The sequence below is a fragment of the Panulirus ornatus genome, chromosome 43, assembly GCF_036320965.1.
Source record: "Panulirus ornatus isolate Po-2019 chromosome 43, ASM3632096v1, whole genome shotgun sequence".
In the NCBI taxonomy this organism is placed as follows: domain Eukaryota; kingdom Metazoa; phylum Arthropoda; class Malacostraca; order Decapoda; family Palinuridae; genus Panulirus; species Panulirus ornatus.
The window spans coordinates 4,340,048-4,478,839 of NC_092266.1; positions in this window are offsets into that span (position 1 = coordinate 4,340,048).

Consider the following 138,792-nt stretch of genomic DNA (forward strand, 5'->3'; position numbering starts at 1 on the left):
GACGAGAGTCAGGCAGGACAGGTCAGAGAGGAGAGAGAGGCTTGGGACGAGAGTCAGGCTGGACAGGAGAGAGGGGCTTGCGACGAGAGTAAGGCAGAACAGGAGAAAGTGGCTTGGGACAAGAGTCAGGCATGACAGGAGAGAGGGGCTTGCGACGAGAGTAAGGCAGAAAAGGAGAGAGAGGCTTGGAACGAGAGTCAGGCCAGAGTGGACACAGACAGATTGGACAAGAGTCAGGCAGACGAGAATGAAGGTTGGGACGAGAGTCAAACAGGACAGGAGATGGAGGCTTTGGACGAGAGTCAGGCAAGACTGGAGAAAGAGGTTTAGGACGAGTCAGGCAGGATAGGAGAGAGAGGCTTGGGACGAGAGTCAGGCAAGACAATAGAGAGAGGCTTAGGACGATTCAATCATGACAGGAGATAGAGGCTTTGGTAGAGAGTCATGTAGGACAGGAGAGAGAGGATTGGGACGAGAGTCAGGCAAGACAGGAGAGAGATGCTTGGGACGAGAGTCACGCAGGACAGGAAAGAGAGCCTTGGGACGAGAGTCAGGCAGTAGAGGAGAGAGAGCCTTGGGGTTATATTCAGGCAGGACAGGAGAGAAAGGCTTCGGACGAAAGTCGGACAGGACAGGAGAGAGAGGCTTTGGACGAGAGTCAGGCAGGACACGAGAGAGAGGGTTGAAAAGAGAGTGAGGGAGGACAGGAGAGAGAGGCTTTGGACGAGAGTCAGGCAGGACAGGACAGAGAGGCGTAGGATGAGAGTTAGGTCGGACAGGAAAGAGAGGCTTAGCACGAGTGTCAGGTAAGACAGGAGAAAGAGAATTGGGACGAGAGTCAGGCAGGACAGGAGAGAGAGGCTTGGGATGAGAGTCAGGCAGGACAGAAAAGAGAGCCTTGAGACGAGAGTCAGGCAGTACAGGAGAGAGAGGCTTGCGTCGAGAAACAGGTAGGACAGGAGAGAGAGGCTTAGGACGAGAGTCATGCAGGACAGGAGAGAGAGCCTTGGGACGAGAGTCAGGCAGTAGAGGAGAGAGAGGCTTAGGGTGATAATCAGGCAGGACAGGAGAGACAGGCTTTGGGCGAGAGTCGGACAGGACTGGAGAAAGAGGCTTGGGACGAGAGTCAGGCAGGACAGGAGAGAGAGGCTTGTGATGAAAGTTAGGTCAGAGAGGAGAGAGACGCTTGGGACGAGAAACCGCCAGGACAGGAGAGAGAGTCTTGTGATGAAAGTTAGGTCAGAGAGTAGAGAGAGGCTTCGGACGAGAGTGAGGCAGGACAGGAGAGAGAGGCTTTGGACGAGAGTCAGGCAGGACAGGAGAGAGAGGCTTGTGATGAGAGTCAGGCAGGAGAGGAAAGAGAGCCTTGAGACCAGAGTCAAGCAGGACAGGAGAGACAGGCTTGCGTCGAGAAACAGGTAGGACAGGAGATAGAGGCTTAGGACGAGAGTCATGCAGGACAGGAGAGAGAGGCTTGGGACGAGAGTAAGGGAGAAGAGGAGAGAGAGACTTGGGGCGTTAATCAGGCAGGACAGGAGAGAGAGGTTTTTTACGAGAGTCGGACGGGACAGGAGAGAGAGGCTTGGGACGAGAGTCAGGCAGGACGGGAGAGAGAAGCTTGTGATGAAAGTTAGGTCAGAGAGGATAGAGAGGCTTGGGACGAGAGTCAGGCAGGACAGAAGAGAGGGGCTTGCGACGAGATTAAGGCAGAACAGGAGAGAGTGGCGTGGGACGAGAGTCAGGCAGAACAGGAGAAAGGGGCTTGCGACGAGAGTAAGGCAGAACAGGAGAGAGAGGCTTGGTACGAGAGTCAGGCCAGAGTGGACACAGGGAGATGGGACAAGAGTCAGGCAGGAGAAGAAACAGAAGGTTGGGACGAGAGTCAAACAGGACAGGAGATAGAGGCTTTGGACGAGACTCAGGCAAGACTGGAGATAGAGGCTTAGGACGAGTCAGGCAGGACAGGAGAGAAAGGCTTGGGACGAGAGTCAGGCAAGACAATAGAGAGAGGCTTAGGACGATTCAGGCAGGACAGGAGAGAGAGGCTTGGGACGAGAGTCAGGCAAGACAGGAGAGAGAGGCTTGGGATAAAAGTTAGGTCAGAGAGGAGAGAGAGGCTTGGGACGAGCGTCAATCCTCTCTCTCCTGTCCTGCCTGACTCTCGTCCCAAGCCTCTTTCTCTTGTCCTGCCTGACACTCGTGCCAAGTCTCTCTCTCCTGTCCGAACTAACACTCATCCCAAGCCTCTCTCTCCTGTCCTGCCTGACTCTCGTCCCAAGGATCTCTCTCCTGTACTGCCTGATTCTCGCACCAAGCCTCTCTCTCCTGTCCTTCCTGACTCTCCTCCTAAGCCTCTCTATCCTCTCTGACCTAACTTTCATCACAAGCCTCTCTCTCCTGTCCTTCCTGACTCTCGTCACAAGCTTCTCCCTCCTGTCCTGTCCGACTCTCGTCCAAAGACTCTCTCTCCTGTCCTGCCTGATTATCGCCCCAAGCCTCTATCTCCTCTCCTGCCTGACTCTCGTACTAAGCCTCTCTCTCCTGTCCTGCCTATCTCTCGACTCAAGGCTCTATTTCCTGCCATGCCTGACTCTCATCACAAGCCTATCACTCCTGTCCTGCCTGACTCTCGTCCGAAGCCTCTCTCTCCTGTCCTGCCTGACACTCGTGCCAGGCCTCTCTCTCCTGTCCGACCTAACTCTCATCTCAAGCCTCTCTCTCCTGTCCTGCCTGACTCTCGTCCAAAGCCTCTCTCTCCTGTCCTACCTGACTCTTGTTTCAATCCTCTCTCTCGTGTCTTGCCTGACTCTCATCCAAAACCTCTCTCTCCTGTCCTGTCCGACTCTCGTCCAAAGCTTCTCTCTCCTATCCTGCCTGATTATCGCACCAAGCCTCTCTCTCATGTTCTGCCTAACTCTCTTACCAAGCCTTTCACTCCTGTCCTATCCGACTCTCGTCCCAAGACTCTCTCTCCTGTTCCGCCTGTTTCTCACCCCAAGCTTCTCTCTCCATTCCTGCCTGAATCTCGTCCCAAACCTCTCTCTCATGTCCGACATAACTCTCATACCAATCCTCTCTCTCCTGTCCTGAATGAATCTCGTCTAAACCCTCTCTCTCCTGTCCTGCCTGACTCTCGCTTCAATTCTCTCTCGCGTGTCCTACCTGACTCTCGTCCAAAGCCTTTCTCTCCTGTCCTGTCCGACTCTCGTGCAAAGCCTTTCTCTCCTGTCCTGCCTGATTATCGCACCAAGCCTCTCTCTCCTGTTCTGCCTGACTCTCGTACCAAGCCTCTCTCTCCTGTCCTATCTGACTCTAGTCCCAAGCATCTCTCTCCTGTCCTGACTGACTGTCGTCGCAACGTTCTCTTTCCTGTCCTGGCTGACTCTCGTCGCAAGCCTCTCTATCCTCTCTGACCTAACTTTCATCCGAAGCCTCTCTCTCCTGTCCTGCCTGACTCTCGTCCAAAGTCTCTCTCTCCTGTCCTGCCTGATTATCGCCCCAAGCCTCTCTCTCCTCTCCTGCCTGACTCTCGTCCCAAGCCTCTCTCTCCTGTACTGCGTAACTCTCGTCGCAACGCTCTCTTTCCTCTCCTGCCTGACTTTCATCCAAACCTAAGTCTCCAGTCCTATCTAACTCTCATACCAAGCCTCCCTCTCCTGTCCTGCCTGACTCACATACCAAGCGTCTCTCTCTTGTCGTGCCTTACTCTCTTCCCAGGCCCCTATCTCCTGTCCTGCTTGTCATTCGCCCTAAGCCTCACTCTCTCTCCTGACCGACTCTCGTCCTCAGCCTCTCTCTCCTGTCCTGCTTGACTCTCGTCCAAAACCCCTCTCTTCTCTCCGACATAACTCTCGTCCCAAGCCCTCTCTCCAGTCCTGCATTACTCTCGTCCAAAGCATCTCTCTCCTGTCTTGCATGACTCTCGTCCCAATCCTCTCTATCCAGTCCAGCATGACTCTCGTCCTAAGCCTCTCTCTCCTTTCCTGCCTGACTCGTCCTAAGCCTCTCTCTCCAGTCTTGCCTGACTCTCGTCCCAAGACTCTATCTCCTGTCCTCTTTGACTCTCGTCCCAACCTTCTGTCTCTTCTCCTGCCTGACTCTTGTCCCATCTCCCTGTGTCCACTCTGGCCTGACTCTCGTACCAAGCCTCTCCCTCCTGTTCTGCCTTACTCTCGTCGCAAGCCCCTCTCTCCTGTCCTGCCTGACTCTCGTCCCAAGGCACTCTCTCCTGTCCTGCCCGACTCTCATCCAAAACCTCTTTTTCCTGTCCTGCCTTACTCTCGTCACAAGCCTTTCTCTCGTGTCCGGCCTGACTATCGTCCCTAGCCTCTCCCTCCTGTCCTGCATGACTCTCGTCCCAAGCCTCTCTCTCCTGTCCTGCCTGTTTCTCGTCCCAAGCCTCTCTCCCCTCTCTGACCTAACTTTCATCCCAATCCTTTCTCTCCTCTCCTGTCCGACTCTCGTCCAAAGCCTCTCTCTCCTGTCCTGCCTTATTATCGCCCCAAGCCTCTCTCTCCTCTCCTGCCTGACTCTCGTCCCAATCCTCTCTCTCCTGTCCAGAATGACTCTCGTCTCAAGCCTCTCTTTCCTGTCCTACCTAACTCTCATCCCAAGGTTCTCTCTCCTCTACTGCCTGACTCTCGTCCTAGGGGTCTCTCTCCTGTCCTGCCTGACTCTCGTCTCATGCCTCTCTTTCCTGTCCTGCCTGACTCTCATCCCAAGCCTCTCTCTCCTGTCCATCCTGACTCTCACCCCAAGCCTCTTTTTCCTATCCCACCTGACTCTCGTCCAAAGCCTCTTTTTCCTATCCTGCCTGACTCTCGTCCAAAGCCTCTCTCTTTTTTTTTTTTCCTGCCCTCTCCTTCCTAGCATCTCTCTCCTGTCTGCCTGACTCTCGTCCAAACCTCTCTCTCCGCCAGCATACTCTCGTCCAAGCCTCTCTCCTGTCCTGCGTACTCTCGTCCAAGCTCTCTCTCCTGTCTGCCGACTTCTCCCAACCTCTTTTCCGTCCTCTGACTCTCTCCAAGCCTCTCTTCCTTCCTGCCTGACTCTGTCCAAGCTCTCTCTCTCCAGTCTGCCTGACTCCGTCCAAGCTTTCCTCCTGTCTCCTCTCTCCGCCCTCTCTCTCCTCCTGATTGTCCCTGACTCTGTCCAACCCCCTCTCTCTCCAAACCTCTCCCGCCTCTCCTGTCCTCTTCTCGTCCAAGCTCTCTTCCGTCTAGACTCTCTCCAAGCTCTCTCCGTCCTGCTGACTCTCTCCAAGCCTCTCTTCCTTCCTGCCTGTATCTCTCTAAGCCTTCTCCTCTTGCCTGACTTCGTCCCAAGACTCTCTCCTTCCTCTGACTCTCGTCCCAACTCTCTCTTCCTCCTGCCTTTTCCTTCCGTCCCCTGCTCCTCCACCTCTCCTCTCTTTCTCCTACCTTCTCTCGCTAGCCCTCCGCTCTCCAGCCTCTCTCCGTCCAGCCTACTCTCTCCCCAGGCCTCTCTCCATGCCTTTTCCTGCTCCTTACTCTCGTCCACTCTTCTCTCATCCCTCTTCCTGTCCTCCTATCTCAGTCTCTCTCTCCCTCTCCGTCCTCAGCTCTCTCCACCTCTTCTGCCTGCGTTCTCCTCTATCTTCTCCCTTCTACCAAAGCCTTCTCCATTCTTCCTCTCCTCCACCTTCACTCTCTCTGTCCTGCCTACTATCCCCAAGCCTCTCTTCCTTCCTGCCTGACTCTCGTCCAACCTCTCTCTCCTGTCCATGATCTGTCCAAGCCTCTTTCTGTCCTACCAATCTCATCCGTTCTCCCTTCCTGCCGACTCTGTCCTAGGCTCTCTCCTGCCTGCTGACTCTCGTCTCAGCCTCTCTTCCTGTCCTCTGACTCTCTCCAAGCCTCTCTCTCCTGTCCTGCCTGACTCCCCCAAGCCTCTTTTCCTTCCCCTGACTTCTCCAAAGCCTCTTTTTCCTTCCTGCTGACTCTCCAAGCCTCTCTCCGTCTCGACTCTTGTCCAAAGTTCTCTCTGTCCTACTTTCGCAACTCTTCTCTCTTCGTCTGCTGACTTACGCAACCTCTCCCTTCCCTGACTCCGCCGTCCATCTCTCTTCCTCTTCTGCCCAACTCTGTCTCCTCCTCCTACTCTCTCAAGCCTCTCTTCCTGTCAGCCTCTCTCTCCAAGCCCTCTCTCCTCTCTTCTCTAGCTCTCTTCTGCCTGCTCTTCTCCCACTTCTCTGCTCTGTCAGCCTCTCCTACCTTCTCCCTGCCTATACCCCCTCTATCTCCTTCCTGCCTGACTTCTCCAAAGCCTCCTCCGTCGCTGCCTCCTTCTCTCTCTCTTCCACTAACATCCCTCTCTTCCTGCCTGACCCATCCAAGCTCTCTCTCTCTGCCTCCTCTGACCTGTTCATCCTCTCCTGCTTCATTCCCAACCTCCTCTCTTCCTGCCGCTCCATTTCCTACGCTCTTCTCCTCCTGTCCTGCCTGACTCTCGTCCAAAACCCCTCTCTTCTCTCCGACATGACTCTCGTCCCAAGCCCTCTCTCCTGTCCTGCATTACTTTCGTCCAAAGCATCTCTCTCCTGTCTTGCCTGACTCTCGTCCCAATCCTCTCTATCCAGTCCAGCATGACTCTCGTCCTAAGCCTCTCTCTCCTTTCCTGCCTGACTCGTCCTAAGCCTCTCTCTCCAGTCTTGCCTGACTCTCGTCCCAAGACTCTATCTCCTGTCCTGTTTGACTCTCGTCCCAACCTTCTGTCTCTTCTCCTGCTTGACTCTTGTCCCATCTCCCTGTGTCCACTCTGGCCTGACTCTCGTACCAAGCCTCTCCCTCCTGTTCTGCCTTACTCTCGTCGCAAGCCCCTCTCTCCAGTCCTGCGTGACTCTCGTCCCAAGCCACTCTCTCCTGTCCTGCCCGACTCTTATCCAAAGCCTCTTTTTTCTGTCCTGCCTTACTCTCGTTATAAGCCTTTCTCTCATGTCCGGCCTGACTATCGTCCCTAAGCCTCTCTCTCCTGTCTTGCATGACTCTCGTCCCAAGCCTCTCTCTTCTGTCCTGCCTGTTTCTCGTCCCAAGCCTCTCTCTCCTGTTCTGCCTGACTCTCGTGTCAAGCCTTTCTTTCCTGTCCTTCCTGACTTTCATCCCAAACCTCTCTCTATTGTCCTGGCTTGCTCTCGTCCAAATCCTCTCTCCCCTGTCCTGCCTGACACTCGTGCCAAGCCTCTCTCTACTCTCCGACCTAACTCTCATCCAAAGCCTCTCTCGCCTGTCCTGCCTGACTCTCGTCCCAAGCCTCTCTCTCCTCTCTGACCTAACTTTCATCCCAATCCTTTCTCTCCTCTCCTGTCCGACTCTCGTCCAAAGCCTCTCTCTCCTGTCCTGCCTTATTATCGCCCCAAGCCTTTCTTTCCTCTCCTGCCTGACTCTCGTCCCAAGCCTCTCTCTCCTGTCCAGAATGACTCTCGTCTCAAGCCTCTCTTTCCTGTCCTACCTAACGCTCATCCCAAGGTTCTCTCTCCTGTCCTGACTGACTCTCGTCCTAGGGGTCTCTCTCCTGTCCTGCCTGACTCTCGTCTCATGCCTCTCTTTCCTGTCCTGCCTGATTCTCATCCCAAGCCTCTCTCTCCTGTCCATCCTGACTTTCACCCCAAGCCTCTTTTTCCTATCCTGCCTGAATCTCGTCCAAAGCCTCTCTCTCCTGTCCTGTCCGACTCTTGTCCAAATGATCTCTCTCTTGTCCTACCTGATTATCGCAACAATCTTCTCTCTTCTGTTCTGCCTGACTCTCGTACCAAGCCTCTCTCTCCTGTCCTGCAGAACTCTCGTCCTAAGCCTCATTCTCCGGTCCTGCCTGTTTCTCGTCCCAAGCTTTTGTCCCCTGTCCTGCCTGACTCTCGTCTCAAGCCTCTCTTTCCTGTCCTGCCTGACTCTCATCCAAAGCCTCTCTCTCCTCTCCTGCCTGTTTCTCGTCCCAAGCTTCTCTCTCCTGTCATGCCTGACTCTCGTCGCAACGATCTCTTTCCTGTCATGCCTGAATCTCATCCCGAGCGTCTCTTTCCTGTTCTGTCTGACTCTCGTACCAAGCCTCCCTCTCCTGTTTTGCCTGACTCACATACCAAGAGTCTCTCTGTTGTCCTTCCTTACTCTCATCCCAACCCTCTCTCTCCTGTCCTCCCTGACTCATATCCCAAGCCTCTCTCTCCTCTCCTGCCTGACTCTCGTCCCAATCCTCCCTCTCCTGTCCTGCCTGATTTTCTTCCCAAGCCTCTCTCTCCTGTCCTGGCTGACTCTCGTCCCAAGCCTCTCTCTCCTCTCTGACCTAACTTTCATCCGAAGCCTCTCTCTCCTATCCTCACTAACTCTCGTCCAAAGCCTCTCTCTCCTGTCCTGCGTGATTATCGCCACAAGCCTCTCTCTCCTCTCCTGCCTGACTATCGTCCCAAGCCTCTCTCTTCTGTCCTGTCCGACTCTCGTCCAAAGTCTCTCTCTCCTGTTATGACTAATTATCGCTCCAAGACTCTCTATCCTATCCTGCTTGACTCTCGTCCAAAGCCTCTCTCTCCTGTCCTGCCTGACTGTCATCCCAAGCCTCTTTTTCATATCCAGACTTACTCTCGTCCCAGTCCTCTCTCTCGTGTCCGGATTCACTCTTATCCCTAGCCTCTATCTCCTGTCCTGCATGACTCTCGTCCCAAAGCCTCTCTCTCCCGTCCTGCCTGTTTCTTATCCCAAGCCTCTCTCTCCTGTCCTTCCTTACTCTCATCCCAACCCTCTCTCTCCTGTCCTCCCTGACTCATATCCCAAGCCTCTCTCTCCTCTCCTGCCTGACTCTCGTCCCAATCCTCCCTCTCCTGTCCTGCCTGATTTTCTTCCCAAGCCTCTCTCTCCTGTCCTGGCTGACTCTCGTCCCAAGCCTCTCTCTCCTCTCTGACCTAACTTTCATCCGAAGCCTCTCTCTCCTATCCTCACTAACTCTCGTCCAAAGCCTCTCTCTCCTGTCCTGCGTGATTATCGCCACAAGCCTCTCTCTCCTCTCCTGCCTGACTATCGTCCCAAGCCTCTCTCTTCTGTCCTGTCCGACTCTCGTCCAAAGTCTCTCTCTCCTGTTATGACTAATTATCGCTCCAAGACTCTCTATCCTATCCTGCTTGACTCTCGTCCAAAGCCTCTCTCTCCTGTCCTGCCTGACTGTCATCCCAAGCCTCTTTTTCATATCCAGACTTACTCTCGTCCCAGTCCTCTCTCTCGTGTCCGGATTCACTCTTATCCCTAGCCTCTATCTCCTGTCCTGCATGACTCTCGTCCCAAAGCCTCTCTCTCCCGTCCTGCCTGTTTCTTATCCCAAGCCTCTCTCTCCCGTCCTGCCTGTTTCTTATCCCAAGCCTCTCTCTCCTGTCCTTCCTGACTCTTGTCCCAAGCCTCTTTCTCCTGTCTTTCCTGATTCTCGTCCCAAGACTCTCTCTCCTGTCCTGCCTGACTCTCGTCCCAAGCCTCTCTCTCCACTCTGACCTAACTTTCATCCCAATTCTCTCTCTCCTGTCCTGTCCGACTCTCTTCCAAAGCCTCTCTCTCCTATCCTGCCTTATTATCGCCCCAAGCCTCTCTCTCTCCTCTTCTGCCTAACTCTAGTCCCAAGCCTCTCTCTCCTGTCCTGTCCGACTCTAGTCCAAACCCTCTCTCTCCTGTCCTGCCTAATTATCGCTCCAAGACTCTCTCTCCTATCCTGCCTGACTCTCGTCCCAAGCTTCTCTCTCCTGTCCTGCGTGACTCTCGCCCTAAGGCTCTTTTTCCTATCCAACCTTACTCTCGTCCCAATCCTCTCTCTCGTGTCCGGCTTGACTCTCGTCCCTAACCTCGCTCTCCTGTCCTGCATGACTCTTTTCTCGAGCATCTCTTTCCTGTCCTGCCTGACTCTCATCCCAAGCCACTCTCTCCTGTCCTGCCTGGGTCTCGTCCCAAGTCTTTTTCCTCTGTTATGCCTGCTACTCGTGCCAAGCCTCTCTCTCCTCTCCGACCTAAATCTCATCCCAAGCCTCCCTCTCCTGTCCTGCCTGACTCTCGTCCCAATCCTCTCTCTCCTGTCCTTCCTGATTCTCGTCCCAAGCCTCTCTCTCCTGTCCTTCCTGATTCTCGTCCCAAGCCTCTCCTATCCTGCCTGACTCTCATCACAAGCCTATTTTTCCTATCGTCCCTTACTCTCGTCCCAAGCCTCTCTCTCGTGTCCGGCTTGACTCTCGTCCCTCGCCTTTCTCTCCTGTCCTGCCTGACTCCCGTCCCAAGCCTCTATCTACTGTCCTTCCTGATTCCTTTCATCACAATCCTCTCTCTCCTAATCTGCCTTACTCTCGTCGCAAGCCCCTCTCTCCTGTCCTGCCCGACTTTCATCCAAAGCCTCTTTTTCCTGTCCTGCCTTACTCTTGTTTCAGTCCTTTCTCTCGTGTCCGTACTGACTGTCGTCCCTAGCCTCGCTCTCCTGTCCTGCATGACTTTCGTCCCAAGCCTCTCTCTCCTGTCCTGCCTGTTTCTCGTCCCAAGCCTCTCTCTCCTGTCCTGCCTGACTCTCGTGTCAAGCCTTTCTTTCTTGTCCGGCCTGACTCTCATCCCAAGCGTCTTTCTCCTGTCCTGCCTTCCTCTCGTCCAAAGCCTCTCTCCCATGTCCTGCCTGACACTCGTGCCAAGCCTCTATCTCCTCTCCGACCTAACTCTCATCTAAAGCATCTCTCTCCTGTCCTGTCCGACTCTCGTCCAAAGTCTCTCTCTCCTGTCCTGCCTTATTATCGCCCCAAGCCTCTCTCTCCTCTCCTGCCTGACTCTCGTCCCAAGAATCTCTCTCCTGTCCTGAATGACTCTCGTCTTAAGCCTCTGTTTCCTGTCCTGCGTGACTCTCATCCCAAGGTTCTCTCTCCTGTCCTGCCTGACTCTCGTCCTAAGGCTCTCTCTCCTGTCCTGCCTGACACTCATGCCAAGCCTCTCTCTCCTGTCCAACCTAACTCTCATCCCAAGCCTCTCCCTCCTGTCCTGCCTCACTCTCGTCTCAAGGGTCTCTCTCCTTTCCTGTCTGATTCTCGCCACAAGCTTCTCTCTCCTGTCTTGCCTGACTCTCGTGTAATTACTCTCTCTCTTGTCCTACCTGACTCTCGTCCAAAGCCTCTCTCTCATGTCCTGTCCGACTCTCGTCCAAAGGATCTCTCTCCTGTCCTACCTGATTATCGCAACAAGCTTCTCTCTCCTGTTCTGCCTGACTCTCGTACCAAGCTTCTCTCTCCTGTCCTGCATGACTCTCGTCCCAAGCCTCACTCTCCTGTCCTGCCTGTTTCTCGTCCCAAGCTCATGTGTCATGTCCTGCCTGACTCTCGTCTCAAGACTCTCTTTCCTGTCATGGCTTACTCTCATCCCAAGACTCTCTCTCCTCTCTTGCCTGTTTCTCGTCCCAAGCCTCTCTCTCCTGTCCTCCCTGACTCTCGTCGCAACGATCTCTTTCCTGTACTGCCTGAATCTCATCCCAAGAGTCTCTTTCCTGTCCTGTCTGACTCTCCTACCAAGCCTCCCTCTCCTGTTTTGCCTGACTCACATACCAAGCATCTCTCTCATGTCCTTAATTACTCTCGTCCCAAGCCTCTCTCTCCTGTCCTGCATGACTCTCGTCCCAAGCTTCTCTCTCCTGTCCTGCCTGACTCTCGTCCCAAGCCTCTCTCTCCTGTCCTGCCTGATTCTCGTCCCAAGCCTCTCTCTCCTGTCCTGGCTGACTCTCGTCCCAAGCCTCTCTCTCCTCTCTGACCTAACTTTCATCCGAAGCCTCTCTCTCTTATCCTCGCTGACTCTCGTCCAAAGCCTCTCTCTCCTGTCCTGCTTGATTATTGCCCCAAGCCTCTCTCTCCTCGCCTGTCTGACTCTCGTCCCAAGCCTCTCTCTTCCGTCCTGTCCGACTCTCGTCCAAAGCCTATCTCTCCTGTCCTGCCTAATTATCGCTCCAAGACTCTCTCTCCTATCATGCATGACTCTCGTCCCAAGCTTCTCTCTCCTGTCCTGTCTGACTCTCATCACAAGCCTCTTTATCCTATCCTTCCTTACTCGTCCCAATCCTCTCTCTAGTGTCCTGCTTGACTCTCGTCTCTATCCTCTATCTCCTGTCCTGCATGACTCTCGTCCAAAGCCTCTCTCTCCCGTCCTGCCTGTTTCTCATCCCAAGCCTCTCTCTCCTGTCCTTCCTGACTCTTGTCTCAAGCCTCTCTTTCCTGTCCTGCCAGACTCTCATCCCAAGCTTCTCTCTCCTGTCCTGCTTGGGTCTCGTCCCAAGCCTTTCTCCTCTGTCCTGCCTGCCACTCGTGCCAAGCCTCTCTCTCCTCTCCGACCTAACTCTCATCCCAAGCCTCCCTCTCCTGTCGTGCCTGTCTCTCGTCCCAAGCCTCTCTCTCCTGTCTTTCCTGATTCTTGTCCCAAGCCTCTCTCTCCTGTCCTGCCTGACTCTCGTCCCAAGCCTCTCTCTCCTCTCTGACCTAACTTTCATCCCAATCCTCTATCTCCTGTCCTTTCCGACTCTCGTCCAAAGCCTCTCTCTCCTGTCCTACCTTATTATCGCCCCAAGCCTCTCTCTCTTCTGCCTGACTCTCGTCCCAAGCCTCTCTCTCCTGTCCTGTCCGACTCTTCTCCAAAGCCTCTCTCTCCTGTCCTGCCTAATTATCGCTCCAAGCCTCTCTCTCCTATCCTGCCTGACTCTCGTCCCAAGCATCTCTCTCCTGTCCTGCCTGACTCTCATCCCAAGCCTACTTTTCCTATCCTGCCTTACTCTTGTCCCAATACTCTCTCTCGTGTCCGGCTTGACTCTCGTCCCTAGCCTCTCTCTCCTGTCCTGCATTACTCTCGTCCCAAGCCTCTCTCTCCTGTCTTCCTGATTCTTGTCCCAAGCCTCTCTCTCCTGTCATGTCTGACTCTTGTCTCCAGCCTCTCTTTCCTGTCCTGCCTGACTCATCCGAAGCCACTTTCTCCTGTCCTACCTGGGTCTCGTCCCAAGCCTTTCTCCTCTGTTATGCCTGCCACTCGTGCGAAGCCTTTCTCTCCTCTCCGACCTAACTCCCATCCCAAGCCTCCCTATCCTGTCCTGCCTGACTCTCGTCGCAAGCCCCTCTCTCTTGTCCTCCCTGACTCTCGTCCCAAGCCACTCTCCCCTGTCCTGCCCGACTCTCATCCAAAGCGTGTTTTTCCTGTCCTGCCTTACTCTCGTCCCAAGATTTCTCTCGTGTCCGGCCTAACTGTCGTCCCTAGCCTCTGTCTTCTGTCCTTCATGACTCTCGTCCCAAGCCTCTCTCTCCTATCCTGCCTGTTTCTCGTCCCAAGCCTCTCTCTCCTGTCCTGCCTGACTCTCGTCTCAAGCCTTTCTTTCCTGTCCTGACTGACTTTTATCCCAAGCCTCTCTCTCCTGTCCTGCCTTGCTCTCGTCCAAAGCCTCTCTCCCCTGTCCTGCCTGACACTCGTGCCAAGCCTCTCTCTCCTCTCCGACCTAACTCTCGTCCAAAGCCTTTCTCTCCTGTCCTGCCTGACCCTCGTTCGAAGCCACTCTCTCCTGTCCTGCCTGATTCTCGTCCCAAGCCACTCTCTCCTGTCCCGCCTGACTCTCGTCCCAAGCCTCTCTCTCCTCTCTGACCTAACTTTCATCCCAATCCTCTCTCTCTTGTCCTGTCCGACTCTCGTCCAAAATCTCTCTCTCCTGTCCTGCCTTATTATCGCCCCAACCCTCTCTCTCCTCTCCTGCCTGACTCTCGTCCCAAGAATCTCTCTCCTGTCCTGAATGACTCTCGTCTCAAGCCTCTCTTTCCTGTCCTGAATGACTCTCATCCCAAGGTTCTCTCTCATATCCTGCCTGACTCTCGTCCTAAGGCTCTCTCTCCTGTCCTGCTTGACACTCAGGACAAGCCTCTCTCTCCTGTCCTACCTAACTCTCATTCCAAGCCTCTCCCTCCTGTCCTGCCTCAATCTCGTCCCAAGGGTCTCTCTCCTTTCCTGTCTGATTCTCGCAACAAGCTTCTCTCTCCTGTCTTGCCTGACTCTCGTGTAATTCCTCTCTCTCGTGTCCTACCTGACTCTCGTCCAAAGCCTCTCTCTCCTGTCCTGTCCGACTCTAGTCCAAAGGATCTCTCTCCTGTCCTACTTGATTATCGCACCAAGCTTCTCTCTCATGTTCTGCTTCACTCTCGAATCAAGCCTCTCTCTCTCCTGTCCTGCATGTCCCTCGTCCCAAGCCTCACTCTCCTGTCCTGCCTGTTTCTCGCCCCAAGCTTCTCTCTCCTGTCCTGCCTGAATCTCGTCTCAAGGCTCTCTTTCCTGTCCTGGCTGACTCTTATCCCAAGCCTCTCTCTCCTATCTTGCCTGTTTCTCGTCCAAAGCCTCTCTCTCCTGTCATGCCTGACTCTCGTCGCAACGATCTCTTTCCTGTCCTGCCTGAATCTCATCCCAAGCGTCTCTTTCCTGTCCTGTCTCACTCTCCTACCAAGCCTCCCTCTCCTGTTTTGCCTGAATCACATACCAAGCGTCTCTCTCTTGTCCTTCCTTACTCTCGTCACCAAGCCTCTCTCTCCTGTCCTGCCTGACTCTCGTCCCATGCCTCTCTCTCCTGTCCTGCCTGACTCTCGTCCCAAGCCTCTCTCTCCTGTCCTGCCTGACTCTCTTCCCAAGCTTCTCTCTCTCCTGTCCTGGCTGACTCTCGTCCCAGGCCTCTCTCTCCTCTCTGACCTAACTTTCATCCGAAGCCTCTCTCTCTCCTATCCTCCCTGAATCTCATCCAAAGTCTCTGTCTCCTGTCCTGCCTGATTATCGCCCCAAGCCTCTCTCCTCTCCTGCCTGACTCTCGACCCAAGCCTCTATCTTCCGTCCTGTCCGACTCTCGTCCAAAGCCTCTCTCTCCTGTCCTGCCTAATTATCGCCCCAAGACTCTCTCTCCTATCATGCCTGACTCTCGTCCCAAGCCTCTCTCTCCTTTCCTGCCTGACTCTCATCCCAAGCCTCTTTTTCCTATCCTGCCTGTTTCTCATCCCAAGCCTCTCTCCCCTGTCCTTCCTGACTCTTGTCTCAAGCCTCTCTTTCCTGTCCTGCCTGACTCTTATCCAAAGCCTCTCTCTCCAGTCCTGCATGGGTCTCGTCCCAAGTATTTCTCCTCTGTCCTGCCTGCCACTCGTGCCAAGCCTCTCTCTCCTGTCTTTCCTGATTCTCGTCCCAAATCTCTCTCCTGTCCTGCCTGACTCTCGTCACAAGCCTATCTCTCCTCTCTGACCTAACTTTCATCCCAATCCACTCTCTCCTGTCCTTTAAGACTCTCGTCCAAAGCCTCTCTCCTGTCCTACCTTATTATCGCCCCAAGCCTCTCTCTCTTCTCCTGCCTGACTCTCGTCCCAAGCTTCTCTCTCCTGTCCTGAATGACTCTCGTCTCAAGCCTCTCTTTCCTGTCCTGCCTGACTCTCATCCCAAGGTTCTCTCTCCTGTCCTGCCTGACTCTCGTCCTAAGGCTCTCTCTCCTGTCCTGCCTGAAACTCATGCCAAGCCTCTCTCATCGGTCCGACCTAACTCTCATTCCAAGCCTCTCCCTCCTGTCCTGCCTCACTCTCGTCCCAAGGGTCTCTCTCCTTTCTTGTCTGATTCTCGCCACAAGCGTCTTTCTCCTGTCTTGCCTGACTCTCGTGTAATTCCTCTCTCTCGCGTCCTGCCTGACTCTAGTACAAAGCCTCTCTCTCCTGTCCTGTCCAACTCTCGTCCAAAGGATCTCTCTCCTGTCCTACCTGAATATCGCAGCAAGCTTCTCTCTCCTGTTCTGCCTGACTCTCGTACAAAGCCTCTTTCTCCTGTCCTGCGTGACTCTCGTCCCAAGCCTCACTCTCTTGTCCTGTCTGTTTCTCGTCCCAAGCTTCTCTCTCCTGTCCTGCCTGACTCTCGTCTCAAGCCTCTCTTTCTTGACCAGCCTGACTCTCATCGCAAGCCTCTCTCTCCTCTCCTGCCTGTTTCTCGTACCAAGCCTCTCTCTCCTGTCCTGCCTGACTCTCGTCGCAACGATCTCTTTCCTGTCCTGCCTGCATCTCATCTCAAGCGTCTCTTTCCTGTCCTGTCTGACTCTCGTACCAAGCCTCCCTCTCCTGATTTGCCTGACTCACATACCAAGCGTCTCTCTGTTGACCTTCCTTACTCTCGTCCCAAACCTCTCTCTCCTGTCCTGCCTGCCTCTCGTCCCAAACCTCTCCCTCCTGTCCTGCCTGATTCTCTTCCCAAGGCTCTCTCTCCTATCCTGGCTGACTCTCGTCCCAAGTCTCTCTCTCCTCTCTGACCTAACTTTCATCCGAAGCCTCTCTCTCCTATCCTCCCTGACTCTCGTCAAAAGCCTCTCTCTCCTGTCCTGCCTAATTATCATTCCAAGACTCTCTCTCCTATCCTGCCTGACTCTCGTCCCAAGCCTCTCTCTCTTGTCCTGCCTGACTCTCATCCCAAGCCTCTTTTTCCTATCCTGGCTTACTCTCGTCCCAGTCCTCTCTCTCGTGTCCGGCTAGACTATCGTTCCTAGCCTCTATCTCCTGTCCTGCATGACTCTCGTCCCAAGCCTCTCTCTCCCGTTCTGCCTGTTTCTCATCCCGAGCATCTCTCTCCTGTCCTGCCTTAATCTTGTTTCAAGCCTCTCTTTCCTGTCCTGCATGACTCTCATCCCAAGCCTCTCTCTCCTGTCCCAAGCCTTTCTCCTCTGATCTGCCTGCTACTCGTGCCAAGCCTCTCTCTCCTCTCCGACCTAACTCTCATCCCAATCCTCCCTATCCTGTCATGCCTGACTCTCGTCCCAAGCCTCTCTCTCCTGTCTTTCCTGATTCTCGTCCCAAGCCTCTCTCTCCTGTCGTGCCTGACTCTCGTCCCAAGCATCTCTCTCCTCTCTGACATAACTTTCATCCCAATCCTCTCTCTCCTGTCCTGTCCGACTCTCGTCCCAAGCCTCTTTCTCCTGTCCTGCCTTATTATCGCCACAAGCCTCTCTCTCTTCTCCTGCCTGACTCTCGTCCCAAGCCTCTCTCTCCTGTCCTGTCCGACTCTCGTCCAAAGCCTCTCTCTCTTGTCCTGCCTAATTATCGCTCCAAGACTCTCTCTCCTATCCTGCCTGACTCTCGTCCCAAGCCTCTCTCTCCTGTCCTGCCTGACTCTCATCCCAAGCCTCTTTTTCCTATCCTGCCTTACTCTTGTCCCAATCCTGTCTCTCGTGTCCGGCTTGACTTTCGTCCCTCGCCTCTCTCTCCTGTCCTGTCTCACTCTCGTCCCAAGGGTCTCTCTCCTTTCCTGTCTGATTCTCGCCACAAGCGTCTTTCTCCTGTCTTGCCTGACTCTCGTGTAATTCCTCTCTCTCGTGTCCTGCCTGACTCTCGTCCAAAGCCTCTCTCTCCTGTCCTGTCCAACTCTCGTCCAAAGGATCTCTCTCCTGTCCTACCTGATTATCGCACAAAGCTTCTCTCTCCTGTTTTGCCTGACCCTCGTACTAAGCCTCTGTCTCCTGTCCTGCATGACTCTCGTCCCAAGCCTCACTCTCCTGTCCTGCCTGTTTCTCGTCCCAAGCTTCTCTCTCCTGTCCTGCCTGACTCTCATCCCAAGCCTCTCTCTCATCTCCTGCCTGTTTCTCGTCCCAAGCCTCTCTCTCCTCTCCTGCCTGACTCTTGTCGCAACGATCTCTTTCCTGTCCTGCCTCAATCTAATCCCAAGCGTCTCTTTCCTGTCCTGTCTGACTCTCCTAACAAGCCTCCCTCTCCTGTTTTGCCTGACTCACATACCAAGCGTCTCTCTGTTGTCCTTCCTTACTCTCGTCACCAAGCCTCTCTCTCCTGTCCTGCCTGACTCTCGTCCCAGGCCTCTCTCTCCTGTCCTGCCTGACTCTCTTCCCAAGCCTCTCTCTCCTGTCCTGCCTGATTCTCTTCCCAAGCCTCTCTCTCCTGTACTGGCTGACTCTCGTCCCAAGCCTCTCTCTCCTCTCCTCTCTGACCTAACTTTCATCCGAAGCCTCTCTCTCCTATCCTCCCTGACACTCGTCCAAAGACTATCTCTCCTGTCCTGCCTGATCATCGCCCTAAGCTTCTCTCTCCTCTCCTGCCTGACTCTCATCCCAAGCCTCTCTCTTCCGTCCTCTCCGACATCGTCCTAAGCCTCTCTCTCCTGTCCTGCCTAATTATCGCTCCAAGACTCTCTCTCCTATCCTGCCTGACTCTCGTCCCAAGCCTCTCTCTCCTGTACTGCCTGACTCTAATCCCAAGCCTCTTTTTCCTATGCTACCTTACTCTCGTCCCAGTCCTCTCTCTCGTGTCCGGCTTGACTATCGTCCCAAGCCTCTCTCTCCTGTCCTTCCTGACTCTCGTCCCAAGCCTCTCTCTCTTCTCTGACCAAACTTTCATCCCAATCCTCTCTCTCCTGTCCTGTCCGACTCTCGTCCAATGCCTCTCTCTCCTGTCCTGCCTTATCATCGCCCCAAGCCTCTCTCGCTTCTCCTGCCTGACTCTCGTCCCAAGCCTCTCTCTCCTGTCCTGTCCGACTCTCGTCCAAAGCCTCTCTCTCCTGTCCTGCCTAATTATCGCTCCAAGACTCTCTCTCCTATCCTGCCTGACTCTCGTCCCAAGCCTCTCTCTCCTGTCCTGCCTGACTCTCATCCCAAGCCTCTTTTTCCTATCCTCCCTTATTCTTGTCCAAATCCTCTCTCTAGTGTCCGGCTTGACTCTCGTCCCTCGCCTCTCTTTCTTGTCCTGTATGACTCCCGTCCCAAGCCTCTCTCTCCCGTCCGGCCTGTTTCTCGTCCCAAGCCTCTCTCTCCTGTCCTGTCCGACTCTCGTCCGAAGCCTCTCTCTCCTGTCCTGCCTAATTATCGCTCCAAGCCTCTCTCTCCTATCCTGTGTGACTCTCGTCCAAAGGATCTCTCTCCTGTCCTGCCTGACTCTCAGGCCAAGCCTCCTTTTCCTATCCTGCCTTAGTCTTGTCCCAATACTCTCTCTCGTGTCCGGCTTGATTCTCGTCCCTACCCTCTCTCTCCTGTCCTGCATGACTCTCGTCCCAAGCCTCTCTCTCTCATTCTACCTGTTTCTCGACCCAAGCCTCTCTCTCCTCTCCTGCCTGACTCTTGTCTCCATACTCTCATTCCGGTCCTGCCTGACTCTCATACGAAGCCACTCTCTCCTGCCCTGCCTGGGTCTCGTCCCAAGCCTTTCTCCTCTGGTATGCCTGCCACTCGTGCCAAGCTTCTCTCTCCTCTCCGACCTAACTCCCATCCCAAGCCTCCCTATCCTGTCCTGCCTGACTCTCGTCGCAAGCCCCTCTCTCCTGTCCTTCCTGACTTTCGTCCCAAGCCACTCTCTCCCGTCCTGCCCGACACTCATCCAAAGCGTCTTTTTCCTGTCCTGCCTTACTCTCGTCCCAAGCCTTTCTCTCGTGTCCGGCCTAACTGTCGTCCCTAGCCTCTGTCTCCTGTCCTGCATGACTCTCGTCCCAAGCCTCTCTCTCCTGTCCTGACTGTTTCTCGTCCCAAGCCTCTCTCTCCTGTCCTGCCTGATTCTCGTCTCAAGCCTTTCTTTCCTGCCCTGACTGACTTTTATCCCAAACCTCTCTCTCCTTGTCCTGCCTTCCTCTCGTCCAAAGCCTCTCTCCCATGTCCTGCCTGACTCTCGTTCGAAGCCTCTCTCTCCTGTCCTGCCTGATTCTCTTCCCAAGCCACTCTCTCCTGTCCTGCCTGACTCTCGTCCCAAGCCTCTCTCTCCTCTCTGACCTCACTTTCATCCCAATCCTCTCTCTCCTGTCCTGTCCGACTCTCGTCCAAAGTCTCTCTCTCCTGTCCTGCCTTATTATCGCCCCAAGCCTCTCTCTCCTCTCCTGCCTGACTCTCGTCCCAAGAATCTCTCTCCTGTCCTGAATGACTCTCGTCTCAAGCCTCTCTTTCCTGTCCTGCCTGACTCTCATCCCAAGGTTCTCTCTCATATCCTGCCTGACTCTCGTCCTAAGGCTCTCTCTCCTGTCCTGCCTCACACTCATGACAAGCCTCTCTCTCCTGTCTTACCTAACTCTCATCCCAAGCCTCTACCTCCTGTCCTGCCTCATTCTCGTCCCAAGGGTCTCTCTCCTTTCCTGTCTGATTCTCGCAACAAGCTTCTCTCTCCTGTCTTGCCTGACTCTCGTGTAATTCCTCTCTCTCGTGTCCTGCCTGACTCTCGTCCAAAGCCTCTCTCTCCTGTCCTGTCCGACTCTCGTCCAAAGGATCTCTCTCCTGTCCTACCTGATTATCGCACCAAGCTTCTCTCTCCTGTTCTGCTTGACTCTCGTACCAAGTACCCTCTCTCTCCTGTCCTGCATGACTCTCGTCCCAAGCCTCTCTCTCTCATTCTACCTGTTTCTCGACCCAAGCCTCTCTCTCCTCTCCTGCCTGACTCTTGTCTCCATACTCTCATTCCCATTCCGGTCCTGCCTGACTCTCATACGAAGCCACTCTCTCCTGCCCTGCCTGGGTCTCGTCCCAAGCCTTTCTCCTCTGGTATGCCTGCCACTCGTGCCAAGCTTCTCTCTCCTCTCCGACCTAACTCCCATCCCAAGCCTCCCTATCCTGTCCTGCCTGACTCTCGTCGCAAGCCCCTCTCTCCTGTCCTTCCTGACTTTCGTCCCAAGCCACTCTCTCCCGTCCTGCCCGACACTCATCCAAAGCGTCTTTTTCCTGTCCTGCCTTACTCTCGTCCCAAGCCTTTCTCTCGTGTCCGGCCTAACTGTCGTCCCTAGCCTCTGTCTCCTGTCCTGCATGACTCTCGTCCCAAGCCTCTCTCTCCTGTCCTGACTGTTTCTCGTCCCAAGCCTCTCTCTCCTGTCCTGCCTGATTCTCGTCTCAAGCCTTTCTTTCCTGTCCTGACTGACTTTTATCCCAAACCTCTCTCTCTTGTCCTGCCTTCCTCTCGTCCAAAGCCTCTCTCCCATGTCCTGCCTGACTCTCGTTCGAAGCCTCTCTCTCCTGTCCTGCCTGATTCTCTTCCCAAGCCACTCTCTCCTGTCCTGCCTGACTCTCGTCCCAAGCCTCTCTCTCCTCTCTGACCTCACTTTCATCCCAATCCTCTCTCTCCTGTCCTGTCCGACTCTCGTCCAAAGTCTCTCTCTCCTGTCCTGCTTTATTATCGCCCCAAGCCTCTCTCTCCTCTCCTGCCTGACTCTCGTCCCAAGAATCTCTCTCCTGTCCTGAATGACTCTCGTCTCAAGCCTCTCTTTCCTGTCCTGCCTGACTCTCATCCCAAGGTTCTCTCTCATATCCTGCCTGACTCTCGTCCTAAGGCTCTCTCTCCTGTCCTGCCTCAAACTCATGACAAGCCTCTCTCTCCTGTCTTACCTAACTCTCATCTCAAGCCTCTACCTCCTGTCCTGCCTCATTCTCGTCCCAAGGGTCTCTCTCCTTTCCTGTCTGATTCTCGCAACAAGCTTCTCTCTCCTGTCTTGCCTGACTCTCGTGTAATTCCTTTCTCTCGTGTCCTGCCTGACTCTCGTCCAAAACCTCTCTCTCCTGTCCTGTCCGACTCTCGTCCAAAGGATCTCTCTCCTGTCCTACCTGATTATCGCACCAAGCTTCTCTCTCCTGTTCTGCTTGACTCTCGTACCAAGCCTGTCCTGCATGACTCTCGTCCTAAGCCTCACTCTCTTGTCCTGCCTGTTTCTCGTCCCAAGCTTCTGTCTCCTGTCCTGCCTGACTCTCGTCTCAAGGCTATCTTTCCTGTCCTGGCTGACTCTTATCCCAAGCCTCTCTCTCCTCTCTTGCCTGTTTCTCGTCCCAAGCCTCTCTCTCCTGTCATGCCTGACTCTCGTCGCAAAGATCTCTTTCCTGTCCTGCCTGAATCTCAGACCAAGCGTCACTTTCCTGTCCTGTCTCACTCTCCTACCAAGCCTCCCTCTCCTGTTTTGCCTGAATCACATACCAAGCGTCTCTCTCTTGTCCTTCCTTACGTCACCAAGCCTCTCTCTCCTGTCCTGCCTGACTCTCGTCCCAAGCCTCTCTCTCCTGTCCTGCCTGACTCTCGTCCCAAGCCTCTCTCTCCTGTCCTGCCTGACTCTCGTCCCAAGCCTCTCTCTCCTGTCCTGCCTGATTCTCTTCCCAAGCCTCTCTCTCCTGTCCTGGCTGACTCTCGTCCCAAGCCTCTCTCTCCTCTCTGACCTAACTTTCATCCGAAGCCTCTCTCTCCTATCCTCCCTGACTTTCGTCCAAAGCCTCTCTCTCCTGTCCTGCCTGATTATCGCCCCAAGCCTCTCTCTCCTCTCCTGCCTGACTCTCATCCTAAGCCTCTCTCTTCCGTCCTGTCCGACTCTCGTCCAAAGCCTCTCTCTCCTGTCCTGCCTAATTATCGCCCCAAGACTCTCTCTCCTATCATGCCTGACTCTCGTCCCAAGCCACTCTCTCCTTTCCTGCCTGATTCGCATCCCAAGCCTCTTTTTCCTATCCTGCCTGTTTCTAATCCCAAGCCTCTCTCTCCTGTCCTTCCTGACTCTTGTCTCAAGCCTCTCTTTCCTGTCCTTCCTGACTCTCATCCCAAGCCTCTCTCTCCTGTCCTGTCTGGGTCTCGTCCCAAGTATTTCTCCTCTGTCCTGCTTGCCAATCTTGCCAAGCCTCTCTCTCCTCTCCGACCTAACTCTCATCCCAAGCCTCCCTCTCCTGTTCTGCCTGACTCTCGTCCCAAGACTCTCTCTCCTGTCTTTCCTGATTCTCGTCCCAAATCTCTCTCCTGTCCTGCCTGACTCTCGTCAGAAGCCGATCTCTCCTCTCTGACTTAACTCATCCCAATCCTCTCTCTCCTGTCCTTTCCGACTCTCGTCCAAAGCCTCTCTCTCGTGTCCTACCTTATTATTGCCCCAAGCGTCTCTCTCTTCTCCTGCCTGACTCTCGTCCTAAGGTTCTCTCTCCTGTCCTGAATGACTCTCGTCTCAAGCCTCTCTATCCTGTCCTGCCTGACTTGACGAGAGTCATGTAGGAGAGGAGAGAGAGGCTTGGGCGATAATCAGACAGGACAGGAGAGAGAGGCTTTGGACGAGAGTCAGGCAGGACAGGAGAGAGAGGCTTGGGATAAAAGTTAGGTCAGAGAGGAGAGAGAGGCTTGGGACGAGAATCAGGCAGGACAGGAGAGGCTTGTGACGAGAGTCTGGCAGGACACGAGAGGGAGGCTTGGGATGAGAGTTAGGTCGGAGAGGAGAGAGAAGCTTGGCACGAGTGTCAGGCAGGACAGGGGAGAGAGGCTTGGGACGAGAGCCACGCCGGACAAGAGAGAGAGGCTTGGGATGAGAGTCAGGCAGGACAGGAAAGAGAGGCTTGAGACGAGAGTCAGGCAGGACAGGAGAGAGAGGCTTGGGACGAGAAACAGGCAGGACGGGAGAGAGAGGCTTGTGACGAAAATCATGCAGGACAGGAGAGAGGCTAGTGACGAGAGTCTAGCCGGGCACGAGAGAGAGGCTTGGGACGAGAGTCAGGCAGGACAGGAGAGAGAGGCTTGTGATGAAAGTTAGGTCAGAGAGGAGAGAGAGGCTTGGGAAGAGAGTCAGGCAGGACAGGAGAGAGGGGCTTGGGGCGAGAATCAGGCAGGACAGGAGAGAGTGGCTTGGGACGAGAGTCAGGCAGAACAGGAGAGAGAGACTTGGGATGAGAGTTAGGTCGGACAGGAGAGAGAGGCTTGGCACGAGTGTCAGGCAGGACAGGTGATAGATGCTTGGGACGAGAGTCAGGCAGGACTGGAGAGAGATCCTTGGGATGAGAGTCAGGCAAGAGAGGAAAGAGAGCCTTGAGACGAGAGTCAGGCAGGACAGGAGGGACATGCTTGCGTCGAGAAACAGGTAGGACAGGAGATAGAGGCTTAGGCCGAGAGTCATTCAGGACAGGAGAGAGAGGCTTGGGACGGGAGTTAGGCAGAAGAGGAGAGAGAGACTTGAGGCGATAATCAGGCAGGACAGGAGAGAGAGGTTTTTTACGAGAGTCGGACGGGACAGGAGAGAGAGGCTTGGGACGAGAGTCAGGAAGGACAGAAGAGAGGGGCTTGCGACGAGAGTAAGGCAGAACGGGAGAGAGTGGCCTGGGACGAGAGTCAGGCAGGACAGGAGAGAGGAGCTTGCGACGAAAGGCAGAACAGAAGAGAGAGGTTTGGTACGAGAGTCAGGCCAGAGTGGACACAGGGAGATTGGACAAGAGTCAGGCAGGAGAAGAGACAGAGGGTTGTGACGAGAGTCAAACAGGACAGTAGATGGAGGCTTTGTACGAGACTCGGGCAATACTGGAGAGAGAGGCTTACGACGAGTCAGGCAGGACAGGAGAGAGAGGCTTGGGACGAGAGTCAGGCAAGACAATAGAGAGAGGCTTAGGACGATTCAGGCAGGACAGGAGAGAGAGGCTTGGGACGAGAATCAGGTAGGACAGGAGAGGCTTGTGACGAGAGTTAGGCAGGACACGATAGGGAGGCTTGGGATGAGAGTTAGGTCAGAGAGGAGAAAGAGGCTTCGCACGAGTGTCAGGTAGGACAGGGGAGAGAAGCTTGGGACGAGAGCCACGCGGGAGAGGAGAGAGAGGCTTGGGATGAGAGTCATGCAGGACAGGAAAGAGAGGCTTGAGACGAGAGTCAGGCAGGACAGGAGAGAGAGGCTTGGGACGAGAAACAGGCAGGACGGGAGAGAGAGGCTAGTGACGAGAGTCTAGCCGGACACGAGAGAGAGGATTGGGACGAGAGTAAGGACTGATAGGAAACAGAGGTTTGGGATGAGAGTCAGGCAGGACAGGAGAGAGAGGCTTCGGGCGATAATCGGGCAGGACAGGAGAGAGAGGCTTTGGACGAGAGTCGGACAGGACAGGAGAGTCTTGGGACGAGAGTCAGCCAGGAGAGGAGAGAGATATTTGGGGCAATAATCAGAAGAGACAGGAGAGAGTGGCTTTGGACGAGATTCAGGCAGGACAGGAGAGAGAGGCTTGGGATAAAAGTTAGGTCAGAGAGGAGAGAGAGGCTTGGGACGAGCGTCAGGCAGGACAGGAGAGAGAGGCTTTGGACGAGAGTCAGGCAGGACAGGAGAGAGAGCCTTGGGATAAAAGTTAGGTCAGAGAGGAGAGAGAGGCTTGGGACGAGCGTCAGGCAGGACAGGAGAGAGAGAGGTTTTTTACGATAGTCGGACGAGACAGGAGAGAGAGGCTCGGGACGAGAGTCAGGCAGGACAGAAGAGAGGGGCTTGCGACGAGAGTAAGTCAGAACAGGGGAGAGTGGCTTGGGACGAGAGTCAGGCAGGACAGGAGAGAGGGGCTTGCTACGAGAGTAAGGCAGAACATGAGAGAGAGAGAGAGAGGCTTTGTACGAGTCAGGCCAGAGTGGACACAGGGAGATGGGACAAGAGTCAGGCAGGAGAAGAGACAGAAGGTTGGGACGAGAGTCAAACAGGACAGGAGATGGAGGCTTTGGACGAGAGTCAGGCAAGACTGGAGAGAGAGGCTTAGGACGAGTAAGGCAGGACAGGAGAGAGAGGCTTTGGACGAGAGTCAGGCAGGACAGGAGAGAGAGGCTTGGGATAAAAGTTAGGTCAGAGAGGAGAGAGAGGCTTGGGACGAGCGTCAGTCAGGACAGGAGAGAGAGGCTTGGGACGAGAATCAGGCAGGACAGGAGAGGCCTGGGACGAGAGTCAGGCAGGACACGAGAGGGAGGCTTGGGATGAGAGTTAGGTCGGAGAGGAGAGAGAGTCTTGGCACGAGTGTCAGGCGGGGACACGGGAAGAGGCTTGGGACGAAGCCAGGGCAGGACAGGAGGGAGAGGCTTGGATGAGAGTCATGCAGGACAGGAAAGAGAGGCTTGAGACGAGAGTCAGGCAGGACAGGAGAGAGGGGCTTGGGGACGAGAAACCGGCAGGACGGGAGAAAAAGGGCTTGTGACGAGAATCATCCCAAGGCAAAACTGGAGAGAGAGGCCTAGGACGAGTCAAGCAGGACAGGAGAGAGAGCCTTGGGACGAGAGTCATACAAGACAATAGAGAGAGGCTTAGGACGATTCAGGCAGGACAGGAGAGAGAGAGGCTTGGCACGAGAGTCATGTAGGACAGGAGAGAGAGGATTGGGACGAAAGTCAGGCTAGACAGGAGAGAGATGCTTGGGACGAGAGTCATGCAGGACAGGAGAGAGAGCCTTGGGACGAGAGTAAGGCAGTAGAGGAGACATAGGCTTGGGGTTATATTCAGACAGGACAGGAGAGAAAGGCTTCGGAGGAAAGTCGGACAGGACAGGAGAGAGAGGCTTTGGACGAGAGTCAGGCAGGACACGAGTGAGGATTGAAACGAGAGTCAGGGAGGACAGGAGAGAGAGGCTTTGGACGCGAGTCAGGCAGGACAGGAGAGAGAGGTTTGTGATGAGAGTTAGGCAGGACAGGAGAGAGAGGCTTGCGTCGAGAAACAGGTAGGACAGGAGAGAGAGGCTTAGGACGAGAGTCATGCAGGACAGGAGTGAGAGGCTTGGGATGAGAGTCAGGCAGGACAGGAAAGAGAGCCTTGAGACGAGAGTCAGGCAGGACAGGAGAGAGAGGATTGCGTCGAGAAACAGGTAGGACAGGAGAGAGAGGCTTAGGACGAGAGTCATGCAGGACAGGAGAGAGAGCCTTGGGACGAGAGTCAGGCAGCAGAGGAGAGAGGCTTTGGGCGATAATCAGGCAGGACAGGAGAGAGAGGATTTGGATGAGAGTATGGCAGGATAGGAAAAAGAGGCTTGGGATGAGAGTCAGGCAGAACAGGAGAGAGTGGCTTGGGACGAGAGTCAGGTAGGACAGGAGAGAGAGGCTTGGGGCGATTATCAGGCAGAACAGGAGAGAGAGGCTTTGGACGAGAGTCGGAGAGGACAGGAGAGAGAGTCTTGGTACGAGAGTCAGGCAGGAGAGGAGAGAGATGCTTGGGGCGATAATCAGGAGAAACAGGAGAGAGTGGCTTTGGACGAGATTCAGGCAGGACAGGAGAGAGAGGCTTGGGACGAGAAACAGGCAGGACTGGAGAGAGAGGCTTCCGACGAGAATCATGCAGAACAGGAAAGAGAGGCTAGTGACGAGAGTCTAGCCGGACACGAGAGAGAGGATTGGGACGAGAGTAAGGAAGGATAGGAAAAAGAGGTTTGGGATGAGAGTCAGGCAGGACAGGAGAGAGAGGCTGGGGACGGGAGTCGGTCAGGACATGAGATTGAGGCTTAGGACGAGAGTCAGGCAGGACGTGAGAGAGGGGCTTAGGACGAGAGTAAGGGAGGACAGGAGAGAGACGCTTGGGATGTGAGTCAGTCAGGACAGGACAGAGAGGCTTAGTACAAGAGTCAGGCAGGACAAAAGAGAGGGGCTAGGGACGATATTCATGACGGACAGAAGAGAGGGGCTTCGGGCGAGAGTGAAGCAGGACAGGCGAGAGGGGCTTGGTACGGGAGCTAGGCAGGAGAGGAGAGAGAGGCTTGGGACGAAAGTCAGGCAAGACAGGAGAGAGATACTTGGGACGAGAGTTAAGTCGGAGAGGAGAGAGAGGCTTGGGATGAGAGTTATGTCGGACAGGAGTGAGACACTTCAGACTGAAGTCAGGTATGAAAGAGAGAGAGGTTTGGCACGAGAGTCAAGCCGGACAAGAAATAGGGGCTTGGGAAGGGAGTAGGCAGGACAGGAGGAAGAGACTTAGGATGAGAGTCATCATGACAGGAGAGAGAGGCTTGGGACAGGAGTCAGGCAGGACAGGAAAGAGAGGCTTGGGATGAGAGTTAAGTCGGAGAGGAGAGAGAGGCTTGGGAGAGAATCAGGCAGGACAGGAGAGAGAGGCTTTGGACGAGAGTCAGGCAGGACAAGAGAGAGAGACATGGGATGAGAGTTTGGTCGGACAGGAGTGAGACGCTTGCGACGTGAGTCAAGCAGGACAGGAGAGAGAAGCTTCGGACGAGATTCAGAGAGGACAAGAGAGAGAGGCTTAGGAAGAGAGTGAGGCAGGATAGGAAAGAGAGGCTTGAGACGAGAAACAGGCAGTACAGGAGAGAGAGGCTTGTGACGAGAGTCAGGCAGGACAGGAGAGAGAGACTTGGGACGAAACTTAGGCAGGACAGGAGAGAGAGGCTTGGGACGAGATTAAGGCAGGACAGGAGAGAGAGGCTTGGGATGAGAGTCAGGCAGGGCAGGAGAGATATGCTTGGTACGAGAGTCAGTCTGGACAGGAGAGAGAGGCTTGGGACGAGAGTAAGGCAGAACAGGAGAGAGAGGCTTGGTACGAGAGTCAGGCAAGAGTGGAGAAAGGAGGTTGGGACGACAGTCACACAGGACAGGAGAGAGAAGCATGGAACGAGAGTCAAAAAGGACTGGAGAGAGAGGCCTGAGACGAGAGTTAAGCAGGACAGGAGAAAGAGGCTTGGGATGAGGAACAGGCAGGACAGAAAAGCGAGACTTGGGACGAAAGTTAGACAGTGCAGGAGAGAGGATTGGGTCGAGAGTCAGGTAAAACATGAGAGAGAGTCTTCGGACGAGAGTCAGACAGGACAGGAGAAAGAGGATTGGGACGAGAGTCAGTCAGGATAGGAGGGAGGAGCTTTGGACGAGAGTCAGGCAGTACAGGAGAGAGATGCTTGGAATGACAGTAAGGCTGAACCGGAGAGAGAGGCTTGGGACGAGAGTTAGGCAGGACAGGAGAGAGAGGCTAGGGGCGAGAGCCAGGAAGGACAGGAGAGACACGCTTAGGACGAGAGTCAGGTAGGACAGGAGAGAGGGGTTTGGGACGAGAGTCAGGCAGGGCAGGAGATAGAAGCTTGTTATGAGAGTCAGGCAGAACAGGAGAGACAGGCTTAGGACGAGAGTCAGGCAGGACAGGAGAGAGAGGCTTTGGACGACATTCAGGCAGGACACGAGAAAGAGGCTTAGGACGAGAGTCAGGCTGGACAGGAGAGAGAGGATTGAGACGAGAGTCATGAAGGAAAGGAGAGAGAGGATTGGGACGAGAGCCATGGAGGATAGGAGAGAGAGGGTTTGGACGAGAGTCAGGCAGTACAGGATAGAGAGGCTTGGAATGAGAGTAAGACTGGACCGGAGAGAGAGGCTTTCGACGAAAGTCAGGGAGGACAGGAGAAAGAGGCTTGGGACGAGAGTCAGGCAGGAGAGGAGAGAGAGGCTTATGATGAAAGTTAGGTCTGAGAGGAGATACAGGCTTGGGTCAAGAATCAGGGAGGACAGGAGAGAGAGCCTTTGGACGAGAGTCAGGCAAGACAGGAGAGAGAGGCTAGGGATAAGAGTTAGCTCGGATAGGAGAAACAGGCGTGCGACGAGAGTCAGGCAGGACAGGAGAAAGAGGTTTGGAACGATAGTCAGGCAGGACAGGAAAGAGAGGCTTTTGATGAGAGTCATGCAGGACAGGAAAGAGAGGCTTGAGACGAGAGGCAAGCCGAACAGGAGAGAGAAGCTGTGGACGAGAAACAGGCAGGACAGGAGAGAGAGGCTTGGGACGAGAGTCAGGAAGGACAGGAGGGAGAGACTTGCGACGAGAGTCAGGCAGGAGAGGGGAGAGAGGCTTAGGATGAGAGTCAGGCAGGATAGGAGAGAGACTCTTGTGTTGAGAATCATGCAGGACAGCAGAGAGAGGCTTGAGACGAGAGTCAGGCAGGACAGGAGAGAGAGGCTTGGGACGAGAGTCATGGAGGACTGGAGAGAGGGGTTTGGGATGACAGTCATGTCGGAGAGGAGAGAGAGGCTTGGGATGGGAGTCAGTCAGGACAGGAGAGAGAGGCTTGAGACGAGAGTTAGGCAGAACAGGAGAAAGAGGCTTGGGAGGAGAGTCAGGTCAGGACAGGAGAGAGAGGCTTGGGAAGAGAGTCATGTAGGACAGGAGAGGGAGGCTTTGGGCCGGAGTCAGGCATGATAGGAGAGAGAGGTTTGGCACGAGAGTCAGGCCGGACAATAGATAGGGGCTTGGGACGGGAGTCAGGCAGTACAGGAGAGAGAGGCTTAGGATAAGAGTCAGGCAGGACAGGAGAGAGAGGCTTTGGACGAGAGTCATGTAGGACAGGAGAGAGAGGCTTGGGACGAGAGTCAGGCATGAAAGGAGAGAGAGGCTTGGGACTAGAATCATGCAGGACAGAAGAAAGAATCTTGGGACGAGAGTCAGGCTAAAAAGAAGAGAGAGACTTGGGACAAGAGTCAGGCAGGACAGGAGAGAGAGGCTGGGGACGAGAGTCGGTCAGGACAGGAGAGTGAGGCTTAGGATGAGAGTCAGGCAGGACGAGAGAGAGGGGCTTAGGACGAGAGTAAGGCAGGACAGGAGAGAGACGCTTGACATGTGAGTCAGTCAGGACAGAGCAGAGAGGCTTAGTACAAGAGTCAGGCAGGACAAAAGAGAGGAGCTAGGGACGAGAGTCGGATGGACAGAAGAGAGGGGCTTGGGGCGAGAGTGAAGCAGGACAGGAGAGAGGGGCTTGGTAAGGGAGTTAGGCAGGAAAGGAGAGAGAGGCTTGGGACGAGAGTCAGGCAAGACAGGAGAGAGATACTTGGGACGAGAGTTAAGTCGGAGAGGAGAGAGAGGCTTGGAATGAGATATATGTCGGACAGGATTGAGACGCTTGGGACTGAAGTCAGGTATGACAGGAGAGAGAGGTTTGGCACGAGAGTCAGGCCGGACAATAGATAGGAACTTTGGAAGGGAGTCAGGAAGGACAGGAGGGAGATACTTAGGATGAGAGTCAGCAAGACAGGAGGGAGAAGCTTGGGACGAGAGAAAGGCAGGACAGGAGAGAGAGGCTTGGGATGAGAGTTAGGTCGGAGAGGAGAGAGGCTTGAGACGAGAGTAATGAAGAAGAGGAGAGAGAGGACTGGGACGAGAGTCATGCAGGATAGGAGAGAGAGGCTTGGGACGAAAGTCAGGCAGTACAGGAGAGAGAGGCTTGGAATGAGAGTAAGACTGGACCGGAGAGAGAGGCTTGGGACGAGAGTCAGGTAGGACAGGAGAGAGAGGCTTAGGACGAGAGCCATGGAGGACAGGAGAGAGAGGCTTGGGACCAGAGTCAGGCAGGACAGGAAGGAGGGGTTTGGGACAAGAGTCAGGCAGGACAGGAGACAGATGCTTGGGATCAAAGTCAGGCAGAACAGGAGAGACAGGCTTAGGACGAGAGTCAGGCAGGACAGAAGAGAGAGGCTTTGGACGAGAGTCCAGGCAGGAAATAGACAGAGGCTTGAGACGAGAGTTAGGCAGGACAGGAGAAAGAGGCTTCTGACGAGGATCAGGCAGGACAGGAGAGAGAGGCTTGGGATGAGAGTCATGTCGGAGAGGAGAGAGAGGCTTCAGACGGGAGTCAGGTAGGACAGGATAGAGAGGCTTCTGACGAGACTCAGGCAGCACAGGAGAAAGAGGTTTGGGACGAGAGTCAGGCAGGACAGGAGAGAGAGGCTTGTGACGAGAGTCATGTAGGACAGGAGAGACAGGCTTGGGACGAGAGTCAGGAATGACAGGAGAGAGAGGCTTGGGACGAGTATCATGCAGGACTGGAGAAAGGGGCTTGGGACGAAAGTCTGGCAGGAGTGGAGAGAGACGCTTAGGACTAGAGTCAAGCAGGATAGAAGAGAGACCCTTGGGATGAGAATCATGCAGGACAGCAGAGAAAGGCTTGGGACGAGAGTCAGGCAGGACAGGAGAAAGAGGCTTTGGACGAGAGTCATGCAGGACTGGAGAGTTGGTCTTGGGATGAGAGTCATGTCGGAGAGGAGAGAAGAGAGAGGCTTGGGACGGGAGTCAGGCCGGACAAGAGATAGGGGCTTGGGAAGGGAGTCAGGCAGGACAGGAGAGAGAGACTTAAGATGAGAGTTAGGCAGGACAGGAGAGAGAGGCTTGGGACGAGAATCAGGCAAGACAGGAGAGAGAGGCATGGGATGAGAGTCATGTCGGAGAGGAGAGAGATGCTTCAGACGGGAGTCAGGCAGGACAGGATAGAGAGGCTTCTAACGAGACTGAGGCAGCACAGGAGAAAGAGGCTTGGGACTAGAGTCAGGCAGGACAGGAGAGAGAGGCTTGTGACGAGAGTCATGTAGGACAGGAAAGACAGGCTTGGGACGAGAGTCAGGAATGAAAAGAGAGAGAGGCTTGGGACGAGTATCATGCAGGACTAGAGAGAGGGGCTTGGGACGAGAGTCAGGTCGGAGAGGAGAGAGAGGCTTGGGACGAGAGTCAGGCAGGACAGGAGAGTGAGGCTTAGGACGAGAGTCAGGCAGGACGTGAGAGAAGGGCTTAGGACAAGAGTAAGGCAGTACAGGAGAGAGACGCTTGGGATGTGAGTCAGTCAGGACAGCACAGAGAGGCTTAGTACAAGAGTCAGGCAGGACAAAAGAGAGGGGTTAGGGTCGAGAGTCAGGACGGATAGGAGAGATGGGTTTGGGGCGAGAGTGAAGCAGGACAGGAGAGAAGGACTTGGTACGGGAGTTAGGCAGGAGAGGAGAGAGAGGCTTGGGACGAGAGTCAGGCGAGACAGGAGAGAGAGGCTTGGGACGAGAGTTAGGTCGGAGAGGAGAGAGAGGCTTGTGATGAGAGTTATGTCGGACAGGAGTGAGACGCTTGGGACGGAAATCAGGCATGACAGGAGAGAGAGGTTTGGCACGAGAGTCAGGCCGGACAAGAGATAGGGGCTTGGGAAGGGAGTCAGGCAGGACAGGAGAGAGAGACTTAGGATGAGAATCAGCAAGACAGGAGAGATAGGCTTGGGACGAGAGTCAGGCAGGACAGGAGATAGACTCATGGGATGAGAGTCAGGCAGGACAGGAAAGAGTGGCTTGAGACGAGAGTCAGGCAGGAAAGGAGAGAGAGGCTGGGGACGAGAAACAGGTAGGAGAAGAGAGAGAGGCTTTGAACGAAAGTCATGAAGGACTGGAGAGAGGGGCTTGGGATGAGAGTCACGTCGGAGAGGAGAGGAGAGAGAGGTTTGGGACGGGTGTCAGGCAGGACAGGAGAGAGAGGCTTGGGAGGAGAGTCAGTCAGGACAGGAGAGAGAGGCTTGGGACGAGAGTCATGTACGACAGGAGAGAGAGGCTTGGGACGAGAGTCAGGCATGATAGGAGAGAAAGGCTTGGGACGAGAATAATGCAGGACTGGAGAGAGGGGCTTGGGATGAGAGTCATGTCGGAGAGTAGAAGAGAGAGAGAGAGAGAGAGAGAGAGAGAGAGAGAGAGAGAGAGAGAGAGAGAGAGAGAGAGAGAGAGAGAGAGAGAGAGAGAGAGAGAGAGAGAGAGAGAGAGAGAGAGGCTTGGGACGGGAGTCAGGCAGGACAGGAGAGAGAGGCTTGGGACGAGAGTCAGGCAGTACAGGAGAGAGAGGATTCAGACGAGAGTCATGCAGGACAGAGAGAGAGGATTGGGACGAGAGTCAGACAGGATAGAAGAGAGAAGTTTGGGACGAGAGTTAGGCAGGATAGGAGAGAGACCCTTGGGATGCGAATCATGCAGGCCAGCAGAGAGAGGCTTGGGACGAGAGTCAGGCAGGACAGGAGAGAGAGGCTTTGGACGAGAGTCATGCAGGACTGGAGAGAAGGGCTTGGGATGAGAGTCATGTCGGAGAGGAGAGGAAATAGAGGCTTCGGACGAGAGTCAGGCAGGACAGGAGAGAGAGGCTTTGTACGAGAGTGAGGCAGGACAGGAGAAAGTGCCTTGGGACGAGAGTCAAGCAGGACATTAGAGAGAGGCTTGGGACTAGAGTCATGTAGGACAGGAGAGAGAGGCTTGGGGCGAGAGTCAGGCATGATAGGACAGAGTGGGTTTGGACGAGAATGATGCACGACTGGAGAGAGGGGCTTGGGACGAAAGTCAGGCAGGAGAGGAGAGAGAGGCTCAGGACTAGAGTCAGGCAGGATAGGCGAGACAACCTTGTGACGAGAATCATGCAGGACAGCAGAGAGTCAGGCAGGACAGGAGAAAGAGGCTTTGGACGAGAGTCATGCAGGATTCGGGATTGGGGCTTGGGATGAGAGTCATGTCGGAGAGGAGAGGAGAGAGAGGCTTGGGACGGGAGTCAGCCCGGACAAGAGATAGGGGCTTGGGAAGGGAGTCAGGCAGGACTTTGATCCCAAGCATCTGTCTCCTCTCCTGCCTGACTCTTGTCCCAAACCCCTCCTTCCTGTCCTGCCTGACTCTGGTCCCAAGCCTCTCTCTCCTGTCCTCCATGGCTCTTGTCCCAAGCCTCTCTCTACTGTCCTACCTGACTCTCGTCCCAAGCCTCTCTCTCCGGTCCAGTCTTACTCTCATTCCAAGCCTCTCTCTCCTGTACTGCCTGACTTTCGTCCCAAGCCTCTCTCTCCTATCCTGCATGACTCTCGTCCTAATCCTCTCTCTCCTTTCCTTCATGACTCTCGTCCCAAGCCTCTTTCTCCTCTCCGACCTAACTCTCATCCCAAGTCTCTCTCTCCTGTCCTGCCTTTCTCTCGTGCCAAGCTTCTCTCTTCTGTCTTGCTGACTCTCATCCTAAGTCTCTCCCTCCTGTCCTGCCTGACTCCCTTCCAAAGCTCCTATCTCTTGTCCGACCTGACTCTCGTGCCAAACCTCTCTCTCCTGTCATACCTGACTTCAGTCCCAAGCGTCTCACTCCTGTCCGACATCTCATCCCAAGCCTCTCTCTCCTCTCCGACTTAACTCTCGTCCCAAGGTTCTCTCTCCTGTCTTCCCTGACTCTCGTCCCAAGCCTCTCTCTCCTCTCCTGCCTAACTCCCTTACCAAGCCCCTCTCTCCTGTCCTGCTTCACTCTCGCCCCAAGCCCCTCTCTTCTGTCCGTCCTGACTCTCGTCCCTAGCCCCTCTCTTTTGTAATGCCTGACTCTTGTACTAAGCCTCTCTGTTCTGTCCTGACTGACTCACATGTCAAGCGTCTCTCTCCTGTCCTGCCTTACTCTCGTCCTAAGCCCCTCTCTCACGTCCTGCCTGACTCTCGTCCTAAGCCTCACTCTCCTGTCCTGACCGACTCTCGTCCCCAGCCTCTCTCTCCTGTCCTGCCTGACTCTCGTCCCAAGTCTCTCTCTTCTTTTTAGCCTGACTCTCGTCCCAAGCTTCTTTCTTCTGTCCTGCATGATTCTCGTCCCAAGCCCCTATCTATTGTCCGGCCTGACTCTCGTGCCAAATCTCTCTCTCCTATCATGCCTGACTCCGGCCGTAAGCCTCCCTCTCCTGTCCTATATGACTCTCGTCCCAAGCCTCTCTCTCCTGTCCTGACCTGACTCTCCTCCCAAGCCTCTTTCTCCTGTTCTGCCTAACTCTCGTCTCAAGCCTCTCTCTCCTGTCCTGCCTGACTCCCGTCCCAAGCGTCTCTCTCCTCTCCGACATGACTGTCATCCCAAACCCCTCTCTCCAGTCCTCCATGACTCACGTCCGAAGCCTCTCTCTCCTGTCCTGCCTGACTCTCGTCTCAAGCCTCTCTTTGCTGTCCTGCATGAATCTCAACACAAGAGTCTCTCTCCTATCCTGCCTGACTCTCATCCTAAGACTCTCTCTCCTCTCCTGCCTGACTCTCGTCGCAAGTCTCTCCCTCCTGTCCTTCCTGACTCTCGTCCCAAGCCTCTCTCTCCTGTCCTGCCTGTTTCTCGTCCACAGCTTCTCTCTCCTGTTGGCTTGCCTCTCGTCTCAAGCCTCTCTTTCCTGTCCTGCATGACTATCATCAAAAGCCTCTCTTTCCTGTCCTGCCTGACTATCGTTCCAAACCTCTTTCTCCTGTCCTGCCTGACTCTCGTCGCACGCCTGTTTCTCCTATCCGAGCTAACTCTTATCCCTAGCCTCTCTCTCCTGTCCTGCCTGACTCGTCCAAAGGCTATCTCTCCTGTCCTCCCTGATTCGTGACCCAAGCCTGTATCTCCTCTCAGACCTAACTTTCATCATAAGTCTCTCTCTCCTCTCCTGCCTGACTCTCGTCCCAAGCCTCTCTCTCCTGTCCTCCCTGACTTTCGTCGAAAGCCTCTCTCTCCGGTCCAGTCTTACTCTCATTCCAAGCCTCTCTATCCTGTACTGCCTGACTCTCGTCCAAACCCTCTCTCTCCTATCCTCCATGGCTCTCGTCCCAATCCTCTCTCTCCTTTCCTTCATGACTCTCGTCTCAGTCCTCTCTCTCCTGTCCAGCCTGACTCTCGTCCTAAGCCTCTTTCTCGTGTCCTGCCTGACTCTCGTCCAAAGCCTCTCTCTCCTGTCCTGCCTGACTCTCGTCCTAAGCCTGTCTCTCCTGTTCTGCCTGACTCTCATAACAAGCTTCTATCTCCTGCCCTGCCTGACTCTCGTCCCAAACCCCTCTCTCCTGTCCTACCTGACTCTCGTCCTAAGCGTGTCTCTCCTGTCCTTCCTGGCTCTCACCCCTGGCCTCTCTCTCCTGTCCTGCCTAACTCTCGTCCCAAGCCTCTCTCTCCGGTCCAGCCGTACTCTCATTCCAAGCATCTCTCTCCTGTACTGCCTGACTCTCGTCCCAAGCTTTTCTCTCCTATCCTGACTGACTCTCCTCCCAATCCTCTTTCTCCTGCCCTGCCTGACTCTCGTCCGAAGCCTCTCTCTCATGTTTTACCTGACTCTCGTCCCAATCCTCTCTCCTGTACTGTCTAACATTAGTCCCAAGTCTCTCTTTTCTGTCCAGCCTGTTCCTCGTCCCAAGCCTCTTTGTCCTGTCCTGCTTAACTCTCGTCTCAGGCCTCTCTCTCCTGTCCTTTTTGACTCTCGTTCCATGCTTCTCTCTCCTGTCCTGTGTGACTGTCGTCCCAACCTCCTGTCTCCAATCTTGCCTGACTCTCGTACCAAGCCTCTCTCTCCTGTTCTGCCTTACTCTCGTCCCAAGCCTCTCTCTTCTGTCCAGACTGACTCTCGTACCAAGCATCTATCTCCTGCCCTGCCTAACTCTCATCCCAAGCCTCTCTCTCCTGTCCTGCCTTACTCTCGTCCCAAGCCTCTCTCTCCTGTCCTGCCTAAGTTTCGTCCCAAGTCTCTCTCTCCTGTCCTGCCTGACTCTCGTCACAAGCCTCTCTCTCCTGTACTGCCTGTTTCTCGTCTCAAGCCTCTCTTTCCTATCCTGCCTCACTCTCATCCCAAGCCTCTCTCTCTTGTCCTCTCTGAATCTCGTCCGAAACCTCTCTCTCCTGTCCTGCTTGACTCACGTCGCAAGCGTCTCAATCCTGTCCGACCTAACTCTCATCCCATGTCTCTCTCTCCTGTCCTGCCTGACTCTCGTCCAAAGCCTCTCTCTCCTGTCCTGCCTGATTCTCGCTCCAAGCCTCTCTCTCCTCTCCGACTTAACACTCATCCCAAGCCTCTCTCTCCTGTCCTGCCTGACTCTCGTCCCAAGCCTCTCTCTCCTGTCATTCTGACTCTCATCCTAAGTCTCTCCCTCCTGTCCTGCCTACTCCCTTCCCAAGCCCCTATTTCTTGTCCGGCCTGACTCTCGTACCAAACCTCTCTCTCTTTCATACCTGACTTCAGTCTGAAGCGTCTCACTCCTGTCCGACATAACTCTCATCCCAAGCCTCTCTCTCCTCTCCGACTAAACTCTCGTCCCAAGTATCTCTCTCCTGTCTTGCCTGACTCTCGTCCCAAGCCTCTCTCTCCTCTCCTGCCTAGCTTCCGTACCAAGCCCCTCTCGCCTGTCCTGCTTCACTCTCGCCCGAAACCCCTCTCTTCTGTCCGTCATGAATCTCGTCCCTAGCCACTCTCTTTTGTCCTGCCTGACTCTTGTACTAAGCCTCTCTGTCCTGTCCTGACTGACTCACATCTCAAGCGTCTCTCTCCTGTCCTCCCTTACTCTCGTCCTAAGCCCCTCTCTCACGTCCTGCCTGACTCTCGTCCTAAGCCTCAATCTCATGTCCTGACCGACTCTCGTCCCCACCCTCTCTCCCCTGTCCTGCCTGACTCTCGTCCCAAGTCTTTCTCTTCTTTCAAGCCTGACTCTCGTCCCAAGCTTCTTTCTTCTCTCCTGCAAGATTCTCGTCCCAAGCCTCTCTCTCCTGTCATGCCTGACTCTTGTCCCAAGCCTTTCTCTCATGTCCTACATGACTCTCGTCCCAAGCCCCTCTCTCCAGTCCTGCATGATACTCGTCCCAAGCCTCTCGCTCCTCTCATTCATGACTCTCGTCCCAAGCCTCTCTCTCCTGTACTACATGAATCTCGTCCCAAGCCTCTCTCTCCTGTCCTGCCCAACTCTCGTCCCAAGCCACTTTCTCCTGTCCTGCCTAACTCTCGTCCCAAGCCTCTCTCAAGTCCTGCCTGACTCCCGTCGCAAGCCTCTCTCTCTAGTCCGACATGACTCTCATCCCAAGCCTCTCTCTTCAGTACTCCATGACTCTCGTCCTAAGCCTCTTTCTCCTGTCCTGCCTGACTCTCGTCTCAAGCCTCTCTCTGCTGTCCTGCATGATTCTCAACCCAAGCGTCTCTCTCCTATCCTGCCTGACTCTCTTCCTAAGCCTCTCTCTCCTCTCATGCCTGACTCTCGTAACAAGTTTCTCCCTCCTGTCCTTCCTGAGTCTCGTCCAAAGCCACTCTCTCCTGTCCTGCCTGATTCTCGCCCCAAGACCCTCTCTCATCTCCGACCTAACTCTCATTCCAAGACTCTCTCTCCTGTCCTGCCTGACTCTCGTCCCAAGCCTCTCTCTCCTTTCTTGCTGACTCTCATCCTAAGTCTCTCCCTCCTGTCCTGCCTGACTCCCTTCCCAAGCACCTATCTCTTGTCTGTTCTGACTCGTGCCAAACCTCTTTCTAATGTTATGCCTGACTCCAGTCCGAAGCGTCTCACTCCTGTCCGACATAACTCTCATCCCAAGCCTCTCTCTCCTCTCCGACATGACTCTCGTCGCAAGCCTCTTTCTCTTGTCTTGCCTGACTCTCGTCCCAAGCCTTTCTCTCCTCTCCTGCCTAACTCCCGTACCGAGTCCCTCTCTCCTGTCCTGCTTCACTCTCGCCCCAAGCCCCTCTCTTCTGTGTGTCCTGACTCTCGTCCCTAGCCCCTCTCTTTTGTCCTGCCTGACTCCTGTACTAAGCCTCTCTGTCATGCCCTGACTGACTCACATCCCAAGCGTCTCTCTCCTGTCCTGGGGGACAGTCTTGGGGAGGCACGTAGTGGTAGATGACGCGGCCGTTGTCACATCGACACAGACGACAAGGATTTTCCAGCCATTCCGAGCCATCGGCCCGGATGATGCCCAAGTGATCCACATAGTAGTCGTTCTTGAAGTAGTCACAGTGATGACCGAAAGGTGGATGTTTGTAGTGTGGGATAACGACAGGACTTGAGGTAGGGAGGAGAGGTGACGAGTTTGGCTCCACACAGCAGTTCCACGCAGCAGTCTGGGAAGGTGGTTATCACGGTGCCCCACGAGTGGAACCCACCGTTGTAGCAACAACCGTTTGTGAGTAACCCACAGTCGGAACAACAGCCGTGGTTGAAACAGCATTCGTGGAATGCTTCCGACAGGAAGGGGTGGAGGCAACATTCAATGGCGTCGTAACAGAGGTGGCGTACGTCATATGAGCCATGTCCTTCGTAATGGTAGACATCGTCACAATTAGGACAGCATCCGCATTTGTCACAACATTCTTGGTACGACTCGGTCTCCGGAGGGTGTCTGCAATATTCACTGGCTTGTAGGCAGTTCGTATTGTGGTAACCAGGTGATGATGAAGCAGCGGCTAGGCCAAAACCTAACACCAGCATAGTCAGAATCATTCGCCCAGTCATCTTCCTTGGTCTGAAACAATGTTAAGCCCTGAAGACCGTCCTGCCTGTGGCTGGACCAACAACTCTCGTCCTAAGCCCCTCTCTCACGTCCTGCCTGACTCTAGTCCTAAGCCTCACTCTCCTGTCCTGACCGACTCTCGTCCCCAGCCTCTCTCTCCTGTCCTGCCTGACTCTCCTCCCAAGTCTCTCTCGTCTTTCTAGCCTCACTCTCATCCCAAGCTTCTTTTTTCTGTCCTGCATGATTCTCGTCACAAGCCTCTCTCTCTTGTCATGCCTGACTCGTCCCAAGCCTCTCTCTCTTGTCATACCTGACTCTCGTCCCAAGCCTCTCTCTCTTGTCCTACATGACTCTCGTCCCAAGCCTCTCTCTCGTGCCCTGCCTGACTCTTATCCTAAGCCTCTCTCTCCTGTCATGCCTGACTCACGTCCCAAGCCCCTATCTATTGTCCGGCGTGACTCTCGTGCCAAAACTCTTTCTCCTGTCATGCCTGACTCCGGTCCTAAGCCTCTATCTCCTCTCCGACATTACTCTCGTCCCAAACCCCTCTCTCCAGTCCTGCATGATACTCGTTCCAAGCCTCTCTCTCCTGTCTTTCCTGACTCTCGTCCCAAGCCTCTCTCTCCTGTCCTACATGACTCTCGTCCTAAGCCTCTCTCTCCTGTCCTAACTGACTCTCGTCCCAAGCCTCTTTCTCCTGTCCTGCCTAACTTTCGTCCCAAGCCTCTCTCTCATGGCCTGCCTGACTCCCGTCCCAAGCCTCCTCTCCGACATGACTCTCATCCCAAGCCCCTCTAACCTAACCTAACCTAACCTACCCTAACTCTTGTCTAAAGCCCCTCTCTTCTGTCCGTCCTGACTCTCGTACCTAGCCCCTCTCTTTTTGTCCTGCCTGACTTTTGTACTAAGCCTCTTTGTCCTGTCCTGACTGACTCACCTCCCAAGAGTCTCTCTCCTGTCCAGCTTTACTCTCGTACTAAGCCCCTCTCTCACTTCCTGCCTGACTCTCGTCCTAAGCCTCACTCTCCTGTCCTGACCGACCCTCGTCCCCAGCCTCTCTCTCCTGTCCTGCCTGACTCTCGTCCCAAGTCTCTCTCTTCTTTCTAGCCTGACTCTCGTCCCAAGCTTCTTTCTTCTCTCGTGTATGATTCTCGTCCCAAGCCTCTCTCTCCTGTCATTCCTGACACTCGTCCCAAGCCTTTCTGTCCTGTCCTACATGACTCTCGTCCCAAGCCCCTCACTCCAGTCCTGCATGATACTCGTCCCAAGCCTTCCTCTCCTGTCATTCCTGACTCTCGTCCCAAGCCTCTCTCTCCTGTTATATATGACTCTCGTCCCAAGCCTTTGTCTCCTGTCCTGCCTGACTCTCGTCCCAAGCCTCTTTCTCCTATCCTGCCTAACTCTCGTCCCAAGCCTCTGTCTCCTGCCCTGCTTAACTCCCGTCCCAAGCCTCACTCTCCTCTCCAACATGACTCTCATCCCAGTCCCCTCTCTCCAGTCCTCCATGACTCTCGTTACAATCCTCTCAATCTTGTCCTGCTTGACACTCGTCTCAAGCCTCTCTCTGCTGTTGTACATGATTCTCATCCAAAGGTTCTCTCTCCTATCCTGCCTGACTCTCGTCCTTAGCCTCTCTCTACTCCCCTGCCTGACTCTAGTCCCAAGCCCATCTCTCCAGTCCTCCATGATTCTCGTCCCAAGCCTCTCTCTCCTATCATGCCTGACTCTCGTCCCAAGCCTCTCTCTCCTGTCCTACATAACTCTCGTCCCAAGCCTCTGTGTCCTGTCCTTCCTGACTCTCGTCCCAAACCTCTCTCTCCTGTCCTGCCTGACTCCCGTCACAAACCTCTCTCTCCTCTCATCTCAGACATGACTCTCATCCCAAGCCCCTCTCTCCAGTCCTGCTTGACTTTCGTCGAAAGCCTCTCTCTCTTGTCCTGCCTGTTTCTCGTCGCCAGCCTCTATCTCCTGTCCTGCCTGACTCTCGTCTTAAGCCTCTCTTCCCTGTCCTGCCTGACTCTCATCCCATGCCTCTCTCTCCTGTTTTGCCTGACTCTCGTCACAAGCCTCTCTCTCCTGTAGTGCCTGACTCTCATCTTAAGTCTCTCTCTCCTGTCCTGCCTGACTCCCTTTCCAAGCCCCTATCTCTTGTCCAGCCTAACTCCCGTCCCAAGCCTCTCTCTCCTCTCCTCTAAGATATGACTCTCATCACAATCCCCTCTCTCCACTCCTGCATGACTCTCGTCCAAAGTCTCCCTCTCCAGTCCTGCCTGACTCACGTCCCAAGCCTCTCTCTGCTGGCCTGCATGGTTCTAATCCCAAGGTTCTCTCTCCTATCCTGCTTCACTCTCGTCCTAAGTCTCTCTCTCCTCTCCTTCCTGACTCTCGTCCCAGGCCTCTCTCTCATGTCCTACATGACTCTCTTCCCAAGCCTCTCTCTCCTCTCCGACATGACTCGTCGCAAGCCTCTTTCTCTTGTCTTACTTGACTCTCGTCCCAATCCTTTCTCTCCTGTCCTTCCTGACTCCCGTCCCAAGCCTCTCTCCTCTCCTCTCCGACATGACTCTCATCCCAACCCCACTCTCCAGTCCTGCAAGACTCTCGTCCAAAGCCTCTCTCTCCTGTCCTGCCCGACTCTCGTTCCAAACCTTTCTCTGCTGTCCTGCATGATTCTCATCCAAAAGGTCTCTCTCCTATCCTGCCTGACTCTCGTCCTAAGCCTCTCTCTCCTCTCCTGCCTGACTCTCGTCCAAAGCCCCTCTCTCCAGTCCTGCATGATTCTCGTCCCAAGCCTCTTTCTCCTATCATGCCTTACTCTCGTCCCAAGTCGCTCTCTCCCATCCTACATGACTCTCGTCCAAAGCCTCACTCTCCTGTCCTGCCTGACTCTCGTCCCAAACCTTTCTCTCCTGTCCTGCCTGACTCCCGTTCCAGACTTCTCTCTCCCCTCCTCTCCGACATGACTCTCATCCCAAGCCCCTCTCTCCAGTCCTGCATGACTTTCGTCCAATGACTCTCTCTCTTGTCCTACCTGTTTCTCTTCGCCAGCCACTATCTCCTGTCCTGCCTGACTCTCGTCGCAAGCCTCTCTTTCCTATTCTGCCTGACTCTCATCCCATGCCTCTCTTTCCTGTCTTGCCTGACTCTCGTCCCAAGCCTATCTCTCCTTTCCTGCCTGACTCTCATCTTAAGTCTCTCTCTCCTGTCCTGCCTGACTCCCTTCCCAAGCCCCTATCTCTTGTCCGGCCTGACTCCCGTCCCAAGCCTCTCTCTCCTCTCCTCTCCGACATGACTCTCATCCCAAACCCCACTCCCCAGTCCTGCATGACTCTCGTCCAAAGCCTCTTTCTACTGTCCTGCCTGACTCTCGCCCCAAGCCTTTCTCTGCTGTCCTGCATGATTCTCATCCCAAGGTTCTCTCCCCAATCCTGCCTGACTCTAGTCCTAAGCCTCTCTCTCCTCTCCTGCCTGACTCTCGTCCCAAGCCCCTCTCTCCAGTCCTCCATGATTATCGTCCCAAGCCATTCTGTCCTATCATTCCTGACTCTCGTCCCAAGCCTTTCTCTCCTGTCCTACATGACTCTCGTCCCAAGCCTCTCTCTAATGTCCTGCCTGACTCTCGTCCCAAGGCACTTTCTCCTGTCGTCCCTCACTCTCGTCCAATGCCTCTCTCTCCTGTCCTGCCGAACTCTCGTCCGAAGCCTCTATTTCCTCTCCTCTCCAAAATGACTCTCATCCCAATCCCCTCTCTCCAGTCCTGCATGACTCTCGTCCAAAGCGTCTCTCTCCTGTCCTACATGATTCTCGTCCCAAGCCTCTTTCTCCTGTCCTGACCGACTCTCGTCCCAAGCCGCTCTCTCCTGTCCTGCCTGACACATGTCCCAAACCTCTCTCTCCTCTCCTCTCCGACGTGACTCTCATCCCAAGCCCCTCTCTCCAGTCCTGCATGACTTTCGTTCAAAGCCTCTCTCTCTTGTCCTGCCTGTTTCTCGTCCCCAGCCTCTCTCTTCTTTCCTGCCTGAATCTCGTCTCAAGCCTCTCTTTCCTGTCCTGCCTAACTCTCATCCCATGAGTCTATCTCCTGTCATGCCTGACTCTCGTCCCAAGCCTCTCTCTCCTGTCTTGCTGACTCTCATCCTAAGTCTCACTCTCCTGTCCTGCCTGACTCCCTTCCCAAGCCCCTATCTCATGTCCGGCCTGACTCTCGTGCCAAACCTCTCTCTCCTGTCATGCCTGATTTCCGTCCCAAGCGTCTCACTCCTGTCCGACATAACTCTCATCACAAGCTTCTCTCTCCTCTCCGACCTAACTCTCGTCCCAACCCTCTCTCTCCTGTCTTGCCTGACTCTCGTCCCAAGCCTCTCTCTCCTCTCCTGCCTAACTCCCATACCAAGTCCTTCTCTCCTGTCCTGCTTCACTCTCGCCCCACGCCCCTCTCTTCTGTCCGTCCTGACTCTCGACCCTAGCCCCTCTCTTTCGTACTGCCTGACTCTTGTACTAAGCTTCTCTGTCCTGTCCTTACTGACTCCCATCCCAAGCCCCACTCCCCTGTCCTGCCTTACTCTCGTCCCAAACCCCTCTCTCACGTCCTGCCTGACTCTCGTCATAAGCCTCACTCTCCTGTCCTGATCGACTCTCGTCCCCAGCCTCTCTCTCCTGTCCTGCCTGACTCTCGTCCCAAGCCTCTCTCTCCTCTCCGACCTGACTCTCGTCACAAGCCCCTCTCTCCAGTCCTGCATGATACTCGTCCCAAGCCTCTCTCTCCTGTCATTCCTGACTCTAGTCCCAAGCCTCTCTCACCTGTCCTACATGACTCTCGTCACAAGCATCTCTCTCCTGTCCAGCCTGACTCTCGTCCCAAGCCTCTTTTTCCTGTGCTGCCTGAGTCTCGTCAGAAGCCTCTCTATCATGTCCTGCCTGACTCCCGTCTGAAGCCTCTCTCCTCTCCGACATGACTCTCATCCCAAGTCTCTCTCTCTTGTCCTGCCTGACTCCCTTCCCAAGCCCCTATCTCTTGTCCGGCCTGACTCTCGTCCAAAGCCTCTCTCTCCTGTCCTCCTTGACTCTCGTCCGAAGCCTCTATTTCCTCTCCTCTCCGACATGACTCTCATCCCAATCCCCTCTCACCAGTCCTGTATGACTCTCGTCCAAAGCCTCTCTCTCCTGTCCTGCCTGACTCTCGTCGAACGCCTGTTTCTCCTGTCCGACCTAACTCTTATCCCAAGCCTCTGTCTCCTGTCCTGCCTGACTCTCGTCCAAAGACTCTCTCTCCTGTCCTCCCTGATTCTTGACCCAAGCCTCTCTCTCCTCTCCGACCTAACTCTCATCCCAAGCCTCTCTCTCCTGTCCTGCCTAACTCTCGTCCCAAGCAGCCTCTCTCTCCTCTCCTGCCTGACTCTCATCCTAAGCCTCTCTCTTATGTCCTGCCTAACTCCCGTCCCAAGCCCCTATCACTTGTTCGGCCTAAATCTCGTGAAACCTCTCTCTACTGTCATGCCTGACTCCCGTCCCAAGCGTCTCACTCCAGTCCGACCTAACTCTCATCCCAAGCCTCTCTCTCCTGTACTGTTTGACTCTCGTCTAAAGCCTCTCTCTCCTGTCGTGCCTGATTCTCGCCCCAAGCCTCTCTCTCCTCTCCGAACTAACTCTCGTCACAAGCCTCTCTCTCCAGTCGTGCCTGACTCTCGTCCCAAGCCTCTCTCTCTTGTCCTGCCTGACTCCCGTCCCAAGCCCCTCTTTTCTGTCCTGCTTTATTCTCACCCAAAGCCCCTCTCTTTTGTCCTGCTTGCCTCTAGTACTAACACTCTCTCTCCAGTCCTTCCTGACTCATATCCCAAGCGTCTCTCTCTTGTCCTGCCTTACTCTCGTCCTAAGCTCCGCTCTCATGTCCTGCCTGACTCTCGTCCCAAGCCTGACTCCCCTGTCCAGACCGACTCTCGTCCCAAGCCTTTCTGTCCTGTCCTGCTTAAATCTCTTTTTAGTCCTCTATCTCTTGTTCTGCCTGACTCTCCTGCCAAGTCTCTCTCTTCTTTCCAGCCTGACTCTCGTCCCACGCCTCTCTCTCCGGTCCTGCCTGACTCTCATCCTAAGACTCTCTCTCCTGTCTTGCCTGACTTCCGTCCCAAGCCCCTATCTCTTGTCCGGCCTCACTCTCGTGCCAAACCTCCTGACACCGGGCCCAAGCCTCTCTCTCCTCTCCGACCTAACTTTCATCCCAAGCCCCTCTCTCCAGTCTTGCAGGATTCTCGTCCCAAGCCTCTCTCTCCTATCATGCCTGACTCTCGTCCCAAGCCTCTCTCTCCTGTCCTACATGACTCTCATCCCAAGCCTCTCTCTCCTGTCCTACCTGACTCTCGTCCGAAGGCCCTTTCTCCTGTCCTGCCTGACTATCGTCCCAAACCTCTCTCTCCTGTCCTGCCTGACTCTCCTCCCAAGCTCTCTATCCTCTCCTCCGACATAACTCTCATCCCAAGACCCTCTCTCAAGTCTTGCATGACTCTCGTCCAAAGCCTCTCTCACCTGTCCCGCCTGACTTTCGTCCCAAGACTCTTTCTAATGTCCTGCCTGACTCCCGTCCCAAGCCTCTCTTTCCTCTCCTGCTTATTCTCATCCCAAGCCCCTCTGTCCAGTCCTTCTGACTCTCGTCCAAAGCCTCTCTCTCCTCTCCTGCCTGACTCTCGTCCCAAGCCTCGCTCTCCTGTCCTGCGTGACTCCCGTAACAAGCCTCTCTTTCCTCTCCGGCATGACTCTCATCCCAAGCCCCTCTCTCAAGTCCTGCATAACTCTCGTCCAAAGCCTTCCTCTCCTGTCCTACCTGACTCTCGTCCAATGCCTCTCTCTGCTGGCCTGCATGATTCTCTCCCAAGGTCTCTCTCCTAACCTTCCTGACTCTCGTCTCAAGCTCTCTCTCCTCTCCTGCCTGACTCTCGTCCAAGCCTCTCTCTCATGTCCTACATGACTCTCGTCCCAACCTCCCCACCTCAACCTCTTCCCTGCTCTCCAATCTCTTCCTCTCTGATCGTCCCAAGCCTCTCTCTCGATCTCGCCACCCTCTCCTGCTCTGATTTCCAACTCTCTTCCTTCCTCTACTTCGTCAAGCTTTCTCTTCCTGACTCTCAACCCTCTCTCTCTCTGACTCTCCTCCAGCCTCTCTCCCCCCCATACTCTCCCCTCTCCCTCCTCTCGTCAAGCTCTTCCCTGTCCGCTGATCGTCAAATCTTCTGTCCCCTATCCCTCCAAGCCCTCTCCTCTCTGCATATCTCCAGCCTCTCCAGTCTCGCTCTGTCAAAGCCTCTCTTCTTCTCCTGACTCCTCCAGCTCTCTCTCCTCCTGCTGACTCCGTAAACCTTCTTCCTGCTGACTTCATCCAGCCCTCTCTCAGTCTGACTCTCGTCCAAGCTCCTCTCCTTCCCTGACTCTGCAAGCCTCCTCTTGCCTGCATGATCTCATCCAGGGCCTCTCTATTCCTACTCCGTCCAAGCTCTCTCCCTCTCCTGCCTGACTCTCGTCCAAGCTCTCTCTCATGCTACTGACTCTCGTCCAAGCCTCTCTTCCTCTCCGACATGACTCTCTTCCAAGCTCTTTCTCCGTCTTGCTGACTCTCGTCCAAGCCCTCTCTCCTTCTCCTGATCTCCAAGCCTCTCTCTCCTCTCCTTCGAGATGACTCTCATCAAGCCCTCTCTCCAGTCCTGCAAGACTTTCGTCCAAAGCACTCTCTAATGTCCTGCCTGACTCTCTCCGAAGCCTGACATGATTCTCATCCAAGGTCTTCTCCATATCATGCCAAACTCTTGTCCTAAGCCTCTCTCTCTCTCCAGCCAGCCTGACTCTCGTCCAAGCCCCTCCCTCTAGTCCTGCTTGATTCTTGTCCCAAGTCTTTCTCTCCTATCATGCCTGACTCTCGTCACAAGCCTCTCTCTCCTGTCCTACATGACTCTCGTCCCAAGCCTCTCTCTCCTGTCCTGCCTGACTCTCATCCTAATCCTCTCTCTTATGTCCTGCCTGATTCCCGTCCCAAGCCCCTATCTCTTGTCCGGCCTAAATTTCGTGACAAACCTCTCTCTACTGTCATGCCTGACTCACGTCCCAAGCGTCTAACTCCAGTCCGACCTAACTCTCATCCCAAGTCTCTCTCTCCTGTCCTGCCTGACTCTCGTCAAAAGCCTCTCTCTCCTATCGTGCATGATTCTCGCTCCAAGCCTCTCTCTCCTCTCCGAACTAACTCTCGTCCCAAGCCTCTCTCTTCTGTCTTGCCTGACTCTCGTTCCAAGCCTCTCTCTCCTGTCCTGCCTGACTCCCGTACGAAGCCCCTCTCTCCTGTCCTGCTTTGTTCTCGCTCTACTACTTTATTCTCGCTCTGTCCGTCCTGACTCTCGTCCCTAGCCCCTCTCTTTTGTCCTGCTTGACTCTAGTACTAACTCTCTCTCTCCTGTACTGCTTGACTCACATCCCAAGCGTCTCTCTCGTGTCCTGCCTTACTCTCGTCCCAAACCCCTCTCGAATGTCCTGCCTGACTCTCGTTCCAAGCCTCACTCCCCTGTCCTGACCGACTCTCGTCCCAAGCCTTTCTCACCTGTCCTGCTTGACTCCCTTTTCAATCCTCTCTCTCCTGTCCTGCCTGACTCTCGTGCCAAGTCTCTCTCTTCTTTCCACCCTGAATCTCGTCCCAAGCCTCTCTCTCCTGTCCTGCCTGACTCTCATCCTAAGCCTCTCTCTCCTGTCCTGCCTGACTCCGTCGCAAGCCCCTATCTCTTGTCCGGCCTGACTCTCGTTCCAAACCTCTGTCTCCTGTCATGCCTGACTACGGTCCCAAGCCTGACTCTCCTCTCCGACCTAACTCTCGTTCCAAGCCCCTCGCTCCAGTCCTGCATGATTCTCGTCCCAAGCCTCTCTCTCCTATCCTTCCTGACTCTCGTCCCAAGCCTCTCTCTCCTATCCTGAATGACTCTCGTCGCAACCCTCTCTCTGCTGTCCTGCATGATTATAATCCCTAGGGTCTCTCTCCTATCCTGCCTGACTCTCGTCCTAAGCCTCTCTCTCCTCTCCTCTAACACATGACTCTCGTCCCAATCCCCTCTCTCCGGTCCTGCATGATTCTCGTCCCAAGCCTCTCTCTCCAACCATGCCTGACTCTCGTCTCAAGCCTCTCTCTCCTGTCCTACATGACTCTCGTCCCAATCCTCTCTATCCTGTCCTTCCTGACTCTCGTCCGAAGGCCCTTTCTCCTGTCCTGCCTGACTATCGTCCCAAACCTCTCTCTCCTGTCCTGCCTGACTCTCCTCCCAAGCCTCTCTATCCTCTCCTCTCCGACATAACTCTCATCCCAAGACCCTCTCTCAAGTCTTGCATGACTCTCGTCCAAAGCCTCTCTCACCTGTCCCGCCTGACTTTCGTCCCAAGACTCTTTCTAATGTCCTGCCTGACTCCCGTCCCAAGCCTCTCTTTCCTCTCCTGCATTATTCTCATCCCAAGCCCCTCTGTCCAGTCCTTCATGACTCTCGTCCAAAGCCTCTCTCTCCTCTCCTACCTGACTCTCGTCCCAAGCCTCGCTCTCCTGTCCTGCGTGACTCCCGTAACAAGCCTCTCTTTCCTCTCCGGCATGACTCTCATCCCAAGCCCCTCTCTCAAGTCCTGCATAACTCTCGTCCAAAGCCTTCCTCTCCTGTCCTACCTGACTCTCGTCCAATGCCTCTCTCTGCTGGCCTGCATGATTCTCATCCCAAGGGTCTCTCTCCTAACCTTCCTGACTCTCGTCTCAAGCCTCTCTCTCCTCTCCTGCCTGACTCTCGTCCCAAGCCTCTCTCTCATGTCCTACATGACTCTCGTCCCAAGCCTCTCTCTCCTCTCCGACATGACTCTCTTAACAAGCCTCTTTCTCCTGTCTTGCCTGACTCTCGTCCCAAGGCCTCTCTCTCCTGTCCTCCCTGACTCGCATCCCAAGCCTCTCTCTCCTCTCCTCTCCGACATAACTCTCATCCCAAGACCCTCTCTCAAGTCTTGCATGACTCTCGTCCAAAGACTCTCTCACCTGTCCCGCCTGACTTTCGTTCCAAGCCTCTTTCTGCTGTCCTGACTGACTCCCGTCACAAGCCTCTCTTTCCTCTCCGGCATTATTCTCATCCCAAGCCCCTGTCTCCAGTCCTGCATGACTCTCGTCCAATGCCTCTCTCTCCTCTCTTGCCTGATTCTCGTCCCAAGCCTCTGTCTCCTGTCCTGCGTGACTCCCGTAACAAGCCTCTCTTTCCTCTCCGGCATGACTCTCATCCCAAGCCCCTCTCTCAAGTCCTGCATGACTCTCGTCCAAAGCCTTCCTCTCCTGTCCTACCTGACTCTAGTCCAATGCCTCTCTGTGCTGGCCTGCATGATTCTCATCCCAAGGGTCTCTCTCCTAACCTTCCTGACTCTCGTCTCAAGCCTCTCTCTCCTCTCCTGCCTGATTCTCGTCCCAAGCCTCTCTCTCATGTCCTACATGACTCTCGTCCCAAGCCTCTCTCTCCTCTCCGACATGACTCTCTTAACAAGCCTCTTTCTCCTGTCTTGCCTGACTCTCGTCCCAAGGGTCTCTCTCCTGTCCTCCCTGACTCCCATCCCAAGCCTCTCTCTCCTCTCCTGCCTGACTCTCGTCCCAAGCCTCTCTCTCATGTCCTACATGACTCTCGTCCCAAGCCTCTCTCTCCTCTCCGACATGACTCTCTTACCAAGCCTCTTTCTCCAGTCTTGCCTGACTCTCGTCCCAAGCCTCTCTCTCCTGTCCTCCCTGACTCCCATTCCAAGCCTCTCTCTCCTCTCCTCTCCGAGATGACTCTCATCCCAAGCCCCTCTCTCCAGTCCTGCAAGACTTTCGTCCAAAGCATCTCTCTAATGTCCTGCCTGACTCTCGTCCGAAGCCTGAATGATTCTCATCCAAAGGGACTCTCTCCGATCATGCCAAACTCTTTTCCTAAGCCTCTCTCTCCTCTCCAGCCAGTCTGACTCTCGTCCCAAGCCCCTCCCTCTAGTTTTGCTTGATTCTTGTCCCAAGCCTTTCTCTCCTATCATGCCTGACTCTCGTCACAAGCCTCTCTCTCCTGTCCTACATGACTCTCGTCTCAAGCCTCTCCCTCCTGTCCTGCCTGACTCTCATCCTAAGCCTCTCTCTTATGTACTGCCTGACTCCCATCCCAAGCCCCTATCTCTTGTCCGGCCTAAATCTCGTGACAAACCTCTCTCTACTGTCATGCCTGACTCACGTCCCAAGCGTCTAACTCCAGTCCGACCTAACTCTCATCCCAAGTCTCTCTCTCCTGTCCTGCCTGACTCTCGTCAAAAGCCTCTCTCTCCTATCGTGCATGAATCTCGCTCCAAGCCTCTCTCTCCTCTCCGAACTAACTCTCGTCCCAAGCCTCTCTCTTCTGTCTTGCCTGACTCTCGTTCCAAGCCTCTCTCTCCTGTCCTGCCTGACTCCCGTACGAAGCCCCTCTCTCCTGTCCTGCTTTGTTCTCGCTCTACTACTTTATTCTCGCTCTGTCCGTCCTGACTCTCGTCCCTAGCCCCTCTCTTTTGTCCTGCTTGACTCTAGTACTAACACTCTCTCTCCTGTACTGCTTGACTCACATCCCAAGCGTCTCTCTCGTGTCCTGCCTTACTCTCGTCCCAAACCCCTCTCGAATGTCATGCCTGACTCTCGTTCCAAGCCTCACTCCCCTGTCCTGACCGACTCTCGTCCCAAGCCGTTCTCACCTGTCCTGCTTGACTCCCTTTTCAATCCTCTCTCTCCTGTCCTGCCTGACTCTCGTGCCAAGTCTCTCTCTTCTTTCCACCCTGAATCTCGTCCCAAGCCTCTCTCTCCTGTCCTGCCTGATTCTCATCCTAAGCCTCTCTCTCCTGTCCTGCCTGACTCCGTCCCAAGCCCCTATCTCTTGTCCGGCCTGACTCTCGTGCCAAACCTCTGTCTCCTTTCATGCCTGACTACGGTCCCAAGCCTGACTCTCCTCTCCGACCTAACTCTCGTTCCAAGCCCCTCGCTCCAGTCCTGCATGATTCTCGTCCCAAGCCTCTCTCTCCTATCCTTCCTGACACTCGTCCCAAGCCTCTCTCTCCTATCCTAAATGACTATCGTCGCAACCCTCTCTCTGCTGTCCTGCATGATTATAATACCAAGGGTCTCTCTCCTATCCTGCCTGACTCTCGTCCTAAGCCTATCTTTCCTCACCCCTAAAACATGACTCTCGTCCCAATCCCCTCTCTCCAGTCCTGCATGATTCTCGTCCCAAGCCTCTCTCTCCAATCCATGCCTGACTCTCGTCCCAAGCCTCTCTCTCCTGTCCTACATGACTCTCGTCCCCATCCCCTCTATCCTGTCCTTCCTGACTCTCGTCCCAAGGCTCTTTCTCCTGTCCTGCCTGGCTCTCGTCCCAAACCTCTCTCTACTGTCCTACCTGACTCTCCTCCCAAGCCTCTCTATCCTCTCCTCTCCGACATAACTCTCATCCCAAGACCCTCTCTCAAGTCTTGCATGACTCTCGTCCAAAGACTCTCTCACCTGTCCCGCCTGACTTTCGTTCCAAGCCTCTTTCTAATGTCCTGCCTGACTCCCGTCCCAAGCCTCTCTTTCCTCTCCTGCATTATTCTCATCCCAAGCCCCTGTCTCCAGTCCTGCATGACTCTCGTCCAATGCCTCTCTCTCCTCTCTTGCCTGATTCTCGTCCCAAGCCTCTCTCTCCTGTCCTGCGTGACTCCCGTAACAAGCCTCTCTTTCCTCTCCGGCATGACTCTCATCCCAAGCCCCTCTCTCAAGTCCTGCATGACTCTCGTCCAAAGCCTTCCTCTCCTGTCCTACCTGACTCTAGTCCAATGCCTCTCTCTGCTGGCCTGCATGATTCTCATCCCAAGGGTCTCTCTCCTAACCTTCCTGACTCTCGTCTCAAGCCTCTCTCTCCTCTCCTGCCTGACTCTCGTACCAAGCCTCTCTCTCATGTCCTACATGACTCTCGTCCCAAGCCTCTCTCTCCTCTCCGACATGACTCTCTTACCAAGCCTCTTTCTCCTGTCTTGCCTGACTCTCGTCCCAAGCCTCTCTCTCCTGTCCTCCCTGACTCCAATCCCAAGCCTCTCTCTCCTCTCCTCTCCGAGATGACTCTCATCCCAAGCCCCTCTCTCCAGTCCTGCAAGACTCTCGTCCAAAGCATCTCTCTAATGTCCTGCCTGACTCTCGTCCGAAGCCTGATGATTCTCATCAAAAAAAAAAAAAAAAAAAAAAAAAAAAAAAAAAAAAAAAAAAAAAAAAAAACCCCCCCCCCCCCCCCCCCCCCCCCCCCCCCCCCCCCCCCCCCCCCCCCCCCCCCCCCCCCCCCCCCCCCCCCCCCCCCCCCCCCCCCCCCCCCCCCCCCCCCCCCCCCCCCCCGTCTAACTCCAGTCCGACCTAACTCTCATCCCAAGTCTCTCTCTCCTGTCCTGCCTGAGTCTCGTCAAAAGCCTCTCTCTCCTATCGTGCATGATTCTCGCTCCAAGCCTCTCTCTCCTCTCCGAACTAACTTCGTCCCAAGCCTCTCTCTCCTGTCTTGCCTGACTCTCGGTCCAAGCCCCTCTCTCCTGTCCTGCCTTGTAAGTTCCGCCTCTTACTTTTATCTTTATTCTCGCTCTGTCCGTCCTGACTCTCGTCCCTAGCCCCTCTCTTTTGTCCTGCTTGACTCTCGTACTAACACTCTCTCTCCTGTACTGCTTGACTCACATCCCAAGCGTCTCTCTCTTGTCCTGCCTTACTTTCGTCCCAAACCCCTCTCGCATGTCCTGCCTGACTCTCGTTCCAAGCCTCACTCCCCTGTCCTGACTGACTCTCGTCCCAAGCCTTTCTCACCTGTCCTGCCTGATTCTCGTGCCAAGTCTCTCTCTTCTTTCCACCCTAAATCTCGTCCCAAGCCTCTCTCTCCTGTCCTGCCTGACTCTCATCCTAAGCCTCTGTCTCCTGTCCTGCCTGACTCTCATCCTAAGCCTCTCTCTCCTGTCCTGCCTGACTCCGTCCCAAGCCCCTATCTCTTGTCCGGCCTGACTCTCGTGCCAAACCATTCTCTCCAGTCATGCCTGACTACGGTCCCAAGCTTGACTCTCCTCTCCGACCTAACTCTCGTTCCAAGCCCATCGCTCCAGTCCTGCATGATTCTCGTCCCAAGCCTCTCTCTCCTATCCTGCCTGACTTTCGTCCCAAGCCTCTCTCTCCTATCTTAAATGACTATCGTCGCAACCCTCTCTCTGCTGTCCTGCATGATTATAATACCAAGGGTCTCTGTCCTATCCTGCCTGACTCTCGTCCTAAGCCTATCTCTCCTCTCCCCTAACACATGACTCTCGTCCCAATCCCCTCTCTCCAGTCCTGCAGGATTTTCGTCCCAAGCCTCTCTCTCCAACCATGCCTGACTCTCGTCCCAAGCCTCTCTCTCCTGTCCTTCATGACTCTCGTACCAATCCTCTCTATCCTGTCCTTCCTGACTCTCGTCCCAAGGCTCTTTCTCCTGTCCTGCCTGACTCTCGTCCCAAACCTCTCTCTCCTGTCCTGCCTGACTCTCCTCCCAAGCCTCTCTATCCTCTCCTCTCCGACATAACTCTCATCCCGAGACCCTCTCTCAAGTCTTGCATGACTCTCGTCCAAAGACTCTCTCACCTGTCCCACCTGACTTTCGTCCCAAGCCTCTTTCTGCTGTCCTGGCTGACTCCTGTCCCAAGCCTCTCTTTCCTCTCCAGCGTTATTCTCATCCCAAGCCCCTGTCTCCAGTCCTGCATGACTCTCGTCCAATGCCTCTCTCTCCTCTCCTGCCCGATTCTCGTCCCAAGCCTCTCTCTCCTGTCCTGCGTGACTCCCGTAACAAGCCTCTCTTTCCTCTCCGGCATGACTCTCATCCCAAGCCCCTCTCTCAAGTCCTGCATGACTCTCGTCCAAAGCCTTCCTCTCCTGTCCTGCCTGACTCTCGTCCAATGCCTCTCTCTGCTGGCCTGCATGATTCTCATCCCAAGGGTCTCTCTCCTAACCTTCCTGACTCTCGTCTCAAGCCTCTCTCTCCTCTCCTGCCTGAATCTCGTCCCAAGCCTCTCTCTCATGTCCTACATGACTCTCGTCCCAAGCCTCTCTCTCCTCTCCGACATGACTCTCTTACCAAGCCTCTTTCTCCTGTCTTGCCTGACTCTCGTCCCAAGCCTCTCTCTCCTGTCCTCCCTGACTCCCATCCCAAGCCTCTCTCTCCTCTCCTCTTCGAGATGACTCTCATCCCAAGCCCCTCTCTCCAGTCCTACAAGACTTTCGTCCAAAGCATCTCTCTAATGTCCTGCCTGACTCTCGTCCGAAGCCTGAATGATTCTCATCCAAAGGGTCTCTCTCCTATCATGCCAAACTCTTGTCCTAAGCCTCTCTCTCCTCTCCAGCCAGCCTGACTCTCGTCCCAAGCCCCTCCCTCTGGTCCTTCTTGATTCTTGTCCCAAGCCTTTCTCTCCTATCATGCCTGACTCTCGTCCCAAGCCTCTCTCTCCTGTCCTACATGACTCTCGTCCCAAGCCTCTCTCTCCTGTCCTGCCTGACTCTCATCCTAAGCCTCTCTCTTATGTACTGCCTGACTCCCATCCCAAGTCCCTATCTCTTCTCCGGCCTAAATCTCGTGACAAACCTCTCTCTACTGTCATGCCTGACTCACGTAGCAACCGTCTAACTCCAGTCCGACCTAACTCTCATCCCAAGTCTCTCTCTCCTGTCCTGCCTGAGTCTCGTCAAAAGCCTCTCTCTCCTATCGTGCATGATTCTCGTTCCAAGCCTCTCTCTCCTCTCCGAACTAACTCTCGTCCCAAGCCTCTCTGTTCTGTCTTGCCTGACTCTCGTTCCAAGCCTCTCTCTCCTGTCCTGCCTGACTCCCGTAACAAGCTCCTCTCTCCTGTCCTGCTTTGTTCTTGCTCTACTACTTTATTCTCGCTCTGTCCGTCCTGACTCTCGTCCCTTGCCCCTCTCTTTTGTCCTGCTTGACTCTAGTACTAACACTCTCTCTCCTGTACTGCTTGACTCACATCCCAAGCGTCTCTCTCGTGTCCTGCCTTACTCTCGTCCCAAACCCCTGTCGCATGTCCTGCCTGACTCTCGTCCCAAGCCTCACTCCCCTGTCCTGACCGACTCTCGTCCCAAGCCTTTCTCACCTGTCCTGCTTGACTCCCTTTTCAATCCTCTCTCTCCTGTCCTGCCTGACTCTCGTGCCAAGTCTCTCTCTTCTTTCCACCCTAAATCTCGTCCCAAGCCTCTCTCTTCTGTCCTGCCTGACTCTCATCCTAAGCCTCTCTCTCCTGTCCTGCCTGACTCCGTCCCAAGCCCCTATCTCTTGTCCGGCCTGACTCTCGTGCCAAACCTCTGTCTCCTGTCATGCCTGACTACGGTCCCAAGCTTGACTATCCTCTCCGACCTAACTCTCGCTCCAAGCCCCTCGCTCCAGTCCTGCATGATTCTCGTCCCAAGCCTCTCTCTCCTATCATGCCTGACTTTCGTCCCAAGCCTCTCTCTCCTATCTTAAATGACTATCGTCGCAACCCTCTCTCTGCTGTCCTGCATGATTATAATACCAAGGGTCTCTGTCCTATCCTGCCTGACTCTCGTCCTAAGCCTATCTCTCCTCTCCCCTAACACATGACTCTCGTCCCAATCCCCTCTCTCCAGTCCTGCAGGATTTTCGTCCCAAGCCTCTCTCTCCAACCATGCCTGACTCTCGTCCCAAGCCTCTCTCTCCTGTCCTACATGACTCTCGTACCAATCCTCTCTATCCTGTCCTTCCTGACTCTCGTCCCAAGGCTCTTTCTCCTGTCCTGCCTGACTCTCGTCCCAAACCTCTCTCTCCTGTCCTGCCTGACTCTCCTCCCAAGCCTCTCTATCCTCTCCTCTCCGACATAACTCTCATCCCGAGACCCTCTCTCAAGTCTTGCATGACTCTCGTCCAAAGACTCTCTCACCTGTCCCACCTGACTTTCGTCCCAAGCCTCTTTCTGCTGTCCTGGCTGACTCCTGTCCCAAGCCTCTCTTTCCTCTCCGGCGTTATTCTCATCCCAAGCCCCTGTCTCCAGTCCTGCATGACTCTCGTCCAATGCCTCTCTCTCCTCTCCTGCCCGATTCTCGTCCCAAGCCTCTCTCTCCTGTCCTGCGTGACTCCCGTAACAAGCCTCTCTTTCCTCTTCGGCATGACTCTCATCCCAAGCCCCTCTCTCAAGTCCTGCATGACTTTCATCCAAAGCCTTCCTCTCCTGTCCTGCCTGACTCTCGTCCAATGCCTCTCTCTGCTGGCCTGCATGATTCTCATCCCAAGGGTCTCTCTCCTAACCTTCCTGACTCTCGTCTCAAGCCTCTCTCTCCTCTCCTGCCTGAATCTCGTCCCAAGCCTCTCTCTCATGTCCTACATGACTCTCGTCCCAAGCCTCTCTCTCCTCTCCGACATGACTCTCTTACCAAGCCTCTTTCTCCTGTCTTGCCTGACTCTCGTCCCAAGGGTCTCTCTCCTGTCCTCCCTGACTCCCATCCCAAGCCTCTCTCTCCTCTCCTCTCCGAGATGACTCTCATCCCAAGCCCCTCTCTCCAGTCCTACAAGACTTTCGTCCAAAGCATCTCTCTAATGTCCTGCCTGACTCTCGTCCGAAGCCTGAATGATTCTCATCCAAAGGGTCTCTCTCCTATCATGCCAAACTCTTGTCCTAAGCCTCTCTCTCCTCTCCAGCCAGCCTGACTCTCGTCCCAAGCCCCTCCCTCTAGTCCTGCTTGATTCTTGTCCCAAGCCTTTCTCTCCTATCATGCCTGACTCTCGTCCCAAGCCTCTCTCTCCTGTCCTACATGACTCTCGTCCCAAGCCTCTCTCTCCTGTCCTGCCTGACTCTCATCCTAAGCCTCTCTCTTATGTACTGCCTGACTCCCATCCCAAGTCCCTATCTCTTCTCCGGCCTAAATCTCGTGACAAACCTCTCTCTACTGTCATGCCTGACTCACGTAGCAAGCGTCTAACTCCAGTCCGACTTAACTCTCATCCCAAGTCTCTCTCTCCTGTCCTGCCTGACTCTCGTCAAAAGCCTCTCTCTCCTATCGTGCATGATTCTCGCTCCAAGCCTCTCTCTCCTCTCCGAACTAACTCTCGTCCCAAGCCTCTCTGTTCTGTCTTGCCTGACTCTCGTTCCAAGCCTCTCTCTCCTGTCCTGCCTGACTCCCGTAACAAGCTCCTCTCTCCTGTCCTGCTTTGTTCTTGCTCTACTACTTTATTCTCGCTCTGTCCGTCCTGACTCTCGTCCCTTGCCCCTCTCTTTTGTCCTGCTTGACTCTAGTACTAACACTCTCTCTCCTGTACTGCTTGACTCACATCCCAAGCGTCTCTCTCGTGTCCTGCCTTACTCTCGTCCCAAACCCCTGTCGCATGTCCTGCCTGACTCTCGTCCCAAGCCTCACTCCCCTGTCCTGACCGACTCTCGTCCCAAGCCTTTCTCACCTGTCCTGCTTGACTCCCTTTTCAATCCTCTCTCTCCTGTCCTGCCTGACTCTCGTGCCAAGTCTCTCTCTTCTTTCCACCCTAAATCTCGTCCCAAGCCTCTCTCTCCTGTCCTGCCTGACTCTCATCCTAAGCCTCTCTCTCCTGTCCTGCCTGACTCCGTCCTAAGCCCCTATCTCTTGTCCGGCCTGACTCACGTGCCAAACCTCTGTCTCCTGTCATGCGTGACTACGGTCCCAAGCTTGACTCTCCTCTCCGACCTAACTCTCGTTCCAAGCCCCTCGCTCCAGTCCTGCATGATTCTCGTCCCAAGCCTCTCTCTCCTACCCTGCCTGACTCTCGTCCCAAGCCTCTCTCTCCTATCTTAAATGACTATCGTCGCAACCCTCTCTCTACTGTCCTGCATGATTATAATACCAAGGGTCTCTGTCCTATCCTGCCTGACTCTCGTCCTAAGCCTATCTCTCCTCTCCCCTAACACATGACTCTCGTCCCAATCCCCTCTCTCCAGTCCTGCAGGATTTTCGTCCCAAGCCTCTCTCTCCAACCATGCCTGACTCTCGTCCCAAGCCTCTCTCTCCTGTCCTACATGACTCTCGTACCAATCCTCTCTATCCTGTCCTTCCTGACTCTCGTCCCAAGGCTCTTTCTCCTGTCCTGCCTGACTCTCGTCCCAAACCTCTCTCTCCTGTCCTGCCTGACTCTCCTCCCAAGCCTCTCTATCCTCTCCTCTCCGACATAACTCTCATCCCAAGACCCTCTCTCAAGTCTTGCATGACTCTCGTCCAAAGACTTTCTCACCTGTCCCACCTGACTTTCGTCCCAAGCCTCTTTCTGCTGTCCTGGCTGACTCCTGTCCCAAGCCTCTCTTTCCTCTCCGGCGCTATTCTCATCCCAAGCCCCTGTCTCCAGTCCTGCATGACTCTCGTCCAATGCCTCTCTCTCCTCTCCTGCCCGATTCTCGTCCCAAGCCTCTCTCTCCTGTCCTGCGTGACTCCCGTAACAAGCCTCTCTTTCCTCTCCGGCATGACTCTCATCCCAAGCCCCTCTCTCAAGTCCTGCATGACTCTCGTCCAAAGCCTTCCTCTCCTGTCCTGCCTGACTCTCGTCCAATGCCTCTCTCTGCTGGCCTGCATGATTCTCATCCCAAGGGTCTCTCTCCTAACCTTCCTGACTCTCGTCTCAAGCCTCTCTCTCCTCTCCTGCCTGATTCTCGTCCCAAGCCTCTCTCTCATGTCCTACATGACTCTCGTCCCAAGCCTCTCTCTCCTCTCCGACATGACTCTCTTACCAAGCCTCTTTCTCCTGTCTTGCCTGACTCTCGTCCCAAGCCTCTCTCTCCTGTCCTCCCTGACTCCCATCCCAAGCCTCTCTCTCCTCTCCTCTCCGAGATGACTCTCATCCCAAGCCCCTCTCTCCAGTCCTGCAAGACTTTCGTCCAAAGCATCTCTCTAATGTCCTGCCTGACTCTCGTCCGAAGCCTGAATGATTCTCATCCAAAGCGTCTCTCTCCTATCATGCCAAACTATTGTCCTAAGCCTCTCTCTCCTCTCCAGCCAGCCTGACTCTCGTCCCAAGCCCCTCCCTCTAGTCCTGCTTGATTCTTGTCCCAAGTCTTTCTCTCCTATCATGCCTGACTCTCGTCCCAAGCCTCTCTCTCCTGTCCTACATGCCTCTCGTCCTAAGCCTCTCTCTCCTGTCCTTCCTGACTCTCATCCTAAGCCTCTCTCTTATGTCCTGCCTGACTCCCGTCCCAAGCCACTATCTCTTGTCCGGCCTAAATCTCGTGACAAACCTCTCTCTACTGTCATGCCCTACTCACGTCCCAAGCGTCAAACTCCAGTCCGACATAACTCTCATCCCAAGTCTCTCTCTCCTTTCCTGCCTGACTCTCGTCAAAAGCCTCTCTCTCCTGTCGTGCATGATTCTCGCTCCAAGCCTCTCTCTCCTCTCCGAACTAACTCTCGTCCCAAGCCTCTCTCTCCTGTCTTGCCTGACTCTCGTTCCAAGCCTCTCTCTCCTGTCCTGCCTGACTCCCGTAACAAGCCCCTCTATCCTGTCCTGCTTTGTTCTCGCTCTACTACTTTATTCTCGCTCTGTCCGTCCTGACTCTCGTCCCTAGCCCCTCTCTTTTGTCCTGCTTGACTCTGGTACTAACACTCTCTCTCCTGTACTGCTTGACTCACATCCCAAGCGTCTCTCTCTTGTCCTGCCTTACTCTCGTCCCAAACCCCTCTCGCATGTCCTGCCTGACTCTCTTTCCAAGCCTCACTCCCCTGTCCTAACCGACTCTCGTACCAAGCCTTTCTCACCTGTCCTGCTTGACTCCCTTATCAATCCTCTCTCTCCTGTCCTGCCTGACTCTCGTGCCAAGTCTCTCTCTTCTTTCCACCCTGAATCTCGCCCCAAGCCTCTCTCTCCTGTCCTGCCTGACTCTCATCCTAAGCCTCTCTCTCCTGTCCTGCCTGATTCCGTCCCAAGCCCCTATCTCTTGTCCGGCCTGACTCTCGTGCCAAACCATTCTCTCCTGTCATGCCTGACTACGGTCCAAAGCCGGACTCAACTCTCCGACCTAACTCTCGTCCCAAGCCCCTCGCTCCAGTCCTGCATGACTCTCGTCCAAATCCTCCCTCTCCTGTCCATCCTGACTCACGTCCCAAGCCTCTCTCTGCTGGCCAGCATGATTCTCATCCCAAAGTTCTCTCTCCTATCCTGCCTCACTCTCGTCCCAAGCTTCTCTCTCCTCTCCTGCCTGACTCTCGTCTCAGGCCTCTCTCTCATTTCCTACATGACTCTCGTCCCAAGCCTCTCTCTCCTCTCCTACATGACTCTCGTCCCAAGCCTCTTTCTCCTGTCTTGCCTGACTCTCGTCCCAAGCTTCTCTCTCCTGTCCTTCCTGACTCCCGCCCCAAGCCTCCCTCTCCTCTCCTCTCCGACATGACTCTCATCCCAAGCCCCTCTCTCCAGTCCTGCATGACTCTCGTCCAAAGCCTCTCTCATCTGTCCTGCCTGATTCTTGTCCTAAGCCTCTCTGCTGTACTGTATGATTCTCATCCAAAGTGTCTCTCTCCTATCCTGCATGACTCTCGTCCTAAGCCTCTCTCTCCTCTACTGCCTGACTCTCGTCCCAACCCCTCTCTCCAGTCCTGCATGGTTTTCGTCCCAAGCCTCGCTCTCCTATCATGCCTGACTCTCGTCCCAAGCCTCTCTCTCCTGTCCTACATGACTCTCGTCCCAAGCCTCTCTCTCATATCCTGCCTGACTCTCGTCGCAAGCCTCTTTCTCCTGTCCTGCCTGACTCTCGTCCCAAACCTCTCTCTCCTGTCCTGTCTGACTCACGTCCAAAACCTCTCTCTCCTCTCCTCTCCGGCATGACTCTCATCCCAAGCCCCTCTCTCCAGTCCTGCATGACTTTCGTTCAAAGCCTATCTCTCTTTTCCTGCCTATTTCTCGTCACCAGCCTCCCTCTCGTGTCCTGCCTGACTCTCGTCTCAAGCTTCTCTTTCCTGTCCTGCCTGAATCTAATCCCATGCCTCTCTCTCCTGTCCTGCCTGACTCACGTCCCAAGCTTGTCTCTCCTGTCCTGCCTGGCTCTCATCCTAAGGCTCTCTTTCCTGTCCTGCCTGACTCCCTTCCCAAGCACCTATCTCTTTTCCGGCCTGACTCCCGTCCCAAGCCTCTCTCTCCTCTCCTCTCCGACATGACTCTTATCCCAAGCCCCTCTCTCCAGTCCTGCATGACTCTCGTCCAAAGGCTCTCTCTCCTGTCCTGCAAGACTCTCTCCTGAGCCTCTCTGCTGTCCTGCATGATTCTCATCAAAGTGGTCTCTCTTCTATCCTGCCTAACTCTCGTCCTAAGCCTCTCTCTCCCCTCCTGCCTGACTCTCGCCCTATGTCCCTCTCCCCAGTCCGGCATGATTCTCGTCCCAAGCCTCTCTCTCCTATCATGCCTGACTCTCCTATCCTACATGACTCTCGTCCTAAGCCTCTCTCTCCTATCCTACCTGACTCTCGTCCCAATTTTCTTTCTCCTGTCCTGCCTGACTCTTGTCGCAAGCCTCTCTATACTGTAATGCCTGACTCTCGTCCCAAGCCTCTCTATCCTCTCCTCTCCGATATGACTCTTATGCCAAACCCCTCTCTCCAGTCTGCATGACTCTCGTCCAAAGCCACTCTCTCCTGTCCTGCCTGACTCTCGTCCCAAGCCTCTCTCTGCCGTCCTCCATGATTCTCACCCTAAGGGTCTCTCTCCTATCCTGCCTAACTCTCGTCCAAAGCCTCTCTCTCCTCTCCTGCCTGCCTCTCATCCCAAGCCTCTCTCTCCTCTGTCCTGCCTGACTCACCTCCCAAGCCTCTCCCTCCTTTCCGGCATGACTCGCATCCAAAGCCCATCTCTCCAGTCCTGCATGACTCTCGTCTGAAGCCTCTTTCTCCTGTCTTGCCTGACTCTCGTCCCAAGCCTCTCTCCCCTGTCCTGCCAGACTCCCGTACCAAGCCCTTCTCTCCTGTCCTGCTTTATTCTCGCTCTAGTACTTTATTCTCTCTCTGTCCGTCCTGACTCTCGTCCCTAGCCCCTCTCTTTTGTCCTGCTTGACTCTAGTACTAAGACTCTCTCTCCTGTACTGCTTGACTCACATCCGAAGCGTCTCTCTCTTGTCATGCCTTAATCTCGTCACAAACCCCTCCCTCATGTCCTGCCTGACTCTCGTCCCAAGCGTCACTCCCCTGTACTGGCCGACTCTCGTCCCAAGCCTTTCTCACCTGTCCTGCTTGACTCTCTTTTCAATCCTCTCTCTAATGTCCTGCCTGACTCTCGTGCCAAGTCTCTCTCTTCTTTCCACCCTGAATCTCGTCCCAAGCCTCTCTCTCCTGTCCTGCCTGCCTCTCATCCTAAGCCTCTCTCACCTGTCCTGCCTGACTTCCGTCCCAAGCCCCTATCTCTTGTCCGGCCTGACTCTCGTGCCAAACCTCTCTCTCCTGTCATGCCTGACTCCGGTCCCAAGCTTCACTCTACTCTCCGACCTAACTCTCGACCTAAGCCTCTCTCTCTAGTCCTGCATGATTCTCGTCCCAAGCCTCTCTCTCCTATCATGCCTGACTCTCTCCCAAGCCTCTCTCTCCTGTCCTCCATGACTCTCATCCGAAGCCTATCTCTCCTGTCCTGTATGACTCTCGTCCTAAGCCTCTTTCTACTGTCCTGCCTAACTCCCGTCAGAAGCCTCTCTCTCCTCTCCCCTAAGATATGACTCTCATCCCAAGCCCCTCTCTCCAGTCCTGCATGACTCTCGTCCGAAGCCTCCCTCTCCTGTCCAGCCTGACTCACGTCCCAAGCCTCCCTCTGCTGGCCAGCATGATTCTCATCCCAAGGTTCCCTCTCCTATCCTGCCACACTCTCGTCCAAGCTTCTCTCTCCTCTCCTGCCTGACTCTCGTCCCAGGCCTCTCTCTCATGTCCTACATGACTCTCGTCCCAAGCCTCTCTCTCCTCTCCGACATGACTCTCGTCCCAAGCCACTCTCTCCTGTCTTGCCTGACCCTCGTCCCAAGCCTCTCTCTCCTGTCCTTCCTGATTCCCGCACCAAGCCTCCTTCTCCTCTCCTCTCCGACATGACTCTCATCCCAAGCCCCTCTCTCCAGTCCTGCATGACTCTCGTCCAAAGCCTCTCTCATCTGTCCTTCCTGATTCTTGTCCTAAGCCCCTCTGCAGTCCTGCATGATTCTCATCCAAAGGGTCTCTCTCCTATCCTGCATGACTCTCGCCCTAAGCCTGTCTCTCCTCTCCCGCCTGACTCGTCACAACCCCTCTCTCCAGTCCTGCATGATTCTCGTCCTAAGCCTCTCTCTCCTATCATGCCTGACTCTCGTCACAAGCCTCTCTCTCCTGTCCTACATGACTCTCGTCCCAAGCCTCTCTCTCATATCCTGCCTGACTCTCGTCACAAGCCTCTTTCTCCTGTCCTGCCTGAATCTCGTCCCAAACATCTCTCTCCTGTCCTGTCTGACTCACGTCCAAAACCTCTGTCTCCTCTCCTCTCCGACATGACTCTTATCCTAAGCCCCTCTCTCCAGTCCTGCATGACTTTCGTCCAAAGCCTCTCTCTCTTGTCCTGCCTATTTCTCGTCACCAGCCTCCCTCTCCTGACCTGCCTGACTCTCGTCTCAAGCTTCTCTTTCCTGTCCTGCCTGACTCTAATCCCATGCCTTTCTCTCCTGTCCTGCCTGACTCTCGTCCCAAGCTTCTCTCTCCTGTCCTACCTGGCTCTCATCCTAAGGCTCTCTTTCCTGTCCTGCCTGACTCCCTTCCCAAGCACCTATCTCTTGTCCGGCCTGACTCCCGTCTCAAGCCTCTCTCTCCTCTCCTCTCCGATATGACTTTCATCCCAAGCCCCTCTCTCCAGTCCTGCGTGACTCTCGTCCAAAGGCTCTCTCTCCTGTGATACCCGACTCTCGTCTGGAGCCTCTCTGCTGTCGTGTATGATTCTCATCCAAAAAGTCTCTCTCCTATCCTACTTGACTCTCGTCCTAAACCTCTCTCTCTCTCCCCTCCTGCGTGACTCTCGTCCTGAACCCCTCTCTCCAGTCCTGCATGATTCTCGTCCCAAGCCTCTCTCTCCTATCATGCCTGACTCTCGTCCCAAGCCTCTCTCTCCTGTCCTACATGACTCTCGTCCTAAGCCTCTCTCTCCTGTCCTGCCTGACTCTCGTCCAAATTCTCTTTCTCCTGTCCTGCCTGACTCTTGTCCAAAGCCTCTCTGTGCTGTCCTGTCTGACTCTCGTCCCACGCCTCTCTATCATCTCCTCTCCGACATGACTCTTATGCCAAGCCCCTCTCTCCAGTCTACATGACTCTCGTTAAAAGCCTCTCTCTCCTGTCCTGCCTGACTCGCGTCCCAAGCCTCTCTCTGCCGTCGTTCATGATTCTCATCCCAAGGGTCTCTGTCCTATCCTGCCTGACTCTCATCCCAAGACTCTCTTCCCTCTGTCCAGCCTGACTTCCGTCCCAAGCCTCTCTCTCCTTTCCGGCATTACTCGCATCCCAAGCCCCTCTCTCCAGTCCTGCATGACTCTCGTCCCAAGCCTCTCTCTCCTGTTCTACATGACTCTCGTCCCAAGTCTCTCTCTCATATCCTGCCTGACTCTCGTCAAAAGCCTCTTTCTCTTGTCCTTCCTGACTCTCGTCCCAAACATCTCTCTCCTGTCTTGTCTGACTCACGTCCAAAACCTCTGTCTCCTCTCCTCTCCGACATGACGCTTATCCCAAGCCCCTCTCTCCAGTCCTGCATGACTTTCGTTCAAAGCCTCTCTCTCTTGTCTTGCCTATTTCTCGCCACCAGCCTCCTTCTCCTGTCCTGCCTGACTCTCGTCTCAAGCTTCTATTTCCTGTCCTGCCTGACTCTAATCCCATGCCTCTCTCTCCTGTCCTGCCTGACTCTCGTCCCAAGCTTCTTTCTCCTGTCCTGCATGGCTCTCATCCTAAGGCTCTCTTTCCTGTACTGCCTGACTCCCTTCCCAAGCACCTATCTCTTGTCCGGCCTGACTCCAGTCCCAAGCCTCTCTCTCCTCTCCTCTCCGATATGACTCTCATCCCAAGCCCCTCTCTCCAGTCCTGCATGACTCTCGTCCAAAGGCTCTCTCTCCTGTCCTGCCTGACTCTCGTCATGAGCCTCTCTGCTGTCGTGCATGATTCGTATCCAAAGGGTCTCTCTCCTATCCTGCTTGACTCTCGTCCTAAACCTCTCTCTCTCTCCACTCCTGCCTGACTCTCGTCCTAAGCCCCTCTCTCCAGTCATGCATGATTCTCGTCCCAAGCCTCTCTCTCCTATCATGCCTGACTCTCGTCCCAAGCCTCTCTCTCCTGTCCTACATGACTCTCGTCCTAAGCCTCTCTCTCCTGTCCTGCCTGACTCTCGTCCCAATTCTCTTTCTCCTGTCCTGCCTGACTCTTGTCCAAAGCCTCTCTATACTGTCCTGCCTAACTCTCGTCCCAAGCCTCTCTATCCTCTCCTCTCCGACATGACTCTTATGCCAAGCCCCTCTCTCCAGTCTACATGACTCGTCCAAAGCGTCTCTCTCCTGTCCTGCCTGACTAGCGTCCCAAGCGTCTCTCTGCCGTCGTTCATGATTCTCATTCTATGGGTCTCTCTCCTATCCTGCCTGACTCTCATCCCAAGCCTCTCTCTCCTCTGTCCAGCCTGACTCCCGTCCAAAGCCTCTTTCTCCTTTCCGGCATTACTCGCATCCCAAGCCCCTCTTTCCAGTCCTGCATGACTCTCGTCCTATGCCTCTTTCTCCTGTCTTGCCTGACTCTCGTCCCAACCCTCTCTCTCCTGTCCTCCCTGACTCCCGTCCCAAACCTCTCTCTTCTCTCCGACATGACTCTCATCCAAAGCCCCTCTCTCCAGTCCTACATGACTCTCGTTCCAAGCCTCTCTCTCCTGTCCTGCCTGACTCTCGTCCTAAGCCTCTCTCTAATCTCCTGCCTGACTCACGTCGCAAGTCTATCCCTCCTGTCCTTCCTGGCTCTTGTCCCAAGCCTCTCTCTTCTGGCCTGCCTGTTTCTCGTCCACAGCTTTTCTCTCCTGTCTGGCCTGACTCTCGTCTCAAGCCTCTCTTTCCTGTCATCCATGACTCTCATCAAAAGCCTCTCTCTCCTGTCATGCCTGACTATCGTTCCAAAACTCTCTCTCCTATCCTGCCTGACTCTCGTCGCACGCCTGTTTATCCTGTCCGACCTAACCCAAGCCTCTCTCTCCTCTCCGACCTAACTCTCATCACAAGCCTCTCTCTACTGTCCTGTCTGACTCTCGTCCAAAGCCTCTCTCTCCTCTCCTGCCTGACCTTATCCGAAGCCTCTCTATTATGTCCTGCCTGACTCCCGTCCCAAGCCCCTAACTCTTTTCCCGAGACTCTCTCTCCAGTTTGCCTGACTCTCTTCCAAAGACTCTCCCCTGTCCTCCCTGATTCTTGACCCAAGCCTCTCTCTCCTCTACGACCTAACTCTCATCCCAAGCCTCTCTCTACTGTCCTGCCTGACTCTCGTCCCAAGCCTCTCTCTCCTCTCCTGCTTGACTCTAATCCTAAGCCTCTTCCTTATGTCCTGCCTGACTCCCGTCCCAAGCCCCTATCTCTTGTACGGCCTAAATCTCGTGACAAACCTCTCTCTCCTGTCATGCCTGACTCCCGTCCAAAGCGTCTCACTCCAGTCCGTCCTAACTGTCATCACAAGCCTCTCTTTCCTGTCCTGCTTGACTCTCGTCGAAAGCCTCTCCCTCCTGTCGTGCCTGATTCTCGCCCCAAGAGTCTCTCTCCTCTCCGAACTAACTCTTGTTCCAAGCCTCTCTCTCCTGTCTTGCCTGACTCGCGTCCCAAGCCTCTCTCTCTTGTCATGCCTGACTCCCGTACCAAGCACCTCTCTCCTATCCTGCTTTATTCTCGCCTCAAGCCCCTCTCTTCTGTCCGTCCTGACTCTCGTCCCTAGCCCCTCTCTTTTGTCCTGCTTGACTCTAGTACTAAGACTCTCTCTCCTGTCCTGCCTGACTCACATCCCAAGCATCTCTCTCTTGTCCTGCCTTACTCTCGTCCCAAGCCCCTCTTTCATGTCCTACCTGACTCTCGTCCCAAGCCTCACTCTCTTGTCCAGACCGACTCTCGTCCCAAGCCTTTCTCTCCTGTCCTGCTTGACTCTCTTTTCAATCCTCTCTCACCTGTCCTGCCTGACTCTCGTGCCAAGTCTCTCTCTTTTTTCCAGCCTGACTCTCGTCCCAAGCCTCTCTCTCCTGTCGTGCCTGACTCTCATCCTAATCCTCTCTCTCCTGTCCTGCCTGACTTCCGTCCCAAGCCCCTATCTCTTGTCCGGCCTGACTCTCGTGCCAAACCTCTCTCTCCTGTCATGCCTGACTCCGGTCCCAAGCCTCTCTCTCCTCTCCGACCTAACTCTCGTCCCAAGCCCCTCTCTCCAGTCCTTCATGATTCTCGTCCCAAGCCTCTCTCCTCTCATGCCTGACTCTCGACCCAAGCCTCTCTCTCCTGTCCTACATGAATCTCATCCAAATCCTCTCTCTACTGTCCTGCCTCACTCTCGTCACAGGCCTCTTTCTCCTATCCTGCCTGACTCTCGTCCCAAGCCTCTCTCTCCTGTCCTGCCTGACTCCCGTCCAAAACCTGTCTCTCCTCTCCTCTAAGACATGACTCTCATCCCAAGGCCCTCTCTCCAGTCCTGCATGACTTTCGTCCAAAGCCTCCATCTCCTGTCCTGCATGACTCTCGTCCCAAGCCTCTCTCTCCTCTCCTGCCTGACTCTAATCCTAAGCCTCTTCCTTATGTCCTGCCGGAGTCCCGTCCCAAGCCCCTATCTCTTGTACGGCCTAAATCTCGTGACAAACCTCTCTCTCCTGTCATGCCTGACTCCCGTCCAAAGCGTCTCACTCTAGTCCGTCCTAACTCTCATCCCAAGCCTCTCTTTCCTGTCCTGCTTGACTCTCGTCGAAAGCCTCTCCCTCCTGTCGTGCCTGATTCTCGCCCCAAGAGTCTCTCTCCTCTCCGAACTAACTCTTGTTCCAAGCCTCTCTCTCCTGTCTTGCCTGATCGCGTCCCAAGCCTCTCTCTCTTGTCATGCCTGACTCCCGTACCAAGCACCTCCCTCCTATCCCGCTTTATTCTCGCCTCAAGCCCCTCTCTCCAGTCCGGCCTGACTCTCGTCTTGAGCCTCTCTGCTGTCGTGCATGATTCCCATCCAAAGGGTCTCTCTCCTATTATGCTTGACTCTCGTCCTAAACCTCTCTCTCTCTCCACTCCTGCTTGACTCTCGTCCTAAGCCCCTTTCTCCCGTCCTGCATGATTCTCGTCCAAGCCTCTCTCTCCAATCATGCCTGACTCTCGTCCCAAGCCTCTCTCTCCTGTCCTACATGACTCTCGTCCTAAGCCTCTCTCTCCTGTCCTGCCTGACTCTCGTCCAAATTCTCTTTCTCCTGTCCTGCCTGACTCTTGTCCCAAGCCTCTCTATACTGTCCTGCCTGACTCTCGTCCCAAGCCTCTCTATCCTCTCCTCTCCGACATGACTCTTATGCCAAGCCCCTCTCTCCAGTCTACATGCCTCGTCCAAAGCGTCTCTCTCCTGAAATGCCTGACTAGCGTCCCAAGCCTCTCTCTGCCGTCGTTCATGATTCTCATCCAATGGATCTCTCTCCTATCCTGCCTGACTCTCATCCCAAGCCTCTCTCTCCTCTGTCCAGCCTGACTCCCGTACAAAGCCTCTCTCTCCTTTCCGGCATTACTCGCATCCCAAGCCCCTCTCTCCAGTCCTGCATGACTCTCGTCCTAAGCCTCTTTCTCCTGTCTTGCCTGACTCTCGTCCCAAGCCTCTCTCTCCTGTCCTGCCTGACTCCCGTCCCAAACCTCTCTCTTCTCTCCGACATGACTCTCATCCAAAGCCCCTCTCTCCAGTCCTACATGACTCTCGTCCGAAGCCTCTCTCTCCTGTCCTGCCTGACTCTCGTCCCAAGCCTCTCTATGATGTCTTGCATGACTCTCATATCAAGCCTCTCTCTCCTATCCTGCCTGACTCTCGCCCTAAGCCTCTCTCTCCTCTCCTGCCTTACCTCGTCGCAAGTCTATCCCTCCTGTCCTTCCTGACTCTTGTCCCAAGCCTCTCTCTTCTGTCCTGCCTGTTTCTCGTAAACAGCTTTTCTCTCCTGTCATGCCTGACTATCGTTCCAAACCTCTCTCTCCTATCCTGCCTGACTCTCGTCGCACGCCTGTTTATCCTGTCCGACCTAACTCTTTTCCCGAGACTCTCTCTCCAGTTTGCCTGACTCTCTTCCAAAGACTCTCCCCTGTCCTCCCTGATTCTTGACCCAAGCCTCTCTCTCCTCTCCGACCTAACTCTCATCCCAAGCCTCTCTCTACTGTCCTGCCTGACTCTCGTCCCAAGCCTCTCTCTCCTCTCCTGCCTGACTCTAATCCTAAGCCTCTTCCTTATGTCCTGCCTGACTCCCGTCCCAAGCCCCTATCTCTTGTACGGCCTAAATCTCGTGACAAACCTCTCTCTCCTGTCATGCCTGACTCCCGTCCAAAGCGTCTCACTCCAGTCCGTCCTAACTCTCATCCCAAGCCTCTCTTTCCTGTCCTGCTTGACTCTCGTCGAAAGCCTCTCCCTCCTGTCGTGCCTGATTCTCGCCCCAAGAGTCTCTCTCCTCTCCGAACTAACTCTTGTTCCAAGCCTCTCTCTCCTTCTTGCCTGATCGCGTCCCAAGCCTCTCTCTCTTGTCATGCCTGACTCCCGTGCCAAGCACCTCCCTCCTATCCCGCTTTATTCTCGCCTCAAGCCCCTCTCTCCAGTCCTGCCTGACTCTCGTCTTGAGCCTCTCTGCTGTCGTGCATGATTCCCACCAAAGGGTCTCTCTCCTATTATGCTTGACTCTCGTCCTAAACCTCTCTCTCTCTCCACTCCTGCTTGACTCTCGTCCTAAGCCCCTTTCTCCCGTCCTGCATGATTCTCGTCCCAAGCCTCTCTCTCCAATCATGCCTGACTCTCGTCCCAAGTCTCTCTCTCCTGTCCTACATGACTCTCGTCCTAAGCCTCTCTCTCCTGTCCTGCCTGACTCTCGTCCAAATTCTCTTTCTCCTGTCCTGCCTGACTCTTGTCCCAAGCCTCTCTATACTGTCCTGCCTGACTCTCGTCCCAAGCCTCTCTATCCTCTCCTCTCCGACATGACTCTTATGCCAAGCCCCTCTCTCCAGTCTACATGCCTCGTCCAAAGCGTCTCTCTCCTGAAATGCCTGACTAGCGTCCCAAGCCTCTCTCTGCCGTCGTTCATGATTCTCATCCAATGGATCTCTCTCCTATCCTGCCTGACTCTCATCCCAAGCCTCTCTCTCCTCTGTCCAGCCTGACTCCCGTACAAAGCCTCTCTCTCCTTTCCGGCATTACTCGCATCCCAAGCCCCTCTCTCCAGTCCTGCATGACTCTCGTCCTAAGCCTCTTTCTCCTGTCTTGCCTGACTCTCGTCCCAAGCCTCTCTCTCCTGTCCTGCCTGACTCCCGTCCCAAACCTCTCTCTTCTCTCCGACATGACTCTCATCCAAAGCCCCTCTCTCCAGTCCTACATGACTCTCGTCCGAAGCCTCTCTTTCCTGTCCTGCCTGACTCTCGTCCCAAGCCTCTCTATGATGTCTTGCATGACTCTCATATCAAGCCTCTCTCTCCTATCCTGCCTGAGTCTCGCCCTAAGCCTCTCTCTCCTCTCCTGCCTTACCTCGTCGCAAGTCTATCCCTCCTGTCCTTCCTGACTCTTGTCCCAAGCCTCTCTCTTCTGTCCTGCCTGTTTCTCGTCCACAGCTTTTCTCTCCTGTCATGCCTGACTATCGTTCCAAACCTCTCTCTCCTATCCTGCCTGACTCTCGTCGCACGCCTGTTTATCCTGTCCGACCTAACTCTTTTCCCGAGACTCTCTCTCCAGTTTGCCTGACTCTCTTCCAAAGACTCTCCCCTGTCCTCCCTGATTCTTGACCCAAACCTCTCTCTCCTCTCCGACCTAACTCTCATCCCAAGCCTCTCTCTACTGTCCTGCCTGACTCTCGTCCCAAGCCTCTCTCTCCTCTCCTGCCTGACTCTAATCCTAAGCCTCTTCCTTATGTCCTGCCTGACTCCCGTCCCAAGCCCCTATCTCTTGTACGGCCTAAATCTCGTGACAAACCTCTCTCTCCTGTCATGCCTGACTCCCGTCCAAAGCGTCTCACTCCAGTCCGTCCTAACTGTCATCACAAGCCTCTCTTTTATGTCCTGCTTGACTCTCGTCGAAAGCCTTTCCCTCCTGTCGTGCCTGATTCTCGCCCCAAGAGTCTCTCTCCTCTCCGAACTAACTCTTGTTCCAAGCCTCTCTCTCCTGTCTTGCCTGACTCGCGTCCCAAGCCTCTCTCTCTTGTCATGCCTGACTCCCGTACCAAGCACTTCCCTCCTATCCCGCTTTATTCTCGCCTCAAGCCCCTCTCTTCTGTCCGTCCTGACTCTCGTCCCTAGCCCCTCTCTTTTGCCCTGCTTGACTCTAGTACTAAGACTCTCTCTCCTGTCCTGCCTGACTCACATCCCAAGCATATCTCTCTTGTCCTGCCTTACTCTCGTCCTAAGCCCCTCTTTCATGTCCTACCTGATTCTCGTCCCAAGCCTCACTCTCTTGTCCAAACCGACTCTCGTCCCAAGCCTTTCTCTCCTGTCCTGCTTGACTCTCTTTTCAATCCTCTCTCACCTGTCCTGTCTGACTCTCGTGCCAAGTCTCTCTCTTTTTTCCAGCCTGACTCTCGTCCCAAGCCTCTCTCTCCTGTCGTGCCTGACTCTCATCCTAATCCTCTCTCTCCTGTCCTGCCTGACTTCCGTCCCAAGCCCCTATCTCTTGTCCGGCCTGACTCTCGTGCCAAACCTCTCTCTCCTGTCATGCCTGACTCCGGTCCCAAGCCTCTCTCTCCTATCCGACCTAACTCTCGTCCCAAGCCCCTCTCTCCAGTCCTTCATGATTCTCGTCCCAAGCCTCTCTCCTCTCATGCCTGACTCTCGACCCAAGCCTCTCTCTCCTGTCCTACATGAATCTCATCCAAATCCTCTCTCTACTGTCCTGCCTCACTCTCGTCACAGGCCTCTTTCTCCTATCCTGCCTGACTCTCGTCCCAAGCCTCTCTCTCCTATCCTGCCTGACTCCCGACCAAAACCTGTCTCTCCTCTCCTCTAAGACATGACTCTCATCCCAAGGCCCTCTCTCCAGTCCTGCATGACTCTCGTCCAAAGCCTCCATCTCCTGTCCTGCATGACTCTCGTCCCAAGCCTCTCTCTGCTGTCCTGCATGATTCTAATCCCACGCCTCTCTCTTGTCTGTCCTTCCTAACTCCTGTACAAAGATTCTCTCTCCTTTCCGGCATGACTCTCATCCCAAGCCACTCTCTCCAGTCCTGCATGACTCTCGTCAGAAGCCTCTTTCTCCTGTCTTGGCTGACTCTCGTCTCAAGCCTCTCTCTCCTGCCCTGCCTCACTCTCGTCCCAAACCTCTCTCTCCTCTTCGACATAACTCTCATCCTAAGCCTCTCTCTCCTGTCCTGCCTGACTCCCGTCCAAAACCTGTCTCTCCTCTCCTCTAAGACATGACTCTCATCGCAAGCCCCTCTCTCCAGTCCTGCATGACTCTCGTCCAAAGCCTCCTTCTCCTGTCCTGCATGACTCACCTCCCAAGCCTCTCTCTCCTGTCCTGCCTGTTTCTCGTCCACAGCGTCTCTCTCCATTCCGGCCTAATTCTCGTCTCAAGCCTTTCGTTCCTGTCCTACATGACTCTCATCCCAAGCCTCTCTCTCCTGTCCTGCCTGACTTCCGTCACAAGCCCCTATCTCTTGTCCGGCCTGACTCTCGTTCCAAACCTCTCTCTCCTGTAATGCCAGACTTCCGTCCCAAGCGTCTCACGCCTGTCCGACATAAATCTCATCCCAAGCCTCTCTCTCCTCTCCGACCTAACTCTCGTCCCAAGCCTCTCTCTCCTGTCTTGCCTAACTCACGTACCAAGCCCCTCTCTCTTGTCCTGCCTCACTCTCGCCCCAAGACCCTCTCTTCTGTTCGTCCTGAATCTCGTCCCTAGCCCCCCTCTTTTGTCCTCCCAGACTCTTGTACTAATCCTCTCTGTCCTGTCCTGACTGACTCAAGTCCCAAGCGTCTCTCTCCTGTCTTGCCTTACTCTCGTCCTAAGCCCCTCTCTCACGTCCTGCCTGACTCTCGTCCCACGCCTCTCTCTCCTGTCATGCCTGACTCTCGTCCCAAGCCTCTCTCTCCTGTCCTACATGACTCTCGTCACAAGCCTCTCTCTCCTGCCCTGACTGACTCTTATCCTAAGCCTCTCTCTCCTGTCCTGCCTGACTCCCGTCCCAAGCCCCTATCTCTTGTCCGGCCTGACTCTCGTGCCAAACCTCTCTCTCCTCTCATGCCTGACTCCGGCCCCAAGCCTCTCTCTCTTCTCCAACCTGACTCTCGTCCCAAGCCCCTCTCTCCAGTGCTGCATGATACTCGTCCCAAGCCTCTCTCTCCTGTCATTCCTGACTCTCGTCCCAAGCCTCTCTCTCCTGTCCTACGTGACTCTCGTCCCAAGACTCTCTCTCCTGTCCTGCCTGACTCTCGTCCCAAGGCTCTTTTTTCTCTCCTGCCTGGCTCTCGTCCCAGGCCTCTCTCTCCTCTCCTGCCTGACTCACGTCCCAAACCTCTCTCTCCTCTCTGACATGACTCTTATCCCAAGCCCCTCTCTCCAGTCCTCCTTGACCTTCGTCCCAAGCCTCTCTCTCCTGTCCTGCCTGACTCTCGTCCCAAGCCTCTCCCTGCTGTCCTTCATGATTCTCATCCCGAGCCACTCTCTCCTATCCTGTCTGACTCTCGTCCTAATCGTCTCTCTCATCTCCTGTCTGACTCTCGTCGCAAGTCTCTCCCTCCTGTCCTTCCTGATTCTCGTCCCAAGCCTCTCTATCTTGTCCTGCCTGACTCACTTACCAAGCCTCTCTCACCTGTCCTGCTTTATTCTCGCCCCAATCCCCTCTCTTCTGTCCGTCCTTACTCTCGTCCCGAGCCCCTCTCTTTTTTCCGGCCTGTTTCTCGTCCACACCTTCTCTCTCCTGTCCGGACTGACTCTCGTCTCAAGCCTCTCTTTCCTGTCCTGCATGACTCTCATCAAATGCCTCTCTCTCCTCTCCTGCTTGAATATCGTTCCAAACCTCTCTCTAATGTCCTGCCTGACTCTCGTCGCACGCCTGTTTCTCCTGTCCGACCTAACTCTTATCCCAAGCCTCTATCTCCTGTCCTGCCTGACTCTCGTCCAAATACTCTTTCTCCTGTCCTCCCTGATTCTCGACCCAAGCCTCTCTCTCCTCTCCGACCTAACTCTCATCCCAAGCCTCTCTCTACTGTCCTGCCTGACTCTCGTCCCAAGCCTCTCTCTCCTCTCCTGCCTGACTCTCATCCTAAGCCTCTTTCTTATGTCCTGCCTGATTCCCGTCCCAAGCCCCTATCTCTTGTCCGGCCTGACTCTCGTGCCAATCCTCTCTCTCCTGTCATGCCTGACTCCCTTCCCAAGCGGCTCACTCCAGTCCGACCTAACTCTCATCCCAAGCCTCGCTCTCCTGTCTTGCCTGACTTTCGTCCAAAGCCTCTCTCTCGTGTCGTGCCTGATTCTTGCCCAAGCCTCTCTCTCCTCTCCGAACTAACTCTCGTTCCAAGCCTCTCTCTCCTGTCTTGCCTGACTCTCGTTCCAACCCTCTCTCTCCTGTCTTGCCTGACTCTCGTCCCAAGCCTCTCTCTCTTGTCCTGCCTGACTCCCTTACCAAGCCTCTCCCTCCTATCCTGCTTTATTCTTGCCTCAAGCCCCTCTCTTCTGTCCGTCCTGACTCTCGTCCCTAGCCCCTCTCTTTTGTCCTGTTTGACTCTAGTACTAAGACTATCTCTCCTGTCCTGCCAAACTCACATCCCAAGCGTCTCTCTCTTTTCCTGCCTTACTCTAGTCCTAAGCCCCTCTTTCATGTCCTGCCTGACTCTCGTCCCAAGCCTCACTCTCCTGTCCTGACCGACTCTCGTCCCAAACAATTATCTCCTGTCCTGCTTGACTCTCTTTTCAATCCTCTCTCTCCTGTCCTGCCTGACTCTCGTGCCAAGTCTCTGTGTTCTTTACAGCCTGACTCTCGTCCTAAGCCTCTCTCTCCAGTCCTGCCTGACTCTCATCCTAAACCTCTGTCTCCTATCCTGCCTGACTTCCGTCCCAAGCCCCTATCTCTTGTCCGGCCTGACTCTCGTGCTAAACCTCTCACTCCTGTCATGCATGACTCCGGATCCAAGCCTCTCTCTCCTCTCCGACCTAAGTCTCGTCCCAAGCCCCTCTCTCCAGTCCTATATGATTCGGCCTAAGCCTCTCTCTCCTGTCCAACATAAATTTCATCCCAAGCCTCTCTCTCCTGTCCTGCCTGACTCTCGTCACAAGCCTCTTTCTCCTGTCCTGCCTGACTCTCGTCCCAAGCCTCTCTCTCCTGTCCTGCCTGACTCTTGTCCCAAGCCTCTATATCCTCTCCTCTAAGACATGACTCTCATCCCAAGCCCCTCCTTCCAGTCATGCATGACTCTCGTCCAAAGCCTCCCTCTACTGTCCTGCCTGACTCACATCCAAAGCCTCTCTCTTCTGGCCTGCATGATTCTCATCCCAAGGTTCTCTCTCCTAACCTGCCTCACTCTCGTAACTAGCCTCTCTCTCCTCTCCTGCCTGACTCTCGTCCCAGGCCTCTCTCTTATATCCTACATGACTCTCGTCCCAAGCCTCTCTCTCCTCTCCAACATAACTCTCGTCCCAAGCCTCTTTTCCTGTCCTGCCTGTCTCTCGTCCCAAGCCTCTCTCTCCTCTCCTCTCCGACAGGAATCTCATCCCAAGCCCCTCTCTCCAGTCCTGCAAGACTCTCTTCCAAAGCGTCTCTCTCCTGTCCTGCCTGACTCTCGTCCCAAGCGTCTCTCTGCTGTCCTGCATGATTCTCATCCAAAGGGTCTCTCTCCTATCCTGCCCTACTCTTGTCCTAAGCCTCTCTCTCCTCTCCTGCCTGACTCTTGTCCCAAGCCCCTCTCTCCAGTCCTGCATGATTCTCGTCCCAAGCCTCTCTCTCCTATCATGCCTAACTCTCGTCCCAAGCCTCTCTCTACATTCCTACATGACTCTCGTCCCAGCCCTCTCTCTCCTGTCCTGCCTGACTCTCGTCCCAAGCCTCTTTCTCCTGTCCTGCCTGTCTCTCGTCCCAAACCTCTCTCTCCTCTCCTGCCTCACACCCGTCCCAAACCTCTCTCTCCTCTACTCTCCGACATGGCTCTCATCCCAAGGCCCTCTCTCCAGTCCTGCATGACTTTCGTCCAAAGCCTCTCTCTCTCTTGTCGTGCCTGTTTCTCGTCACCATCCTCCCCCTCCTGTCCTTCCTGACTCTCGTCTCAAGCCTCTCTTTCCTGTCCCGCCTGACTTCCGTCCCAAACCTCTCTCTCCTCTCCTCTCCGACATGACTCTCATCCCAAGCCCCTCACTCCAGTCCTGCATGACTCTTGTCCAAAGCCTCTCTCTCCTGTACTGTCTGACTCTCACGATTCTCATCCAAAGGGTCTTTCTCCTATCCAGCTGACTCTTGACCTAAGCCTCTCTCTCCTCTCCTACCTGACTCTCGTCCTCAGCCCCTCTCGCCAGTCCCGCATGATTCTCGTCCAAAGCATCTCTCTCGTATCATGCCTGACTCTCGTTCCAAGCCTCTCTCTCCTATCCTACATGACTCTCGTCCCAAGCCTCTCTCTCCTGTCCTGCCTGACTCTCGTCACAAGCCTCTTTCTCCTGTCCTGCCTGTCTCTCGTCCCAAGCCTCTCTCTCCTGTCCTGCCTGACTTCCGTCCCAAACTTCTCTCTCCTCTCTTCGCCGACATGACTCTCATCCCAAGCCCCTCTCTCCAGTCCTGGACGACTTTCGTCCAAAGCCTCTCTCTCTTGTCCTGCCTGTCTCTCGTCCCCAGTCTCTCTCTCTCCTGTCCAGCCTTACTCTCGTCCTAAGCCTCTCTCTCCTGTCCTGCATGACTCTCATCCCAAGCCCCTCTCTCTCTTGTCCTGCCTGTTTCTCGTTCCCAGCCTCTCTCTCCTGTCCAGCCTTTCTCATGTCCTAAGACTCTCTCTCCTCTCCTCTCCGACATGACTCTCATCCCAAGCCCCCCTCTCCAGTCCTGCAAGACTCTCGTTTAAAAGCCTCTCACTCCTGTCCTGCCTGACTCTCGTCCCAAGCCTCTCTCTGCTGTCCTTCATGATTCTCATCCAAAGGGTCTCTCTCCTATCCTGCCTGACTCTCGTACTAAGCCTCTCTCTCCTCTCCAGCCTGACTCTCGTCCCAAGCCCCTCTCTCCAGGCCTACATGATTCTCGTCCCAAGCCTTTCTCTCCTATTATGCCTGACCCTGGTCCCAAGCCTCTCTCTCTGTCCTACATGACTCTAGTCCCAAGCCTGTCTCGCCTGTCCTCCATGACTCTCGTCCCAAGGCTCCTTTTCCTGTCCTGCCTGACTCTAGTCCCAAGCCTCTCTCTCCTGTCCTGCCTGATGCTCGTCCCAAGCCTCTCTTTCCTCTCCTCTCCGACATGACTCTCATCCCAAGCCCCTCTCTCCAGTCCTGCATGAGTCTCATCCAAAGCCTCTCTCTCCTGTTCTTCCTGACTCTCATCCCAAGCCTCTCTTTGCTGTCCCGAATGATTCTCATCACAAGGGTCTCTCTCCTATCCTGCCTGACTCTCGTCCTAAGCCTCTCTCTCCTCTCCTTCCTGACTCTCGTCCCAACCCTCTCCCTCCTGTCCTGCCTGACTCCCGTCCCAAGCCTCTCTCTCCTCTCCGACATGACTCTCATCCCAAGCCCCTCTCTCCAGTCATGAGTGACTCTCGTCCAAAGCCTCTCTCTCCTGAAATGCCTGACTTATCCCAGCCCCCTCTGCTGTCATGAATGATTCTCATCCCAAGCCTCTCTCTCCTATCCTGCCTGACTCTCGTCATAAGCCTCTCTCTCCTCTCCTGCCTGAATCTCATCTCAAGTCTCTCCCTCCTGTCCTTCCTGACTCTCGTCCCAAGACTCTCTCTCTTGTCCTGCCTTTTTCTGGTCCCCAGCCTCTATCCCCTGTCCTGCATAACTCTCGTCTCAAGGTTCTCTTTCCTATCCTGCCTGACTGTCATCCCAAGCCTCCCTCTCCTGTCCTGCCTGACTCTCGTTCCAAACCTCTCTCTCCTGTCCTGCCTGATTCTCGTCACACGCCTGTTTCTCCTGTCCGACCTAACTCTCATCCCAAGCCTCTTTCTCCTGTCCAGCCTGATTCTCGTCCAAAGACTCTCTCTCCTATCCTCCCTGATTCTCACCCTAAGGCTCTCTATCCTCTCCGACATAACTCTCATCCCAAGGCTCTCTCTCCTCTCCTGCCTGACTCTTGTCCCAAGCCTCTCTCTTCTGTACGATCTGACTCTCATCCTAAGCCTCTCTCTCTCCTGTCCTGCCTGACTCCCCTCCCATGCCCCTATCGCTTCTTTAGCTTCACTCTCCTGCCAAACCTCTCTCTCCTATCCTGCCTGACTTCCGTCCCAAGCCCCTATCTCTTGTCCGGCCTGACTCTCGTGCTAAACCTCTCACTCCTGTCATGCATGACTCCGGTTCCAAGCCTCTCTCTCCTCTCCGACCTAAGTCTCGTCCCAAGCCCCTCTCTCCAGTCCTATATGATTCGGCCTAAGCCTCTCTCTCCTGTCCAACATAAATTTCATCCCAAGCCTCTCTCTCCTGTCCTGCCTGACTCTCGTCACAAGCCTCTTTCTCCTGTCCTGCCTGACTCTCGTCCCAAGCCTCTCTCTCCTGTCCTGCCTGACTCTTGTCCCAAGCCTCTATATCCTCTCCTCTAAGACATGACTCTCATCCCAAGCCCCTCCTTCCAGTCATGCATGACTCTCGTTCAAAGCCTCCCTCTACTGTCCTGCCTGACTCACATCCAAAGCCTCTCTCTTCTGGCCTGCATGATTCTCATCCCAAGGTTCTCTCTCCTAACCTGCCTCACTCTCGTCCCTAGCCTCTCTCTCCTCTCCTGCCTGACTCTCGTCCCAGGCCTCTCTCTTATATCCTACATGACTCTCGTCCCAAGCCTCTCTCTCCTCTCCAACATAACTCTCGTCCCAAGCCTCTTTTCCTGTCCTGCCTGTCTCTCGTCCCAAGCCTCTCTCTCCTCTCCTCTCCGACAGGAATCTCATCCCAAGCCCCTCTCTCCAGTCCTGCAAGACTCTCTTCCAAAGCGTCTCTCTCCTGTCCTGCCTGACTCTCGTCCCAAGCGTCTCTCTGCTGTCCTGCATGATTCTCATCCAAAGGGTCTCTCTCCTATCCTGCCCTACTCTTGTCCTAAGCCTCTCTCTCCTCTCCTGCCTGACTCTTGTCCCAAGCCCCTCTCTCCAGTCCTGCATGATTCTCGTCCCAAGCCTCTCTCTCCTATCATGCCTAACTCTCGTCCCAAGCCTCTCTCTACATTCCTACATGACTCTCGTCCCAGCCCTCTCTCTCCTGTCCTGCCTGACTCTCGTCCCAAGCCTCTTTCTCCTGTCCTGCCTGTCTCTCGTCCCAAACCTCTCTCTCCTCTCCTGCCTCACACCCGTCCCAAACCTCTCTCTCCTCTACTCTCCGACATGGCTCTCATCCCAAGGCCCTCTCTCCAGTCCTGCATGACTTTCGTCCAAAGCCTCTCTCTCTCTTGTCGTGCCTGTTTCTCGTCACCATCCTCCCCCTCCTGTCCTTCCTGACTCTCGTCTCAAGCCTCTCTTTCCTGTCCCGCCTGACTTCCGTCCCAAACCTCTCTCTCCTCTCCTCTCCGACATGACTCTCATCCCAAGCCCCTCACTCCAGTCCTGCATGACTCTTGTCCAAAGCCTCTCTCTCCTGTACTGTCTGACTCTCACGATTCTCATCCAAAGGGTCTTTCTCCTATCCAGCTGACTCTTGACCTAAGCCTCTCTCTCCTCTCCTACCTGACTCTCGTCCTCAGCCCCTCTCGCCAGTCCTGCATGATTCTCGTCCAAAGCATCTCTCTCGTATCATGCCTGACTCTCGTTCCAAGCCTCTCTCTCCTATCCTACATGACTCTCGTCCCAAGCCTCTCTCTCCTGTCCTGCCTGACTCTCGTCACAAGCCTCTTTCTCCTGTCCTGCCTGTCTCTCGTCCCAAGCCTCTCTCTCCTGTCCTGCCTGACTTCCGTCCCAAACTTCTCTCTCCTCTCTTCGCCGACATGACTCTCATCCCAAGCCCCTCTCTCCAGTCCTGGACGACTTTCGTCCAAAGCCTCTCTCTCTTGTCCTGCCTGTCTCTCGTCCCCAGTCTCTCTCTCTCCTGTCCAGCCTTACTCTCGTCCTAAGCCTCTCTCTCCTGTCCTGCATGACTCTCATCCCAAGCCCCTCTCTCTCTTGTCCTGCCTGTTTCTCGTTCCCAGCCTCTCTCTCCTGTCCAGCCTTTCTCATGTCCTAAGACTCTCTCTCCTCTCCTCTCCGACATGACTCTCATCCCAAGCCCCCCTCTCCAGTCCTGCAAGACTCTCGTTTAAAAGCCTCTCACTCCTGTCCTGCCTGACTCTCGTCCCAAGCCTCTCTCTGCTGTCCTTCATGATTCTCATCCAAAGGGTCTCTCTCCTATCCTGCCTGACTCTCGTACTAAGCCTCTCTCTCCTCTCCAGCCTGACTCTCGTCCCAAGCCCCTCTCTCCAGGCCTACATGATTCTCGTCCCAAGCCTTTCTCTCCTATTATGCCTGACCCTGGTCCCAAGCCTCTCTCTCTGTCCTACATGACTCTAGTCCCAAGCCTGTCTCGCCAGTCCTCCATGACTCTCGTCCCAAGGCTCCTTTTCCTGTCCTGCCTGACTCTAGTCCCAAGCCTCTCTCTCCTGTCCTGCCTGATGCTCGTCCCAAGCCTCTCTTTCCTCTCCTCTCCGACATGACTCTCATCCCAAGCCCCTCTCTCCAGTCCTGCATGAGTCTCATCCAAAGCCTCTCTCTCCTGTTCTTCCTGACTCTCATCCCAAGCCTCTCTTTGCTGTCCCGAATGATTCTCATCACAAGGGTCTCTCTCCTATCCTGCCTGACTCTCGTCCTAAGCCTCTCTCTCCTCTCCTTCCTGACTCTCGTCCCAACCCTCTCCCTCCTGTCATGCCTGACTCCCGTCCCAAGCCTCTCTCTCCTCTCCGACATGACTCTCATCCCAAGCCCCTCTCTCCAGTCATGAGTGACTCTCGTCCAAAGCCTCTCTCTCCTGAAATGCCTGACTTATCCCAGCCCCCTCTGCTGTCATGAATGATTCTCATCCCAAGCCTCTCTCTCCTATCCTGCCTGACTCTCGTCATAAGCCTCTCTCTCCTCTCCTGCCTGAATCTCATCTCAAGTCTCTCCCTCCTGTCCTTCCTGACTCTCGTCCCAAGACTCTCTCTCTTGTCCTGCCTTTTTCTGGTCCCCAGCCTCTATCCCCTGTCCTGCATAACTCTCGTCTCAAGGTTCTCTTTCCTATCCTGCCTGACTGTCATCCCAAGCCTCCCTCTCCTGTCCTGCCTGACTCTCGTTCCAAACCTCTCTCTCCTGTCCTGCCTGATTCTCGTCACACGCCTGTTTCTCCTGTCCGACCTAACTCTCATCCCAAGCCTCTTTCTCCTGTCCAGCCTGATTCTCGTCCAAAGACTCTCTCTCCTATCCTCCCTGATTCTCACCCTAAGGCTCTCTATCCTCTCCGACATAACTCTCATCCCAAGGCTCTCTCTCCTCTCCTGCCTGACTCTCGTCCCAAGCCTCTCTCTTCTGTACGATCTGACTCTCATCCTAAGCCTCTCTCTCTCCCGTCCTGCCTGACTCCCGTCCCATGCCCCTATCGCTTCTTTAGCTTCACTCTCCTGCCAAACCTCTCTCTCCTGTCATGACTGACTCCCGTTCCAAGCGTCTCACTCCTGTCCGACCTAACTCTCATCCCTAGCCTCTCTCTCCTGTCATGCCTGACTCTCGTCTAAAGCCTCTCTCTCCTATCCTGCCTGACTCTCATCATAAGCCTCTCTTTCCTCTCCTGCCTGAATCTCATCTCAAGCCTCTCCCTCCTGTCCTTCCTGACTCTCGTCCCAAGCCTCTCTCTCCTGTCCTGCCTGTTTCTCGTCCCCAGCCTCTATCTCCTGTCCTGCATAACTCTCGTCTCAAGGTTCTCTTTCCTATCCTGCCTGACTCTCATCCCAAGCCTCTCTCTCCTGTCCTGCCTGACTCTCGTTCCAAACCTCTCTCTCGTGTCCTGCCTGACTCTCGTATCAAGCCTCTCTCTCCTGTCCTGCCTGTTTCTCGTCCATGGCCTCTCTCTCCTGTCCTGCCTGACTCTCATCTCAAGCCACTCTCTCCTGTCATGCTGACTCTCGTCCAAAGCCGCTATCTCCTGTTCACCCTGACTCTCGTACCAAGCCTCTCTCTCCTGCCCTGCCTGAATCTCATCCGAAGCCTCTCTCTCCTGTCCTGCCTTAATCTCGTCCCAAGCCCCTCTCTCCTGTCCTGCCTTACACTCGTCCAAAGCCTCTCTCACCTTTCCTGACTGACTCTCGTCCCAAGCTTCTCTCTCCTGTCCTATCTTATTCACGTCCTAAGCCTCTCTCTCCTGTCCGGCCTGAATCTCGTCCCCAGCCTCTCTCTCCTTTCTTAAATCACTCTCGTCTCAAGCCTCTCTTTCCTGTCCTGCCTGACTCTCATCCCAAGCCTCTCCCTCCTGTCCTGACTGAGTCTCGTTCCAAACCTCTCCCTCAAGTCCTGCCTGACTCTCGTCGCACGCCTGTTTCTCCTGTCCGACCTAACTCTCATCTCAAGCCTCTCTCTCCTGTCCTGCCTCATTCTCGTCCAAAGACTCTCTCTCATATCCTCCCTGATTCTCGCCCCAAGCCTCTCTCTCCTCTCCGACCTAACTCTCATCCCAAGCCTCTCTCTCCTCTCCTGCCTGACTCTTGTCCAAAGCCTCTCTCTCCTGTCCTATCTGATTCTAGCTCCAAGCCTCTCTCTCCTTTCCGACCTAACTCTCATCCCAAGCCTCTCTCTCCTGTCCTGTATGACTCTCCTCCCAAGCATCTCTCTCCTTTTCTACCTGACTCTCGTCCCAACCCAATATCTCCACTCCTGCCTGACTCTCGTCCGAAGCCTCTCTCTCCTGTTTTGCCTGACTCTAACCCCAAGCCTCTCTCTCCTGTCCTGTTTGACTCTTGTCCTAAGCTTCTGTCTACTGTCCGGCCTGACTCTCGTCCCAACCCCCTGTCTCCAATCTTGCCTGATTCTCGTCCCAAGCCTCTCTCTCCTGTTCTGCCTTACTCTCGTCCCAAGCCTCTCTCTCCTGTCTTCCCTGACTCTAACCCCAAGCCTCTCTCTCCTGTCCTGCCTGACTCTCATCCCTGACCTCTTTCTCCTGTCCTACCTTACTCTCGTCCCAAGCCTCTTTCTCCAGTCCTGCCTGACTCTCGCCCCAAGCCTCTTCATCCTGTCCTGCCTGACTCCCGTCCTAAGCCCTTCTCTCCTATCCTGCTTGACTCTCGTCCCAAGAACCTCTCTTCTGTCCGTCCTCACTCTCGTCCCCAGCCCCTCTCTTTTGTCCTCTCTGATTCTCGTACCAAGCCTCCCTCTCCTGTCTTGCCTGACTCACATCTCAAGCGTCTCTCTCTTGTCCTGCCTTACCCTCGTGCCAAGCCGCTCTCTCCTGTCCTGCCTGACTCCCGCCCCAAGACTCTCTCTCCTCTCCGACCAGACTCTCGTCCCAAGCCCCTCTCTCCTCTCCTGCATGACTCTCCTCCCAAACGTCTCTCTCCTGTCCGACATAACCCTCGTCCCAAGCCTGTCTCTCCTGTCATGCCCGACTCTCGTCCCAAGCCTCTCTCTCCTGTCCTGCTTGACTCTCATTCTAAGCCTCTCTTTCCTGTCCTGCAGATTCCCTTTCCAAGCCCATGTCTCTTGTCCGGCCTGACTCTCGTGCCAAACCTTTCTCTCCTGTCATGCCTGACTCCCGTCCCAAGCGTCTCACTCCTTTCCGAAATAACTCTCATCCCAAGCCTCTCTCTCCTTTCCGACCTAAGTCTCGTCCCAAGCCTCTCTCTCCTGTCCTGCTTCACTCTCGCCCCAAGCCCCTCTCTTCTGTCCGTCTTGACTCTCGTCCCTATCCCCTCTCTTTTGTCTTGCCTGACTCTAGTACTAAGCCTCTCTGTCTGCCCTGCCTCACTCACATCCCAAGCGTCTCTCTCCTGTACTGCCTTACTCTCGTCCTAAGCCCCTCTCTCACGTTCTGCCTGTCTCTCGTCCTAAGCCTCACTCTCCTGTCCTGACCGACTCTCGTCCCCAGCCTCTCTCTCCTCTCCGACATGACACTCATCCCACGCCCCTCTCTCCTGTCCTGCCTGGCTCTCGTCCAAAGCCTCTCTCTGCTGCCCAGCATGCTTCTCATCCCACGCCTCTCTCTCCTATCCTTCTGACTCTCGTCCTAAGCCTCCCTCTCCTCTCCTGCCTGACTCTCGTCGCAAGTCTCTTTATCCTGTCCTTCCTGACTCTCGTCCAAAGCCTTTCTCTCCTGTCCTGCCTGTTAGTCGTCCCCAACCTCTCTCTCCTTTCCTGCCTGACTCTCGTCTCAAGCTTCTCTTTCCTCTCCGGCCTGACTCTCATCCCAAGCCTCTCTCTCCTGTCCTGCCTGACTCTCGTTACAAACCTCTCTTTCCTGTCGTGCCTGACTCTCGTCGCACGCCTGTTTCTCCTGTCCGACCTATCTCTCATCCCAAGCTTCTCTCTCCTGCCCTGCCTGACTCTCGTCCAAAGCCTCTCTCCCCTGTCCTCCCTGACTCTCGTCCAAAGCCTCTCTCTCTCCTGTCCTAACTGATTCTAACCCCAAGCCTCTATCTCCTTTCCGACCTAACTCTCATCCCAAGCCACTCTCTCCTGTCCTGCCTGACTCTCCTCCCAAGCCTCTCTCTCCTGTCCTTCCTGACTCTCATCCCAAGCCTCTCTCTCCTGTCCTTCTTGACTCCCGTCCCAAGCCCCTATCTCTTGTCCGGCCTGACTCTCGTGCCAAAGCTCTCTCTCCTGTCATGCCTGACTCACGTTCCAAGCCTCTCTCTCCTCTCCAACCTGACTCTCGTCCCAATCCCCTCTCTCCAGTCCTGCATGACTCTCCTCCCAAGCCTCTCTCTCCTGTCATGCCTGACTCTCCTCCAAGCCTCCCTCTCCTTTCCCGCATGACTCTCGTCCTAAGCCTCTCTCTCATGTCCTGCCTGACTCTCGCCCCAGCCTCTCTCTCCTATCCTGTTTGACTCTCGTTTCAATCCTCTCTCTCCTGTCCTGCCTGACTCTCGTCCCAAGTCTCTCTCTTCTTTCTAGCCTGACTCTCGTCCCAAGCTTCCTTCTTCTGTCCTGCATGATTCTCGTCCCAAGCCTCTCTTTTCTGTCATGCCTGACTCTCGCCCCAAGCCTCTCTTTCCTGTTCTATATGACTCTCGTTCCAAGCCTCTCTCTCCTGTCCTGCCTGACTCTTATCATAAGCCTCTCTCTCCTGTCCTGCCTGACTCCCGTCCCAAGCCCCTATCTCTTGTCCGGCCTGACTCTCGGGCCAAACTTCACTCTCCTGTCGTGCCTGACTCCGGTCTTAAGGCCTCTCTCGCCTCTCCGACAAAACTTTCATCCCAAGGCCCTCTCTACTGTCCTGCCTGACTCTCGTCCCAAGCCTCTCTCTGCTGCCCTGCATGATTCTCATCCCAAGCCTCTCTCTCCTATCCTTCTGACGCTCGTCCAAAGCCTCTCTCTCCTGTCCTATATGACTGTCGTCCCAGGCCTCTCTGTCCTGTCCTGCCTGACTCAAGCCCCTCGCTCTAGTCCTGCATGATACTCGTCCCAAGCCTCTCTCTTCTGTCATTCCTGACTCTCATCCCAAGCCTCTCTCTCCTGTCCTTACATGACTCTCGTCCCAAGCCTCTCTCTCCTGTCCTGCCTGACTCTTGTCCCAAGCCACTTTCTCCTGTCCTGCCTGACTCTCGTCCCAAACCTCTCTCTTCTGTCCTACCTGACTCCCGTCCCAAGCCTCTCTCTCCTCTCCGATATGACTCTCATCCCAAGACCCTCTCTACTGTCATGCCTGACTCTCGTCCCAAGCCTCTCTCTGCTGCCCTGCATGATTCTCATCCCAAGCCTCTCTCTCCTATCCTTCTGACTCTCGTCGAAAGACTATCTCTCTCCTGCCTGACTCTCGTCGCAAGTCTCTCTCTCCCGTCCTTCCTGACTCTCGTCCCAAGCCTCTCTCTCCTGTCAAGCCCGTTTCTCGCACCCAGCCTCTCTCTCCTTTCCGGAAGGAATCTCGTCTCAAGCCTCTCTTTCCTGTCCTGTCTGACTCTCATCCCAAGCCTCTCTCTCCTGTCCTGCCTGACTCTCTTCGCACGCCTGTTTCTCCTGTCCGACCCAACTCTCATCCCAAGCCTCTCTCTCCTGTCCTGCCTGACTCTCGTCCAAAGACTCTCTCTCCTGTCCTCCCTGATTCTCGCCCCAAGCCTCTCTCTCCTCTTCGCCCTAACTCTCTTCCCAATGCTCTCTTTCCTGTCCTCCCTGACTCGTCCAAAGCCTCTCTATCCTGTCCTACCTGATTCTAGCCCCAAGCCTCTCTCTCCTTTGCGAACTAACTTTAATCCCAAGCCTCTCCTCTCCTTCCTGACTCCCGTCCCAAGCCCCTATCTCTTCTCCGGCATGACTCTCGTGCCAAAGCTCTCTCCTTCCTGTCATGCCTGACTTCCGTCCCAAGACTCTCTCTCCTCTCCAACCTGACTCTCGTCCCAAGCCCCTCTCTCCAGTCCTGCATGACTCTCGTCCCAAGCCCCTCTCTCCAGTCCTGCATGACTCTAGTCCCAAGTCTCTCTCTCCTGTCATGCCTGACTTTCGTCCAAGCCTCACTCTCCTGTCCCGCATGACTCTCGTCATAAGTCTGTCTCTCATGTCCTGCCTGACGTGAATCAGACAGGACAGGAGAGAGAGGCTTGGGACGAGAGTCAGTCAGGAAAGGTGAGAGAGGCTTTGGACGAGTGTAAGGCAGGACAGGAGAGAGGGGTTTGGGACGAGATTAAGGCAGGACAGGAGAGAGGGGCTTCGGATGAGATTCAGGCAGGACAGGAGAGAGAGGCTTGGTACGAGAGTCAGGGTGAACAGGAGAGAGCGGCTTTGGACGAGAGTCAGCATGACAGGAGAGAGTGGCTTGAGATGAGAGTCAAGCAGGACAGGAGAGAGAGGCCATGAACGAGAAACAGGCAGGACAGGAGAGAGAGGCTTGATACCAGAGTCAGGCAGGACAGGAGAGAGAGGCTTGGGACGAGAGTCAGGCAAGACAGGAGAGAGAGGCTTGGGACGAGAGTTAGTTAGGAGAGGAGAGAGAGGCTTGGGGCGAGAATCAGGCACGACAAGAGAGAGAGAGGCTTTGGACGAGAGTCAGGCATGATAGGAGAGAGAGGATACGGATGAGAGTTAGGTCGGACTTGAGTGAGACAGTTGGGACGGGAGTCAGTCATGACGGGAGAGAGAGGTTTGGCACGAGAGTCAGGTCGGACAAGGGATAGGGGCTTGAGACGGGAATCAGGCAGAACAGGAAAGAGAGGCTGAGGATGAGATTCAGTCAGGACAGGAGAGAGACGCTTGGGACGAGAGCCATGTAGGACAGGAGAGAGATGTTTGGGACGAGAGTCAGGCTGGAAAGAAGAAAAAGACTTGTTACGAGAGTCAGGCAGAACAGGAGTGAGAGGATTGAAACGAGAGTCAAGCAGGAGAGGAAAGACAGGCTGGGGACGAGGGTCAGTCACGATAGGAGAGTGAAGCTTGGGACGAGAGTCAGGCAGGACATGAGAGAGGGGCTTGGGACGAGAGTAAGGCAGGACAGGAGAGAAACGCTTGGGATGTGAGTCAGGCAGGACAGGAGAGAGAGTCTTATTACTAGATTCAAGCAGGACAAAAGAGAGGGGCTAGGGACGAGAGTCAAGACGTACAGAAGAGAGGGGCTTGGGGCGAGAGTGAAGCAGGACAGGAGAGAGGGGCTTGGAACAGGAGACAGGCAGGACAGGAGAGTGAGGCTTAGGACGAGAGTCAGGCAAGGTAGGAGAGAGAGGCTTTGGACGAGAGTCAGGCATGACAGGAGAGAGAGGCTAAGGATGAGAGTTAGGTCGGACTGGAATGAGACGCTTGGAACGGGAGTCAGTCATGACAGGAGAGAGAGGTTTGGCACGAGAGTCAGGCTGAACAAGCGATAGGGGCTTGGGACGGGAGTCAGGCAGGACAGGAGAGAAAGAGGCTTACGATGAGAGTCAAATCGGACAGAAGAGAGAGGCTTGGGACGAGAGTCAGGCAGGAGAGGAGAGAGAGCCTTGGGATGAGAGTTATGTCGGAGAGGATAGAGAGCCTTGGGGTGAGAATCAGGGAGGACAGGAGAGAGAGTCTTTGGACGAGAATCAGGCTGGACAGGAGAAAGATGCTTGGGATGAGAGTTAGGTCGGACAGGAGAAACAGGCGTGTGACTAGAGTCAGGCAGGACAGGAGAGAGAGGTTTGGAACGAGAGTCAGGCAGGACATGAGAGAGAGGCTTGGGATGAGAGTCAGGCAGGATAGGAAAGAGAACCTTGAGACGAGAGTTATGCAGGACAGGAGATAGAGGCTGGGGACGAGAAACAGGCAGGACAGGAGAGAGAGGCTTAGGACGAGAGTCAGGAAGGACAGGAGGGAGAGGTTTGGGATGAGAGTTAGGTCGGAAAGGAGAGAGAGGCTTGGAGTTAGAATCAGGTAGGACAGGAGAGAGAAAGGCTTTGGACGAGAGTCAGGGAGGACAGGGGAGAGAGGCTTTGGACGAGGGTCAGGCAGGGCAGGAGAGAGAAGCTAGGGATGAGAGATAGGTCGGACAGGAGATGAGATGAGATGAGATTCAGGCAGTAGAGGAGAGAGGATTATGACGAGAGTCAGGCAGGATAGGTAGAGAGAGGCTTGGGATGAGAATCATGCATGACAGCAGAGGGGGCTGGGACGAGTCAGGCAGGACAGGAGAGAGAGGCTTTGGACGAGAGTCACGCATGACTGGAGAGAGGGGCTTGGGATGAGAGTCATGTCGCAGAGGAGAGAGAGGCTTGGGATGGGAATCAGGCAGGACAGGAGGGAGAGAGTTGGGACGAGAGTCAGGCAGGAGAGGAGAGAGAGGCTTAGGACGACAGTCAGGCAGGATAGGAGAGAGACCCTTGTGATGAGAATCATGCGGGACATCAAAGAGAGGCTTGGGATGAGAATCAGGAAGAACAGGAGAGAGAGGCTTTGGATGAGACTCATGCAGGACTGGAGAGAGGGGCTTGGGATGAGAGTCATGTCGGAGAGGAGAGGAAAGAGAGGCTTGGGACGAGAATCAGGCAGGACAGGAGAGAGAGGCTTGGGACGAGAGTCAGGTAGGACAGGAGAAAGAGCCTTGGGACGAGAGTCAGGGAGGACAGGCGAGACAGGCTTGGGACTAGAGTCATGTAGGACAGGAGAGAGAGGCTTGGGACGAGAGTCAGGCATAATAGGAGAGAAAGGCTTGAGACGAGAATCATGTAGGACTGGAGAGAGGGGCTTGGGACGAGAGTCAGGCTGGAGAGGAGAGAGAGGCTTAGTACGAGAGTCAGGCAGGATAGGAGAGAGACCCTTTGGATGAGAATCATGAAGGACAGCAGAGAGAGGCTTGGGACGAGAGTCAGGCAGGACAGGAGTGAGAGGCTTTTAAAGGAGAGTCTTGCAGGACTGGAGAGGGGGGCTTGGGATGAGAGTCTTGTCGGAGAGGAGAGGAGAGAGAGTCTTAGGACGTGAGAAAGGCTGGACAGGAGAGAGAGGCTGGGGACGAGAAACAGGCAGGACAAGAGAGAGAGGGGCTTGGGATGAGTGTCAGGCAGGACAGGAGAGAGAGGCTTAGGACGAGAATAAGGCTGGACAGGAGAGAGAGAGACTGGGGACAAGAAACAGGCAGGACAAGAGAGAGAGGCTTTGGACGAAAGTCTTCCAGGACTGGAGAGAGGAGTTTGGGATGAGAATCATGTTGGCGAAGAGAGGAGAGAGAGGTTTGGGAAGGAAGTCAGGTAGGACAGGAGAGAGAGGCTTGGGACGAGAGACAGGCAGGACAGGAGAATGGGGCTTGGGACGAGAGTCAAGCAGGACAGGAGAGAGAGGCTTGGGACGAGAGTCATGTAGGACAGGAGAGAGAGGCTTGGGACGAGAGTCAGGCATGATACGAGAGAGATGCTTTGGACGAGAATCTTGCAGGACTGGCGAGAGGAGCTTAGGACGAGAGTCAGGCAGGAGAAGAGAGAGAGGCTTAGGACAAGAGTCAGCTGGATAGGAGAAATACCCTTTGGATGAGAATCATGAGAGTCAAACAGGACAGGAGAGAGAGGCTTTGGACGAGAGTCATGCAGGACTGGAGTGAGGGGCTTGGGATGAGAGTCATGTCGGAGAGGAGAGGAGAGAGAGGCTTAGGACAGGAGTCAGGCCGTAAAAGAGATAGGGGCTTGGGAAGGGAGTTAGGCAGGACAGGAGAGAGATGCTTAGGACGAGAGTAAGGCAGGACAGGAGAGAGAGGCTTGGTAAGAGAGTCAGGCGAGACAGGAAAGAGAGGCTTGAGACGAGAGTCAGGAAGGACAGGAGGGAGAGGCTGGGGACGAGAAACAGGCACGACATGAGAGAGAGGCTTTGGACGAAAGTCATGCAGGACTGGAGAGAGGGGCTTGGGATGAGAGCCATGTCGGAGAGTAGAGGAGAGAGAGGTTTGGGACGGGTGTGAGGCAGGAGAGGAGAGACAGTTTTGGGACGAGAAACAGGCAGGACAGGAGAAAGAGGCTTGGGACGAGAGTCAGGCTGGACAGGAGAGAGAGGGCTGGGACTAGAGTCATGTAGGAATTGATAGAGAGGCTTGGAATGAGAGTTGGGCATGATAGGAGAGAGAGGCTTAGGACGAGAATCATGCAGGACTGGAGAGAGGGGCATGGGACAAGAGTCAGGCAGGAGAGGAGAGAGAGGGTTAGGACAATAGTCAGGCAGGATAGGAGAGAGAGCCTTGGGATGAGAATCATGCATGACAGCAGAGGGGGCTGGGACAAGTCAGGCATTTCAGGAGAGAGAGGCTTTGGACGAGAGTCACTCATGACTGGAGAGAGGGGCTTGGGATGAGAGTCATGTCGGAGAGGAGAGAGAGGCTTGGGACGGGAGTCAGGCAGGACAGGAGGGAGAGGGTTGGGACGAGAGTCAGGCAGGAGAGGAGAGAGAGGCTTAGGACGACAGTCAGGCAGGATAGGAGAGAGACCCTTGTGATGAGAATCATTCGGGACAGCAAAGAGAGGCTTGGGATGAGAGTCAGGAAGAACAGGAGAGAGAGGCTTTGGATGAGACTCATGCAGGACTGGAGAGAGGGGCTTGGGATGAGAGTCATGTCGGAGAGGAGAGGAAAGAGAGGCTTGGGACGAGCATCAGGCAGGACAGGAGAGAGAGGCTTGGGACTAGAGTCAGGCAGGACAGGAGAAGGAGCCTTGGGACGAGAGTCATGGAGGACAGGCGAGACAGGCTTGGGACTAGAGTCTTGTAGGACAGGAGAGAGAGGCTTGGGACCAGGGTCAGGCATAATAGGAGAGAAAGGCTTGGGACGAGAATCATGTAGGCCTGGAAAGAGGGGCTTGGGACGAGAGTCAGGCTGGAGAGGAGAGAGAGGCTTAGTACGAGAGTCAGGCAGGATAGGAGAGAGACCCTTTGGATGAGAATCATGAAGGACAGCAGAGAGAGGCTTGGGACGAGAGTCAGGCAGGACAGGAGTGAGAGGCTTTTAAACGAGAGTCTTACAGGACAGGAGAGGGGGGTTTGGGATGAGAGTCATGTCGGAGAGGAGAGGAGAGAGACTCTTAGGACGTGAGAAAGGCTGGACAGGAGAGAGAGGCTGGGGACGAGAAACAGGCAGGACAAGAGAGAGAGGGGCTTGGGATGAGTGTCAGGCAGGACAGGAGAGAGAGGCTTAGGACGAGAGTAAGGCTGGACAGGAGAGAGAGAGACTGGGGACAAGAAACAGGCAGGACAAGAGAGAGAGGCTTTGGACGAAAGTCTTCCAGGACTGGAGAGAGGAGTTTGGGATGAGATTCATGTTGGCGAAGAGAGGAGAGAGAGGTTTGGGACGGAAGTCAGGTAGGACAGGAGAGAGAGGCTTGGGACGAGAGACAGGCAGGACAGGAGAAAGAGGCTTGGGACGAGAGTCAAGCAGGACAGGAGAGAGAGGCTTGGGACGAGAGTCATGTAGGACAGGAGAGAGAGGCTTGGGACGAGAGTCAGGCATGATACGAGAGAGATGCTTTGGACGAGAATCATGAAGGACTGGCGAGAGGGGCTTAGGACGAGAGTCAGGCAGGAGAAGAGAGAGAGGCTTAGGACAACAGTCAGCTGGATAGGAGAAAGACCCTTTGGATGAGAATCATGAGAGTCAAACAGGACAGGAGAGAGAGGCTTTGGACGAGAGTCATGCAGGACTGGAGTGAGGGGCTTGGGATGAGAGTCATGTCGGAGAGGAGAGGAGAGAGAGGCTTAGGACGGGAGTCAGGCCGTAAAAGAGATAGGGGCTTGGGAAGGGAGTTAGGCAGGACAGGAGAGAGATGCTTGGGACGAGAGTAAGGCAGGACAGGAGAGAGAGGCATGGTAAGAGAGTCAGGCGTGACGGGAAAGAGAGGCTTGAGACGAGAGTCAGGAAGGACAGGAGGGAGAGGCTGGGGACGAGAAACAGGCACGACATGAGAGAGAGGCTTTGGACGAAAGTCATGCAGGACTGGAGAGAGGGGCTTGGGATGAGAGCCATGTCGGAGAGTAGAGGAGAGAGAGGTTTGGGACGGGTGTGAGGTAGGAGAGGAGAGACAGGTTTGGGACGAGAGACAGGCAGGACAGGAGAGAGAGGCTTGGGACGAGAGTCAGGCTGGACAGGAGAGAGAGGGCTGGGACTAGAGTCATGTAGAAATGGAGAGAGAGGCTTGGGACGAGAGTTAGGCATGATAGGAGAGAGAGGCTTAGGACGAGAATCATGCAGGACTGGATAGAGGGGCTTGGGACAAGAGTCAGGCAGGAGAGGAGAGAGAGGCTTAGGACAAGAGTCAGGCAGGATAGGAGAGAGAACCTTTGGATGAGAATCATGCAGGACAGCAGAGAGAGGCTTGGGACGAAAGTCAGGCAGGACATGAGAGAGAGGCTTTGGAAGAGAGTCTTGCAGGACTGGAGAGAGGGGCTTGGGATGAGAGTCCTGTCGGAGAGGAGAGGAGAGAGAGGCTTGGGACGGGAGTCAGGCAGGACAGGAGGGAGAGGGTTGGGACGAGAGACAGGCAAGACAGGAAAAGAGGCTTGTGACGCGAGTTATGTTGGAGAGGAGAGAGAGGCTTGGGACGAGAGTCATGTAGAACATAAGAGAGAGGCCTGGGTCGAGTGTCAGGCAGGAGAGGAGAGAGAGGCTAGGGACGAGAGTGAGGCAGGTTGGAAGAGAGAACCTTGTGATGAGAATCATGCAGGACAGCAGAGAGAGGCTTTGGATGTGAGTCAGGCAGGACAGTAGAGGGGGGGCTTTGGACGAGAGTCATGCAGGACTGGAGAGAGGGGCTTGGGATAAGAGTCATGTCTTAGAGGAGAGGAGATAGATGCTTGGGACAAGAGTCAGGCAGGACAGGAGATAGAGGCTTGGGACGAGAGTCAGGCAGGACAGGAGAAAGAGGCTTGTGCCGAGAGTCAGGCAGGACAGGAGAGAGAACCTTCGGATGAAAGTTATGTTAGACAGGAGAGAGAAGCTTGGGCCGAATCATGTAGGACTGGAGAGAGGGGCTTGGGACGAGACATAGGTCGGAGAGGAGAGAGAGGCGTGGGACCGGAGTCATGCATGTCAGGAGTGAGAGGTTTGACACGAGAGTCAGGCCGGACAAGAGATAGGGGCTTGGGACGGAAGTCAGGCAGGATACGAGACAGAGGTTTAGGATGAGAGTCAGGCAGGACAGGAGAGAGAGGCTTGGGACGAGAGTCAGGCTGTAAAGTACACAGAGACTTGGCACGAGAGTCAGGCAGGACAGGAGAGAGAGGATTGAAAAGAGAGTCAAGCAGGACAGGAGAGAAAGGCTTCGGACGAGAGTCGGTTTGGACAAGAGAGTGAGGCTTGGGACGAGAGTCAGGTAGGACATGAGAGAGGAGCTTGGGACGAGAGTAAGGCAGGACAAGAGAATGATGCTTGGGATGTGAGTCAGGCAGGACAGGAGAGAGAGTCTTAGTACTAGAGTCAAGCAGGGCAAAAGAGAGGGGCTAGGGACGAGAGTCAGGAAGGACAGAAGAGAGGGGCTTGAGGCGAGAATAAAGCAGGATAGGAGAGAGGTGCTTGGTACGGGAGTCAGGCAGGACAAGAGAGAGATTCATGGGACGAGAGTCAGGCAAGACAGGAGAGAGAGGCTTGGAACGAGAGTTAGTTCGGAGAGGAGAGAGAGGCTTCGGGCGAGAATCAGGTACGACAGGAGAGAGAGGCTTCGACGAGAGTCAAGCACTACAGGAAAGAGAGGCTTGGGATGAGAGTTAGGACGGACTGGAGTGAGACGATTGGGACGGGAGTCAGGCATGACAGGAGAGAGAGGTTTATCACGAGATTTAGGCCGTACAAGAGATAGGGGATTCGGACGGGAGTCAGGCAGGACATAAGAAAGAGGCTTAGGATTAGAGTCAGGCAGGAGAGGAGAGAGAGGCTTGGGACGAGAGTCAGGCAGGACAGTAGACAGAGGCTTGGGATGAGAGTTAGGTCGGAGAGGAGAGAGAGGCTTGGGTCAAGAATCAGGGAGGACAGGAGAGAGTCTTTGGACGAGAGTCAGGCAAACTGGAGAGAGAGTCTCGGGAAAAGAGTTAGCTCGGACAGGAGAAACAGGCGTGCGACGAGAGTCAGGCAAGACAGGAGAAAGAGGCTTCGGACGAGAGTCATGCAGGACTGGATAGAGGGGCATGGGATGAGAGCAATGCCGGAAAGGAGAGAGAGGCTTCGGACGGGAGTCAGGCAGGACAGAGGAGAGAGAGGCTTGGGACGAGAGTCAGGCAGGAGAGGAGATTGAGGCTTTGGACGAGAGTCAGGCAGGATAGGAGAGAGACCCTTGGGATGAGAATCATGCAGGACAGCAGAGAGAGGCTTGGGACGAGAGTCATGCAGGACAGGAGAGGGAGGATTTGGACGAGAGTCATGCAGGACTGGAGAGAGGGGCTTGGGATGAGAGTCATGTCTTAGAGGAGAGGAGAGACAGGTTTTGGACGGGAGTGAGGTAGGACAGGAGAGAGAGGCTTGGGACGAGAGTCAGGCAGGACAGGAGAAAGAAGCTTGGAACGAGAGTGAGGCAGGACAGGTGGGAGGCTTTGGATGAGAGTCATGTAGGACAGGAGAGAGAGGCTTCGGTCGAGAGTCAGGCATGAGAGGAGAGAGTCTTGGGACGAGAATCTTGCAGGACTGGAGAGAGGGCCTTGGGACGAGAGTTAGGTCGGAGAGGAGAGAGAGGCTTGGGACCGGAGTCAGGCATGACAGGAGAGAGATGTTTGGCACGAGAGTCAGGCCGGACAAGAGATAGGGCTTGGGACGGAACTCAGGCAGGTCAAGAGAGAGAGGATTATGATGAGAGTCAGGCACGACAGGAGAGAGAGGCTTGGGACGAGAGTCAGGATGGAAAGAAGAGAGAGACTTGGCACGAGAGTCAGGCAGGACAGGTGAGAGAGGATTGAAAAGAGAGTCAAGCAGGACAGGAGAGAAAGGCTTGGGACAAGAATCGGTTTGGACAAGAGAGTGAGGCTTGGGACGAGAGTCAGGTAGGACATGAGAGAAGAGCTTGGGACGAGAGTAAGGCAGGACAAGAGAATGATGCTTGGGATGTGAGTCAGGCAGGACAGGAAGAGAGTCTTAGTACTAGAGTCAAGCAGGGCAAAAGAGAGGGGCTAGGGACGAGAGTCAGGAAGGACAGAAGAGAGGGGCTTGATGCGAGAATAAAGCAGGATAGGAGAGAGGTGCTTGGTACGGTAGTCAGGCAGGACAAGAGAGAGATTCATGGGACGAGAGTCAGGCAAGACAGGAGAGAGAGGCTTGGAACGAGAGTTAGTTCGGAGAGGAGAGAGAGGCTTGGGGCGAGAATCAGGCACGACAGGAGAGAGAGGCTTTCGACGAGAGTCAAGCACTACAGGAAAGAGAGGCTTGGGATGAGAGTTAGGACGGACTGGAGTGAGACGCTTGGGACGGGAGTCAGGCATAACAGGAGAGAGAGGTTTATCACGAGATTTAGGCCGTACAAGAGATAGGGGATTCGGACGGGAGTCAGGCAGGACATAAGAAAGAGGCTTAGGATTAGAGTCAGGCAGGAGAGGAGAGAGAGGCTTGGGACGAGAGTCAGGCAGGACAGTAGACAGAGGCTTGGGATGAGAGTTAGGTCGGAGAGGAGAGAGAGGCTTGGGTCAAGAATCAGGCAGGACAGGAGAGAGTCTTTGGACGAGAGTCAGGCAAACTGGAGAGAGAGTCTCGGGAAAAGAGTTAGCTCGGACAGGAGAAACAGGCGTGCGACGAGAGTCAGGCAGGACAGGAGAGAGAGGTTTGGAACGATAGTCAGGCATGACAGGAGAGAGAGGCTTTTGATGAGAGTCATGCAGGACAGGAAAGAGACGCTTGAGAGGAGAGTCAAGCCGGACAGGGGAAAGAAGCTGTGGACGAGAAACAGGCAGGACAGGAGAGAGGGGTTTGGGATGAGAGTCAGGAAGGACAGAGGGACAGACTTGCGACGAGAGTCAGGAAGGAGAGGAGAGAGAGGATTTGGACGGGAGTCAGGCAGGATAGAAGAGAGAGGCTTGAGATGAGAGTCATGTAGGACAGCAGAGAGAGGCTTGGGACGAGAGTCATGCAGGACAGGAGAGAGAGGTTTGGGACGAGAGTCATGCAGGACTGAAGAAAGAGGCTTGGGATGAGAGTCATGTCGAAGAGGAGAGAGAGGTTTGGGACGGGAGTCAGGCAGGACAGGAGAGAGAGGCTTGGGACGAGAGTCAGGCAAGGCAGGAGAAAGAGGCTTCGGACGAGAGTCATGCAGGACTGGATAGAGGGGCATGGGATGAGAGCAATGCCGGAAAGGAGAGAGAGGCTTTGGACGGGAGTCAGGCAGGACAGAGGAGAGAGAGGCTTGGGACGAGAGTCAGGCAGGAGAGGAGAGAGAGGCTTTGGACGAGAGTCAGGCAGGATAGGAGAGAGACCCTTGGGATGAGAATCATGCAGGACAGCAGAGAGAGGCTTGGGACGAGAGTCATGCAGGACAGGAGAGGGAGGATTTGGACGAGAGTCATGCAGGACTGGAGAGAGGGGCTTGGGATGAGAGTCATGTCTTAGAGGAGAGGAGAGACAGGTTTTGGACGGGAGTGAGGCAGGACAGGAGAGAGAGGCTTGGGACGAGAGTCAGGCAGGACAGGAGAAAGAAGCTTGGAACGAGAGTGAGGCAGGACAGGTGGGAGGCTTTGGATGAGAGTCATGTAGGACAGGAGAGAGAGGCTTCGGTCGAGAGTCAGGCATGAGAGGAGAGAGTCTTGGGACGAGAATCTTGCAGGACTGGAGAGAGGGGCTTGGGACGAGAGTTAGGTCGGAGAGGAGAGAGAGGCTTGGGACCGGAGTCAGGCATGACAGGAAAGAGATGTTTGGCACGAGAGTCAGGCCGGACAAGAGACAGGGCTTGGGACGGAACTCAGGCAGGTCAAGAGAGAGAGGATTATGATGAGAGTCAGGCACGACAGGAGAGAGAGGCTTGGGACGAGAGTCAGGCTGGAAAAAAGAGAGAGACTTGGCACGAGAGTCAGGCAGGACAGGTGAGAGAGGATTGAAAAGAGAGTCAAGCAGGACAGGAGAGAAAGGCTTGGGACAAGAATCGGTTTGGATAAGAGAGTGAGGCTTGGGACGAGAGTCAGGTAGGACATGAGAGAAGAGCTTGGGACGAGAGTAAGGCAGGACAAGAGAATGATGCTTGGGATGTGAGTCAGGCAGGACAGGAGAGAGAGTCTTAGTACTAGAGTCAAGCAGGGCAAAAGAGAGGGGCTAGGGACGAGAGTCATGACGGACAGAAGAGAGGGGCTTGAGGCGAGAATAAAGCAGGATAGGAGAGTGGTGCTTGGTACGGTAGTCAGGCAGGACAAGAGAGAGATTCATGGGACGAGAGTCAGGCAAGACAGGAGAGAGAGGCTTGGAACGAGAGTTAGTTCGGAGAGGAGAGAGAGGCTTGGGGCGAGAATCAGGCACGGCAGGAGAGAGAGGCTTTCGACGAGAGTCAAGCACTACAGGAAAGAGAGGCTTGGGATGAGAGTTAGGACGGACTGGAGTGAGACGCTTGGGACGGGAGTCAGGCATGACAGGAGAGAGAGGTTTATAACGAGATTTAGGCCGTACAAGAGATAGGGGATTCGGACGGGAGTCAGGCAGGACATAAGAAAGAGGCTTGGGATGAGAGTTAGGTCGGAGAGGAGAGAGAGGCTTGGGTCAAGAATCAGGCAGGACAGGAGAGAGTCTTTGGACGAGAGTCAGGCAAACTGGAGAGAGAGTCTCGGGAAAAGAGTTAGCTCGGACAGGAGAAACAGGCGTGCGACGAGAGTCAGGCAGGACAGGAGAGAGAGGTTTGGAACGATAGTCAGGCATGACAGGAGAGAGAGGCTTTTGATGAGAGTCATGCAGGAGAGGAGAGAGAGGCTTGAGACGAGAGTCAAGCCGGACAGGAGAAAGAAGGTTTGGACGAGAAACAGGCAGGACAGGAGAGAGGGGCTTGGGATGAGAGTCAGGAAGGACAGGAGGGAGAGACTTGCGACGAGAGTCAGGCAGGAGAGGAGAGGGAGGATTTGCACTGGAGTCATCCAGGATAGGAGAGAGAGGCTTAAGATGAGAGTCATGCAGGACAGCAGAGAGAGGCTTGGGACGAGAGTCATGCAGGACTGGAGAGAGGGGCTTGGGATGAGAGTCATGTCGAAGAGGAGAGAGAAGTTTGGGACGGGAGTCAGGCAGGACAGGAGAGAGAGGCTTGGGACGAGAATCAGGCAAGACAGGAGAAAGAGGCTTCGGACGAGAGTCATGCAGGACTGGAGAGAGGGGCTTCGGATGAGAGTCATGCCGGAAAGGAGAGAGAGGCTTGGGACGGGAGTCATGCAGGACAGAAGAGAGAGAGGCTTCGGACGAGAGTCAGGCAGGAGAGGAGAGAGAGGCTTTGGACGAGAGTCAGGCAGGATAGGAGAGAGACCCTTGTGATGAGAATCATGCAGGACAGCAGAGAGAGGCTTGGGACGAGAGTCATGCAGGACAGGAGAGGGAGGCTTTGGACGAGAGTCATGCGGGACTGGAGAGAGGGGCTTGGGATGAGAGTCATGTCTTAGAGGAGAGGAGAGACAGGTTTTGGACGGGAGTCAGGCAGGACAGGAGAGAGAGGCTTTGGACGAGAGTCAGGCAGGACAGGAAAAAGAAGCTTGGAACGAGAGTGAGGCAGGACAGGAGAGAGGCTTTGGATGAGAGTCATGTAGGACAGGAGAGAGAGGCTTTGGTCGAGAGTCAGGCATGAGAGGAGAGAGGCTTGGGACGAGAATCATGCAGGACTGAAGAGAGGGGCTTGGGACGAGAGTTAGGTCGGAGAGGAGAGAAATGCTTGGGACCGGAGTCAGGCATGACAGGAGAGAGAGGTTTGGCACGAGAGTCAGACCGGACAAGAGGTAAGGCTTGGGACGGAAGTCAGGCAGGACAGGAGAGAGAGGATTAGGATGAGATTCAGGCACGACAGGAAAGAGAGGCTTGGACGAGAGTTAGGCTGGAAAGAGGAGAGAGACTTGGCACGAGAGTCAGGCAGGACAGGTGAGAGAGGATTGAAAAGAGAGTCAAGCAGGACAGGAGAGAAAGTCTTGGGATGAGAGTCGGTTTGGACAAGAGAGTGAGGCTTGACAGGAGAGTCAGTTAGGACATGAAAGAGGGGCTTGGGACGAGAGTAAGGCAGGACAAGAGAGATGCTTGGGATGTGAGTCAGGCAAGACAGGAGAGAGAGTCTTAGTACTAGAGTCAAGCAGGGCAAAAGAGAGGGGCTAAGGACGAGAGTCAGGACGGACAGAAGAGAGGGGCTTGAGGCGAGAATAAAGCAGGATAGGAGGGAGGTGCTTGGTACGAGAGTCAGGCAGGACAAGAGAGAGAGGCTTGGGACGCGAGTCAGGCAAGACAGGAGAGAGAGGCTTTCGACGAGAGTCAAGCAGGACAGGAAAGAGAGTCTTGGGATGAGAGTTAGGACGGACTGGAGTGAGACGCTTGGGACGGGAGTCAGGCATGACAGGAGAGAGAGGTTTGCCACGAGATTTAGGCCGTACAAGAGATAGGGGCTTGGGACGGGATTCAAGCATGACATAAGGAAGAGGCTTAGGATTAGAATCAGGCAGGAGAGGAGAGAGAGGCTTGGGACGAGAGTCAGGCAGGACAGTAGAGAGAGGCTTGGGATGAGAGTTAGGTCGGAGAGGAGAGAAAGGCTTGGGTCAAGAATCAGGGAGGACAGGAGAGAGTCTTTGGACGAGAGTCAGGCAAACCGGAGAGAGAGTCTCGGGAAAAGAGTTAGGTCGGACAGGAGAAACAGGCGTGCTACGAGAGTCAGGCAGGACAGGAGAGAGAGGTTTGGAATGATAGTCAGGCATGACAGGAGAGAGAGGCTTTTGATGAGAGTCATGAAGGACAGGAAAGAGAGGCTTGAGACGAGAGTCAGGCCGGACAGGAGAAAGAAGCTTTGGACGAGAAACAGGCAGAACATTAGAGAGGGGCTTGGGATGAGAGTCAGGAAGGACAGGAGGGAGAGACTTGCGACGAGAGTCAGGCAGGAGAGGAGAGGGGGCTTAGGACGGGAGTCAGGCAGGATAGGAGAAAGAGGCTTGAGATGAGAGTCATGCAGGACAGCAGAGAGAGGCTTGGGACGAGAGTCAGGCAGGACAGGAGAGAGAGGCTTGGGACGAGAGTCAGGCAGGACAGGAGAGAGAGGCTTGGGACGAGAGTCAGGCAAGACAGGAGAAAGAGGCTTCGGACGAGAGTCATGCAGGACTGAAGAGAGGGGCTTGGGATGAGAGTCATGCCGGAAAAGAGAGAGAGGCATTGGACGGGAGTCAGGCAGGACAGAGGAGAGAGAGGCTTGGGACGAGAGTCAGGCAGGAGAGGAGAAAGAGGCTTTGGACGAGAGTCAGGCAGGATAGGAGAGAGACCCTTGGGATGAGAATAATGCATGACAGCAGAGAGAGGCTTGGGACGAGAGTCATGCAGGACAGGAGAGGGAGGCCTTGGACAAGAGTCATGCAGGACTGGAGAGAGGGGCTTGGGATGAGAGTCATGCCTTAGAGGAGAGGAGAGACAGGTTTTGCACGGGAGTCATGGACATGAGAGGACATGAGAGAGAGGCTTGGGACGAGAATCAGGAAGGACAGGAGAAAGAAGCCTGGAACGAGAGTGAGGCAGGACAGGAGAGAGGCTTTGGATGAGAGTCATGTAGGACAGGAGAGAGAGGCTTCGGTAGAGAGTCAGTCATGAGAGGAGAGAGGCTTGGGACGATAATCATGCAGGACTGGGGAGAGGGGCTTGGGACGAGAGTTAGGTCGGAGAGGAGAGAGATGCTTGGGACCGGAGTCAGGCATGATAGGAAAGAGAGGTTTGGCACGAGATTCAGGCCGGACAAGAGATAGGGGCTTGGGACGGAAGTCAGGCAGGACAGGCGAGAGTGGATTAGGATGAGAGTCAGGCACGACAGGAGAGAGAGGCTTGGGACGATAGTCAGGCTGGAAAGAAGAGAGACACTTGGCACGAGAGTCAGGCAGGACAGGTGAGAGAGTATTGAAATGAGAGTCAAGCAGGAACGGAGAGAAAGGCTTGGGACGAGAGTCGGTTTGGACAAGAGAGTGAGGCTTGGGACGAGAGTCATTCCGGACCTGAGAGAGGAGCTTAGGACGAGAGTAAGGCAGGACAAGAGAGAGATGCTTGGGATGTGAGTCAGGCAGGACAGGACAGAGAGTCTTAGTACTAGAGTCAAGCAGGACAAAAAAAAGGGGCTTGGGACTAGAGTCAGGACGGACAGAAGAGAGGGGCTTGAGGCGAGAATAAAGCAGGGACAGGAGAGAGGGGCTTGGTACGGGAGTCAGGCAGGACAAGAGAGAGAGGCTTCGGATGAGAGTCAGGCAAGAAAGGAGAGAGAGGCATGGAACGAGAGTTAGTTCGGAGAGGAGAGAGAGGCTTGGGGCGAGAATCAGGCACAACAGGAGAGAGGCTTTAGACGAGAGTCAAGCAGGACAGGAAAGAGAGTCTTGGGACGAGAGTTAGGTCGGACTGGAGTGAGACGCTTGGGACGGGAGTCAGGCATGACAGGAGAGAGAGGTTTATCACGAGATTTAGGCCGTACAAGAGATAGGGACTTGGGAAGGGAGTCAGGCAGGACATAAGAGAGAGGCTTCGGATCAGGGTCAGGCAGGAGAGGAGAGAGAGGCTTGGGAAGAGAGTCAGAAAGGACAGTAGAGAGAGTCTTGGGATGAGAGTTAGTTCGGAGAGGAGAGAGAGGCTTGGGTCAAGAATTAGGGAGGACAGGAGAGAGTCTTTGGACGAGAGTCAGGCAAACTGGAGAGAGAGTCTCGGGAAAAGAGTTAGGTCGGACAGGATAAACAGGCGAGCGACGAGAGTCAGGCAGGACAGGAGAGAGAGGTTAGGAACGATAGTCAGGCATGACAGGAGAGAGAGGCTTTGATGAGAGTCATGGATGACAGGAAAGAGAGGCTTGAGACGAGAGTCAGGCCAGACAGGAGAGAGAAGCTGTGGACGAGAAACAGGCAGGACAGGAGGGAGAGGCTTGGGACGAGAGTCAGGAAGGACAGGAGGGAGAGACTTGCGACGAGAGTCAGGCAGGAGAGGAGAGAGAGGATTAGGACGAGAGTCAGGCAGTATAGGAGAGAGAGGCTTGAGATGAGAATCATGCAGGTCAGCAGAGAGAGGCTTGGGACGAGAGTCAGGCAGGACAGAAGAGAGAGGCTTGGGATGAGAGTCATGCCGGAAAGGAGAGAGAGGCTTGGGACGGGAGTCAGGCAGGACAGAGGAGAGAGAGGCTTGGGACGAGAGTCAGGCAGGAGAGGAGAGAGAGGCTTTGGACGAGAGTCAGGCATGATAGGAGAGAGATCCTTGGGATGAGAATCATGCAGGACAGCAGAGAGAGGCTTGGGACGAGAGTCATGCAGGACAGGAGAGGGAGGATTTGGACGAGAGTCTTACCGGACTGGAGAGAGGGGCTTGGGATGAGAGTCATGTCTTAGAGGAGAGGAGAGACAGGTTTTGAACGGGAGTCAGGCAGGACACTAGAGAGAGGCTTGGGACGAGAGTCAGGCAGGATAGGAGAAAGAAGCTTGGGACGAGAGTGAGGCAGGACAGGAGAGAGGCTTTGGATGAGAGTCATGTAGGACAGGAGAGAAAGGCTTGGGTCGAGAGTCAGGCATCAGAGGAGAGAGGCTTGTGACGAGAATCATGCAGGACTGGAGAGAGGGCCTTGGGACGAGAGTTAGGTCGGAGACTAGAGAGAGGCTTGGGACCGGAGTCAGGCAGGAAAGGAGAGAGAGGTTTGGGACGAGAATCAGGCAAGACAGGAGAAAGAGGCTTTGGACGAGAGTCATGCAGGACTGGAGAGTGGGGCTTGGGATGAGAGTCATGCCGGAAAGGAGAGAGAGGCTTGGTACGGGAGTCAGGCAGGACAGAGGAGAGAGAGGCTTGGGACGAGAGTCAGGCCGGAGAGGAGAGAGAGGCTTTGGACGAGAATCATGCAGGATATGAGAGAGACCCTTTGGATGAGAATCATGCAGGACAGCAGAGAGGCTTAGGACAAGAATCAGGAAGGACAGATGAGAGAGGCTTTGGACGAGAGTCATGCAGGACTGGAGAGAGGGGCTTGGGATGAGAGTTATGTCGGAGAGGAGAGGATAGGGAGGCTTGGGGCGTGAGTCAGGAAGGACAGGAGAGAGAGGCTTGGGACGAGAGTCAGTCAAGACAGGAGAAAGGGGCTTGGGACGAGAGTCATGTCGGAGAGGAGAGAGAGGCTTGGGACGAGAGTCATGTAGGACATGAGAGAGAGGCCTGAAACGAGAGTCAGGCAGGAGAGGAGAGAGAAGCTTGGGAGGAGAGTGAGGCAGGATAGGAGAGAGAACCTTGGGATGAGAATCATGCTGGCCATCAGACGTGAGTCAGGCTGGACAGGGGAGGGAGGATTTGGACGAGAGTCATGCAGGACTGGAGAGAGGGGCTCGGGATGAGAGTCATGTCTTAGGGGAGAGGAGAGAGAGGCTTGGGACGGGAGTTAGGCAGGACAGTAGAAAGAGGCTTAGGACGAGAGTCATGCAGGACAGGAGAGAGAGGTTTCGGATGAGAGTCATGGAGGGCAGGAGAGAGAGGCTTGGGACGAGAGTCAGGCATGATAGGAGAGAGAGGCTTGGGACGAGAATCATGCAGGACTAGAGAGAGAGGCTTAGGACGAGAGTTAGGTCGGAGAGTAGAGTGAGGCTTGGGACCGGAGTCAGGCATGACAGGAGAGAGAGGTTTGGCACGAGAGTCAGGCCGGACAAGAGATAGGGGCTTGGGACGGAAGTCAGGCAGGACAGGAGAGAGAGGCTTAGGATGAGAGGCAGGCAGGACAGGAGAGAGAGGCTTGGGACGAGAATCAGGCTGGAAAGAAGAGAGAGACTTGGCACGAGAGTCAGGAAGGACAGGAGAGAGAGGAGTGAAAAGAGTCAAGCACGACAGGTGAGAAAGGCTTGGGACGAGAGTCGGTCAGGACAGAAGAGTGAGGCTTGGGACGAGAGTTGGGCAGGACATGAGAGAGGGGTTTGGGACGAGAGTAAGGCATGACAAGAGAGAGACGCTTGGGATGTGAGTCAAGCAGTACAGGAGAGAGAGTCTTAGTACTAGAGTCAAGCAGGACAAAAGAGAGGGACTAGGGACGAGAGTCACGACGGACAGAGAGAGAATAAAGTACTAGAGCGAGAATAAAGCAGGACAGGAGAGAGGGGCTTGGTACGGGAGTCAGGCAGGACAGGAGAGAGAGGCTTGGGACGAAAGTCAGGCAAGACAGGAGAAAGAGGCTTCCGACGAGAGTCATGCAGGACTAGAGAGAGGGGCTTGGGATGCGAGTCATGTCGGAAAGGAGAGAGAGGCTTGGGACGGGAGTCAGGCAGGACAGAGGAGAGAGAGGCTTGGGATGAGAGTCAGGCAGGAGTGGAGAGAGAGGCTTTGGACGAGAGTTAGGCAGGATAGGAGAGAGACCCTTGGGATGAGAATCATGCAGGACAGCAGAGAGAGGTTTGGGACGAGAATCAGGAAGGACAGGAGAGAGTGGCTTTGGACGAGAGTCATGCAGACTGGAGAGAGGGGTTTGGCATAAGAGTCATGTTGGAGGTGAGAGGATAGAGAGGCTTGGGACGAGAGTCAGGCAGGACAGTATAGAGAGGCTTGGGACAAGGGTCAGGCAGGACAAGAGAATTAAAATTGGGACGAGAGTCAGGCAGGGCAGGAGAGAGAGGCTTAGGACGAGAGTCATGTAGGACAGGAGAGAGAGGCTTGGGACGAGAGTCAGGCATGATAAGAGAGAGAGGCTTGGGACGAGAATCATGCAGGACTGGAGAGAGGGACATAGGACGAGAGTCAGGCAGGATGGGAGAGAGAGGCTTAGGACGAGAGTTAGGCAGGATAGGAGAGAGACCCCTTGGATGAGAATCATGCAGGACAGCAGAGAGGCTTAGGAGAGAGTCTTGCAGGACAGGAGAGAGAGCCTTTGGACGAGAGTCATGCAGGATATGAGAGAGAGGAATGGGACGAGAGTCAGGCAGGAGAGGAGAGAGAAGCTTGGGACGAGAGTGAGGCAGGATAGGAGAGAGAACCTTGGGATGAGAATCATTCTGGCCACCAGAGAGGCTTGGGACGTGAGTCAGGCTGGACAGGAGAGGGAGGATTTGGACGAGAGTCATGCAGGACTGGAGAGAGGGGCTTGGGATGAGAGTCATGTCTTAGGGGAGAGGAGAGAGAGGCTTGGGACGGGAGTTAGCCAGGACAGGAGAAAGAGGCTTAGGACGAGAGTCATGCAGGACAGGAGAGAGAGTCTTCGGATAAGAGTCATGGAGGATAGCAGAGAGAGGCTTGGGACGAGAGTCAGGCATGATAGGAGAGAGAGGCTTGGGACGAGAATCATGCAGGAGTGGAGCAAGGGGCTTGGGACGAGAGTTAGGTCGGAGAGGAGAGTCAGGCTTGGGACCGGAGTCAGGCATGACAGGAGAGAGAGGTTTGGCACGAGAGTCAGGCCGGACAAGAGATAGGGGCTTGGGACGGAGTCAGGCAGGACAGGAGAGAGAGACTTAGGATGAGAGTCAGGCAGGACAGGAGAGAGAGGCTTGGGACGAGATTCAGGCTGGAAAGAAGAGAGAGACTTAGCACGAGAGTCATGCAGGACAGGAGAGAGAGGATTGAAAAGAGAGTCAAGCAGGACAGGTGAGAAAGGCTTGGGACGAGAGTCGGTCAGGACTGGGGAGTGAGGCTTGGTACGAGAGTCAGGCAGGACATGAGAGAGAGGTTTGGGACGAGAGTAAGGCAGGACAAGAGAGAGACGCTTGGGATGTGAGTCAAGCAGTACAAGAGAGAGAATGTTAGTACTAGAGTCAAGCAGGACAAAAGAGAGGGGCTAGGGACGAGAGTCAGGACGGACAGAGCGAGAATAAAGTAGTAGAGCGAGAACAAAGCAGGAACGGAGAGAGGGGCTTGGTACGGGAGTCAGGCAGGACAGGAGAGAGAGGCTTGGTACGGGAGTCAGGCAAGACAGGAGAGAGAGGGTTGGGACGAGAGTTAGTTCGGAGAGGAGAGAGAGGCTTGGAGCGAGAATCATGCACGATAGGAGAGAGAGGCTTTGGACGAGAGTCAGGCAGGACAGGAGAGAGAGACTTGGGATGAGAGTTAGGTCGGACTGGAGTGAGACGCTTGCTACGTGAGTCAGGCATGACAGTAGAGAGAGGTTTGTCACGAGATTTAGGCCGGACAAGAGATAGGGTCTTGGGACGGGAGTCAGGCAGGACATAAGAGAGAGGCTTAGGATGATAGTCAGGCAGGACATTAGAGAGCTGCTTTGGACGAGAGTCTTGCAGGACTGGAGAGAGGGGCTTGGGATGAGAGTCATCTCGGAGAGGAGAGGAGAGGCTTGGGACGGGAGTCAGGGAGGACAGGAGAGAGAGGCTTGGGACGAGAGTCAGGCAAGACAGGAGAAAGAGGCTTGGTAAGAGAGTCATGTCGGAGAGGAGAGAGAGGCTTGAGGACGAGAGTCATGTAGGACATAAGAGAGAGGCTTGGGACGAGAGTCAGGCAGGAGAGGAGAGAGAGGCTTGGGACAAGAGTCAGTAAGGTTAGGAGAGAGAACCTTGGGATGAGAATCTTGCAGGCCAGCAGAGAGAGGCATTGGACGAGAGTCAGGCAGGACAGGAGAAGGAGGCTTTGGACGAGAGTCATGCAGGACTTGAGAGAGGGGCTTGGGATGAGAGTAATGCCGGAGAGGAAAGAGAGGCTTGGGACGGGAGTCAGGCAGGACAGCAGAAAGAGGCTTGGGACGAAAGTCAGGCAGGACTGGAGAGAGAGGTTTGGGACGAGAGTCAGGCAGGACAGGAGAAAGAGCCTTGGGACGAGAGTCATGTAGGACAGGAGAGAGAGGCTTGGGACGAGAGTCAGGCATGGTTGGAGAGAGAGGCTTGGGACGAGAATCATGCAGGACTGGAGAGAGGGGATTGGGACGAGAGTCATATGTTAGAGGAGAGGAGAGAGAGGCTTAGGACCAGAGTCAAGCAGGATAGGAGAGAGACCCATGGGATTATAATCATGCAGGACAGCCGAGAGAGGATTGCGACGAGAGTCATTCAGGAAAAGAGAGAGAGGCTTGGGACGAGAGTGAGGCAGGATAGGAGAGAGAACCTTGGGATGAGAATCATGCAAGCCAGCAGAGAGAGTATTAGGATGTGAGTCAGGCAGGACAGGAGAGGGAGGTTTTGGTCGAGAGTCATGCAGGACTGGAGAGAGGGGCTTGGGATGAGAGTCATGTCTTAGAGGAGAGGAGAGAGAGGCTTGGGACGGGAGTCAGGCAGGACAGGAGAGAGACGCTTAGGATAAGAGTTAGGTCGGACAGGAGAAACAGGCATTCGACGAGAGTCAGGCAGGACAGGAGAGAGAGGCTTTGGACGAGAGTTATACAGGACTGGGGAGATGGTATTGGGATGAGAGTCATGTCGGAGAGGAGAGGAAAATAGAGGCTTCGGACGAGAGTCAAGGAGGACATGAGAGAGAGGCTTTGGACGAGAGTCAGGCCGGACGAGAGATAGGGGCTTGGGAAGGGAGTCAGGCAGGACAGGAGAGAGAGAGTTAAGATGAGAGTCAGGCAGGACAGGAGAGAGAGAGTTAAGATGAGAGTCAGGCAGGACAGGAGAGAGAGGTTTGGGATGAGAGTCATGTCGGAGAGGAGAGAGAGGCTTCAGACGGGAGTCAGGCAGGACAGGATAGAGAGGCTTCTGACGAGACTCAGGCAGCACAGGAGAAAGAGGCTTGGGACGAGAGTCAGGCTGGACAGGAGAGAGAGGCTTGTGACGAGAGTCATGTAGGACAGGTGAGAGAGGCTTGGGACGAGAGTCAGGAATGACAGGAGAGAGAGGCTTGGGACGAGTATCATGCAAGACTGGAGAGAGGGGCTTGGGACGAGAGTCAGGTTGGAGAGGAGAGAGAGGCTTGGGACGAGAGTCAGGCAGGACAGGAGAGTGAGGCTGGTTACGAGAGGCGGTCAGGACAGGAGAATGAGGCTTATGACGAGAGTCAGGCAGGACGTGAGAGAGGGGCTTGGACGAGAGTCAGGCAGGACAGGAGAGAGACGCTTGGGATGTGAGTCAGTCAGGACAGGACAGAGTGTCTAAGTCAGGCAGGACAAAAGAGAGGTGCTAGGGTTGAGAGTCAGGACGGATAGAAGAGAGGGGCGTGGGGCGAGAGTGAAGCAGGACAGGAGAGAAGGACTTGGTATGGGAGTTAGGCAGTAGAGGACAGAGAGGCTTGGGACGAGAGTCAGGGAAGACAGGAGAGAGAGGCTTGGGACAAGAGTTAGGTCGGAGAGGAGAGAGAGGCTTGGGATGAGAGTTATGTCGGACAGGAGTGAGACGCTTGGGACGGAAATCAGGCATGACAGGAGAGAGAGGTTTGGCACGAGAGTCAGGCCGGACATGAGATAGGGGCTTGGGAAGGGAGTCAGGCAGGACAGGAGAGAGGGACTTAGGATGAGAGTCAGCAAGACAGGAGAGAGAGGCTTGGGACGAGAGTCAGGCAGGACAGGAGATAGACTCATGGGATGAGAGTCAGGCAGGACAGGAAAGAGAGGCTTGAGACGAGAATCAGGCAGGAAAGAAGAGAGAGGCTGGGGACGAGAAACAGGCAGGACAAGAGAGAGAGGCTTTGGACGAAAGTCATGCAGGACTGGACAGAGGGGCTTGGGATGAGAGTCACGTCGGAGAGGAGAGGAGAGAGAGGTTTGGGACATGTGTCAGGCAGGAAAGGAGAGAGCGGCTTGGGACGAGAGTCGGTCAGGAGAGGAGAAAGAGGCTTGAGACGAGGGTCAGTCAGGACAGGAGAGAGAGGTTTGGGAGGAGAATCATATAGGACAGGAGAGAGACGCTTTGGAGGAGAGTCATGCAGGACTGGAGAGAGGGGATTGGGATGAGAGTCATGTCGGAGAGGAGAGGAAATAGAGGCTTCGGACGAGAGTCAGGCAGGACAGGAGAGAGAGGCTTTGGACGAGAGTGAGGGAGGACAGGAGAAAGTGCCTTGGGACGAGAGTCAGACAGGACATTAGAGAGAGGCTTGAGACGAGAGTCATGTAGGACAGGAGAGAGAGGCTTGGGACGAGAGTCAGGAATGATAGGACAGAATGGTTTGGGACGAGAATCATGCAGTACTGGAGAGAGGGGCTTAGGACGAGAGTCAGGCAGGAGAGGAGAGAGAGGCTTAGGACTAGAGTCAGGAAGGATAGGGGAGAGAACCTTGGGATGAGAATCATGCAGGATAGCAGAGAAAGGCTTGGGGCGAGATTAGGCAGGACAGTAGAAAGAGGCTTTGGACGAGAGTCATGCAGGACTGGGGAGTGGGGCTTGGGATGAGAGTCTTGTCGGAGAGGAGAGGAGAGAGAGGCTTGGGACGGGAGTCAGGCCGGACAAGAGATAGAAGCTTGGGAAGGGAGTCAGGCATTACAGGAGAGAGAGACTTAAGATGAGAGTCAGGCAGGAAAGGAGAGAGAGGCTTGGGACGAGAGTCAGGCAAGACAGGAGAGAGAGGCATGGGATGAGAGTCAGGCAGGACAGGAAAGAGAGGCTTGCGACGAGAGTCAGGCAGGACAGGAAATAGAGGCTGGCGACGAGAAACAGGTAGGACAAGAGAGAGAGAGCCTTTGGACGAAAGTCATGCAGGACTGGAGAGAGGGGCTTGGGATGAGAGTCATGTCGGGGAGGAGAGGAGAGAGATGTCTGTAACGGGAGTCAGGCAGGACAGGAGAGAAAGGTTTGGGACGAGAGTCAGGCAGGACAGGAGAGTGAGGCTTAGGACGAGAGTCATGTAGGATGGGAGAGAGCGGCTTGGGACGAGAGTCAGGCATGATAGGAGAAAGAAGCTTGGGACGAGTATCATGCAGGACTGGAGAGAGGGGCTTGGGACGAGAGTCAGGCAGGAGAGGAGAGAGAGGCTTAGGACGAGAGTCAGGCAGGATAGTAGAGAGACCCTTTGGAACGAGAGTAGGGCAGGACAGGAGAGAGAGGCTTTGGACGAGAGTCTTGCATGACTGGAGAGTGGGGCTTGGGATGAGAGTCATGTCGGAGAGGAGAGGAGAGAGGCTTGGGGCTGGAGTCAGGCAAGACAGGAGAGAAAGGATTGGGACGAGAGTCAGGTAAGACAAGATAAAGAGGCTTGCGACGAGAGTCATGTCGGAGAGGAGAGAGAGGCTTGGGAAGAGAGTCATGTAGGACATGAGAGAAAGGCCTGGGACGAGAGTCAGGAAGGAGAGGAGAGAGAGGCTTGGGACGAGAGTGAAGCAGGATAGGAGAGAAAACCTTGGGATTAGAAGCTTGCAGGCCAGCATAGAGAGGCTTGGGACGTGAGTCATGCAGGACAGGAGAGGGAGACTTTGGACGAGAGTCATGCAGGAGTGGGGAGAGGGGATTGTGATGAGAGTCATGTCTTAGAGGAGAGGAGAGAGAGGCTTGGGACGGGAGTCAGGCTGGACAAGAGATAGTGGCTTTAAAAGGGAGTCAGGCAGGACAGGAGAGAGAGACTTAAGATGAGAATCAGGCACTACATGAGAGAGAGGCTTGGGACGAGAGTCAGGCAAGACAGGAGAGAGAGGCATGGGATGAGAGTCAGGCAGGACAGGGAAGAGAATCTTGAGACGAGAGTCAGGCAGGACAGGAGATAGAGGCTGGCGACGAGAAACAGGCAGGACAAGAGAGAGAGGCTTTGGACGAAAGTCATGCAGGACTGGAGAGAGGGACTTGGGATGAGAGTCATGTCTGAGAGGAGAGGAGAGAGAGGTTTGTGACGGGAGTCAGGAAGGACAGGAGAGAGAGGTTTGGGACGAGAGTTATGTAGGACAGGAGAGAGAGGCTTGGGACGAGAGTCAGGTATTATAGGAGAGAGAGGCTTGGTACGAGAATCATGCCCGACTGGAGAGAGGGGCTTGGGACGAGAATCAGGCGGGATAGGAGAGAGAGGCTTAGGACGATAGTCAGGCAGTATAGGAGAGAGACCCTTTGGATGAGAATCATGCAGGACAGCAGAGAAAGGTTTGGAACGAGAGTAGGGCAGGACAGGAGAGAGAGGCTTTGGACGAGAGTCTTACAGGACTGGAGAGTGGGGCTTGGGATGCGAGTCATGTCGGAGAGGAGAGGAGAGAGGCTTGGGACGGGAGTCAGGCAGGACAGGAGAGAAAGGATTGGGACGAGAGTCAGGTAAGACAAGAGAAAGAGGCTTGCGACGAGAGTCATGTCGGAGAGGAGAGAGAGGCTTGGGAAGAGAGTCATGTAGGACATGAGAGAAAGGCCTGGGACGAGAGTCAGGAAGGAGAGGAGAGAGAGGCTTGGGACGAGAGTGAAGCAGGATAGGAGAGAAAACCTTGGGATTAGAAGCTTGCAGGCCAGCATAGAGAGGCTTGGGACGTGAGTCATGCAGGACAGGAGAGAGAGACTTTGGACGAGAGTCATGCAGGAGTGGGGAGAGGGGATTGTGATGAGAGTCATGTCTTAGAGGAGAGGAGAGAGAGGCTTGGGACGGGAGTCAGGCTGGACAAGAGATAGGGGCTTTAAAAGGGAGTCAGGCAGGACAGGAGAGAGAGACTTAAGATGAGAATCCGGCACTACATGAGAGAGAGGCTTGGGACGAGATTCAGGCAAGACAGGAGAGAGAGGCATGGGATGAGAGTCAGGCAGGACAGGGAAGAGAATCTTGAGACGAGAGTCAGGCAGGACAGGAGATAGAGGCTGGCGACGAGAAACAGGCAGGACAAGAGAGAGAGGCTTTGGACGAAAGTCATGCAGGACTGGAGAGAGGGACTTGGGATGAGAGTCATGTCTGAGAGGAGAGGAGAGAGAGGTTTGTGACGGGAGTCAGGAAGGACAGGAGAGAGAGGTTTGGGACGAGAGTTATGTAGGACAGGAGAGAGAGGCTTGGGACGAGAGTCAGGTATTATAGGAGAGAGAGGCTTGGGACGAGAATCATGCCCGACTGGAGAGAGGGGCTTGGGACGAGAGTCAGGCAGGAGAGGAGAGAGAGGCTTAGGACGATAGTCAGGCAGTATAGGAGAGAGACCCTTTGGATGAGAATCATGCAGGACAGCAGAGAAAGGTTTGGAACGAGAGTAGGGCAGGACAGGAGAGAGAGGCTTTGGACGAGAGTCTTACAGGACTGGAGAGTGGGGCTTGGGATGAGAGTCATGTCGGAGAGGAGAGGAGAGAGGCTTGGGACGGGAGTCAGGCAGGACAGGAGAGAAAGGATTGGGACGAGAGTCAGGTAAGACAAGAGAAAGAGGCTTGCGACGAGAGTCATGTCGGAGAGGAGAGAGAGGCCTTGGGAAGAGAGTCATGTAGGACATGAGAGAAAGGCCTGGGACGAGAGTCAGGAAGGAGAGGAGAGAGAGGCCTTGGGACGAGAGTGAAGCAGGATAGGAGAGAAAACCTTGGGATTAGAAGCTTACAGGCCAGCATAGAGAGGCTTGGGACGTGAGTCATGCAGGACAGGAGAGGGAGACTTTGGACGAGAGTCATGCAGGAGTGGGGAGAGGGGATTGTGATGAGAGTCATGTCTTAGAGGAGAGGAGAGAGAGGCTTGGGACGGGAGTCAGGCTGGACAAGAGATAGGGGCTTTAAAAGGGAGTCAGGCAGGACAGGAGAGAGAGACTTAAGATGAGAATCAGGCACTACATGAGAGAGAGGCTTGGGACGAGATTCAGGCAAGACAGGAGAGAGAGGCATGGGATGAGAGTCAGGCAGGACAGGGAAGAGAATCTTGAGACGAGAGTCAGGCAGGACAGGAGATAGAGGCTGGCGACGAGAAACAGGCAGGACAAGAGAGAGAGGCTTTGGACGAAAGTCATGCAGGACTGGAGAGAGGGACTTGGGATGAGAGTCATGTCTGAGAGGGGAGGAGAGAGAGGTTTGTGACGGGAGTCAAGAAGGACAGGAGAGAGAGGTTTGGGACGAGAGTTATGTAGGACAGGAGAGAGAGGCTTGGGACGAGAGTCAGGTATTATAGGAGAGAGAGGCTTGGGACGAGAATCATGCCCGACTGGAGAGAGGGGCTAGGGACGAGAGTCAGGCAGGAGAGGAGAGAGAGGCTTAGGACGATAGTCAGGCAGTATAGGAGAGAGACCCTTTGGATGAGAATCATGCAGGACAGCAGAGAAAGGTTTGGAACGAGAGTAGGGCAGGACAGGAGAGAGAGGCTTTGGACGAGAGTCTTACAGGACTGGAGAGTGGGGCTTGGGATGAGAGTCATGTCGGAGAGGAGAGGAGAGAGGCTTGGGACGGGAGTCAGGCAGGACAGGAGAGAAAGGATTGGGACGAGAGTCAGGTAAGACAAGAGAAAGAGGCTTGCGACGAGAGTCATGTCGGAGAGGAGAGAGAGGCCAAGGAAGAGAGTCATGTAGGACATGAGAGAGAGGAGTGGGACGAGAGTCAGGAAGGAGAGGAGAGAGAGAGGCTTGGGACGAGAGTGAAGCAGGATAGGAGAGAGAACCTTGGGATTAGAAGCATGCAGGCCAGCAGAGAGAGGCTTGGGACATGAGTCAGGCAGGACAGGAGAGGGAGACTTTGGACGAGAGTCATGCAGGAGTGGGGAGAGGGGATTGTGATGAGAGTCATGTCTTAGAGGAGAGGAGAGAGAGAGGCTTGGGACGGGAGTCAGGCTGGACAAGAGATAGGGGCTTTAAAAGGGAGTCAGGCAGGACAGGAGAGAGAGACTTAAGATGAGAGTCAGGCACTACAGGAGAGAGAGGCTTGGGACGAGAGTCAGGCAAGACAGGAGAGGGAGGCATGGGATGAGAGTCAGGCAGGACAGGGAAGAGAGGCTTGAGACGAGAGTCAGGCAGGACAGGAGATAGATGCTGGCGACGAGAAACAGGCAGGACAAGAGAGAGAGGCTTTGGACGAAAGTCATGCAGGACTGGAGAGAGGGGCTTGGGATGAGAGTCATGTCTGAAAGGAGAGGAGAGAGAGGTTTGTGACGGGAGTCAGGCAGGAGAGGAGAGAGAGGTTTGGGACTAGAGTCAGGAAGGACAGGACATAGAGGCTTTGGACGAGAGTTATGTAGGACAGGAGAGAGAGGCTTGGGACGAGAGTCAGGTATGATAGGAGAGAGAGGCTTGGGACGAGAATCATGCCCTACTGGAGAGAGGGGCTTGGGACGAGAGTCAGGCAGGAGAGTAGAGAGAGGCTAAGGACGAGAGTCAGGCAGGATAGGAGAGAGCACCTTTGGATGAGAATCATGTAGGACAGCAGAGAAAGGCTTGGGACGAGAGTCAGGGAGGACAGGAGAGAGAGGCTTTGGACGAGAGTCTTGCAGGACTGGAGAGAGAGGCTTGGGATGAGGGTCATGTCGGAGAGGAGAGGAGAGAGAGGCTTGGGACGGGAGTCAGGCAGGACAGGAGAGAGAGGCTTGGGACGAGAGTCAGGCAAGACAAGAGAAAGAGGCTTGCGACGAGAGTCATATCGGAGAGGAGAGAGAGGCTTGGGAAGAGAGTCTTGTAGGACATGAGAGAGAGAGAGGCTTGGGACGATAGTGAGGCAGGATAGAAGAGAGAAACTTGGGATGAGAACCATGTAGGCCAGTAGAGAGAGGCTTTGGACGTGAGTCAATCAGGACAGGAGAGGGAGGCTCTGGCCGAGAGTCATGCAGGACTGGAGAGAGGAACTTGGGATGAGAGTCATGTCTTAGAGGAGAGGAGAGAGAGGCTTGGGACCTGAGTCAGGCAGGACGGGAGAGAGGCTTCAGACGAGAGTCAAGCAGGACAAGAGAGAGAGACTTGGGATGAGAGTTTGGTCGGAGAGGAGAGAGAGGCTTGGGTCAAGAATCAGGTATAACAGGAGAGAGAGTCTTTGGACGAGAGTCAGGCAGTACAGAGAGAGAGCCTTGGGATATGAGTTATGTCTGACAGGAGAAACAGGCGTGCGACGAGAGTCAGGCAGGGCATAGGAGAGAGACTTAGGATGAAAGTCAGGCAGAAGAGGAGAGAGAGGCTTGGGACGAGAGTCAGGCAGGAAATGAGAAAGGGGTATGGGACGAGAGTAAGGCAGGACAGGAGAGAGACGCTTAGGATGTGAGTCAGTCAGGTCAGGACAGAGAGGCTAAATACAAGAGTCAGGCAGGACAAAAGAGAGGGCCTAGGGTCGAGAGTCAGGACGGATAGAAGAGAGGGGCGTGGGGCGAGAGTGAAGCAGGACAGGAGAGAAGGACTTGGTATGGGAGTTAGGCAGGAGAGGAGAGAGACCCTTGGGACGAGAGTCAGGGAAGACAGGAGAGAGAGGCTTGGGACGAGAGTTAGGTCGGAGAGGAGAGAGAGAGGCTTGGGCTGAGAGTTATGTCGGACAGGAGTGAGACGCTTGGGACGGAAATCAGGCATGACAGGAGAGAGAGGTTTGGCACGAGAGTCAGGCCGGACATGTGATAGGGGCTTGGGAAGGGAGTCAGGCAGGACAGGAGAGAGGGACTTAGGATGAGAGTCAGCAAGACAGGAGAGAGAGGCTTGGGACGAGAGTCAGGCAGGACAGGAGATAGACTCATGGGATGAGAGTCAGGCAGGACAGGAAAGAAAGGCTTGAGACGAGAGTCAGGCAGGAAAGAAGAGAGAGGCTGGGGACGAGAAACAGGCAGGACAAGAGAGAGAGGCTTTGGACGAAAGTCATGCAGGACTGGACAGAGGGGCTTGGGATGAGAGTCACGTCGGAGAGGAGAGGAGAGAGAGGTTTGGGACATGTGACAGGCAGGAAAGGAGAGAGCGGCTTGGGACGAGAGTCGGTCAGGACAGGAGAAAGAGGCTTGGGACGGGAGTCAGTCAGGACAGAGAGAGAGGCTTGGGAGGAGAATCATATAAGACAGTAGAGAGACGCTTTGGACGAGAGTCATGCAGGACTGGAGAGAGGGGATTGGGATGAGAGTCACGTCGGAGAGGAGAGGAGAGAGAGGTTTGGGACATGTGACAGGCAGGAAAGGAGAGAGCGGCTTGGGACGAGAGTCGGTCAGGACAGGAGAAAGAGGCTTGGGACGGGAGTCAGTCAGGACAGAGAGAGAGGCTTGGGAGGAGAATCATATAGGACAGTAGAGAGACGCTTTGGACGAGAGTCATGCAGGACTGGAGAGAGGGGATTGGGATGAGACACATGTCGGAGAGCAGAGGAAATAGAGGCTTCGGACGAGAGTCAGGCAGGACAGGAGAGAGAGGCTTTGGACGAGAGTGAGGGAGGACAGGAGAAAGTGCCTTATGACGAGAGTCAGACAGGACATTAGAGAGAGGCTTGGGACGAGAGTCATGTAGGACAGGAGAGAGAGGCTTGGGACGAGAGTCAGGAATGATAGGACAGAATGGTTTGGGACGAGAATCATGCATGACTGGAAAGAGAGACTTAGGACGAGAGTCAGGCAGGAGAGGAGAGAGAGGCTTAGAACTAGAGTCAGGAAGGATAGGAGAGAGAACCTTGGGATGAGAATCATGCAGGACAGAAGAGAAAGGCTTGTGGCGAGATCAGGCAGGACAGTAGAAAGAGGCTTTGGACGAGAGTCATGCAGGACTGGGGAGTGGGGCTTGGGATGAGAGTCATGTCGGAGAGGAGAGGAGAGAGAGGCTTGGGACGGGAGTCAGGCCGGACAAGAGATAGGGGCTTGGGAAGGAAGTCAGGCATGACAGGAGAGAGAGACTTAAGATGAGAGTCAGGCAGGAAAGGAGAGAGAGGCTTGGGACGAGAGTCAGGCAAGACAGAAGAGAGAGGCATGGGATGAGTCAGACAGGCCAGGAAAGAGAGGCTTGCGACGAGAGTCAGGCAGGACAGGAGATAGAGGCTGTCGACGAGAAACAGGTAGGACAAGAGAGAGAGGCTTTGGACGAAAGTCATGCAGGACTGGAGAGATGGGCTTGGGATGAGAGTCATGTCGGGGAGGAGAGGAGAGAGAGGTCTGTAACGGGAGTCAGGCAAGACAGGAGAGAAAGGTTTGGGACTAGAGTCAGGCAGGACAGGAGAGTGAGGCTTGGGACGAGAGTCATGTAGGATGGGAGAGAGCGGCTTGGGACGAGAGTCAGGCATGATAGGAGAAAGAGCTTGGGACGAGAATCATGCAGGACTGGAGAGAGTGGCTTGGGACGAGAGTCAGGCAGGAGAGGAGAGAGAGGCTTAGGACGAGAGTTAGGCAGGATAGGAGAGAGACCCTTTGGATGAGAATCATGCAGGACAGCAGAGAAAGGTTTGGAACGAGAGTAGGGCAGGACAGGAGAGAGAGGCTTTGGACGAGAGTCTTGCAGGACTGGAGAGTGGGGCTTGGGATGAGAGTCATGTCGGAGAGGAGAGGAGAGAGGCTTGGGACGGGAGTCAGGCAGGACAGGAGAGAAAGGCTTGGGACGAGAGTCAGGTAAGACAAGAGAAAGAGGACTGCGACGAGAGTCATGTCGGAGAGGAGAGAGAGGCTTGGGAAGAGAGTCATTTAGGACATGAGAGAGAGGCCTGGGACGAGAGTCAGGAAGGAGAGGAGAGAGAGGCTTGGGACGAGAGTGAAGCAGGATAGGAGAGAGAACCTTGGGATTAGAAGCTTGCAGGCCAGCAGAGAGAGGCTTGGGACGTGAGTCAGGCAGGACAGGAAAGGGAGACTTTGGACGAGAGTCATGCAGGAGTGGAGAGAGGGGATTGTGATGAGAGTCATGTCTTAGAGGAGAGGAGAGAGAGGCTTGGGACGGGAGTCAGGCTGGACAAGAGATAGGGGCTTTAAAAGGGAGTCAGGCAGGACAGGAGAGAGAGACTTAAGATGAGAGTCAGGCACTACATGAGAGAGAGGCTTGGGACGAGAGTCAGGCAAGACAGGAGAGAGAGGCATGGGATGAGAGTCAGGCAGGACAGGGAAGAGAGGCTTGAGACGAGAGTCAGGCAGGACAGGAGATAGAGGCTGGCGACGAGAAACAGGCAGGAGAAGAGAGAGAGAGGCTTTGGACGAAAGTCATGCAGGACTGGAGAGAGGGGCTTGGGATGAGAGTCATGTCTGAGAGGAGAGGAGAGAGAGGTTTTTGACTGGAGTCAGGCAAGACAGGAGAGAGAGGTTTGGGACGAGAGTCAGGAAGGACAGGACACAGAGGCTTTGGACGAGAGTTATGTAGGACAGGAGAGAGAGGCTTGGGACGAGAGTCAGGTATGATAGGAGAGAGAGGCTTGGGACGAGAATCATGCCGGACTGGAGAGAGGGGCTTGGGACGAGAGTCAGGCAGGAGAGTAGAGAGAGGCTAAGGACGAGAGTCAGGCAGGATAGGAGAGAGAACCTTTGGAGAGAATCATGTAGGACAGCAGAGAAAGGCTTGGGACGAGAGTCAGGGAGGACAGGAGAGAGAGGCTTTGGACGAGAGTCTTGCAGGACTGGAGAGAGGGGCTTGGGATGAGGGTCATGTCGGAGAGGAGAGGAGAGAGAGGCTTGGGACGGGAGTCAGGCAGGACAGGAGAGAGAGGCTTGGGACGAGAGTCAGGCAAGACAAGAGAAAGAGGCTTGCGACGAGAGTCATGTCGGAGAGGAGAGAGAGGCTTGGGAAGAGAGTCATGTAGGACATGAGAGAGAGAGAGAGGCTTGGGACGATAGTGAGGCAGGATAGAAGAGAGAAACTTGGGATGAGAACCATTCAGGCCAGTAGAGAGAGGCTTTGGACGTGAGTCAGGCAGGACAGGAGAGGGAGGCTCTGGCCGAGAGTCATGCAGGACTGGAGAGAGGGACTTGGGATGAGAGTCATGTCTTAGAGCAGAGGAGAGAAAGGCTTGGGACGGGAGTCAGGCAGGACGGGAGAGAGGCTTCAGACGAGAGTCAGGCAGGACAAGAGAGAGAGACTTGGGATGAGAGTTTGGTCGGAGAGGAGAGAGAGGCTTGGGTCAAGAATCAGGGATAACAGGAGAGAGAGTCTTTGGACGAGAGTCAGGCAGGACAGGAGAGAGAGGCTTGGGATATGAGTTAGGTCGGACATGAGAAACAGGCGTGCGACGAGAGTCAGGCAAGGCATAGGAGAGAGACTTAGGATGAGAGTCAGGCAGGAGAGGAGAGAGAGGCTTGGGACGAGAGTCAGGCAGTATAGGAGAGAGAGGCTTGGGTCAAGAATCAGGGAGGACAGGAGAGAGTCTTTGAGCGAGAGTCGGGCATGACAAGAAAGAGAGGCTTGAGACGAGAGTCAAGCCGGACAGGAGAGAGAAGCTGTGGACGAGAAACAGGCAGGACAGGAGAGAGGCTTGGGACATGAGTCAGGCAGTACAGGAAAGGGAGGCTTTGGACGAGAGTCATGCAGGACTGGAGAGAGGAGCTCAGGATGACAGTCATGTCTCAGAGGAGAGGAGAGAGAGGCTTGGGATGGGAGCCAGGCATTACATGAGAGAGAGGCTTTGGACGAGAATCATGCAGGACTGGAGAGAGGGGCTTGGGACGAGAGTTAGGTTAGGTTAGGTCAGGTTAGGTTAGGTTAGAGGGGCTTGGGATGAGAGTCATGTCGGAGAGGAGAGAGAGGCGTGGGACGGGAGTCAGGCAGGATATGAGAGAGAGGCTTGGGACAAGAGTTAAGCAGTACAGGAGAAAGAGGCTTGGGGTGAGATTCAGGCAGGACAGGAGAGAGAGGCTTGGGACGAGTATCATGCAGGACTGGAGAGAGGGGCTTGGGACGAGAATCATGTAGGACAGAAGAGAAAGGATTGGGACGAGAGTCAGGCATGACAGGAGAGAGAGGCTTGGGACGAGAATCTTGCAGGAGAGAAGAAAGAAGCTTGGGACGAGAGTCAGGTTAGAAAGAAGAGAGAGACTTGGGACGAAAGTCAGGCAGGACAGGAGAGAGAGTCTTGGGACGAGAGTCGGTCACGACAGGAGAGTGAGGCTTAGGACGAGAGTCAGGCAGGACGTGAGACAGGGGCTTAGGACGAGAGTAAGACAGAACAGGAGAGTGACGCTTGGGATGTGAGTCAGTCAGGACAGGACATAGAGGCTTAGTACAAGAGTCAGGCAAGACAAAAGAGAGGGGCTAGGGACGAGAGTCAGGACGGACAGAAGAGAGGGGCTTGGGGCGAGAGTGAAGCAGGACAGGAGAGAGGGGCTTGGTACGGGAGTTAGGTCGGAGAGGAGAGAGAGTCTTGGGACGAGAGTCAGGCAAGACAGGAGCGAGATACTTGGAACGAGAGTTAAGTCGGAGAGGAGAGAAAGGCTTGGGATGAGAGTTATGTCGGACAGGAGTGAAACGCTTGGGACTGAAGTCAGGCATGACAGGAGCGAGAGGTTTGGCACGAGAGTCAGCCCGGACAAGAGATATGGGCTTGGGAAGGGAGTCAGGCAGGACAGGAGGGAGAGACTTAGGATGAGAGTCAGCAAGACATGAGAGAGAAGCTTGGGACGAGAGTCAAGCAGGATAGGAGAGAGAGGCTTGGGATGAGATTTAGGTCGGAGAGGAGAGAGAGGCTTTTGGCGAGAATCAGGCAGGACAGGAGAGAGAGGCTTTGGACGAGAGTCAGGCAGGACAGGAGGGAGAGACTTACGACGAGAGTCAGGCAGGAGAAGAGAGAGAGAGGCTTAGGGCGAGAGTCAGGCAGGATAGGAGAGAGAGGCTTGGGTTGAGAATCATGCAGGACAGCAGAGAGAGGCTTGAGACGAAAGTCAAGCAGGACAGGAGGGAGAGGATTGGAAAGAGAGTCATGGAGGACTGGAGAGAGGGGACTGGGATGAGATTCATGCTGAGAGGAGAGAGAGGCTTAGGACGGGAGTCAAGCAGGGCAGGAGAGAGAGGCTTAGGACGAGAGTTAGGCAGGACAGGAGAAAGAGGCTTGGGACGAGAGTCAGGCAGGACAGGAGACAGAGGCTTGGGACGAGAGTCATATAGGAGAGGAGAGAGAGGCTTGGGACGAGAGTCAGGAATGACAGGAGAGGGAGGCTTGGGACGAGTATCATGCAGGACTGGAGTGAGGGGCTTGGGACGAGAGTCGTGTAGGACAGGAGAGAAAGGCTTGGGACGAGAGTCAGGCATGACAGGATAGAGAGGCTTGGGACGAGAATCATACAGGAGAGAAGAAAGAAGCTTGGGACGAGAGTCAGGCTAGAAAGAAGAGAGAGACTTGGGACGAGAGTCAGGCAGGACAGGAGAGAGAGGCTGGGGACGAGGGTCGGTCAGGACAGGAGAGTGAGGCTTAGGACGAGAGTCAGGCAGGAAGTGAGAGAGGGGCTTAGGACGAGAGTAAGGCTGGACAGGAGAGAGACGCTTGGGAGGTGAGTCAGTCAGGACAGGACAAAGAGGCTCAGTACAAAAGTCAGTCAGGACAAAAAGAGAGGGGCTAGGTACGAGAGTCAGGACGGTCAGAAGAGAGGGGCTTTAAACAAGAGTTAGGCTAGGTTAGGTTAGGTTAGGTTAGAGGGGCTTGGGATGAGAGTCATGTCGGAGAGGAGAGAGAGGCTTGGGACGGGAGTCAGGCAGGCCATGAGAGAGAGGCTTGGGACGAGAGTTAGGCAGGACAGGAGAAAGAGGCTTGGAATAAGAGTTAGCTCGGATAGGAGAAACAGGCGTGCGACGAGAGTCAGGCAGGACAGGAGAAAGAGGTTTGGAACGATAGTCAGGCAGGACAGGAAAGAGAGGCTTTTGATGAGACTCATGCAGGACAGGAAAGAGAGGCTTGAGACAAGAGGCAAGCCGAACAGGAGAGAGAAGCTGTGGACGAGAAACAGGCAGGACAGGAGAGAGAGGCTTGGGACGAGAGTCAGGAAGGACAGGAGGGAGAGACTTGCGACGAGAGTTAGGCAGGAGAGGAGAGAGAGGCTTAGGATTAGGGGATAGGAGATAGGAGGAGACAGGCAGGATAGGAGAGAGGCTCTTGGGTTGAGAATCATACAGGACAGCAGAGAGAGGCTTGAGACAAGAGTCAGGCAGGACAGGAGAGAGAGGCTTGGGACGAGAGTCATGGAGGACTGGAGAGAGTGGCTTGGGATGAGAGTCATGTCGGAGAGGAGAGAGAGGCTTCGGACGGGAGTCAGGCAGGACAGGAGAGAGAGGCTTGAGACGAGAGTTATGCAGAACAGGAGAAAGAGGCTTGGGAGGAGAGTCAGGTCAGGACAGGAGAGAGAGGCTTGGGACGAGAGTCATGTAGGACAGGAGAGGGAGTCTTAGGGCCGGAGTCAGGCATGATAGGAGAGAGAGGTTTGGCACGAGAGTCAGGCCGGACAATAGATAGGGGCTTGGGACGGTAGTCAGGCAGTACAGGAGAGAGAGGCTTAGGATAAGAGTCAGGCAGGACAGGAGAGAGAGGCTTCGGACGAGAGTCATGTAGGACAGGAGAGAGAGGCTTGGGACGAGAGTCAGGCATGAAAGGAGAGAGAGGCTTGGGATGAGAATCATGCAGGACAGAAGAAAGAAGCCTGGGACGAGAGTCAGGCTAAAAGGAAGAGAGAGACTAGGGACGAGAGTCAGGCAGTACAGGAGAGAGAGGCTGGGGACGAGAGTCGGTCAGGACAGGAGAGTGAGGCTTAGGACGAGAGTCAGGCAGGACGTGAGACAGGGGCTTAGGACGAGAGTAAGGCAGGACAGGAGAGAGACGCTTGACATATGAGTCAGTCAGGACAGAACAGAGAGGCTTAGTACAAGAGTCAGGCTGGACAAAAGAGAGGGGCTAGGGACGAGAGTCAGGACGGACAGAAGAGAGGGGCTTGGGGCGAGAGTGAAGCAGGACAGGAGAGAGGGGCTTGGTAAGGGAGTTAGGCAGGAGAGGAGAGAGAGGCTTGGGACGAGAGTCAGGCAAGACAGGAGAGAGATACTTGGGACGAGAGTTAAGCCGGCGAGGAGAGAGAGGCTTGGGATGAGATTTATGTCGGACAGGAGTGAGACGCTTGGGACTGAAGTCAGGTATGACAGGAGGGAGAGGTTTGGCACGAGAGTCAGGCCGGACAAGAGATAGGAGCTTTGGAAGGGAGTCAGGCAGGACAGGAGGGAGAGATGAGAGTCAGCAAGACAGGAGAGAGAAGCTTGGGACGAGAGAAAGGCAGGACAGGAGAGAGAGGCTTGGGATGAGAGTTAGGTCGGAGAGGAGACAGAGGCTTGAGACGAGAGTCATGAAGGAAAGGAGAGAGAGGATTGGGACGAGAGTCATGCAGGATAGGAGAGAGAGGCTTAGGACGAAAGTCAGGGCAGTACAGGAGAGAGAGGCTTGGGACGAGAGGAATGGAGGACAGGAGAGAGAGGCTTGGGACCAGAGTCGGCAGGACAGGAAGGAGGGGTTTGGGACAAGAGTCAGGCAGGACAGGAGACAGATGCTTGGGATCAAAGTCCTGCCTGACTCCCTTCCCAAGCCCCTATCTCTTGTCCGGCCTGACTCCCGTCCCAAGCCTCTCTCTCCTCTCCTCTCCGACATGACTCTCATCCCAGGCCCCAATCCCGAGTCCTGCATGACTCTAGTCCAAAGCCTCTTTCTCCTGTCCTGCCTGACTCTCGTCCCAAGCCTTTCTCTGCTGTCCTGCATGATTCTCGTCACAAGGTTGAATCGCCTATCCTGCCTGACTCTAGTCCTGAGCCTCTCTCTCCTCTCCTGCCTGACTTTCGTCCCAAGCCCCTCTCTCCAGTCGTGCATGATTCTCGTCCCAAGCCACTCTGTCCTATCATGCCTGACTCTCGCCCCAAGCCTCTCTCTCCTGTCCTACATGACTCTCGTCCCAAGCCTCTCTCTAATGTCCTGCCTGTCTCTCGTCCCAAGGCACTTTCTCCTGTCCTGCCTGACTCTCGTCCAAAGCCTCTCTCTCCTGTCCTGCCTGACTCTCGTCCTAAGCCTGTCTCTCCTGTTCTGCCTGACTCTCATAACAAGCTTCTATCTCCTGTCCTGCCTGACTCTCGTCCCAAACCCCTCTCTCCTGTCCTACCTGACTCTCGTCCTAAGCGTGTCTCTCCTGTCCTGCCTGGCTCTCTCCCCTAGCCTCTCTCTCCTATCCTGCCTAACTCTCGTCCCAAGCCTGTCTCTCCGGTCCAGGCGTACTCTCATTCCAAGCATCTCTCTCCTGTACTGCCTGACTCTCGTCCCAAGCTCCTCTCTCCTATCCTGACTGACTCTCGTCCCAATCCTCTTTCTCCTGTCCTGCCTGACTCTCGGCCCTAGCCTCTCTATCCTGTCCTGCCTACGTTTCGTCCCAAGTCTCTCTCTCCTGTCCTGCCTGACTCTCGTCACAAGCCTCTCTCTCCTGTACTGCCTGTTTCTCGCCTCGAGCCACTCTTTCCTATCCTGCCTCACTCTCATCCCAAGCCTCTCTCTCTTGTCCTCTCTGAATCTCGTCCGAAGCCTCTCTCTCCTGTCCTGCTTGACTCACGTCGCAAGCGTCTCACCTCTGTCCGACCTAACTCTCATCCCAAGCCTCTCTCTCCTGTCCTGCCTGACTCTCGTCCAAAGCCTCTCTCTCCTGTCCTGCCTGATTCTCGCCCCAAGCCTCTCTCTCCTTTCCGACTTAACTCTCATCCCAAGCCTTTCTCTCCTGTCCTGCCTGACTCTCGTCCCAAGCCTCTCTCTCCTGTCCTGCCTGACTCTCGTGCCAAACCTCTCTCTCTTTCATACCTGACTTCACTCTCAAGCGTCTCACTCCTGTCCGACATAACTCTTATCCCAAGCCTCTCTCTCCTCTTGGACTTAACTCTCGTCCCAAGTATCTCTCTCCTGTCTTGCTTGACTCTCGTCCCAAGCTCTCTCTCTCCTCTCTTGCCTAGCTCCCGTACTAAGCCCCTCTCGCCTGTCCTGCTTCACTCTCGCCCGAAGCCCCTCTCTTCTGTCCGTCCTGACTCTCGTCCCTAGCCCCTCTCTTTTGTCCTGCCTGACTCTTGTACTAAGCCTCTCTGTCCTGTCCTGATTGACTCACATCCCAAGCGTCTCTCTCCTGTCCTGCCTTATTCTCGTCCTAAGCCCCTCTCTCACGTCCTGCCTGACTCTCGTCCTAAGCCTCACTCTCCTGTCCTGACCGACTCTCGTCCCTAGCCTCTCTCTCCTGTCCTGCCTGACTCTCCTCCCAAGTCTCTCTCTTCTTTTTAGCCTGACTCTCGTCCCAAGCTTCTTTCTTCTCTCCTGCAAGATTCTCGTCCCAAGCCTCTCTCTCCTGTCATGCCTGACTCTCGTCCCAAGCCTTTCTCTCATGGCCTACATGACTCTCGTCCGAAGCCCCTCTCTCCAGTCCTGCATGATACTCGTCCCAAGCCTCTCGCTCCTGTCATTCATGACTCTCGTCCCAAGCCTCTCTCTCCTGTACTACATGAATCTCGTCCCAAGCCTCTCTCTCCTGTCCTGCCCAACTCTCGTCCAAAGCCTCTTTCTCCTGTCCTGCCTAACTCTCGTCCCAAGACTCTCTCTCAAGTCCTGCCTGACTCCCGTCGCAAGCCTCTTTCTCTACTCCGACATGACTCTCATCCCAAGCCTCTCTCTTCAGTCCTCCATGACTCTCGTCTCAAGCCGCTCTCTGCTGTCCTGCATGATTCTCAACCCAAGCGTCTCTCTCCTATCCTGCCTGACTCTCGTCCTAAGCCTCTCTCTCCTCTCCTGCCTGACTCTCGTAACAAATCTCTCCCTCCTGTCCTTTCTGACTCTCGTCCAAAGCCACTCTCTCCTGTCCTGCCTGATTCTCGCCCCAAGACTCTCTCTCCTCTCGGACCTAACTCTCATCCCAAGCCTCTCTCTCCTGTCCTGCCTGACTCGCGTCCCAAGCCTCTCTCTCCTGTCTTGCTGACTCTCATCCTAAGTCTCTCCCTCCTGTCCTGCCTGAATCCCTTCCCAAGCCCCTATCTCTTGTCTGTTCTGACTCGTGCCAAACCTCTTTCTCCTGTCATGCCTGACTCCAGTCCCAAGCGTCCCACTCCTGTCCGACATAACTCTCATCCCAAGCCTCTCTCTCCTCTCCGACTTAACTCTCATCCCAAGTATCTCCCTCCTGTCTTGCTTGACTCTCGTCGCAAGCCTTTCTCTCCTCTCCTACCTAACTCCCGTACCAAGCCCCTCTCTCCTGTCCTGCTTCACTCTCGGCCCAAGCCCCTCTCTTCTGTGTGTCCTGACTCTCGTCCCTTACCCATCTCTTTTGTCCTGCCTGACTCCTGTACTAAGCCTCTCTGTCATGTCCTGACTGACTCACATCCCGAGCGTCTCTCTCCTGTCCTGCCTTACTCTCGTCCTAGGCCCCTGTCTCACGTCCTGCCTGACTCTCGTCCTAAGCCTCACTCTCCTGTCCTGAACGACTCTCGTCCCTAGCCTCTCTCTACTGTCCTGCCTGACTCTCCTCCCAAGTCTCTCTCGTCTTTCTAGTCTGACTCTCATCCCAATCTTCTTTTTTCTGTCCTGCATGATTCTCGTCCCAAGCCTCTCTCTCCTGTCATGCCTGACTCTCGTCCCAAGCCTCTCTCTCTTGTCCTACATAACTCCCATCCTAAGCCTCTCTCTCGTGCCCTGCCTGACTCTTATCCTAAGCCTCTCTCTCCTGTCCTGTCTGACTCCCGTCCCAAGCCCCTATCTATTGTCCGGCCTGACTCTCGTGCCAAACCTCTCTCTCCTGTCATGCCTGATTCCGGTCCTAAGCCTCTATCTCCTCTCTGACCTTACTCTCGTCCCAAGCCCCTCTCTCCAGTCCTGCATGATACTCGTTCCAAGCCTCTCTCTCCTGTCTTTCCTGACTCTCGTCCCAAGCCTCTCTCTCCTGTCCTACATGACTCTCGTCCTAAGCCTCTCTCTCCTGTCCTTACTGACTCTCGTCCCCAGCCTCTTTCTCCTGCCCTGCCTAACTCTCGTCCCAAGCCTCTCTCTCATGGCCTGCCTGACTCCCGTCCTAAGCCTCTCTCTCCTCTCCGACATGACTCTCATTCCAAGCCCCTCTAACCTAACCTAACCTAACCTACCCTAACTCTTGTCTAAAGCCACTCTCTTCTGTCCGTCCTGACTCTCGTACCTAGCCCCTCTCTTTTTGCCCTGCCTGACTTTTGTACTAAGCCTCTTTGTCCTGTCCTGACTGACTCACCTCCCAAGCGTCTCTCTCCTGTCCAGCCTTACTCTCGTACTAAGCCCCTCTCTCACTTCCTGCCTGACTCTCGTCCTAAGCCTCACTCTCCTGTCCTGACCGACACTCGTCCCCAGCCTCTCTCTCCTGTCCTGCCTGACTCTCGTCCCAAGTCTCTCTCTTCTTTCTGGCCTGACTCTCGTCCTAAGCTTCTTTCTTCTCTCCTGTATGATTCTCGTCCCAAGCCTCTCTCTCCTGTCATGCCTGACTCTCGTCCCAAGCCTCTCTCTCTGTCTGTCTGTCGTCCCAAGCCCCTCACTCCAGTCCTGCATGATACTCGTCCCAAGCCTCCCTCTCCTGTCATTACTGACTCTCGTCCCAAGCCTCTCTCTCCTCTCCTATATGACTCTCGTCCCAAGCCTCTGTCTCCTGTCCTGCCTGACTCTCGTCCCAAGCCTCTTTCTCCTGTCCTGCCTAACTCTCGTCCCAAGCCTATCTCTCCTGCCCTGCTTGACTCCCGTCAGAAGCCTCTCTCTTCTCTCCGACATGACTCTCATCGCAGTCCCCTGTCTCCAGTCCTCCATGACTCTCGTTCCAATCCTCTCCCTCCTATCCTGCCTGACTCTCGTCTCAAGCCTCTCTCTGCTGTCCTGCATGATTCTCAACCCAAGCGTCTCTCTCCTATCCTGCCTGACTCTCGTCCTAAGCCTCTCTCTCCTCTCCTGCCTGACTCTCGTCGCAAGTCTCTCCCTCCTGTCCTTCCTGACTCTCGTCCAAAGCCTCTCTCTCCTGTCCTGCCTGATTCTCGCCAAAAGCCTCTATCTCCTTTCCGACCTAAATCTCATCCCAAGCCTCTCTCTCCTATCCTGCCTGACTCTCGTCCCAAGCTTCTCTCTCATGTCTTGCTGACTCTCATCCTAAGTCTCTCCCTCCTGTCCTGCCTGACTCCCTTCCCAAGCCCCTATCTCTTGTCCGTCCTGACTCTCGTGCCAAACCTCTCTCTCCTGTCATGCCTGACTTCAGTGCCAAGCGTCTCACTCCTGTAGGACATAACTCTCATCCCAAGCCTCTCTCTCCTCTCCGACTTAACTCTCGTCCCAAGTATCTCGCTCCTGTCTTGCCTGACTCTCGTCCCAAGCCTCTCTCTCTTCTCCGACCTAACTCCCGTACCAAGCCCCTCTCTACTGTCCTGCTTCACTCTCGCCCCAAGCCCATCTCTTCTGTCCGTCCTGACTCTCGTCCCTAGCCCCTCTCTTTTGTCTTGCCTGACTCTTGTACTAAGCCTCCATGTCATGTCCTGACTGACTCATATCCCAAGCGTCTCTCTCCTGTCCTGTCTTAATCTCGTCCTAAGCCCCTCTCTCACGTCCTGCCTGACTCTCGTCCTAAGCTTCACTCTCCTGTCCTGACCGACTCTCGTCCCAAGACTCTCTCTCCTGTCCTGCCTGACTTTCGTCCCAAATATCTCTCTTCTTTCTAGCCTGACTCTCGTCCCAAGCTTCTTCTCTCCTGCGAGATTCTCGTCATAAGCCTCTCTCTCCTGTCATGCCTGACTCTCATCCCAAGCCTTTCTCTCCTGTCCTACATGACTCTCGTCCCAAGCCCCTCTCTCCAGTCCTGCATGATACTCGTCCCAAGCCTGGCTCTCCTGTCCTGCCTGAATCTCGTCCCAAGCCTCTTTCTCCTGTACTGCTTAACTCTTGTCCCAAGACTCTCTCTCATATCCTGCCTGACTCCCGTCCCACGCCTCTCTCTCCTCTCCGACATGACTCTCATCTCAAGCCCCTCTAAACTAACCTAACCTAACCTAACCTAAGCTAGCTCTCGTCCCAAGCCCCTCTCTCCAGTCCTGCATGATTCTCGTCCAAAGCCCCTCTCTCCTATCTTTCCTGACTCTCGTCCCAAGCCTCTCTCTCATGTAATGCCTGGCTCCCGTCCCAAGCCTCTTTCTCCTCTCCTCTGAGACATGACTCTCATCCCAAGCCCCTCTCTCCAGTCCTGCATGACTCTCGTCCAAAGCCTCCCTTTCCTGTCCTGCCTGACTCATGTCCCAAGCCTCTCTCTCCTGTCCTGCCTGTTTCTCGTCCACAGCTTCTCTCTCCTGTCCGGCCTGACTCTCGTCTCAAGCCTCTCTCTCTTGTCATGCCTGACTCTCGCTCAAAGCCTCTCTCTCCTGTCCTCCCTGATTCTTGACCCAAGCCTCTCTCTCCTCTCCGACCTAACTCTCATCCCAAGCCTCTCTCTCCTGTACTGCCTGACTCTCGTCCCAAGCCTCTCTCTCCTCTCCTGCCTGACTCTCATCCTAAGTCTCTCTCCTATGCCTTGCCTGACTCTCGTCGCACGCCTGTTTCTCATGTCCGACCTAACTCATATCCCAAGCCTCTCTCTCCTGTCCTGCCTGACTCTCGTCCAAAGACTCTCTCTCCTGTTATCCCTGATTCTTGACCCAAGCCTCTCTCTCCTCTCCGACCTAACCCTCATCCCAAGTCTCTCTCTCTTGTCCTGCCTGACTCTCGTCTGAAGCCTCTCTCCCGTCCTGGCTGACTCCCGTCCTAAGCCTCTCTCTCCTGTCCTCTAAGACATGACTCTCATCATAAGTCCCTCTCTCCAGTCCTGCATGACTCTCGTCCAAAGCCTCCCTCTCCAGTCCTGCCTGACTCACGTCCAAAGCCTCTCTCTACTGGCCTGCAAGGTTCTCATCCCAAGTTTCTCTCTTCTATCCTGCCTCACTATCGTCACAAGCCTCTCTCTCTCTCTCATGTCCTACATGACTCTCTTCCCAAGCCTCTCTCTCCTCTCCGACATGACTCTCGTCGCAAGCCTCTTTCTCTTATCTTGCCTGACTCTCGTCCCAAGCCTCTCTCTCCTGTCCTGCCTGACTCCCGTCCCAAGCCTCTCTCCCGTCCTGGCTGACTCCCGTCCCATGCCTCTCTCTCCTGTCCTCTAAGACATGACTCTCATCATAAGTCCCTCTCTCCAGTCCTGCATGACTCTCGTCCAAAGCCTCCCTCTCCAGTCCTGCCTGACTCACGTCCAAAGCCTCTCTCTACTGGCCTGCATGGTTCTCATCCCAAGTTTCTCTCTTCTATCCTGCCTCACTATCGTCACAAGCCTCTCTCTCTCTCTCATGTCCTACATGACTCTCTTCCCAAGCCTCTCTCTCCTATCCTACCTGACTCTCGTCCTTAGCCTCTCTCTACTCTCCTGCCTGACTCTCGTACCAAGCAACTCTCTCCAGTCCTGCATGATTCTCGTCCCAAGCCTCTCTCTCCTATCATGCCTGACTCTCGTCCCAAGCCTCTCTCACCTGTCCTATATAACTCTCGTCCTGTCCTTCCTGACTCTCGTCCCAAACCTCTCTCTCCTGTCCTGCCTGACTCCCGTCACAAACCTCTCTCTCCTTTCCTCTCAGACATGATTCTCATCACAAGCCCCTCTCTCCAGTCCGACAAGACTTTCGTCTAAAGCCTCTCTCTTGTCCTGCCTGTTTCTCATCGCCAGCCTCTATCTCCTGTCCTGCCTGACTCTCGTCTCAAGCCTCTGTTCCCTGTCCTGCCTGACTTTCATCCCATGCCTCTCTCTCCTATCTTGCCTGACTCTCGTCCCAAGCCTCTCTCTCCTGTAGTGCCTGACTCTCAGCTTAAGTCTCTCTCTCCTGTCCAGCCTGACTCCCTTTCCAAGCCCCTATCTCTTGTCCAGCCTGACTTCCGTCCCAAGCCTCTCTCTCCTCTCCTCTAAGACATGACTCTCATCACAATCCCCTCTCTCCACTCCTGTATGACTCTTGTCCAAAGTCTCCCTCTCCTGTCCTGCCTGACTCACGTCCCAAGCCTCTCTCTGCTGGCCTGCATGGTTCTAATCCCAAGGTTCTCTCTCCTATCCTGCTTCACTCTCGTCACAAGCCTCTCTCTCCTCTCCTTCCTGACTCTCGTCCCAGGCCTCTCTCTCATGTCCTACATGATTCTCTTCCCAAGCCTCTCTCTTCTCTCCGACATGAATCTTGTCGCAAGCCTCTTTCTCTTGTCTTACCTGACTCTCGTCCCAATCCTTTCTCTCTTGTCCTGCCTGACTCTCGTCCCAAGCCTCTCTCCTCTCCTCTCCGACATGACTCTCATCCCAAGCCCCACTCTCCAGTCCTGCAAGACTCTCGTCCAAAGCCTCTCTCTCCTGTCCTGCCCGACTCTCGTTCCAAACCTTTCTCTACTGTCCTGCATGATTCTCATCCAAAGAGTCTCTCTACTATCCTGCCTGACTCTCGTCCTAAGCCTCTCTCTCCTGTCCTGCCTGACTCTCGTCTCAAGCCCCTCTCTCCAGTCCTGCATGATTCTCGTCCCAAGCCTCTTTCTCTATTAATGCCTGACTCTCGTCCCAAGCCGCTCTCTCCATCCTACATGACCTCTCGTCCAAAGCCTCACTCTCCTGTCCTGCCTGACTCTCGTCCCAAACCATTCTCTCCTGTCCTGCTGACTCCCGTTCCAGACATCTCCTGCCTAACTCTCGTCTCAAGCCTCTCTTTCCTGTCCTGCCTGACTCTCATCACATGAGTCTATCTCCTGTCCTGCCTGACTCTCGTCCCAAGCCTCTCTCTCCTGTCTTGCTGACTCTCATCCTAAGTCCCTCTCTCCTGTCCTGCCTGACTCCCTTCCCAAGCCCATATCTCATGTCCGGCCTGACTCTCGTGCCAAACCTCTCTCTCCTGTCATGCCTGATTTCCGTCCCAAGCGTCTCACTCCTGTCCGACATAACTCTCATCCCAAGCCTCTCTCTCCTCTCCGACCTAACTCTCGTCCCATGCCTCTCTCCTGTCTTGCCTGACTCTCGTCCCAAGTCTCTCTCTCCTCTCCTACTTAACTCCCATACCAAGTCCTTCTCTCCTGTCCTGCTTCACTCTCGCCCTACGCCCCTCTCTTCTGTTCGTCCTGACTCTCGACCCTAGCCCCTCTCCTTTGTCCTGCCTGACTCTTGTACTAAGCCTCTCTGTCCTGTCCTGACTGACTCACATCCCAAGCGTCTCTCTCCTGTCCTGCCTTACTCTCGTCCCATACCCCTCTCTCACGTCCTGCCTGACTCTCGTCATAAGCCTCACTCTCCTGTCCTGACCGACTCTCGTTCCCAGCCTCTCTCTCCTGTCCTGCCTGACTCTCGTCCCAAGCCTCTCTCTCCTCTCCGACCTGACTCTCGTCCCAAGCCCCTCTCTCCAGTCCTGCATGATACTCGTCCCAAGCCTCTCTCTCCTGTCATTCCTGACTCTCGTCCCAAACCTCTCTCACCTGTCCTACATGACTCTCGTCACAAGCCTCTCTCTCCTGTCCAGCCTGACTCTCGTCCCAAGCCTCTTTCTCCTGTGCTGCCTGAATCTCGTCAGAAGCCTCTCTATCCTGTCCTGCCTGACTTCCGTCTGAAGCCTCTCTCTCCTCTCCGACATGACTCTTATTCCAAGCCTCTCTCTCCTGTCTTGCCTGACTCGCGTCCCAAGCCTCTCTCTCATGTCCTGCCTGACTCTCATCTTAAGTCTCTCTCTCCTGTCCTGCCTGACTCCCTTCCCAAGCCCCTATCTCTTGTCCGGCCTGACACTCGTCCAAAGCCTCTCTCTCCTCTCCTTCTTGACTCTCGTCCGAAGCCTCTATTTCCTCTCCTCTCCGACATGACTCTCATCCTAATCCCCTCTCCCCAGTCCTGCATGACTCTCGTCCAAAGCCTCTCTCTCCTGTCCTGCCTGACTCTCGTCGAACGCCTGTTTCTCCTGTCCGACCTAACTCTTATCCCAAGCCTCTCTCTCCTGTCCTGCCTGACTCTCTTCCAAAGACTCTTTCTCCTGTCCTCCCTGATTCTTGAGCCAAGCCTCTCTCTCCTCTCCGACCTAACTCTCATCCCAAGCCTCTCTCTCCTGTCCTGCTTAACTCTCGTCCCAAGCCTCTCTCTCCTCTCCTGCCTGACTCTCATCCTAAGCCTCTCTCTTATGTCAAGCCTGACTCCCGTCCCAATCCCCTATCTCTTGTCCGGCCTAAATCTCGTGAAACCTCTATCTACTGTCATGCCTGACTCCCGTCCCAAGCGTCTCACTCCAGTCCGACCTAACTCTCATCCCAAAGCCTCTCTCTCCTGTTCTGCTTGACTCTCGTCTAAAGCCTCTCGCTCCTGTCGTGCCTGATTCTCGCTCCAAGCCTCTCTCTCTTCTCCGAACTAACTCTCGTCCCAAGCCTCTCTCTCCAGTCTTGCCTGACTCTCGTCCCAAGACTCTCTCTCCTGTTCTGCCTGACTCCCGTCCCAAGCCCCTCTCTCCTGTCCTACTTTATTCTCGCCCAAAGCCCCTCTCTTCTGTCCGTCCTGACTCTCGTCCCTAGCCCCTCTCTTTTTTCCTGCTTGCCTCTAGTACTAACACTCTCTCTCCAGTCCTCCTCGACTCATATCCCAAGCGTCTCTCTCTTGTCCTGCCTTACTCTCGTCCTAAGCTCCTCTCTCATGTCCTGCCTGACTCGTCCCAAGCCTGACTCTCCTGTCCAGACCGACTCTCGTCCCAGGCCTTTCTGTCCTGTCCTGCTTAACTCTCTTTCCAGTCCTCTATCTCCTGTTCTGCCTGACTCTCCTGCCAAGTCTCTCTCTTCTTTCCAGCCTGACTCTCGTCACACGCCTCTCTCTCCTGTCCTGCCTGACTCTCATCCTAAGACTCTCTCTCCTGTCTTGCCTGACTTCCGTCCCAAGCCCCTATCTCTTGTCCGGCCTGACTCTCGTGCCAAACCCCTCTCTCCTGTCATGCCTGACTCCGGTCCCAAGCCTCTCTCTCCTCTCCGACCCAACTCTCGTCCCAAGCCCCTCTCTCCAGTCTTCCATGATTCTCGTCCCAAGCCTCTCTCTCCTATCATGCCTGACTCTCGTCCCAAGCCTCTCTCTCCTGTCCTACATGACTCTCATCCCAAGCCTCTCTCTCCTGTCCTATCTGACTCTCGTCACAAGCCTCTTTCTCTTGTCCTGCCTGACTCCCTTCCCAAACCTCTTTCTCCTGTCCTGCCTAACTCCCGTCCCAAGCCTCTCTCTACTCGCCTCTAAGATATAACTCTCATCCCAAGCCCCTCTCTCCAGTCCTGCATGACTCTCGACCAAAACCTCCCTCTCCTGTCCTGCCTGACTCACGTCCTAATACTCTCTCTGCTGGCCTGCATGATTCTCATCCCAAGGTTCTCTCTCCTATCCTGCCTCACTCTCGTCCCAAGCCTCTCTCCTATCCTGAATGACTCTCGTCGTAACCCTCTCTCTGCTGTCCTGCATGATTATAATCCCAAGGGTCTCTCTCCTATCCTGCCTGACTCTCGCCCTAATCCTCTCTCTCCTCTCCTCTAACACATGACTCTCGTCCCAATCCCCTCTCTCCAGTCCTGCATGATTCTCGTCCCAAGCCTCTCTCTCCAACCATGCCTGACTCTCGTCCCAAGCCTCTCTCTCCTGTCCTACATGACTCTCGTCACAATCCTCTCTCTGCTGTCCTTCCTGACTCTCGTCCCAAGGCTCTTTCTCCTGTCTGCCTGACTCTCGTCCCAAAACTCTCTCTCCTGTCCTGCCTGACTCTCCTCCCAAGCCTCTCTATCCTCTCCTCTCCGACATAACTCTCATCCCAAGCCCCTCTCTCAAGTCTTGCATGACTCTCGTCCAAAACCTCTCTCTCCTGTCCCGCCTGACTTTCGTCCCAAGCCTTTTTCTGCTGTCCTGCCTGACTCCCGTCCCAAGCCTCTCTTTCCTCTCCGGCATTACTCTCATCCCAAGCCCCTCTCTCCATTCCTGCATGACTCTCGTCCAAAGCCTCTCTCTCCTCTCCTGCCTGACTCTCGTCCCAAGCCTCTCTCTCCTGTCCTGCGTGACTTACGTCCCAAGCCTCTCTTTCCTCTCCGGGATGACTCTCATCCTAAGCCCCTCTCTCAAGTCCTGCATGACTCTCGTCCAAAGCCTCCCTCTCCTGTCCTGCCTGACTCTCGTCCAATGCCTCTCTATGCTGGCCTGCATGATTCTCATCCCAGGGGTCTCTCTCCTAACCTTCCTGAATCTCGTCCCAAGCCTCTCTCTCCCCTCCTGCCTGACTCTCGTCCCAAGCCTCTCTCTCATGTTCTACATGACTCTCGTCCCAAGCCTCTCTCTCCTCTCCTACTTGACTCTCTTACCAAGCCTCTTTCTCTTGCCTTGCCTGATTCTCGTCCCAAGCCTCTCTCTCCTGTCCTCCCTGACTCCCGTCCCAAGCCTCTCTCTCTTCTCCTCTCCGAGATGACTCTCATCCCAAGCCCCTCTCTCCAGTCCTGCAAGACTCTCGTCCAAAGCCTCTCTCTAATGTCCTGCCTGACTCTCGTCCGAAGCCTGCATGATTCTCATCCAAAGGGTCTCTCTCCTATCATGCCTAACTCTTGTCCTAAGCCTCTCCTCTCCAGCCAGCCTGACTCTCGTCCCAAGCCCCTCCCTCTACTTCTGCTTGATTCTTATCCCAAGCCTTTCTCTCCTATCATGCCTGACTCTCGTCCCAAGCCTCTCTCTCCTGTCCTACATGACTCTCATCCCAAGCCTCTCTCTCCTGTCCTGCCTGACTCTCATCCTAATTCTCTCTCTTATGTCCTGCCTGACTCCCGTCCCAAGACCCTATCTCTTGTTCGGCCTAAATCTCGTGACAAACCTCTCTCTACTGTCATGCCTGACTCACGTCCCAAGCGTCTCACTCCAGTCCGACCTAACTCTCATCCCAAGTCTCTCTCTCCTGTCCTGCCTGACTCTCGTCCCAAGCCTCTCTCTCCTATCGTGCATGATTCTCGCTCCAAGCCTCTCTCTCCTCTCCGAACTAACTCTCGTCCCAAGCCTCTCTCTCCTGTCTTGCCTGACTCTCGTCCCAAGCCTCTCTCTCCTGTCCTGCCTGACTCCCGTACCAAGCCCATCTCTCCTGTCCTGCTTTGTTCTCGCTCTAGTACTTTATTCTCGCTCTGTCCGTCCTGACTCTCGTCCCTAGCCCCTCTCTTTTCTCCTGCTTGACTCTAGTACTAAGACTGTCTCTCCTGTACTGCTTGACTCACATCCCAAGCGTCTCTCTCTTGTCCTGCCTTACCCTCGTCCCAAACCCCTCTCTCATGTCCTGCCTGACTCTCGTCCCAAGCCTCACTCCCCTGTCCTGACCGACTATCGTCCCAAGCCTTTCTCACCTGTCCTGCTTGACTCTCTTTTCAATCCTCTCTCTCCTGTCCTGCCTGACTCTCGTGCCAGGTCTCTCTCTTCTTTCCAGCCTGAATCTCGTCCCTAGCCTCTCTCTCCTGTCCTGCCTGACTCTCATCCTAAGCTTCCCTCTCCTGTCCTGCATGACTCCGTCCCAAGCCCCTATCTCTTGTCCGGCCTGACTCTCGTGCCAAACCTCTCTCTCCTGTCATGCCTGACTCCGGTCACAAGCCTCACTCTCCTCTCCGACCTAACTCTCGTCACAAGCCCCTCGCTCCAGTCCTGCATGATTCTCGTCCCAAGCCTCTCTCTCCTATCATGCCTGACTCTCGTCCCAAGCCTCTCTCTCTCCTGTCCTCCATGACTCTCATCCGAAGCCTCTCTCTCCTGTCCTGCATGACTCTCGTCCTAAGCCTCTTTCTCCTGTCCTGGCTAACTCCCGTCCCAAGCCTTCTCTCCTCTCCCCTAAGACATGACTCTCATCCCAAGCCCCTCTCTCCAGTCCCGCATGACTCTCGTCCAAATCCTCCCTCTCCTGTAAAGCCTGACACACGTCCCAAGCCTCTCTCTGCTGGCCAGCATGATTCTCATCCCAAGGCTCTCTCTCCTATCCTGCCTCACTCTCGTCCCGAGCTTCTCTCTCCTCTCCTGCCTGATTCTCGTCCCAGGCCTCTCTCTCATATCCTACATGACTCTCGTCCCAAGCCTCTCTCTACTCTCCTACATGACTCTCGTCCCAAGACTTTCTACTGTCTTGCCTGACTCTCGTCCGAAGCCTCTCTCTCCTGTCCTTCCTGACTCCCGCCCCAAGCCTCCCTATCCTCTAATCTCCGACATGACTCTCATCCCAAGACCCTCTCTCCAGTCCTGCATGACTCTCGTCCAAAGCCTCTCTCATCTGTCCTGCCTGATTCTTGTCCTAAGCCTCTCTGCTGTACTGCATGATTCTCATCAAAAGTGTCTCTCTCCTATACTGCATGACTCTCGTCCTAAGACTCTCTCTCCTCTCCTGCCTGACTCTCGTCCCAACCCCTCTCTCCAGTCCTGCATGATTCTCGTCCCAAGCCTCTCTCTCCTATCATGCCTGACTCTCGTCCCAAGACTCTCTCTCCTGTCCTACATGACTCTCGTCCCAAGCCTCTCTCTCATATCCTGCCTGACTCTCGTCGCAAGCCTCTTTCTCCT